We start from the raw sequence: 121,896 nt of genomic DNA, 5'->3' as shown, positions 1-121,896 counted from the left end.
AGAAGAACGGAGATGGAGAAAGACGTAGAGATGAGAGGGGTGAAAGAGAGGGACACTGAGAGAATGAGAGAGGGGGGAAAGGAAGAGTGGAATCCCAGGCTGTGCCGGACAGAGCAGGCCTCTGTGGCGGCAGTGTGGAGGGGGGAGAGGGAAGGTATGTCCCGGGCTCTCCTCGGTAATTGGGTCCAGATGTTGCACGGCCCTTGCGCCAGCAAGGCGTCAGGGCTGCATTAAGGGCTCAGCAGAAGGCGTTGGGAAGGGGAGAGATCTGCACTGCACCCCCCCCTCCCCCCCACCCACTCCCCTCCAAAATCACAGTCCTCACACTTGCTGGCTCATACCACACCAACTGCTGTGCCACGCACAAGATCAGCGCTGCCATGGTAACTGGGTGATGAACACCGTGGGTGGGGGGGGGGGACACATACCAGAGCGCGTGATTGACAAGCGGCACTTTCCACACGCGGCCAAGATCACCAAATATTTGGATTGCACTTTATTTTAATTTGGCAAGCGACTCGTGAGTGTTGACTCTCTTACAAAATGGTAATCATTCCATCCTGTGATATTCCCTCTGTCAACACAATCAAAGTTGTTCTTCTGAGATTTACTACCAAAGTGGTAAACAAACTGCATAATAGGTCTGTGACATTTTGCAATTTGTTTTTTCAAATATTGCCTTATACTGTCATCCTTTTAGTCTCATAAAATGTTGAAATATTGCCCGTATGAGTTTTAGTGAAGGTGCTACTGCTAACTAGGACAGTTAGCATAGCGCCTATGCTAACAAGGACAGTAGACGTTGAATAGGTAGGCATGGAAATTCCATGCGTAGTGGGGTGGGTTGCGTTGTTTGTTAGGTACAGACACTCTCCCTCTCCTCTGTGTCAGCTGGGCTTCAGAGTGGCCCCTGTCACTCGGAGTCCTCTGTGGAACTGCAGCTCTGCTCTGTGGGGGGTCAGCAGTCCCGTTCCACCACCTGGTCTCAGTGCCAGCTCTGCCCATCAGGCTGCCAATCATGCGCTCGCCCACAGAAAGGCGGGCGGCAGGGGTCAGGGGCATACTGGATGGTTATTAGCTGTAATCTACATAGACTTGAGAAGAGAAAGAGGGCTTTTGGTTGGTGCCTCTTGTAGCTGGGCCCAGACACACAGCAAGATAATGGCTGCCAGGGTCCCATGTTTGAGAGTAAAATGCACCTCTTGGGCAGAGCCATGCTGCTGTCAGTCACTGTGTGTAGATGCAAGAAAGGAAGGTTTTTTTACTCAAGGAGGCGTCAAGACATTTAATGTTTTTTCACTGGTTGACAATACATGGGTTTCCATGATAAACAGCTAGCTGTTTCACTATGTTTTTATGTTCACTATAACTGTTTTTAATGTTGCGTTTAAATGCCACATTGGTATCAAAAGAAATAAGAAAGAGGTTTGAACACATACCTGAGAAATCACAGCGCAGCCGGTAGTTAACTGATGCAAACACTACATGACTCTTGGACTGAAGAAGATTTGTGCTGGGGGGGGTAGTGAGGGAGGGAAAGGAGGGGACTCTTAACAGAGACTTCACTCTGAGTGATGTTCTGCTCCTGACAGGGAAAGCATGGTTAGTGATAGACCATGAAATCGATTGAGAGAGGAGAGACGAGCAGGGAGACAGAATATGAAGGAAGGAGAGGAGGAGGGGGGAGGATTCAGTCTGAGTGAACTGACTGAACAGGCAGGTCGCCAGATGACCCGCAAAAAAAAAAGGTCTGAAAAAACCGTGTCAGCACTTAGGTTGCACTGTGCCCTCGGAGCATGTGCTGCGGTCCTGTCAGCCTGTCACGTGTCACATGTATGCGAAGTCCATGTGTCACCACTGCTGGATATCACATAACTCCACGAGCGAAGACTGTTATCTTTTGATCATCCCTGCGGGTTTGTCCGTCCGTCCATTTTTCCGCCAGCAAACAGAATAACTAACATTTGCCTTTGAAAGAAGGAGTGAATTTTAGGGATGGTGGTGGAGATGTGTGCTCTACTAACAACCATTGCTGTATTGAGGGTAGTCTATAAAGCTCTTAGACATAGTCTATAATGCAGGCCATTCCTTGACCATTGAAAGTCTCCAAAGTCTTGAGGCCTTTCTTATTGACTGTGGCTCATTGTGAACCCCACAAATCCTCTGAGCCTCCTACATGCCCAGCTCCACTTCCTAGTAACCTGACCCAGTGACTCCACCCCCCACACCAAGTTTAGTGAGTATTATTTTACTGCTGTGAAACTGCGGCACATTAGCAGCAAGGTGGGGACGTCACATTTGGACGGGTTCGGGAGAGATCCGGGAAACGGCCTAAGTTTGGTGCTGTAACCGGCGTGTCGCCCCTACCCAATTTGAGCCACTCCTCTGTCGGTTTGGCAGCTCCGGAGAGCGGCGTGTTTGATGGTTCCTCTCTGTGTGAGAGCATCCCCGCCGCGCTGGCAGGCTCTCAGCTCTCAGTAGCAGCAGGAAGCAGGGCGGACAGCCCTCTCAGGGCCAGGGCGTGCCGCATTTATCGGCAGTTAACCCAGGACCGGAGACTCCCTCCTACACAGACCAGATCCCCGCGTCCAAGGCCAGTTAATAGCTGGAACAATTTCCTCCTGTCCACTCCAATATCCGCAGCGGGGAACGCTCAGCTCGGACCCGGATTGCACCTTCAGCGTAACACCTGCACGCGGCAGGGCACTTGGCCTGCACTCATCTGGGGCCCAGACCACCCATGCCTACCCGGACACGACAAAGGAAGAACATTGTCACATGTGCATGTGTCTGTCTGTGTGTATCTGATTAGTCCCCTTGCTTGTGGTGCCTTTTGTTTCATGCTGCCATAAAATGAGTAAATAAGTTGCAGAAAAATACCCAGGCCATTTGCTTTTGTGCACACTTAAGCGTGGTTAGCTTCTCATGAAAGCATTGCTTTTCTCAGAAATGTGTAAGACAGGTCTTATCACCGTGGGAATGCCAACGCAACCCCGCCCACCACTAAAAAGACCAAGAGACGACAACTAAAAACCAAGAACGAGATTGACAAGCAGGCGAGGGATTCTGCCCACACGCACAACTCTCCGTCATCCCTCCGGCCCGGCAGTAAACTCATTTGTGCCGCTCAATTTGACAACATGTGAGGCTGACAGCGGCATCTTAATCTCGCAGGTGCGGCAGATAGAGAGGATTAAAAATGGGTATGAGGACAGAAAAGGGAGGGGCTCATTCAGGTGATGGGTGCTTTCTCAAGGTGAGGAGAGCTTCCGCCAGGTCCCTCCTCTCTCCTCATAACTGCCACAGGTCTGGGTTTGTAAGAACCAATCTGGGAAATCCACCGTACAATATGGGCTATAGTGCACAGAGAGAGAGAGAGAGAGAGGTTTCCAGGTGAACCATACTTCCAAAACATCTGGTGTTTCTGAGAACTGACAGGTAGTTTTGATCACTTCTTTCCCCACGAGCTACAGTTTTATTGATATATGGTTGTCAGCATACTGTATGAGTTAAGCTGGTTGATAAAAAAAATCCTTGATTTTTATCTTTATTCCTCCTCAAGACGTGCCATGACAGAAACAAAAAGCATGCAATTACTGGGAGTACGAATATGATTCCTTGTCAATTAATGTCTTTAATGTCAGGGACATGCTGCTGGGTATTATAGATATTGAGTTTTGTAAAGTTTATAATACAGCAAGCTACTGTGTGAAGAACTAAAAAAGCCATTGCATGTGTAACATTCACACAGACAACCTAAAACTGAGCTTTGAAAGAGAGAGGCTGTGAGGTCATGGGTAGAGATGGGAAGAACAGTCAGAGCTGTGTAAAGTGGGCCTTCATTAAATACCTTTTAAGCTCCTGTTTCACTCCATAACACCTCAAAGACATACTTGTCAGCTATCTGAAGAGTTTGACGGGTGAGGGATAAACCTTGAGGAGCAGTTTACATTCTTTCCGTGTCTGACTTTAGCATTGTTCCATTAATGAAAATATCCATGTTATATTCATGGCCGAGGAAAACATGAGCCTGTCCAAATTGCTTATTGTTTTTGCAATTATCTCACTGCCCACTTCCAAGCCTCCTCAGAGAACCGAAGTTCCAGGCAAGCATTCTTGCCTAATGCTGTCAATGTTTCGGACGGTAGGGGGTCGAGACCCCAAAACTCCTTGGCAAGTGAAACAAGGTGTCCCTGTTTGTCGGGATTGAGGAGACAGTCCAAGAAGCATCTCTGTGAGAGACTCACGCCGCATTGTGGGTAAAGCTGGAGAGGACACAATACCCTGAGGTTGAACAGGGTCGTGGTGGGGACACAAGAAAAAAAAACTGAATAGGAACAGTGTGTCACAATCTCCAAGAACATAAAACAATCAAACACACAATCAACACCTCTTAAAATAATGTCAGAACAGAGGAAGCAGAAGAAGCTGCCAATGGGAGTTTAATTTTCCTGCCTCTGGGTCATGGAGTAAGGAGGGACCTGGCCTGTAGCCCAGGGACCAGTTTGAGACTGGGAACACAAAAACATTACATCCTCCTCTTCTGAGGAATACAAAGTTGTTCTTATGATCAAAACAGCTCCAGTCCCCACCAAACATCTACTGCCTACGCATTATCTGCTGCATTGCATTGACTGACCATACTGCTGTGTTTCAGAAAAGTCTCATCTGTATATCAGCATCTGATAAATTTAAATGATCCAACATTATTTCCAATATATATTTGTCAAACAAAGCATTCATTCTCATTTTAATTTAACTATACAATTTTTTCCTTAACCAAGCAAGCGCAAGCAGTAAAAATCGGCCCATTGACGCCAACGCACATGCTGCTTTGCTTCTCTGTTACCACTAGGTGGAAGTCTGTGGCAGCATTTAAAGCTTGTGTAAACGTTCTCCAGAGCGGGCAGCAGCTCCAGACAGACAGCATCTTTGACACGACACATTAATGTCACTCCTGCATGACCGTCACCTAATAACCTTCCCTGGGTCACTTAAGCATCAGCTTACATCTGTCTTTCACAGTGCCGATAGGAATCCCAGAAGTGACAGGACAACTTTTACTTCCTCATCGGGAGAGATAGTCATCGCAGGACCTGCACTTCCTCTCTCTCTCCCTGTGCAACTGCGTATTGTTAGACGATTACAGCTTTGTTTTTTGCACAAATGCATTTGAATTAAAAAATAACAAGGCCCTACATTGTGCAAGTTTGATTTTTTTTTTGTGTTGTGACTAGTATGTTGTGACATAAAATTGTTTCTCTGCAAACGCTTCTCAATGGCAAGATAAATGTCAGAGGGGAGTAAAAATCCGCTCTGTGTGCAAGCTAGCTAACATTAACTGCCTTTGCACTTTTCCATAGTGCAGTGCAGCGTCCGGTAGAGGACAGTTAAAAATGTCCCGTCGACTCAGTGCTCCCCTGCCTGTCCCCCACGCACCCCCAGAATAAAACCCAGCTTGACCTTCAGAGTGCTGACAACAGCTATGTGACATCATACAAAAACAAAAGATTAAATATAAACCAGGTGAGGGGACCAGCGCCCGGCGCCTTCGCCTTGTCTGTGGAAAGCGAGGGATGAGGGAGGAGAGGAGTGGAGATGGAGAGAGAAAGAGAACACAGGAAAAAAAACGGTAGAGGCATGGGGAATGCCAATGGAGAGAAAGTTCAGAGAGGGTTGCGCAAGCAGGCGTGTGAAGTCCCGAGTGAATATCAGTGCACAGCTCCGAGTCAAAATAACACACATGCAGTACAAATAAACAGCCACCACAAACCAGTGCCATCCACGCTGCAGTAAGTGCCCGCCTTGGCAACACGCATTTCGTGGTGTCTGTCAGAACAAGAGGCACGTTCCTGTGAAATTCCTCTCCATGGGCTGAACTCGATCAGCACATTATCGCGGTGAGGGTGGCGAGCTTTCAGCAGTGCCGAGCCGCCTCATAGACAGCAGTGGTGACAGACGTTTGCGATTCGGACAATTGGTGATATCTGCTGCTATTTGAGGCACTCGTGACTGCCGGTCAGGAGAAGGGGGTTTCCTGATCTGTGTCCACCACGGCTACGGCTGAGGGGCTTTTGCAGAACTGACCACTGAACGCTAGAAAAGGGGAGCAAATCTGAGCATGATGGGGATCCCCGAGTGCCTCAATTGGTCTAGTTGCTTGTTCTGAGTGGGGTGTAAATCACCGGTCAATAGCACCCTCTAGCACCTCATCAGACACCTGCGAGTTCCTCAGGTGATGTCAGTGGGGATTACACTTATCCTTCCTTTGCCATTTGCTGCCTTCATGGGGTGCACTGTTGGACTCATAGCGCCAAAGATAGCTGGATTCAAGCGAATTTGTATCAGAGACTTGCATCTGTTGCCCTTCCATGCTCCTGGGTGATTGCAGGTGTTTGTGGTAAGATTTTAATTCATGTACAACTGCTGATTCCACAGCCAGAGGGGAAAAAGGGGGTAAGCTGAGCTTGAATTTTTCACAATTGGCAGGAGGAATAATGCTTCAGACAAGGGAACCCTGGTAAATGGTCTGGTTTGTCTCTCAAGTTATGTTGTCTCATTTACAAGCAACAAAATCAGTTTAATTTTTAACACTACTAGCAAGCTCATCACACAACTTTTTGTGTGATGAGCTTTGCATTTAAAAAAGCTGGTTAAATCTGTTTGAGTGTCTATGGTGCAACAATTTGTCCAGTAACAGGATCTAAACTTGGCATCTGATCCACCCCCCTGCTTTGCGAGGCTGGCTGAGAATAGAGTCAGAATGAGAGCGCTAAACCTTTTTCCATCCACATCTTCCAATGATAACCTGTACTGAACTGCGGCAAAGTAAAACTCTAACAAGCAGTGACTGTGAAATAACAATGAAACAATGGTACTTGGATTTCTACATGCCTGACAATACTAAAACCACAAAGCATGGAGAACAAATGGGAAGACAAATAATCTGAAGCCTGTTGGTACCAAATGGGAGAAAAGCATGAAGCTAATGTTGCTCTAAATACTCTATTAACACAATTAAAAAGAAATAACGGCTAAAACCATGATTTCACGATGCTGATTGGTGTCTGTTATGCAGGAGTGGGACTCCCTTGTTTTTCGCTCCCCCCGTCCCCCCCCAGGTTCAGGGGCCCCTGAGAGACAGGCAGTCAGGCCCAGGCTCTCCCCCTGACTAATTGCCAATATTGGAACCAGCAGTGTGCGCCCCAGAGGCTGCGCACAGATACAGTATCTAAACAGCATCGCGATTGGAAATGTACTGTACATTTGGCTTCAATTTGCCTCTTCAGAGAGACTCCCTCCACCAGGGAATACCCAAGATCACTGCCGGCCTGTCCATCACTCTGAAACACACACACACGCACACTCATACACACACACACACACCTGCACGTGTTCACATGGTCACATGCGCAAATGGTCACACACACGCACGTGTTAAAAAAAATGTATTACTACTCGGTGAATTGCTGACAAACAGAGAGAGGGGTTGATGGTAGCACACCTGAATACAGGTAAGGTAAATGGGGATGGCCATAACCATTCTTTCACTAATAAATTCACTGCCATCAGAAAAGGTCTTCAAAGTGAAAGTTTTCCCTTTTATTTGACATCACTGTGACATGATCACTTCCCTTTGGTGATAAGTCTTGGTCCAGTAAACGAACATAAAACATTCAGTGGTGAACACTTGCATAGTTGATTGCCTGTAAACCATGTGAAATAGATTAACATTCAAGATTTGTAGTGACAAAATAAGAATGGACATTTCTGAGAGCAGAAATGTGTCAGTTAGTTTCACCTCAGTGACAAGAACACACTATGTGTAGGATGTGGGTTTACCCAGAGAATTGTGATGCTCAGTTTTGGCTGTGGTTGTTATAGGATAGTTCCTACTGGAATCCTACACATGGAATCATCCCAGCAAAACAACCCCATTATGTCTGGTCTAGTACAGTATATCGACATATAAAACTTGAAAAAGAACAACAGCCAGTAAAAAATACATAGTAGCATTGGTACATGATTGTCAGGAATTATAGTGATTATGAAGGATTGTCAGTCTATAAAAATCATTGCTGTATATCAAGAGAGGGCTGATGTATGAGGAATTAAGTGATGTACATACAGTATGATGGCTAAGCACCTGTGGTCTGAAAATTGTTCAGCTCATTGAACCTCTTAAACTGGCTATGGCAATCAAACTTACATATTTTCACATTTGAAAATATTACATTTGGTTCTTCAATTAGTGCGTTACTGTCATCCAACCTTCTCGTTCTAAAACATTTGTCATTTACCAGTAAAAAGAAAAGCACCATTAAACCATTCCAATGAGAAAAACCATTCAAACTGAGCCACATGTCACATAATTGTCTGGCATACACCTAACTGTAGTGAAATTACAGAAGAAAATGGGCTTCTTTCTTCATAGAAAACTCTGAGGAGCCACAAGGTTCAAGGAGAATGGAAGCCTGGGGAGACTGCTCACACAATGATCCAAGCTGTCAGTCAAAGTTGCAATGTCGTTGTGCTTGCACAATGACAATAAAGTTCTTGAATCTTGAAAGTTCCTGAAACTGTCCCTTTAGCACCAGCCAGCTGAAGAAAATAATGCCGCCCATCTATGGATGAACATTGCTTCCCTCAACCTAATTTTTCACTGTCCTGTTTCCTGCTCTCAGCATGTCCTTTGAAGTCTTTCCTGTGTGGTCATGGTGATGCCCCTTAAAACTTCCTGTACGTGCCGAGATTGTGAGCCCTTTCTTTCTCTGTTGCCTTTTGACTTCATGCACGGTGATCTGCGCTTCCAAAGCCACGCTTCCCCTGTGTGCTGCCTGCGTCTCATTTTGGTATGAGGCTGTGCCAGTCCTTCAGGGATTCTGAGCCCAGGAGATGATGATGACACACAAACTCAGAAGCCCCACAAAAGCTCCAAACACCAGCAGAGCCACAGCCTGGGGTGGGAGAGAAGGAAAGACGGGAGAGACGCAGCAGCTTAACACACTTAACGCAGCACTGCACCACATACATGCACAACACTCAATTAAGAATCTAATGCACACTACTCTTAAATTCAACTCTTAGAGACCTTAACGTTGTTAATATCCCCTCTAGCTAATAACTCAATTCCAATTCATTTTGTAAGCAACCACTTTTCACCTTCTAAATGTGAGAATATTTCTTAGAGAAAGAAGAGTAATATCTGCATGCAGTTGACGTTTAACAGATAACCATGGCTGGACATGCCCAAGAGTGGAAGAGTGCCGACAGAAGACTATTGTGGCCCTGAGAGTGGAAGCAGGAGCTGTGCACACACCGCTAGGGCCTGGGGAGACTTGAGGGGGTCAGTGCTGATGCGGAGGTAGAACAGTGCTGGATACACAAACAGCAGACAGGTGGATGTGGTAGACCCTTGGAGACAGAGACCCAGAGAGTTATTTTTTCATAATAATAATCTACGGTGGGTAGCAAACCTCTAACGGTCACCATCAGAAAGTCAATGTTTGAGTCCTTAGCTCAATCTGCCCAAGCAATAAAAAATTGGTCTCAACCTAAAACATAAAACCAAACTAAGTAGATCCAACGCACGTCTTAACTGAGGCGCACTGTGCCGCGTGGCAGGCCACTCACCCACCACCCCGAACACGTTCCTAATGTCCGGGACATAGATGGCCAGCAGCAGGACCAGGGAAAGGAGTGTGATGGTGACCAGGCAGTGGCTGAGCCAGGAAAAGGGCCGGTTCCCCAGAGCCAGCATCATGGCCGACTTCCGGGCCTGTGGAGAATAAAGACGGGTCGGAACAGAGCCGCTCACTGCCTCTCTGCAGCACCTCCACAAATACCTCCATCTAAATCTTTCCATTTGTCAAAACACAGCAGACCTGTCATTAACAGCCCCCCCTGCAAAGAAAGGGCAGACATTAATTTTCCTTTGATAGACATCTCCAGGACGCTCTTCATCTTTATGCTGATAAAATAATAATCATGCTCCAAGGCTTGGTTTGAGGGCGGCAGAATTCCTACTGAGGAGAGTAAATATAGGGCAGGCCTCAGAGTGAAGCAGACTGTGTGCCAAGATGGACATTTAAGTACAAAAACATGTAAAAATATCCCTAATAAGGATGCGCTGGGATGGGGACTGCTGCAGTGCTGAGCGAGCAGAACAGAAGCACTGTGCTTGTTGAGAAAGGGAGACAAGCTTTAGCATGAAAAAGCCCGGACGTGTCGCTCAGATCCAGCAGAAAACACAAGCGGACAAGGGAATGATGGGAAATTGAGTCCTGACTTCAGAACAAATGTGCAGGTGCAAGGAGGTGTCTTACAGCACCGTGTGTATGCAGTGATGAATACAGTGAAACAGCGGACCCACACCTTCAGTGCCAGAGATGTAATGAGATGTATCCACTGAGCATGGTAACTGGGATGAAGGTAGCTGCGTGTTTGAGTGTGATGACACTATCGCCCTCTAGAGCTGGGAGGCTGCAGTATCAAGGCAGGGCTGGTGGAGTGCAGTCACTGTTTTGAGTGGAGGACAGTGGGAGTTGGCCCTGGGTGAGACTCACGGGGAAATGGATGAGTGGTACGGTGAGCAGCACAGCCAGCAGGATGGCCAGACGGACGGACATCACCAGCACGTCACGGGGCAGGTACCAATCATATCCCTGCAGCAGCTCGGAGTCCACATGCTCTGTCAACCAAACAGAGACGGAGGAGCGCTCATCCACAATCCTTTATCCCTCTTTACCTCCCAGAGGCTCTGCTGACTGAGGCTTCCAGGCTTCCAGATTTCCCTGAGCCAACAGTGACTCATTGCACACAGCAGCGTCACACTCCCCATCTCCACAGAGCAAGCCGCTCTCTTACCGTAGAAAGTGAGGTAGCCAAACAGGGCGGAGACTAGGTAGACGAGGAAGCTCAGAGAGATCCCCACATTGGCAACGTTCTGCATCTTTTTCTTGGAGGGCCTGAAAGACAGATCAGAGCCGAGCAGAGTGTCAACGCCACCTCATCCGCACACATCACACGCTGGAGGGCCGAGATCCCCTGTGTGCCTTATCTGCCAACAGCACCTTCTCAGTGGCGTCGGCCTGTGCTGAAACCAACCCAACAGTGGGAGGGAGACATCCATCCTACATGAAGAGAGTGAAGGGAGCAGCAGGGCTGCTCTGGGGTGGGAGGGACACTGACCGATGCAGCTCGCAGTAAATGGGCAGCACAGCTGTGTGGCACAGGAAGGAGAAGGCCATCGTGGGGACAGCGTAGGCACTCTGTAAAGCACATTATCGATATCATCGTCATTACTAGCCACACTTTATTTTGAAGATATGTTTACATGGTTACTTATTAGCTAAGTAAGGCAATTATTTTTAATATTTTTTTAAACTGATAGTAAGCAGGTTATACAATTAAGAAACCACCAGGCTGTACAATTTCTGAGGTATGGTTCAAGGTATGGTCAGGAAGGCCTCTCTGTATAACTGTGAATATCAAAGCCAAAACCTTATATTATTTCAAAACATTATCTGGAACAGATCAGGAGTACAGAGAGGATACATAAATTACATCTGAACTTCTTCTCACTCTTAGAGAGTTCATTAACTACTTACTACATAGTCACTGTCTGCTTAGTAAAAACTAGTAACAACAATTCAATAACAACATCATTAAAACTTAGTGTAATGTGAAAGTGAATCTCTGAGTACATTAAAAATAGTTCATTACTTGGCTGAATGTATATATGGGCCCTGAAAATAAAATGTGACCCTGTCATCAGTTTGCATATGCCCTTAACCAGGGCAGCATACATATGCATGCAGTCATTCTGTTACTGCTGACATTCTTGCAGGAGAGGCATCTGACCGAGAATCCACTGCTCAGCCACTACTCTGCCCCCATATATTCACATACATATATGGAGCAGGCACACACATGCTGGACAACTGCAGTTTTGGAGACAGCTTCATAGGCACATGCTGTTCCTTACTCTGCACAATCCTTGGCTACATGCTTGCAAATAAATGACACCCGTAGACACTTTCAGAAGTGCAGACCATGCAGGTCTCAGATCCACACTACTCCAATGCTCCAAATCCCTGGCTACCATGGATACATATGTCTGACAAATGAATAACAGTAACAATGACAGTTACAAATGCCCTGTTATGAGACACATTCTGGCTCTCCCAGGAGGAGACAGTGTTTCCAGTAACTCATCTAGTCAGCGACATTGTGCAGACTTACCTTACTGGAAATGACAAAGAGTTTGGGAATGCATTCCGAGTCAGAGGAATTGGAGAACTAGAAAAAACCAAAAGGCATGAGAATACAGTGTCATCCACTGATCCACTAAAGCTGCACCTCCCTAACAATGTAGAGTGTCATCCACTGATCCACTAAAGCAGAGCGTCCCCAGCTGAGTTCCCACTGAGACCTGAGGTTGAAGTGAACTTTTAATTGAATATTGATCTGGAGCATCAATGTGTCACTGTACCTGTAGATTGGTCTATGCAAACAAAACAATGAAGGTAACTTAATTAACCAGCAAAGTCTAATTAATTGAGCCCAGTGGGAATAAAAAACTGCATACCCAGGGATCTCCAGGATTAGGGTCCTGAGACTAGCCTCTGGTACCCTCTATTTCCTGCTCACAGAAATACCACAAGCATCTCAAAGTGGGGTGTGCTACCAAAGACAGCTCAGTGCAGTGGGTACTTCTATATTCTGTCTAACTTACTATTATCCATTGCTGTGATCTGAATGGGGTCAAAAATGGGCATGTCAAAGGAGGTCTGAGAAGGTCAAGAGCCAAGCACTGGGCACCTATGACAGGGCTGAGAGTATGGGAAGCCTAGCCTCAACTGGGCCTGCAAGCTCAAGGAATACATCCTGGCAATGGGCAGGACACATGTGTCTCCAGCCCTGCAAGACTGGTCTCGCTGCTATACTCTACTGACTGTGTTTCTTAAAGCATAACCTCAGTAGTAATCACTAATCCAAACCACCCTCAATCATTTTGAGTTCTGTAGCTACACAGATACATAAATAGAGTGGAACTAATGTTAAATGGTAAATTCTGTCCTGCCAATTCCCTTTCTGGCAGTGCAATAAATGGAGCTTTTTGGACGTCTCTGAATCATTGATTACACTGGTGTTACCTGAGTGGCAGCCAGAGTCAGGTTCTGAGGGAGAGGACAGGGGATGGACCATTTCTTTATCACAATCTAGAAGAGAGGGCAGCAGGTCAGCGAGGCAGAGAAGATACACCGCGGCATACCTTTACACCAAGGACCACGGCAAAGCAGAGCTCACCACGATGGCAAAGTAGAGCATGAAGAGGAAGGCGATGCTGCTGGTGTAGCCCAGGAATCCTACAGAGTTAGAGAGAGCAGTGTTGATACACAGGAGGGAAAGGAGGCCTTGTCTCAACCAGTATTGAGTGTAGCAGTGTCACTAACCAATCTTGGGCAGCAGGGCAAGGGGCAGCACCACACACAGAGTCACCAGCACCACCAGCGTCCTGCCATCCAGGTACCAGGCATTCCTACACACACAGAAGCAGAAGCAGAGAGAGGGAATTCGAAAAGTATTAAATGGGGACGTCATCTAAAAGTTAGCAAAGTCTTCCAAGCCCTGCTACATTACATTCTCTCAACACTGCAGATTACAAAAGTGGAGCAAGAGAAGTCTCAGGACTGTTTTTTTTTTTACATCCATCAGCAAAGCCAACAAAAAACACCTCTGAAAAGATGAGGGAGAACATTTCCTGCCAAACCCTCTCCTCGGTTTATTTGGCTTTTCTCCATTTCTATCTGCAGATGGTATCTCCACACCCCCCAGCCCCCAACCCCCCCGCCACCCCCACCCCCCCACATGCATACACAGCGCTCCCTCTCCCCCCCCAGACCCCTATCCTGCAGAAGTGTGACCAATGCGGAGGAATTCCGCCCTTCGCGCCCGAGGCTCGTCTAACTGGAAGCAGGCCGACTCTGAGAAATTTGTCTCCATTTCGTGCCTAAATGCAGTGAGACAGCTCTTCATGTGTTATAAATTAAGGGCTTTACTCACAAACCATAACAATTATGTAATTCACATGCAAACGGCTTAATTCTGCCAAATGAAGGGACTCGGTCAGATATATCAGATGCCGAATAATATTTTCCTTGCAGAGGAATGGCCTCGGCAATTTATTCCAGGAGCAGGGGGAATGACAGGGTGACACATGTGGAAGGCATGCCGGCCCAGGCCGAGCTGGGACGGGGGCTGGAGAGAGGAGAGGGGGGCGCCGGGACTGTTTTTCGTGGCTTGGTACATCAGCAGCACCTGCTCCAACAACATCACTAAACAAAGTGACCCCTGTTTGGCAGCCCTCACAGCTTCTGTGTTACTATATTAGCTGACGGTATCAGCTCTCGGATGCAACCGGCATGTCATTAATCTTACTCTGGACTTTCCTTTTCTCGACACCAAATACCGCATGCACAGCGAGTGTATGTAGGACTCGTAGTTTTAAACTTGAGCAGTGTTGACGGGCTGTGTTGGCTCCAGGTGGCCTTTTTAAATGATCGTGTTGTGTCTAACGCAACAAGATCCAGACACGAAAACCAGTCTTATTTTTACTATCTGAGCAAATCTGTAAGCTCACCCGCTTCCACATACATATGTTGGCAAGCAACTGGTTTCTCTGCGTTAGAATGAAACAGAAAGCCGCATGGAAGCGAACCAACTATTACAAAACCGTATGTTCTAATCTGCCTATGTACAGCGCTCTCCAAAAATGCCACTGGGCCACCAGGGCAGTGCAAGAATTAGCTACTGTGGATGTAAGAGGATCCAATTTCTAATATGAATTGGACAGATGAGGCCTAACCCGCTTGCCTCCGCAGTGGACTTGGTAAAGAGGCATTCACTGTTTTCAATCCTCCGCATGACGTGCGAGCCAATCCTGTAAAATCTGAAAGGTGAGGCTAAGACTGCGAGTCTCACCAGTAAAGAAATAAATACCGGAAATCAATGAAGTGTCTGAAAGACTGCCAGGACTGTGATTTAGCTGAGGTCGACCTGCCTTTAATTACAAGCACGGTTTGAAAGAGCACTTTACTGCCATTCATTTAATGTGAGGAAAATGCAGGTAATTCCACGTTAAAATGCAACATTACCTCTGTAGAATATATAGAGATGAATGCCTTCATCGATTCACATTCAAATGAGAAGATACTGCTTTATTAAAATAATAGCTCAAACTAAACAAACTGCCTCACCATGTGACGTCCTACGGATAAGCTCGCTCATCAGAACTGCTCATGCCAGGGAAATAAAAACAATTACACATGCATTACAACAGGCTCCCTGCCCTGACAGACAGAATCCCTTCCGATTCCACAGCCCTCAATCCTCCAATCACACGGGGATCTGGGATAAATCTCCACCAGCCACCTGGAGGATAAAGACACGCCCAGCCAACTTTGCTGCATGACGCACAACGCAAAAAGAGGATACTTTTGGTGAGCTCCAAATACCAAGTATTTCACAGTACAACCCCACAAGCCCTTGGTTTTGCCCAACGACTGCAGCTGTACGCCGTGTGGAGGTAGCCAACCCACACATCCCGGCTGTCCGTCAAAAAATTTTCCTGACCGGTGAGGGCTTCCAAATGAGCAGTTTCGACCAAACTTCAAACTTGCGTGCTACAAATGAAACCGGTCCCTATCTTCACTGACACACTAAAAACCATTAAGGATTAAACTGGGAGAACCTCACCCTTTCAATACCTTACAAAGCACTAGCAGCTACAGAGTGAACAGCACAGACCAAGGTACAAATTAACAATCACAAAATACAGTCAGGGAAGACTCACCACTATTTGCATGACTGCGCATTACAGAAGCAATTTCCCCACCGTACACAAACCAAGTGAATAAACTGCTCGAGGCCTGCTGTCAAATAGCGTCCCATCAGCCCCGAAGTAACAGTCTAAAACTGCACTCTGGGATCCAAAGATTAACGACGGAGCGAAGGGGAAACGTACTTTCTGTAAATCCGAAAAAAAGTTATTAAACGCTTAAGGAGCGATCTACATCCCTAAGAATCTCAACCCGCTCATTAACAGCTCTGTTTTGTTTCCCCATCATAAGCGGCAATTATAATGGCAAAACTGATATAAGGTTGTATCGGTTTGATTGGGGGAACATGTGCAAGAGATTTAGAGCGGGCGCCGTAATGCAAAGCAGCTGTGCGGAGATGCCTCCGACTTTGACGGACCGGGCCGGGCGAGGCGACGGCTCTCGCTAAATCACTGCAGCGAAGAGAGAAATAATAAGAGCTGCATTCCTGGAAGCAGACTTCACCATTAGCTTTTTCTGAGAGGAAATTTGCCCCGGGGGGAATAAAAAATACATAACGGGAACTCGTGCTGATGAAGGCAGATAAATGTTTTCTCTCAGACGGACATTTCCTTTATCGCTGCGTGGCACTGTACGACAGCAGATTTTAAGGCTTTATTCTGATCCCGGTTAGGAACGGCATAGCGATGGGTTTTTAGCGGTGAGGGGTGGCTTTGTGTGATATTTCCGTCACATATTTCAAGACTTTTGGTGATGAATCAAAGATGCGGGGCTGACGGGGTCTGCTCTGATCTCCTTGAAAAAAGGGTCCAGTTCTCAACCGAAAAAGTCCATTTCTTAACAGGGAAGGAGTCCACTGTTTTTTTGGCACTGGGAACAGGGTACAGGGAGTGCAATGTCTCATGCGTTATCCAAACACACGATGAAAGACTGTCCAAAATCCTAGGATGAAAGGTCTTTTAGACTTTTAGACCAAAGATTGATGTTGAAGTAGCACTGATGTAAAAGGTGTTGTGAGTGTTGATCGATAATATGGCTGGGCTGAGGCTGCTATCAGACGTACCCAGAATGCTCTGAGCTCAGGAAGCTGGTGATGGCAGCAGGAAGTTCCGTTTTAATGATGAACATGTAGGATGACATGGCTGAAAAGGAGTTGCAAAAAAAGACAAAAGTCAATGCAAGAATAATTAGAGGAAAATTGTACACACATCTCTGTAACATCATGCAGTAACAGGAGAAACCTTGTCTCCTTGGAAATAAAAACAGCACTGAAAACACAAATGAGCTAAAAACAAGGTCTCTGTTCTCTGATTTAATATGGACAGAGCTGGTCAGCAAATTCTGGAATCTATAGTAAAGCCCAGTGTATTAAATAGCAGACATTAGCCGGATACTTCAAATCCGGGAGTTAAAGCTCTCCTCAATTTGAGCAGCCAGGAGACAGAAAAATAATAAAACAAAATGCGCCTTGACATTAATCCAGGTATTTTTCCCCGCTTGCTATGGAAAAGAGAAAATGCATGACATCTTTTCCATCAGCCCCCCCCCCTCCCCCACCTACAACAGCCCAAACTGTAATTTGATCAGCGCAGCTTTGGTGCACATCCTGTGGGCTGAGCAGGCCCCACAAAGGCGGGCAGGAAAGAGGCAGGCTGGGCCCGGGAGAGACAGAAGGGCTCAGTGACCAGCCCGGCTGGAACAAACCCCCTAATGTAAACTGACTGCTACCTACAGCAGGGCTGAATGAGAAGCAGTTGGCAGGTCAGCCCAGGAGGAAATATTCACTTCTTTGTAGTGAGAAGTGCCAGTGTTTTGGGGGAAAGGCAGCTGCGTGGAGTCTGCCCTGGGGCTTTTGCTTCTCTTCCCCCCTTTTATTTATTTATTTTTTTTAAAAAACAACCTGGACCTTAATCCCGGAGCGCTTGTGATTGTTTTCTTTTGAAAATTCCTCTGATGCCCTCCAGCACATACCCGGTGGAGGAGACACGCAGAAACTTTTGGTCACCCGGCATCAGCGCTGTCTCCTTAAAGTCACGTCCTGCTGTGCCCAGGTTCCCTGCCCTCTTTTTCCTCTCTTTTGTGGGAATATCTCAATCCTGCTCTTAGATTCTGATACATTTTACATTATTTTGTACATCTTTAATTGGCACTGTTCCTGAGGTGAAATTCCCCACCCCTCAGATCTAAGCAGTGGTATGACCCCCACCTAACATTATTGTAACACAGCCTTACAAAAAGGCCCATCCAGCTGCCAGCTGTATTACAACCATGCAACAGACCCTGCCATGGATTTGTTACCGCTGTATCTGCTACTTATCAGTGCTGAGACGTCAGCAGACCACAGTGATCTGGACCTGGTTTGGATTGCACGTACAGCCGTGCTGATTTCAGAATATCAAGTCTCTCACGAATACAGTCACCAAAAAAACAGATCAAGCATTATTTCAACGTGAGGGACTTTTCAGCAGGCATTGCAAGTGCAGAGCAACCTACAGGACACAATTTTGCTTTCACATACAAAAGATACATTTATTAGTGTTTATCATGCAGTCAGTTAACCTTGGCTATGTCTTAAAAACACACAATCACACACTTAGGCACAAAGAACTATAATACTTACACATAAAGACATGGTCATTGAGCATGGAAAGAAAAAAATCATTGAAAAATAAAATGAATAAATAACAACAGAAATACCAACACAATCAGACAACTCAGAGGAGTTACCCAAAATATATTGACGGAATCTCTCCATGCCCTGCAGACGCTGACAGGCAGGGTATACTTAACACATGGCAGAGCTGGTCTGACTTCGTTAAAAGGAGAGCTTGCTCCAGGCCAGCCTGTAATTAAGGTCAATTGGTTCATCAGCATTTGGCAGAAGTAATGAGTATTTACTCAACACGGGCTAATTGTGGCCCAGCTGAATGCCCTGGGTCTGGGAGGATGCAAGGGGAAGCTCTGATAACATGCCCCTGCTACACCTATGCTGTGTGCATGACATTCTGGCAGCCCACACCTGTCTTACTGGTGCTAATGACACCAATTCAGAGGATTAGGAAGTGGAAGTTCCGCATAAGGAATGACTACAACGTGCATCCTGAGGAGGGTGAATGGATGGGGTCTATTAGGTCAGTAATCACTGGGGGCTGGGGCCAACAATCAATGTTGGGAGGTCATATTTCAGCTTGTGCGGAGGAGGGTTGAGGAGCATTGTCACGGACTCAGGCAAATCTGTCACGTGACGACGGGAGTGCCGTAGGTTCCCATGAGGGAGGTTACACCCACTCCCGCTCTATGACAAGGACACCCCCTCCCCACCCCTCCCAGTTGCCATCTGTAAGCCTTGGCATGTCACTCTGCTTAACCTCAGCCCGATGAGAGCTGGGAGGAAATTGTATGTCCCAACTCCATTACCCTGGGTCAGAACTGGCATTGTGCACAAAATGCGATGGGTTGAAGATTAACTGATTCTGGAACAGCACTTGGGGGCTCCATCTACTAGGAAATGGGAGGACATGCTTGTGAATAGGAAAATATTAATTGTACCTGGACATCAACAGAGAGATCTCTCAGACACCACTCCTAACTGATCTAACTGTGGAAGCTGTAACCTCAGACATTCTGAGGATGACCTACATATATGAGACCTTACCTCCAATATTCTGGATGAGAATTGTGCTTGCAACCAGAACCTAAAAGCAAAGTACAAGACTTAAATCTTAGATCTTAAAATTGGCTTACGTTAAAGATTTGACTTAAGTTGTTCGAATTAATTTTCATTTCAAGACGGAATATGTAATACAGTCGTAACAATGTACTGCAAAATTCCAAAATACATTCGTTACTTACAGATTTTTTTAACATGCACTTACTTTGCCAGGCTTCTGAAAGGCCCTTAAGCCCAGGTCTTCATATGAAGTGATGGCTGAAAAAGGCACACATGGACCAATCAACACCACTCTAACAAGTGTCCCATCCCACTTTCAGTGGCCAAATTCTTTTCAGCCATTTAACTATAAAATGTCACCCATTAGTACTGCTGTCTTTTGGGCATTTGGGTAAACCCTCACAACCCACTGCTGCTGCTGGGACCAGCCAGGTTGCATCACTAATCTCACAACTTGCATTGCTCAATGTCCATGGGCCGTGACTAATCTGGAAGACTTTGCTCTTGCAGAAACACATTTTGGCATAATTTGGGTTATATGCGAGTTTCTGGGAAATGCTTAGCCTTGCCTCCAGGCTTTACTTCTGAACAGACCCAGCTGAGCTGTCTTCGCTGGCCTGCGGGTGCTGCTCAGGTTAAGTGTAAACACTACTTCATGTCAGACCCTCAGGGCTGTATGTTCTTATATTAGACACTGTCAATAAAAACCTGACATCAACTTGATCTGGAAAAAAAAAAATTCAGGAGTGCTGAGAAACGAACATTAAAAAAAGCTGACACAAAGTTGAATGATGTCCAACAGCCCACACACTACAGGACCCTCAGGTAACTGCTTTAAAGCAGACAGAGGGGAGGAGCCAAAGTGCGTGAGCTGCTTAATTATGCTCCTCCCTGGCCCCACCCTGCCTGCTAACCCCGCCCACCACATCACTCACATTCTGAGGGGTAAAGCAGCAAACAGAACGGACACTAAACAGGAGAGGAGAGCACAAATTCTGCATGACTCATCTCCCACTCCCCGAGTTTTATATGTTTGACAGACATCTTTAAGCACTAAATAACCTTTCACATTGTCTTCACTGGTAGTAATTACAAGTCTCTTGTTTGACTGAAGATGACACAACTACAGTGATTGTTCCCCCCCCCCGGGCGAATATTTCATTGTAGTAATTAAACAGTGAAACTGAACATCTCACCCGATCTGACAGGATCGGCGAACAAAACTAATATTAAAGCTGCCAGCTGCAATCCTTCAACGAGCATCCCGACAGATTTACGCTGAGAGCGCGGCTGCATCCTGGCGATCGGCTTTCACATTAGAGCCGAAGCTGGGCGGAAAGCTGGCCCGGCGGTGACAGTTTTACGCACGCAGCCTGTCTCCGAGGACAGGGGGACGAGCACTGCACGGGCGGTGGAGTCCACTCCATGCGGATCTTACCCGTTTGGTCACACAGCTTGAGGAGAAGGTGAATGGAGTACGAGGCGAGACTGGAGACCAGCAGAAGCAGGATGCTGTGAGAGCACAGGGAGGCGATATGCTGATATATCACAGTAATAACACTCACAGATAGATCAGCAGGATAGGGCTGCAGGAGGGGGGTGGGTCATATAGTACTTGCCCAGTACATTAGGATGAGATTCATATAGTATTTTTGTGCCAGGAATTCTCGCTGCATGCACGGTTTAGCATAGCTCTCAGAATAATCATACAGTTGAATCATTTGTATCACACACACACACACACAAACCGCTGGGACCTGTATGTCCATGACCAATTAAGGGGGTAAAAACAGAAAGGGGAGAGGAACATGAATGGGCACTGGTCAGAAGGCCTTCTCTCCACCCCCCTCCCTATGTGTGGGTGTGCTTCATTCTCACCAGAAGCCCACGATGCCGGTGTTTGCCATGGCGTAGGCCAGGCCCAGAATGCCACTCCCCATGATGGCGTTCATCAGGTTGAAGACCGAGGAGCAGAAGGAGGCCCCGGTGTGGCCTGGAGCCCTGGCAGCCTGTACACACAGGAGACAAAGGGGCAGAAGACTGGGTTTAGCCTTTCAGTGTGTCTACTCAGCACACTGCAAGCTGTTTACACACAGAGCCTGTCGGCATCTTATCTAAGGACTTATCTAAGACCTTAATTCTGAAGCCCACACTTCCTCACTAGCAAAATGGCAAAGTTCACACAGCTCACCCGAAACAACAACTTATTCAAAATATTTCAGACGGAGACTAAGACTCAGGCAAATCTTTTTTTTTCTGGCTGAGAGTACCACAATATCTGCAATACATTAGGTCAGTTAGGCAGCTACAAGAAAACACAGGAAACCCCTTGACTTTCACAGCGCTGTCCGCAGGAGAGGGTACGGAAACAGCGCCGGATGGAAGGGGAGAGGATTTTAGTGCTGCCTGTGGGACAGCTGTCAGAGCCGGGCAGCAGGGGCTGGGATCGGGTTCAGCTGCGCTGCTCTAATAGGAGATATCCGGAGCTGGTCCGAGCTCACGCCGCATTGTTCCTACAGCCGGCAGCGCACTACCAGGGACAGGGATCACCAGGCTTTGAGGCTTCATTAGGAGGCCATCCGATCCAGACACGCCCCACGTCCTGATAGCCCCCCGCGACTCCACAGGCGATAATCACAACAAACAAAAGCCAAATCTCGGCGAGGGGAAAATAGGATGTGCATTATTAAACGGGGGCTAAATATACAGCGGCGGAATGTGTCAGGGAAGCGCCGCTGCCCTGCTAACAACTCGTTAGCACATGCGGAGGACATTCTAATTAAAGGGAGGAGGGCATGCACTTGGATGGCCCTCTCGGGCAGTCAGTAAACAGCCTTCCAGCGTTTTAACCGGGCCGAATAATTCTCTCAGCCCAGTGAGAAATGCTTAAGATGCATGGCCAAATTCGTCCCGTCACAATGAATTAGCATGGCAGCGGCCCCCTTGTCCTAAACGCAGCTTTGGCTGCCGAGGCACATGCTGTAAAGAATGCAGGTTTTCTGCTACTGTACACGTGACCTCAGTGGGACTCTGTAAGCGATCTGTAAGCGTTCAATATTCACAGCACCAACTGACGCAGGGATTTCAGGGGATGGAATCAGCTGGAACACAGGGAGAGGTATTCTGGGATACGCTGTACAGGATCTGCTTTAAGGAAGCTTTCCCTTTCCTGCAGCTCAGGCGCTGGCAGGGGGCCAACCCGCTGCATTTGTAAGTTACCTATAAAATTAAGAAATGGTGAGCGAGTGTTCAATGCCTCACTTGCAAGTCGCCGTGGGGGATCAATAAAAACACGAGGGTACGGTGCATCAAAAGGGTTGTTTCACAAGATCGTCTGAGTGTTCTACTCTGCCTTTTGAATGATTTTGAATACAATTAGCCATGCTGACTTGAAGTATATTGCTTTTAAATGTGTTGATATATGTTGTTAGAAAAAGTACTTGTTTTAATAATTTTAAGTCATTATCACTCAGTGAATAAAAAAATACATTCTAAACATTTTTGATAAACTAGAGTTTGATGAAAAAATGACAGACTAAGCTCACACTATTTCTTTTTCCACTTCAGCTTTCACATATAAAGTGTCCAAAAGTGTCCAAATAAAGTGTCCAAACTCTTCCCAAGGCAGCCCTGTTTTATTGCTGAGTGATCACTAATTATAAAACACATAGAATCTCTCCCCCCTGGGTCTCTGGCAAGGATGCTGCATTCATTTTTCAGAAGCAGGCTTCTCAGATCAATCACCTTTCATCTTGGTTTTTTGAAGTTCCAAAACGGCGTCAATCCCTTTGTTTCCCCTCCTCACTCCCTGCCCTCAGCTGGACAGGCCAGTAAGGCATGAACTGCAGTGAGATAGTAGGGCTCACTAGAGGAGAGAATGCTGACACAGTGCACTGATGCCCTGGGGGTGAAAGACCAACAGTGCACGGCACAACAGAAGTGGAGCTGGCATGACTTTCCCAGCGGAAGGGGACAAGATAAAAGATTTGAAAACGGGAGTGGGGAAAAAAAAAAACATACTGCAAACATACCTTTCAAACCAAATGACGTTGGCTCTCCTTGACAATGTCTACAACTACAAATTGTTCATTGAGAGCACTTTTTGTATGAAAATTATTTCAATTCAAAGCTTTAAGCTCTCTTTGGTTTTTTTTAAATTATTGAACTATTTATTAATTTGGTTGAAAAAAATGTGTTTTTCTCAAGACTTGTGGAAAAAAAAAGTTTCTCTTTTGGAATAAAAATGTGCCTTACATTTAAGTTTTAATTATGTCACCTGATTGTGGAAAAGGACTGAGGATGCACATAGAGGATTAGATACTGAGTAAAGTGCAAAACCTTACTGCACATGACATTACACTACTGGCATTCAGCCAGAGTGATTTACACAGGTTACGATTTTTACATATTATACATTTTATACAGCTGGATATTTACTGAGGCAAGTCTGGGTTAAGCATCTTCTCTACGGGTAGAGCAGCAGTGTCCCAGCTGCGACCTTTTGGTTACAAACTCTGCTCCTTACCGCTATGCTACACTGTGGCCACAGCTTAATTTACCTTGAATAAGGGCATATGCTGTGTTAATACATATCTGTCACTAAAGGATTAACCAAAGACTAGGAATGACATTTATATCTTTTATAAAGTGAGTGTGTTTTTTCTTTTCCCAATCAATAGCTTCTTTTCATCTCAATAATGTTTACCTCAAGCTTAGGGCAACAGCTCCGACAGCTGTATGTAATACATGGAATGTATTTGTACCATACTTATTATTTTTAAAATATTTCTTATAACCATTTTTGTTCTGTCTTCTATTTTTTCTAGCATATAATACATATATGCTCGTCATATTTAGTCAGCTAGTCATATTTAAATGCAGCAAGTGCATTTTGAGAGGTATCTATCATTTCTGATAAGTCAAAGTATGTTTTACATTTATGAAAAGCCCAGGTCTTAGTCAAGAGGGTGTAACGAGACCGAAAAAACCCATTGCTGGGATAGATGGAACCCAGCGCATTGTAGGGACGGAGCTCCCAAAACTGGACACCATCTACGCCAGCCGACTGAGGAAGAAAGCAAGCAGCATCATCAGAGACACCACACACCCCGGCCGCCCTCTGTTTGAACCGCTGCGGTCCGGCAAACGGTTCAGGCAATAAAATCCCACATCAAAAGACTGAGGAATAGCTTCTTTGCCAGAGCTGTGGCCTCCATCACACCCCTCCCTGCCCAACTGCAGAACGGAATACAGGAAGTGTGAGTGCACACACACATCAGGACTGTGATACACACACATATGACAGTGTCACGCACACACTGTGACACACACATGCACGCACACACACCCATCCCCACCCCCAGAACTGCTACCACACAGACACAATTCTCTGCAACTCTGTGTATGTGTAAATTCTGCTGCTATTACTGCTATATTGCTGCTACTACTATTGTCTAACAGGCACTGATTTTATTTATTTATTTCTTGTATTTATTTGTTCATCTGTCTTATTTTACTACATCGGGAGAGCCATACGAAATTTCATTGTACCTGAGTATAATGACAATAAAGACCATTCTACTCTATTCTATTCTATTCTATTCTAGATAAGAAAAGGTCTGCATGTCTACTAGCACAATTAGAAATATTGTTAGTGCACGTTTTGAGTATATAAGTATAATATATACAATGTATATAAGTATACACAATAGGACGATTTAACTTATTGCATATTGTTGTTAACGTTCTTCTGACGTCCACGTGAGAGTCAAGTCAGGTGTTGAGTACAGAATAAAAGGAACAAGACCTGCTGAATAAGCTTCTTCGGCAAGCACGCAATGATCATGTGAGTTCCAGCTGGTGGCTGCTAAAGCCACGACAAAATCAGTCGTGACAGAACTTGAATTTAACGTTGAATTTTCAACCCTTAAATCAGATTGTGAATGTAACAATGAATATATTGGCTGTGGTTTAATGCCTGTTCTTCAAAGCAAGCTCTCGGTGTCATTTCGCCAACAACGAAAGTTATTGAGATAAAAGAATAAGGACCCCAATTTGTGATAAACGTCAAACACAGTCAGTATGTAAGCAGGATCACATATCATAAGAAGAAGGTAAACAGAGCTGGTTCCTGCTGATTTGAAAAAAAAATACGAGCGTACTTACATTTCCCAGTAAAGGTGCTGATTCGCAGTTACTTTCCTCAGTCGCCGGCAACACACTGTTCGCTTGGATTGTGGTGTTGCAAGTTTCATAATTCATTACTGTTCTCTGCTGAATATGAAAATATTGTATAATTACTATCACCCTTGTAACATACTATAAATACGACTCCTGTAAAATTAGGTTTCAGCAAAGTAGGCTTCAGTTTTTCTTTTCCAGCTGTTTTCACGCTCAGTGGGGATGTTTTCCAACTTCGCTCAGCTGATTGCACCCAGGGTCACATGACACAACACAGCGTTCCCGCTTCCGCTTTCGGTCGTCGCTTTTAAAATACGTCAGATAAACTTTTGTCCAATCGTCATTGAGTATTGCCCTATCCACCAATGGAGTTAATATTACGCAAGTCACATTCTGTCCTTAGAATAAGACGTACAATGTGCGCATGGCTCCGGTGATGTACAGGTAAGGGCGAAAACATGCTTATGCTTTCATTTACTTAATAGAACGGGTCAAACATCCATCTCCTTAATATTCAATGTAAATCCTCATGAATACTATACAGTACGACTGTAAACTATTATGATTTTTTCTGACCATGTTTTACAAAGCCAAAGTAAAATTGCACATGTCCTTAGGACTTGCGACCTTAGCTGGCTAGCTAGGTAGTTGGTTGCGTGCAATATCCCGACTATTGTATCTATGCAACTAGACAGCAGTATCGATTAGCTAGCAGCTGTGTTTTAGTAGCTCACTAGCTGGCTGTCCGCTGTTCAGTGACGTAATTATCCACGTTGATGAATAGTCTTCGATCCATATGAACTGAACAGAAACATTGGTTAATTAATATATCAACCAATGAGAGCTCGAAGATTCTTATCACAGTAGGCTCTCGGTCAGCATTTGAGCCAACTTAGCTTTAGTCACAGCACCACAATTCAGTAGTCCACACTGTAACCTGGAAAACATAATTGTGTAGTGTTGCTGCAATTATACTGTGATATTTCTGCTTCCATAGCAGGAGTGCATGCAGAATCCTTACCTTTGTGAATACTCAGAGCTCTGCTAACCTCCAGTGTGTGCCCCGGCTTGTCCCTCGTGGGCTCCTGAAGCAAGCGTGTGCGCCGCCCAGTAGTGTCCAGCTCTCCCTGAAAGCCTGTGCCCGTGACCTCATGCCCGAGCAGTCGAGAGGGGCGGACTCCGCCCTTTACACCCCACCCGCAGGGGTGCGCGGGATGACCAGCCTGGACCGGGAGGCCTTCAGCTGGACGGTGAGCGTCCCTGCCCTGCGCATCCCGAAGGAGGTCCTCAACAAGCTGGTGAAGAGCCTGAAGAGGGTGGCCCTGAAGCGGCCTGGCCTGAAGCGGGTGGTGGAGGACGGGGCCGACCCCGACCACAGGCTGCTGCTGCTGGACCCGGCCTGCGTGTCCTCCCCCGGCTCCTTCAGCAGCTCCGAGGCCGAGGCGCTCCAGAAGGCCAGCGTGCCCCTGGAGGTCCAGAATTATGAGCTGCGGATGACCTATGAGAACCTGAAGAGCGAGGAGGTTCTGCGGGCCGTGCTGCCCGAGGGCCAGGACGTCACCTCAGGCTTCAGCCGGGTGGGACACATCGCGCACATGAACCTACGTGAGCACCAGCTGCCCTACAAGAACCTCATCGGTGAGGCCACCGGGAAACATCCACCCTTCCCTGCCGCTTCACACGTTGTTTTAGAAACGCACAACTGTACATGGTCTAGCAGAAACACACAGCTGCTCACACAGTCTCAGAAATACACAACTCCTCACAAACTCCGAACACCCTCGCAGACACACACAACTCCGCATGCACTCTCTCAGAAACGCACAGCTCTCAGAAACACACAACTCCACACACCCCCCTCTCAGAAATGCACAATAACACACTCTCACAGACACACACAACTCCGCATGCACTCTCTCAGAAACGCACAGCTCTCAGAAACACACAACTCCACACACCCCCCTCTCAGAAATGCACAATAACACACTCTCACAGACACACACAACTCCGCATGCACTCTCTCAGAAACGCACAGCTCTCAGAAACACACAACTCCACACACCCGCCTCTCAGAAATGCACAATAACACACTCGCACAAACACACACAACTCCACATGCACTCCCTTAGAAACACACAGCTCCACACATGCTCTCTCAGAAACACGTGCTGGTAGGTACATTCACACTCAAAAAGGCCACTTAAGAAACATGTAGCACATACACACTCAAGTCGAGTCAAGTCACTGGTACCATTTCCATGTACAAACCACACACCCCACTTACAGTGCAGCACATCCTGAAGTGCTGTGTAATGCGGTGGGACCGTTAGGCTGCTGTCCAGCTCCCCCTCAGATGTGCGCTGCTGCTGTATGATCAGATGGGAAATAATGAGCTGCCCCTCCCTCACTGCTGATTTCAGCTCATTAGCAGGGTCGGAGATCAGACCTTGGATATTTCACTCTTCAATATCTGGAAGCGGTCTAAAGAACTTGACACATTTTCAAAGTTGGCAGAAAATACAGTATAAACCAAGGTCAAAAAATAAAGCCATCCAATTTAAACGCAAGCAACAAGTGTTAAACTTTCCTCATTAACATTGTAAGAAAATGGCCGTAATGGTTTAAGGTCAACATTAAGTGAATTACGACTGAATGAGATGATGTATGATTGTAATTGTTTAATTTGCATAATTAATTTGCATTGTATAATAGTTTTAATATTACTTTTGTTGCATGTTTATTAAATGAAAATTGATAGTTAATAATTGCTAGTTGGCAAAATATTCATTTTTTACTTAGTGTATGTGCAATGGAATCATTCCTCTGAAACGTCACTGTAATATAATTGTTATACATGTTTCCCTTATATCTGTTCCTATTTATCTAAAGCTCCTTCAATGATCAGAATCTGTCATGACATAACTGAGTATTTGGTGTGTCTCAGGCCAGGTTATAATGGACAAGACTCCAGGAATAACGTGTGTTGTCAATAAGACCAACACGATCGACTCCACCTACCGCAACTTCCAGATGGAGGTCCTGGCGGGAGATGGCAACATGGTGGCCAAGGTGAGCTCTGACGTGGCCCCTCCCACAGCCTCATTCTACTCTCTGTATGTAGACAGGAATCCCAACCTCCATACGCTCATGGGGAAATCATTACAGGGAAGTTCATTAGCACACAAGTGCACCAAGTGGCATAATGTGGAAAGGACTGTGCATGTAAGCCATTGCAGGTTAGATTCCCATGCGGTGCACTGTACTGATTTCCTTCAGCAAGGTATGCAAACTGAATTTGTTCAGTAAGTATCCAGCTGAATAAATCTGTCAAAAGAAAAGCTACATACGGTACATTAGCAACTACATAATTAGGAAATAATACTAATTCAGTTGCAGGCATTCAGTTGTTAATCTGAATTCTGTGTCTGATCTGGGCACACAAGCCCTTCCCCCTGGCCAGCTCCTGGACGGTAATTCCTCCCATATTAGATGTGTTGTAAAATGGTAGCAGGCTGTGTTCCTTCCAGGCCATTAACAGTGTCTGAAGCAGTGCACATGCGTACACACTTTTGAAGGCTCGCCAGGCAAGAGCAGCTCAATACACAACCAGTGAATCAATTCTGCATTTGCATTTCTCGTTAAGACACTCTCATTGGTTCCCATGGGGAATGTTGTGTTTTTTCTACAACCTGTTTCATAGCAAGGTAATTCCTTTTTTCTTCAGGATTGATTAAGATTTTATTGTAACAGTCTTGAAAATGTATGCGCATGCTCACGTTTTATGGAATTCCACCTTTTTTGTTGTTGTTTTTTGTGTTGACATCTATGCTTTAGAGGTGAGTTTGATTAGCACTTGTGCATGAATTCTGGGTCATTTGGGCTGTGACCTAATCACATGCATCATAAGGAATTGTGTCAAGTAGTTGTGGTGTTTAGGTGTTACTACACAGGCAGCAGTGTAGCATAGTGGTAAGGAGCACAGCTTGTAACCGAAAGGTTGCCGGTTTGATTCCCCACTGGGACTACTGTACCCTTGGGCAAGGTCCTTACCCCAGAAGTGCCTCAGTAAATATCCAGCTGTATAAATGGCTAACATGTAAAAATTGTAATCTATGTAAATTGCTCTGGATGTAATGTAGATGATCCCCACTCCCATCGCTCAAATCCCCTTATGTTTCTCAGTGTAAATTAAGCAACTGATGTGCACAGATTTGGGTGACGTTTTAGTGACCTCCCTCTTCCCGCCAGGTGCGCGAGAACGGGGTGACATACGAGTTCGACTTCTCGCGGGTGTACTGGAACCCGCGGCTGAGCACGGAGCACGAGCGCGTGGTGGGGCTGCTGCGTCCCGGCGACACCGTGCTGGACGTGTTCGCCGGCGTGGGGCCCTTCGCCGTGCCTGCCGCCCGCCGCGGCTGCAGCGTGCTGGCCAACGACCTCAACCCCGAGTCCCATCGCTGGCTGCTGCACAACTGCAAGCTCAACAAGGTGGACGGGAAGGTGCGTGCCTTCAACCTGGACGGCAGGGCCTTCATCCGGGGCCCGCTGAGGGAGGCGCTGCCCGCCCTGCTGCGGGGCGCCGCCGGGGTGCACGTCGTCATGAACCTGCCCGCGATGGCGCTGGAGTTCCTGGACGCCTTCCGGGGCCTCCTGGACCCGGGCCTGTCCCAGGACGTGGCCGGCCTGCCGCACGTACACTGCTACGGCTTCTCCAAGCAGGACGACCCCTGCAGGGACGTGGTGGACAGGGCCTCGGCCAGCCTGGGCGCCCCGCTGGAGGGGCGCTGCTCCGTGCATCTGGTGCGCAACGTGGCGCCCAATAAGGAGATGATGTGCGTGAGCTTCGCCCTGCCCAAGGAGGTGCTCTTCTCCAATCACAGCGCAGAGACAGGTGAGGTGGAGTAACATACGTTCGTGTGTATGCAGGACACACACATTTACACATATTCAGACAAACTCAGTGGCTTTACATATTTATCCATTCTGAACATGAAATGAGTGAGTTTCTCCAATTTCCATATGTATATATTTGCTTTCTGGAAGGAACTTCTTCACACTTAAGGGATGAAAAATTTCAGCCTAAGAGAGTTCTTTCATTTTGTTCTCCCCTTTTCTTGTTGCTCAAGTTACCTCTTAGACTATATGCCGTTTTTATAGATTTATTTGCCTCCTCAAATATTCTGTTGAATTAACTTTAGGCTCAGGAGGCTTTTCATAAAATATTCATAACTCTTCAATTTACTACTAGTTATGATAAAACCAGACAGTGTTGTGGAATGCTCCTTTGTGGGAGATTTAAGATATAGCTAGATGAAAAAGACCTTTTGCATTGATGAATTATAGTTGTGCCACAAAAGGGGCACAGCAGACTTTACAAACCTATATCCCAGTAGTTCAATAAAGCTTTCTGCACAGCAGTTAAACCCATTAGCAGTGAGAAGGAATGTGTGTACAGCTTTATACTGTGAGCTTTTACCCACTCTCCTTACCACAGGTAGATGACACAGGCTCATTTTAGTGATACAGGCTTATTTCAATGTTCAGTAGACTCAATGAAAGCTGATGAGTTTAATTCATTCCTCCCTTGCTTTAACTAAGATCTCCTCCTTAGATTCTCCAGAGGAACCACCCACAAAGAAGCAGAAGTCTGATCATACAGCAGACTGAAAACATCATAGCACGATGGACACTGTTTAAAACACTTTTTTTTTAAACCGCAAAACTTCAGTTTGCCTGCTGATGTTACCAAGGTGATCATATTTGTAATAAAAGGTGCCAGTGTTTAAATATGAACCCAAAATTCTGTAAATGGACTGAACAATAAGCATGGCTTGTACAGATCCTGTTAAGACTAACTTCAGCTCCTGGCTTAGATAGTTGGCATGATCAGTGACTTTGGAGGGAAGGGGAAACTGTGTCTTTATCAGCATATCTATCCAGAAGTATACTGTACAAAATCTGTAAGAAGCCATGCAAATGTACGGAAAGGTTTATTTATTTACTGGTATAAAGTCAAATGTCTTGCTTCAGATGTTTTATTTTAAGATTTGTAGAAATATGACAAAACTTAAAGATATTCCCAGGATGGAATATCATTATGCTTAACCCTTCTGGCAATCTCACCTGGCGGGCTGTCCATGGTTAAACACACTGAAAATAAAGTTGCACAATGTTTTTTGTCATTTCTTTTATTAAATTTTTTTTTTACCAAATCAATAGCAATACAAAAACAAGTCTGTACATTTTGGTCTCGGTCGGCAGTCTCTGCATGTAGCAGCCATGTGCGGCAGGGCAGTGCCCACTTCTGCAGCGGCCCACGCAGTGGGAGAGTCACACACACATACACACACCTCCTGGAGGTGAAGGGGCGGGGTCAGCGTGTGGGGAGGAAGAGCCCGCTGAAGGCGTCCTGCACGGCTCGGTGGCAGGCCAGGCCCGAGGTGTACCCTCCCGCCATGTCCTGGGGCGAGGCGGCCCGCACGTGGTTCAGGTACCTGCAGACACACGAGGGAGAGAAGCCCCTGTCATGACAGCACGCTGCCCAGCCGAAATGAGCAGCTATTCCACGTGGTTCCCGGCACTTCTGCCTGCGCTACGGGGGGCGGGGTATGGTCGACTGGAGGCAAGGAAGGCTAACCTCACGCCTGCAGTAATGTCACTGTCATACCGGCTCTACATCATGTCTACTGTCCCTGCAAGACATAGATCCCTAACAGACAAACATGGCAACACTGTCGTCTTCTATTCTCCGATTCTTTTCACCCGATCCCCGCACCACTACTGCCAAGTTACGGGCCGTAATTTTTCAGGAATTTTTCGGGCTCCAGGCCCCACGGATTTGTAAGTGCTGGAGCTGGCAGAGGCGAGCTCTTCCAACACTAACACGAGGAGCCCAGCGCAGGGAGGGCTTTTCCAAAGCAAAGCAGCCCCCGCCGCCACAGCGCTGCCCGTTGGGGAGCCGCGCTCATCCTGCCGGAGAGTTAGAGCCCTCCGCGGGCCCGCGCCGGCCAAGCCGCGTCAGCCGGCAGAGAGCTCCAGCGCTTCTAAATTAATAATGATAATATAAAAACAGGCCAGCTCATCGCAGGCGTGTTTCTCCTTCAATCAAGCAGAAATATCCCCCCCAGAGGAAAGAGAGAGGCGCCAGACACTCCCAACGCTAAATGCATCTGTTAAAAACACCATTACCCCAGTGAGGCTTGTTTTCCTTTTCGTGTGTTTGAAGGAACTAAGTGGGCTGTGCCACAGTCAGAGCAACAGTGAGGGAGGTGGGCTAGTGGTCCCGCTTCATAGTTCCGACATACAGTACTCTTTTCAGTGTGAGCCTGTACAGGATTTGGTGTTGGCGACTCTGCTGAGACGAGGTGGAGGAGAGCGGCTGATTGCTTTGGGAGCCATGGCCAGTTGTCGGCTTTCCCCCTTTGAGCTTCCCCGCTTGTCACTGTATTCATTTAGCTCTGTGAATGTAGTCGGCTCAGCTGCGGATTTGGGAAGTAGTGTGCGTTACTGGATCGACAAGCCGGACAGCTGCATCCTCGGTACAGAAACACTCATGGAAAAGTGTGTGTCTTCTGTGGCTAAGCGGGCGTGACTGATGCCAGTGCCATCGAGTGGCTGTGTTAGAGGTCCTGGAGGAAGTCAGCCCTCTGAGAAAAACTCTCTCTAGACAAAACCAGCAGAGACAGGGGAGTAAGAGCAGCGCGTTGGCACTAATGGAGAGAGCACAGGGAACTCCCCCCATGCTATCCTCATGCCTAGGCTTCTTCGGTCCCGCTTCTATTATAGTATTAGGTGCCTTCATTTTAAGTGTTCACAGATGTTCCCACACTCCAGCACTGAGGCCTGCGAGGCCCTTTCACATCACATTTCCCGAGACTGCAGCCCCCCATGTTTATCCCTGCCCCACGCCGCAGCCGGGAAAACATTAAACTGTCAGCTCGCCTTAGGCCCCTGTCCCCGCGGCGACGGCCGCTCTTCGGCTCGGGGCACTCAGGACTGACCTCTGGCTGCTCCTGCTCTAATCCTTCCTGCTTTTGGGCCATCCGGGTCACCAGCCGTGAGCTCGCGGTTGGCAGGCCCACACATCCACACGAGGGGCCTTTCCCATCACTGTCGATGTGAGGCGCAGCTCAACAATAATGTTACATTATTCATGTACTCATCTGGCATCCTTATACAGTGCGGCTGGCGCTGTTTACATGGTACACATCACCCACGTACATGTTTTCAACTGGATTTCACAATGAGAACCTTGCTCTAGGGTAAAACAAGGTAAAAAAAAAAATGTATATTCCCCTAGCAATCTGCCATTGCTGTGCTGTACCCTCACTGTGGTTCCCTGGATGCTGGAATAACAGCTGCAGAGCTATTTCATGGACCAAACAATCAAGGGATGCCCTAACTCACATACACCATAAGCAGACCCCACTCAATCTGACTGACTACTCTTGATTAAGATATGGGCTATCACGTCCGGCACAGGTGTGCTGCCTGCAATTTCTATGCAAAACTGAAAAGCAATCTAATGGTTTAACATACTCATTACCTTTCCCCGCTAGTTTGTATCTTGCCTGGCCAACCCTGGAAACCTGGTCATGCAGTGCTTCTGATATTGTTGACTCTATGGTTTTTCGCTTGTGTTGTACTCTACCTCACTTGTAAGTCCCTTTGGATAAAAGCATCTGCCAAATGAATAACTGTAAATGTAAATGTACGAGCAAGCAAGACGAGGACTTCAGAGAATGAGTGAGTAGTCCTGGTTTCTGCGTGCAGCGCCCACTCCTCAGATCCCATCCATGTCCTGGGTTTCCTCTCCTCTTTCTCCAAGAGCAGCTCTGCTGGAGGCTCCCTCTAACCCCAGGATCAGGCAAAGATGAGATGCTGCTCCGAATGTGGATTTAGGGCTGATGGGGCAGCGTATCCTCCCTGGCCCACATCACCCATCCGAGTCCTAAATCCCCCCCAAAGACTCGGCGGAGGGGTCTAAAGCCCCCACACGAGCCCAGGGCTTTGTGCACAATGTCCTAGAGATTTGGCCAACTTCAAAGGTAATAGGAAGCACACAGAACCCCCCAGAGATTTCTCCTCCAGCAACACTGTTTTGCTAGGTAACCCAAAACCTGCGGCGGCAATTCATCAGACTTCCGAAGTGAGTATGACTGAAGAGGGTGTACAAGTGTGTGTGTGTGTGTGTGTGTGTGTGTGTGTGTGTGTGTGTGTGTGTGTGTGGAGTAGATTGCTTTTTTATTTGGGGATGTGTGTCTTCATAAAGTCCTTTCAGTGAAAAAAGGCCAGCAGAAAAGTAAAACTAATGCCATATATACATACATGAATATTTTAATGCATCCCTCTACACCCTGTTTGGTATACATCCAAACTGCTGGGGGGTCTGACAATTTGTGGCTTATTTTGAAAAATATGAGTTTCAGAAATTGGTGCAACTGTCAAGGTTTTCTGCACTGTCTGAAATTTACTTGCCAACTTTAGAAAGACCTAAATGCATCTGTATCTGACATTATGACTGGCTCATTAAATTTGAGAGGCATGTTCTCTTTGTTATATTCTATCAGAGCATCAGTGGAATCAAGTCTTGTGAAGAGTCTGTTAGTTTGCCAGGGTTCGATCATCAGCTGACTAAGCAGTTTGTCAAACTATTTTCAGGAATTGCTTTTCCATGTGTGCAGTCAGTTTTATTTCTTTCCATGCTTCTCAAACACCTCTTCCTAAATGCACTTCCAAGTTTCTGTTGAAATTCCAATTTGCTCTTGTAATTAACCGTTTTATTACTTCCTGGGTTGTTTACACTAGGTCAAAGCCCCCAACACTAAAGGCTCACATCTTTCTGTATAACAGCAGAGGAGGAATTCATGGTCCACAGCTTGTTGTTTGGAAAACTTTATATAAACTACCGTGGAATTACGTTTTCCATGCAGTGTACTCAAGACATAATCGCTAACAGCCCCTTTTAGTTCTTCAAAGTTAGCGCTTGATTGACAGAGGTCCTTCTAGTACATACATACATTCAAAACGTCCTATTAACCTGTTAAGATTCATACCATCAAAAAATGAGAATGCACTGTAGTCCCTTTTTGGTGGGTTGGCATGCGATTTATATCCATCTTTGATATTACCGCGACCAAACTGTACTGTCTTGTGTGCAAGTGTGGCACGAAACATACTGTGCATACTCCCACACTCAGAAGACTCTTTCCTAAATTAGGTCTACTAAAGTCCCCAGATATGAATTCTGGGGCATCTGATATGATGTTGCCAACTTTACAATCAAGCCACGGACATTATTCACAGCTTTGCTGCTGCTGGCTTTTGGATGGTCGTATGTAAACCATCATTCATACAGCATGGGCTACACCCGCAACTACTAACATAGGCAGCTGTGAATGCAATGCTACTAATGCTTTAAATCAGCAAAACTTCTAATGGTCAGTATGCTGACTTTAAATGGACAAAGAAAATATGAAAATATAAATGCATACTTATCCACGTCATATGGAAAATTAATATTAAAAAGAATATGATGAGTGACCCTTAATGAAATGATCAGTATCTCCATCCCCAGGCTGTGAGTGAGCCATCACTGGGGTGAGCCTGAGTGCAGATGGTGGCTTTCAGAGGGCTCTGTGTTTTGTTTCACATCTGAACGGGCATGAGGACTGCCTATTGATTACAATGCGTCTTTTAAAGTGAAACGGGGCTATTTCAAGCTCCGCTAAGGCCTCTCTTCCTGCTAATCTAATCCCTCAGCAACGCATGTGGTCATGCCTTCCAAGAAAGCGGAGAGCTCTGTGTAACCTTATACCGGCCAGTCTCCAAGGAGCCAGAGATGGGTGTGTGTGTCTGTGTGTGTGTGTGTATGTGTGTGTGTGTGTCTGCATGCACAGGGGGCACCTTGGTGTATACCTCGCTTTTAGTAAAAACTGACACCTACCCTCATGTACACACCTCCAATTCTCCTCACAAACACTATGGGTTACTACAGCAAAACAAATGGATTAATTAATAAAAATAAAATCCTAATTACCCTTCATTCGTTCACTTGTTATCCTGCCTTAATAGCATCAGCAGTACTGTGGGAAGATACAGGCTATCTATCAGAGCAGGATTCCTCTCCTCCAGGACAGAAAACAACACTGAAACAACTCAAGTGCTACAAGATACATGCAGACACTTAATACTACACAAAGGCCGAGACACTTTACACTACAAACTATGAACACCGTCCCAGCCCCCACTGCTACTGTCTCAGTGTAGCCCCCTTCTCAGGTCTTCTTAGACCCTCACCTCTCTGTGTGTATGTCTCTCACGCCCTCTCTCCTCCTTTCTCTCTCTCCCTCTCTCTCTTATTGAGGGCTGTGTGGTACTTTGTTTACGGCCCTGAAACCCAAGCCCTTTCAACTGGCAACATCTTTCAGTGGCTGGTCCTGCTGAAGCATTAGCTGCAACTCGATACAGGCCCTTCTCAGAGCCTTATGTTATTGGGTAAATATGGGCCACTTTGGGCAGGGGGGAGACCCTGCCTCACTCACTGGCAGGTAGAGGGCAGCACTGTCAACAATCCCCAAGTGTGCAGTTTAACTGGATGGCGGCAACACCCGAGACGACCAACGTGAGCAGCCCGTACTGACCCGGTCATCCTTACAATCTGACCGTACAGTCACTGATCCCAGGACACTGTAAAGGTGGAGTCAAGATCATTTCCTCAGACAACGGTCACTTCACAGTTACAGCCATTGCTATGAACGGTTTCATGTTTAGTAAATACACCCTTCTACCAAGAGGAATACTGTAATTAAGTAATGCTTTTATGTTAGTTGCATGGATTTATACACAGTTCATATGACCAACCTTATTGCAGAGAACTGTGCCTCACTACAGATAACAGCCCAAAGCACCAGTGCCAGTGTGTCCTAAAAGACTACACAGACTAAATGACTACACAGAACCCTTGTATGAATGAGCAGCAAAATTGCAATAATGAATAATAATGATTAATTGTGGTAATAACAATAATAACAATAATTAATACAATGTGAAATTTCTTTCTGTAGGCATTTGGCTACCAACTCCCTTCTCAAAAGGCCTTGGGTTGTCAGTTTCCTGATTGGGGGAGCTGGGTTTTTCCTCTCCGATTGGGATGAGGACAATACCTGTGTAATGTCTCCTTCTCTAATAATTGTCTTCTCTCTCACTCCAGAGCCCCACAGCGTTCCCTCAGCTCCCTTGCCATGGAAAATATACAGAGGCCCTCTCTAATTCAAAGTGAAAAGATAACTGCTGGAACGTTCTGCTTCGTTTCCACTGGAGAATGTGGGGCTTCTCTTTCTGTTCCTCTTCTGCGCTGCGCTGCTGAGTGGGGTGGGTGTTTCAGGTTTGGGGTTATTGTGGCAGAAAAGCAGCACTCCTTCCAGAATGCTATGTAGAGCCGTTTCGCTCGAGAGCAGACTGGACTCGACATGTTATCTACCTGGGGGGGGACTCTGAATCATCGCTTTTGGGAAAGGCTGTGATACTGCAACCTAAAGCAGTCAGGATGTTAGAACAAAGGGGGCTCCCAGCTCGTTACCTGCCTCATGACCCCGCTAGCCCGGAGGTACGGTTCCCATTGCTCGGTGCGCGTTAAGCTTATTGCAGTGCAATCCGGGACAATATTAAAGCTCTCTGCTGAGCAGTGTTGGTACAGCTGGTGTGCAGGAGGAGAGCGTAATGTGTTTGTATTTGTGTGTGCCTGCGCTTCGAGAGACTTCAAAGCCGTTGTCATTGCCATGTCATTAACAGAGCTTGATGTGCACAGATAAAACCGCACATACACGGAGTGTCCTGCCTGCCCGAGCTCTGGAAGGGGTTTGAGCGCGTCGGCTTGTCTGGGAAAGCAGAGCGTGTGCTGCTCGTTTGGTTGTACGCCTCAGCATGGTCTCCACTCTCTGTCTGCATGGCCTCCACACACAGGCTATGAAAAGCTTCTGTTCTCCCCTGCTACAAAGCCCTGCCGTGTTTTAAAAAGCAATCAGACGGGAGCGTGTCCGAGTGAAGGCCGTTAATGGGGATGTGGGGAGGCTGGAGGGAGGCCAGGTATGCAGAGCGGGCCAATGGGGAAGTGTGCGGGGGGGGGAGTGCATGCTCCATCACAGAAGCCCCCACGCAGGCCACTGATTACAGTACAAAGGAGTCAAGTGGCAGCCTGCTGCTCCAGCCATTTGTCTTGATACGGTGCAATCAATCAGGGGCTTCTGTCTGGGGGTCAGCGGTGGCAGGCCGACCCTAGGGCCCTCTCAGTCCCCCACCAGCGAGGCAGGCAGAGTTCCCCCGGCTCCAGTGCAGTGACCTAGACCCCGGCACCATTCCACAGGGCTCTGAGAACTGACCCCGGTCCAGCACCCACCTCGGCACCTGTCCGCCCCCACGTTGGGCTGTCTGATTCCGGGGCTTGACAGATTTCAAAGCGTGCAAGATCAAAGGCTTGTGCCTTTCCTGGCCCACATAGCAGCTCTCATCGTGAGACCGTTTCATGGAGCGGACTCGAGACGTCTGCGCAGAACGCCCGCGTTTGTAATAATGCCTGGAGTTTGCAGTGCGCTGCCTCCGTTTTTTGGCGCGTGCCCCTAATTGAAGCACTTCCACTAAGTGTAGACTCTCTACAGTTTGAGCCCCCTGCCCCCCCAGCAAGGGCCATTAGCCCTTACGTCTGAGATGGCCAAGGCGACTCCCAATCCCAAAATTCCACTTCCATACACAGGAAGCCAGAGTGGGGCCCCGTCAATCTCAGTCTGTCAAACTCTGCTCTCGCCTGCAACTGGCAATGGGAACTAGGGGTTCACAGTGTTTATGCAGAGCCTGCCTGAGAAAATCCCAAATTAGAGCAGCCCCCCCCCCCTCCTGGCCCTGTTCACATGGCCCCTGTTACCCTGGGGCCACAAGGCTGAACCTGAGCTGTGGACGGGGTCTAGGCTTGAGGACGTTTTGCCTGTGCATTTAATCAGGCGGCCAGTCAGAGCCGGTCTCATTACAGCAAAGTCAAACACAGCACTGAAGCTTCACAGGTACAGCTGCCTGTGTACATACAGGAAGGAAAGGATAATGACGATGTTATACAGAGAAACAGGGAGAAAACAGTACGGCACAGACAGAGCTAACCAGTTAGACACTAGTTTCCCAACACACCGCCACTAACTTGTCTTCCTTTAACCAGCTAATCTCCCTCAACCAAAGCGATCTTCTGTCTGTGAGAAAGCCTCAGTGCCGGGCCGGCGTGTCCCCTTTAAAGAGCCGAGGGGAGGGCGTCCTCGCGGCCCTGCGCTGCGGCTGTCTGTCCGGAAGTCTTTCTTTAACGCAGCGATCCTGCAGCGCTGCCCGGCCTGGGAATCCGCGGCAGAGCCACACACCTGCTGGGTGATTTGTCATTATAGCGGGGTCAGCGCTCAGCTGTCACCCCCTAATCACCCATCCCGCCCCCGCCCAGCTCCTCCGAAAACACCCCCGGCATTCCACATACAGCTCCAGTTACCAGCACTCACATCACAATCACCCCCCCCCGCCCCCCCACACTGGATCCCCACCACCGTGCAAGAGTATGTGAGAGAGCTGCTAAAACTGCTTGTGTGTGTGTGTGTGTGTGTTTTAGCAGCACAAGGACAAACTGAGCTTGACAGTCCCTTCCAGTGAGCAGTAAATGATTCCCTGGAAAATACGTAATTAAGAGCAATAAAGGATGAGCAACTAAACTCAGATCAACAATCCACAAAGAGACAAACACTCGCACAGATACACAACATGCTGTCCCCTCTCCATCAACTCTTTAATTAAGAGTGTTGATTGAGAAACACTCTCACTCAGATGAGTAACCGCCCATCGATGTTACACAGGACACTGGTGGAACGCCTTCCTTCTCATCGAGGTCTTCTACATCCAATGACATCACGCTCTAACGTGTCAACAAATCCGTTCACTATGTGCTGCCATTCAATTTACCGCTCGGAAACATGTGGTGTCTGAGGGCGTAACACATTAAACACTTTATAACCCAAACTGATTAGCGTGGGTTTTAAGCGGAACACCGACTCATTTCCATTTCGCAGAAATGGCTGGTCATCTCCTGCCTGGCTTGGTCCTATACCTGCTCCCTCACTGCTGGACTCCTGAGCTGCTCAGCTGCCCGGGCTGCACTTGCCTCTTCTGTCCTGTGTGGGGAGCTAGAGCCTACATGAAAGGCAGCTTCCCTGGGATCTCTGGCTTGGCTGTGGACACTCATGACACAATGACCACTTGATACAGTGGTGAGCTGTGCCTGTTGGAATGGTGTGGACTGGGACGGGCGTAATAATGTAGCACGTTATTATTAGAGAATGAGGTGTAAACAAAGTCGCCACCGTTCTGCCCCGCGGCACCGTAAACACCGACAAACAAAATGGCCACGCAAGGGGGGGGGACCCTCCGTGCGAGGGTCCTGCTCCAGCTCCTGCTCTTTTTCGACCGGGAGGGCAGGGGAGCCTCATTAAGGAGCAAAGAGCCCGGGAGGCCGCCTCATACATCACGGCGCGCCAGAGAGGAACCTGCGGTAATTACCGCCCCGACAAGTCGCTGCAGCGGATGACGGGAATGACGGGAGCTTATTTTCTTTATTCTGCCTTTAAGAGGGGGAAAATGAGCCAGCTAATCCCGGCTCCTCGCGATGCCCTCAGGCTGCAGAGAGCCAGGGAGTGTGAGCTGCAGGTAGGCTGGCTGCTACCTGCAGCGGCTGGAAGCTCCCCTCTCAGCCCCACCTACGCCAGAGAAAAGCACACGCTGGAGGAAGCTAAGGTGACAGACTGCGCACCCAGCACATTCCTGCTGGACAGTCCTGAGGGGAGTCAGCCTTGGACTGTTTTAGCACCTGTATCTGTCAGTACAGCCCAATCGATCAGGATCTGCAGAGATTATGGAGCCACGCCCACCGTACGGAGGAGGCCCTGTGCAGGCCGGCTGCATGCGTGCCGGTTTGCCGCATCCCTCTCACGGTGGGATATGACTCACCCGGGAGACACAGGGCCTCTCTCCACAGGGAGCTCCCACTGCCAGGCCTTGGCCGGGCCCATCATCTCTGGCCTTGGACTGAAATAAACCAGGGCGTAATAGGCTCCCCTGGAGAAAATAGCTTGGCGCTTCCTATATTTGTGTCATGCTTTTTCTATGGATGGGGTGGGATGGGGGGGGGGGGGGGGCTACCGGAGATGAACGAGCTGGCCCTGAGAGAATCCCTGAGAGAATCCCCCGCTCTTAGAGCTTAGCTTGCAGGAGGACCAGCATGCACTGGGGCACCGGGCTCCCTCCCTCCAAAACAAAGGGGCACCACGCAACCGCGCCTTTAGATAATCGCAAAAACAGAGGCTGATCTCACTCCTGCGATGCAGCTCACCGCGCCACAGCTCAAATGACCACAATGCAGGACGTTCATGAAATATTTAAAATCGCAATGAACATTAAACAGGCAGCCCTGGATGGACACCATTAATCTCACTGAACCAAACAACAAAAACCTTCAAGAGCGCTGCTGAGCATGTGAGAGATAATGGTTTAAAAGGTGCCAATCACTGTTCTGACACAGAGCGCTGACCGGCCCCAGGTCAACAGCAGCGGCCTCTGCTCCCCATACTCCCCCACATAGGATTAATCTGTCTGCGGTGCCGCGCGGGATGGCGGTCAGCTCAGATGGCGCTCGCTTTGCGATTCAAATCTGGCCGCTCCAGAGCTCCGCCCACTCCTGCTCCCTGCTGGCTCTTTTGGCTATGCAAATCTCCCAGCCGTGGTGCTCGGTCTGGCTGCTGCCAGAGCCCTGACCGGGTGAACACACACCCTGGGTCCGTCGGCGCTCCGGCCCGCTCTCTCCGGCAGGCGCTGTCCCTCGGCCCTGCCGGCTCTCTGACACGGTGCCGAGGAGCGCCACCACCCGCCAAGCGCCGTGCCCCAATCACAGCGGAGCACCAGCGCGCGGGGGAGGAGACCTAAAACAACCCTTAAAAAGAATCAAAAACGTGTGCACCACACGCACTCATTATGAAATTTTAACCTGCGTGTGAAGATCTTAATTTCATTCTGGAGCAATAATTCATCGCCACACACCCATCTAGTCCTTGGGAAAAGCCTTTGTTGCTCTCTAAAAGGGTTACTGGCAAGCCTTTTTGTCCTATAAGCACAACAATAACAAACAGTCATCAATGCAGGGTCTAGAAAAGATCCATTATTTATCCTGAAACTACATCAAAGGCCTTGCTCCGTTCCCTGGGAGTGCACCTGGCCTCGCCCCCTCAGCCATGTGAACTTCTGTGTAAAGAGTTTGCTGCTGCCCGGCCTATAATTCCTGCATCAAAGGGACGGCGCACATAAAAGGCTCAGCTCCCTCTCTGACCGGTGCACAGGTTGGCTCCGGGCTGCTCCGGTCCGCCAGCACCACAGTGTCCCTCCTCTCCCAGCACTCTGCTGTGCTGTCAGACAGCAGGCCCAGGGCTCAGCAGGGCAGGACGACTGCAACCCCCCCCAACACCCCCCCACCCCCCCCCCGACCCAGCTCCCCGGCCCGTGAAATGGATTTGCTCTCGGGCCGGGATCAGAGAGAGGGGGCCGTATGGTAAAGCCATTTAACGCGGTTGCGAAAGATTCCCCCCGCCAGCTCCCCCAGGAGTCGTCCCGGGTCCGGCGCACGCCTCATCAGCGGCCTCGCGGGTGTCACGCTGAAGAAGACGTACGCATCTGCGGAGATTTACGGCTTCCTCGCTGGCGCGGGCCGCGGGGCCTTGGAACGGAGGACGGCGGGGGTTAGACGGCGTAAGTGAATTAAAGTAGGGAGCGCGGTGAGGAGGACGTGCATGGAGTCGTAAACGCAATCCCAGATCGCCCGGTCTGAGAGCAGACGCCACGGGCGCCGTTTCCCCTCCCCCCCGGGTATGAGGCGGGGGTGTGGGGACGGAGAGAGGGAGGGGCGCGGGGGGAGGCTCGTCCAGGTGGATCCTGGGCGCCCGGCTCGCGCCAGGCGGCCTGGCAGCCTGCCCGTCTCGTTTCGGCCCTGGAAGTCTCGCTCGCATCTCCTCAAAGTGAGCCACACAGGCCCAGCCGGCCAGCCCCTCCCCTCTAAAAGCCGGGCTGCGGGGCCAGAATCATCACAGCTAGCAAACACATTCAATTTGCACTCCGACGAGCCTTCCAAGAACCATGTCCCGAAAAACAACCTCCAGCTGAGCGTTTGAGAGACACTCGTGATGCTAATCGGCTTCATAATAGCAAAACAAGCCTGATAGAGCAGGGATCTCTGGGGTCTTCACACAAAGAGTTTTGAGATCATTAGTGGATCAATCAGCGTCTGAAGTGCAGCTAGTACGCAAGGTGGGCCTGGTAGCCCCTACTCGCTTAGCGGCTCACTACAACAGCCTCCACGACAAATCAGATCTCGGCAATGGCTGGACTGATAATTACTCACCATATGCTCCCTCTGGCCAATGAGCCAGGATTTCATGGAGAACGGGTTCAGTTTCCACACAGCTGCTCTTTCCAGCAGTGCTGAGCTGGAGATGGGAAAGAATCTCCCGGCTCTAGTCTCCCACTTGAGAGCTGGATGGGTGACTGGGATTAGGGCTTCAGAGGGACTAACCATCTCTGCACAGCAGAGAGACGCCTCCAGGACCCCCCAGAGAGCGAGGCCTGTGTGTGGCTGAGCGGTATGTGTGTTTGGACAGCGGTACGTGTGCTTGGAGTGTGGGATGTGTTATGGGAGTGTATAGAGGGTAGATGTGCTGTATTGTGTGCATGTGAGAGTGCAGGGATATGTGTGTGGAGCAGTGTGTTTGATCTATCAGAGATTACAGAGCTGATATCAGGGTTAGAGATATCATATGTGTATGTCTGACTACTGGCTGATGGAGCATTCTGTGTTGAAGTATTACTGACTATGCTGTTGTATTATTGAAGTAGGCGTGTGTGTGCGTGTGTGTGTGTATGTGTGTGTGTGTGTGTGTGTATGTGTATGTGTGTGTGTGTATGTGTGTGTGTGTGTGTGTGTGTGTGTGTGTGTGTGTGTGTGTGTGTGTGTGTGTGTGTGTGTGTGTGTGTGTGTGTGTGAGCGTGCGTGCGTAGCATGACTGTCACAGCTTGTCTCCCATCCCTCACACATACCTGACAGAGCATCCAGGAGAGGCACTGACCTCAGCCTAGACGGCGGGGAGGAAACACGGGCGGAGGACCATTTATCAGGGCCATTACAGCCTGGGCCTGAGCCAAGAGGCAGCATTAGCCCAGAGCAGAGAGAGCCTCTCACTGCAGCCATTCATACCGCTGCGGGATGGAGAGACATACCCACCCACTGACTCACTGCGCATGGCAGTGAGAGTCCACCAGCCTGATCCGGGTGTACATTACTGGGTACCTCAGTGATAGAGCCGAAGTGATGGCACACAGTTCTGATGAGGTTGTGGAGGGGGGACTGCCAGCGCTGGTTCTATACCGCTGAGTGTGCTGCTTCACCTGGTTTCCACCACTTTAGAGTCCTCCCCTTAAGGAGAGTCCAAACACAGGTTTGGCCGTGAGTATGGGCTGCTTAAAAGGCGTGCGCCGCGGGACGGAGGCTGAGGCTCCGCTTGCTCAGCGATTCGGTGAAGAACGAGCACCGGGGGAAGCCAGGCCCCGCGGGCTACGCATCGCCCAAGACCGCCCGGCTCCTTCCCACCGAGGGGGAAAAACACACACAAGCCCCCAGCGTCATTCCCGAGAGTCGAGATGACGCAACGGATGCCGCGGCCCGGGCCGGGATTACAGGCGCGCAGACAGTGCGGCCCACCTCGGCTTCAAACTGCAGCTCCTCCGCTGATCCCGGCACATCCCCCCAACCCACCCCCCCCAGCCTCCAACCGCCTGGAGAAATGGCATAATAGCATTTCCTGCGCTGCCTCGCGGCACTCCCTGGAGAAGAGCTCCAGACTAAATATGCTCTCAGCTGCTCCACTTCTCCCGCTGATGAAAGACGACTGCTTGACAACTGCTCCCAACAAAAACCTCACTTTTTCCACCAATTAAAAAGGGGGGGGGGGGGTTCGAGAAAAACCTTCAAAATATTATCCAGATTGGCATTTAGCATTGAGCAATTCCTGTCAGTTAGATGAAATAATTTCAGAGAGCTGTGCCAACAAAAACAACTGCTCTTTCTTGCTTTCATTGTCAGCACTTGAGGTTTTAGTGAAATTTCATGAGCGGCGCTGCCAAATTCGGCTTCTCCCCCCCTTTACTTTTCCTCTCCCTTTCCCTCCTCCAGTGCTTCCCCCCCTTCAGGACCTGAGGAGAATTCAGTCTGTCATCGCCTGTGCGCTGAGGGCCGAGGGAGACACAAAAGCACACAGATACATGCATACGCTCACACACACTCCCCCACACACACACACACACACACACACACACCCACACACACACACACACAGGACTGCACATGGCATGCCTGCAATCTGTAACATACACACAGCAACAGGCACATGCACAATTGCACCAGTAAAACTACCCTGTGCTAGAAGTACAAACATGAAACGTGCAATCATACATTCGACAAAAATATATTCCGTGAAGTTGTTTTCAAAAGGAGTTGAAAATGTCTGGGCTTGAAACACACTTTCTCACACAGCCATCATCTGTCTGTCTCTCTCACTCTCTCTCTGACACACACATACACACACACACACAGACGTGACTGTGAGGCCTCCGAGCCAGCCCATGTGAGTGTGGATCAGCCTCGCTCTGCCAGGAAGCTATCGATCCTGCGTCTCCTGGAGGATCCCGTGAAGAGGGCCTGACAGCCCGTCTGACACGCCCTTACAGTAAAGCACTGCCCGTCGTTCATCACCACAGACACTTTATCTCTCAGAGAGCGCTCTGATCCCCACATCATTATCAAGCAGGAAGCCGTCTACACAGTCTTCCACCCTCCCACACTCTCCGCTCAGAATATGAAAAGTAGGGCAGCAGGCCCAAGCAGTGGTCAGGGCACTGGACTGGCTCTCCATTCAAGGTTTTGTACAGCTGCACCAGGTACTTAGCATTCATTGGTCCAGCGAAGCCCAGCTGTATAAATTGGTTCTGGCGTATTTAAACCGCGAGCACTTTAAACCATCCTGGATGAGGACGTTTGCCAGTATTAGGAGCATAAGGGACACACAAACAGAATCACACACCATCAACACTGAGCAGCAAACAGACCGATCAGCACATTAAACTGTAATTATAAATGCCTTTTGATGACTCTTTGCCAATCCCTACAGCAGCAGTATCTTTTTCGAGAGAGAAGTGAACAGACGAGAACTCGCAGAGAGCAGCGTAACCCCAGCAGACCCGCAGCTCTACGGAGCGCGCGTGGCAGGGCCGCTCCAGTGCTGCGCACCCGCTCTGGAGAGGCAGGCTGCGGAAGGACTGACCAGGGGAAGCGTGTTTTTTTTAACACGGAGGTCTCTGACAGAGCTGACTGGACACTTTCTGCGCCTCTCTCCCACTCCGCAATGCACCCCATTGTTCCCCCACTATTGAAGCAGCTGTCTCTAATAAGCGCAGCTCAGCAGATATTTATTCAGGTACGGGGGGGAGAGGTGTGGCCCCTCTTTTTCCTGGCAGCCGATGCGGCGATCCTGCGGCTTTCTGGGGGCAAAGGGACGAGGTGGGAAAGCATCGCTCCTTCGATGAAAAACAAGCCCCGGCTTCAATGACTTCCTGTTCCTGGGCCGCCGCTGGCCGGCGGAGGGCCCAGGGGCCGCGGGGAGCAGGGCGGGAGGGGGGGGGACTCCCTGCAGACCCCGTCCAAGACAAATCGCTGCAGGCGCTGCCGTCACCGGGGACGACGGGCCCCGACCAAGACAAACAGCCCAGAGTAAGAGAAGCCCCGTCCTCCTCACAGCGGAGCAGGGCCAACTGACCTCAGGAGGGCGGCCTGCCCCCGGCTTCACCCCCTCTTTCCCTTCAGTACTTCCTGCCACATTGGAAGATGACAACACCCCTCTCAGAGTGGGACAAAGGTAGCCATTTGCTTCGGGGTGCATTAAATTTGAGCGCGCGTATGCATGTATGCATGCGGAAATACACGGGTGTGCGGGTGTGTGGGTGTGTGGGTGTTGTAGAAATACGGCAGCATGCGGAAGAATTCCTGCACACAGTGCAGGAATGACAGTGAAACATCTTTGCCTTCAGGGAACATGGTGCTTCATGGGAGTTGTGGTTCATTCATCTTCCTTTCTGTGTCCCCGACTCCCTACTATGCTGTCAACAGGACTCCTGTACTTCTTCCATGACGAGTGGCACAGCAGTCTCTCAAAGCCCCTGCCCTCTGGGACTCCAGGACTGCTGACACAAAACTCTCACCTCACAACACATTTATTCATTCCAGTGGAGCTTGCAGTGAATGCCTGACGAGTTCCTACTTTAGACATTTCCATCTCCATATTGATCAGGTTTATAACAAACTTCAAACATCAGCAGTTCGCTGAATATATAATAGAACAAACAACCTCTACATTGTGTTTCATTAAGAATTCTGTTGATGGATGTCACATTAAGTCATGTGACTAATCTACTGTTCAGCAGTGCAAAACAAACGCTGTTCTAAAAACTACCTTTTGCAGGATATCTAGAAGTGCTCTGAGCCCATTGTAATGATATAAGTCTCATTGAGTGTGTAACGGGAAGTTGAATGAGACATTCAATAACAGAGTATTGTAACACTATAGTTTCCATCTGATAATGCTCTTTTGGCAGGACCACAATGAAAGGAGCAATACTGGACTTGGCAAACGGAAGCCTCTTTGCCTTCCTCGTATCTCTGAAGTGACATAACGGCCAATGCGGAGCGAGCTCATCCATCACTCTCATTGGCCAGGACCGTGAGGAGAGAGTGGAAGGCGTGCAGAGGCAGTAACAGAGTGAGAAAGAGAGAGAAGGAAGCTACTCTCAGAGTCCCATCACCTGGCACAGGCTGTGCTGCCAAGTGTGCATCTCCACCAGGGTGCGAGAGCGATGCTGGGCTCTGCAGAATAAGACGGCTCAGTAGTCTATGGAGCTGGCCATATCGGCTCGACGGCTTGGGTTCAAGCCTGCCTCAGTTAACGTATGCTGGAGCCACAGGTGGAGAGGACACTGCTCTGCTGAAGAGGCACCAGCGAGCTGTGCGTCCCTGCCGCCCCAGCCCTATACATTCAGACCTGGTGCGCTGTGTATATGGAATGGGCAGGGCTGGTGGCTGGCTGTGGGGAATTGGTTCCATGAGCATTTCCCCGCAGTGCTGATGGATGGTGCTGGGCTGGCCGTGCTTCCTGTGCCCCTCTCTGGGCTGTTATGGGGAGTCCTGTTTGATATGGAACAGATGGCATGCTCCGTGCTTCCCCACGCGGGTCATCAGGGTCAGGGGAGCCCCAACCTTAGAGCTGACTGCGGAGCAGGACACGAGTCTTCAGCCCGCTCACGCTACTGCAACGCAGCCAGGGCAAGCAGCCCGCTGGCCTTGAGGAAGTGAACGTTATTCCCCTCTGAACCCCGGGAAGACCCCACACAACATGGGAGCTGGAGATGAGGGAGGAGAGAAAGGGGAGGGGCTTGCAGGTCCTTACCCCAGTCTGCCCAGCTGCTCCAGCTCAGGTACCGCGGGCCCGTGGGTGTGGATCTGCAGGGGCTGGTAGCGGTACAGGACCTCCTCCACCCGGGCCACGGGCTGCAGCAAGACCGTCTGTCCCTGCAGAGAGGAGGGGGACACACAGTGTCAGAGGGAACACACTAGGCTTATAACACCATTCTGCTCTTACACAGAAATACAGAGTGGATCTCAAGCTAGATTTTAGGAAATACAAATTTCAGCATTATATCATTACAATTTTTGATCTGTACCTAAAGCCCATTGTCATCTTATGCGCTAAATGCAAGATTAAGAAGAGCAAGTCATCTCTTACATCATCCCCATTATTTATGAATAATTCAGCAGTTATTGATCACACATGAAAATTGGTTCTTCGCATAAACATATGCCATTATATCAGCAGGGCTGCAAGACTACACTTCCCAGATGTAAAGCCGGCTGGTGTTGAGTGGGGGTGGGGAGTGAGTCATGCGCCAGCCCTGTGCCACTCCAGACTAGGCTGAGTGTTTTGGACCACAGAAAGAAAGACCAGATATTAGTACCAAAAAAGCTACAGTTATCCTTATTTGTTTCAATAGATCATTTCAGCAGTGTATGTACAAATACAAAAATGGCTTCTCACACTGTGCAGCTTTGACAGATTAAAATGTGGTATAAGCACATCAAAAGTGAAGGCTGCATTTACGAACATCCTCTGTTCTGTCTGTGCAATAACTAAAAGTATTGTTTATGCAATGTTATATAAGCCGCTACCGATAGCAAGCAAGCCACATATGATTTTCATTATGGTTGTCCCAAAGTTCAGAGGCTATGAGGTCTCAAGCTATGAAGTTAAAAAGGTTTTAAACATAAAACTGATACTGGCAGCTGCATAGCCGCAACAGTACCTGAACTGTGTTTTACAATAATAGCGGGATGTGCTAGTAAAATGGAATTTACCGAGAGCAGACTATTACATAATAACACAGACAGACACAATGGGAAGATACAGTGAAAATACGGTGCGCAGAATAAAATTTATAGAAGTAAATGCACTCATAGAGCAGGGAAGTACCTCTGTATTAACGTGCATCTAGGTAGCAGAGCAGACGGTAGTGATTGATTGGCTACAATAACTGTGTGGGTGGAAGGGATGCAGGCATACAGACAGCTGGCCGCACGAGTCACGTGTGTGTGCGTGTGTGTGTGTGTGTGTGTGTGCGGATTTGTGCAGCAGCACTAAAACCAAATGAATTAGCCAGAAACCTCACTGACGCTACGTGGGCGGCCAATCCATTACCTGCATGACATCACCTCTGAAATCAGCAGCCTTTGATGTACACCAACCGCAACACATTATCTACAAATTTTCTTCCAATCAATTAAAGATTAAAGCAGCTTTAAAAAGCCCCGCCCTCCTTTAAAATACAGACATAAGGTTTAAGCAGACCCCCCCACCCCCCAACCCCCACCCAACCCCCACCCCTACCAACTCAAGACGAAACACGATACTTCTCCAAAACTTTGCTGTATTGTTGGGTTTTGTGCACGATCTGGAGCGCTGCCATTATCTGACTCGGAGGGGAATTTCCACTCCGGGCTGACCCCTTTCTGGCACTGCCATGTTTGTTTAGGAGGCAATGACTGCATCTGGATGACAATGAAACACACTGGAAATTAAAGAACGGGAATAAAAGCAAAACGGCAGCGGGCACCATCTGAGGCAAGGAGGCTGGCGGGAGTACAGACGGCACGGACGCAAACACACAACTGGGAGCTGACGAAAACCAACAAATGAGCAACATGTGCCCCCCACCACCCCCCAGCCTCTCCTGTCTGTAATCTTATTATGTTCTCAGAGACAAAAACAAATAGCCAAAATGAGCCAAGACTCTGTGGGACACGACTGTTCTACTGAGGCATAAGGGGACAGGGGTATGAGTTTCACTACTCCTACTGCTTATACACACACACACACACACACACACGCACATGCATACGGACACACACGAACACACACACAAATAAACATACGTGCAAGCATACACATGCACACACCCGCACGTGCGCGCGCGCACACACACACACACTTGCAGACATGTGCATGCATGCACACACACAAACAAACACACATACATACACATACACACACACACACACACACACACACACACACACACACGCACACACACGCACACACACGCACACACACGCACACGCACACATACACGCACACATACACGCACACACACAGAACTCCTGCAGGGGACTCACCCTTGCCTATCTGCAAAGCAGGGGCTGTCACTCAACCCTTGGTCCTGGGCAGCCACCAGACCCATTTTTTTACTCCCACGCATTTACACTACATTGCCCTGGACCGCAAGTTAATAAGGAACACCAGTGTACCCAGAACAATCCCCACGTTATAAACTACCCCCTATCTCTCCATCCATCTCCGCGGTCTTTCAGCGGCGCATTACGCCTCACTGGGCCAATCAGAGCCAGCGCGGGGGGACAGGCACCGAGAAGACAGATCGCAGGGGGGAAAAACAGGCCGTAAATCTCACTTGTAAATGACAGACAAACAAGAGCCAAAGCCACAGTGTCCGGGGAGGCGTTTCTCCAGCATTCCTGCTGTCTGTCCAAGGGCACCTTGAAGGCTGGCAGCCGAGCCCACAGACTCAAAGGCACTCCCAACACTGCCCGTTCCCAGCCACTGTCTGCCCAGAGGAGGGGGGGGGGGGTGTCCGTCCTGTCCTGCTCAGCTAATACAAGTTATTGATTCTATATTTAACGGTCACCTTGTTCAGGTCAAGAGAGTTACGGTGGGAAGATGAGATGGCCTCCACCCAAAAGGTGAGGGGATTGTTACTGTAGTGCTGGTCACCATTCTAACCTCTGGTACATGGAGGAAAAACCTCCTCAGAAACACACCTGAACACCCCTGAAACACACCACACAAACAAAAACACACACTTCACAAAAATATCTACACACCTCAAAAACGCACACAAACACCTCATAAACACACCTATATACCTCACAAACACCACACAAATACACCTACTCACCACATAAACATACCTACACACCTATCAGACACACCCACACACCTCACAGGCACACATGAACACCTCCCACGCATGCTTGCATAGCCTGAGTAAATGTACATCAGGGGGACGGAGTCCCTGTGCAGGGAAAGCCTTCAGCAGTGTTTCAGCTCCACGGTGCTCAGTGCACGGACAGGGAAGCTCCTGCATCATAATATACTTCCGCATTAAACACATCAGACACATACGCACTTCACATAAATAAAGCAGAGGTGTTAACTTTATTACTCATGAATTCATGTCCATTTATGCTGCCGGGTGAGCAGGCAGGGGTGTGTGCGAGCTCCATGCTGAGGACAGCGCGGGCTTCCTGCGCAGAGCTCATCCCTCCCGCTGAGGCTTCTTCACCCCAAAAACCGCCCAAACTCTCAATCATGAAATCATCGCGTTCTATTAAAAGCCGGGCCGGGTCGGCCGCGGCGGCCTCCTCCGAGCGCTCCGGCGATTACTCTGTCATCGCCCGGGTAACCCTGCCTTCCGCACAGCCACCCCGCGTGACCGCCCGCTCGGATGCGCTGTCCGAAAAACACCCCCCTCCCCTTCATCCACCCCGCCCCCCCTCCCCCAACCCCCCCGGGGCCGGAGAGAGACGTGGCGCTTCACGGCCGCGGAGCTCAAAGCGTAACATCTGCCTTCCCCATTAAAGGAGACTATTTACAACCTGAGGAGCAATGAGTGCAAGTGTTGAGGGTGGGCTGGATTTTTCCGAACGTTCTCAACACCCCCCCCCCCCCCCCAGACTCTCAAAAGAAACCAAGTACCAACCAGGGACCAAGCAGCTCAATAAAACTACGGGAGAAGATAACCAGCGGAAATCTCATACTTTACCAAATCCACAACTCTTAACGTGTCTCCGCCCCTTACAGTCGCCTCCACCAATCATGGTAGGGGACTGGGGTGGGGCGCGACCAACAAGAGGTGTGATGCCAGTGTTACTCAATATAACTTTGTGACAATGGTGCAGTGTGTGAAACAGCAGAAATCCAGGCTGAAACTGGTTTATAACTACGCTGAAAATCTGCTGACACATCAGGCAGCATTCCGTCTCTCCTGCCTTCACCAGACACGGTTTGTTTGAGAGCACATTTCAGACAGGTGACACGGTGATCTCGTAGACGGACTAGCATGAGGAACGGATCCAGTCATTTCACAGAGGGAACTGACCGTGGGCAAAATGGCACTGGGACAACGGGGCAGACGGACACTAGCAGCAGTAGAGCCAAAATGTCACTGTGTGGCCTATTCAATACACCACCATCAACAAATCTGTTTTCAGTGTCTTGCACAACTGAAAAAACCCCTGACATGTGATTTCACCAAAGATATTTTGGAAAATCTATTTCTGAAGAGACGGCCATAAAGAAATGAAATAGATGCATATGGGACCGATCACTTTAGCACGCAGTTCCCCCGGCCCGTCAGTCAACCTGAGACCTCCTGCCAAAGGTTCCCTTTTTATGCCTGAGCTAGACTTCTTCCAACGCGGAGAATGCTTTCAAGTGTGACCGGATAGTGTTAAAGTTCCACTGCATCAAACCCGTGGCCCCGAGCCGGCAAAACCCACCCAGCGCCAGGAGACGCACTGAGCTGAATTATAACACACCTCCAGGAGTTGCCGTTATGAGCTGTTGGGTCGGTTGGGCAGGAGATACGGGAGATTAACTGAACGTCAAAGGCAGGAGGGGCACAGGAGGCTAAAGCAGAGGCGGAGTTCCAAGGCCCTTTCCCAAACCATCCCTGTTCCCCTGTGGTGTCCCCTGGCCAGCCACCGCCGCACCTTTCTCCTCCTGACTCGGCAGCCCCGCGGGACGTCCCAAGGTCAGCGGAACGGAAGCCCTCCGTCAGCGCCTCCTGTCCCACTGCGAGGAACAGCGCGGGGGTCTCTCGCGCCTCTCTCACGGGGACGCGCGTGCGGAGACAGCCGCCCCTTTGAACCCAGCCAATTAGAGCCCTCCACTCAACACACCGCAGACCAATGACACAAAGCGCCTTGGAAAGTAAGCAGCACATTCATTAACTTTGGGAGGTGATCACCTTGTACAGGCAATCTGTTCCGAGTGAAACAACGACAGACAGGAACCGGATGACTTCATACAGCTGCCCCACCTACCGCTAGGGAAGGGACATCCATTTTTTTTTCAAGCAGCACTGAAATAAAACAAAATCCACACAATGTGTGCAACTACAGATTCAATCACTCCGCCTTTTAGACACTGCAAAACACATAAAAACCTCCTTGTTGGGTTCATGGTTCATTCAACACTGGGACATTTCAGCTTCCAAACAAATTCCCACTTGATTATGTTCAATCCGAATTCGTTCTCCCAGGTCCACACCACAGGCACACTTGACAATAAGCAGCAAATGGTCAAAGTCGAATTACATCACATTCAAAACCAACTGTTTTGAGATCAGTAGACCGAACTGACTCACTGCACTTTATCCAAGCTCCCCTGCCAGTCAGCTGCCATTCCCCCCCCCCGCCCTCACACTTCTAACCCATACCTGACTGTACTACATGGAGCTGGGGAGTGCACAGAGGACTCCGAGCTGCCCCGATCTGAGTGATAATAACAGTAATAAAAAAGACAGTTCAGGCGAGAGTGACGCCGCTGGTAATGGTAAATAATGACGATAATTATAACAACCAGAAGCCACCTGGGGCTGGGGACAGAGCCCCCAGCTCTCAGAGTGCTTCTGTGTGGATAAAGGGCTTTGTGCCTCGGGCACGCTGAGCTCAAGTAGCAAGTGTAAAAAGCAAGCCCCCCCACCCCGCCCTCCCCCCGGCCCCTCTCTCGCACGGTTAAATATAGCCCTCCTAGAAGCAGGGCTACGCTGCAGCTGCCACAAGCGCAAAGCCCATAAAGCTGACAACCCCTTTTTCCGCTGGCTGGAGGTGGCGCAGCCAGTGGGGGCTAATACGGGGGGGGGGGACAGCACAAGTGCACCCGCACATGCCGGTGCCAATCAGGGAGGGGCGGGGATTCTCCGCTACACCCCCTCCCTCCCCTGACCCTTTCTGCCCCGCAGGCTCCCTCTCACCGCCCCACGGCTGAACAGGAGAAAAGGGCAAATGTCGAGCCCTCTCCCACACAGAGCGCTCCGCCACCGTGGCATCCCTGTGGGCGCGCCGGGGGGGGATAAAACACGCACCGGGACGTAATGGGCTCTGCACAATGACAAAGTGTGAGCGGGAGGTCAGACTCCTGCAAACGCAGGATTCACACAAAACACACACGTGCTGACTCATTCGCAGGCAGAGACGGCAGGGCAAACCTGCGTACGCAAACGCACGCGCGCACACACAGTCTTGCTCATATGCACAAAGGCTAGGGCAGTCACACACACAAACATCCATTCACTCCCACAAACACCCACAAATACACACACACGCTGACTCGGGCATAGGTACAAACAGCAGCAGATGTCCAGCCCCCCCCCCCCCCCCCACTCCACCTCTGACTCACTCGCTCATATTCAGCTGCAGTTCCAGAGTGAGAGTTGTGCACGCTCCTGCATGGCACTCCGACTCCTGCCCGAGCATCTGGGCCTGCCCAGCGGGCTGCGCTCGGACACGGCGCGGCGGGGGCGACAGACGCCACCTCCGTCCCCCCTGCCCGATCTTGAGAGCGGACGCTTCGCCAGGAAACCTGCAAAGATCCAGCGCCGCGCTGGACCCGGGCCACAGAGCCAGCAGCGCTCACGCAGCGCAGTCACACGCCTGCTCCTCGCACCTGGGGGAGCGCCGGCCGCTCTGACAACATCCTGCCTCTCCCCGTCTCATCCCTTTCCCCCTCTCTCCCTCCCCCTCTCCCTCCGTCCTCAACCCGATCCCCTCTCCTCCACCCTCTAAGGGCCTGCCGTCCCTTCCGTGTTGGGCTCCAACTTCCTCCCGTTCAATTTCATTTCAATTTGCATGACTGGCGCCACTAGCATGCATCTGTGTTGCTAAAGCATGCGCACGTGGAAGAGAGGGAGCAGTAACAATAAGCACCAACGCAGCAGCACTAGAGTGTCTAACACTACGGTTCACACGCGTAGCTCATGCTCTCTCACAGCATACCAGCTCGGGCTTGGCACGCTCCAGTTGAGCTGACCTCTGGGCTGACCTCCAGAGAGGCAGTCATGCACCGCACTGCAAGCTGAGTCTTGTTAGACCTGCTAAACCTGTTCCACAGGGAAGCTCTCTCCCTCTCTCTCTTTCTCAGAGACAGTACTCTTACTCTGATAGGCTCTCTATTTCCCCTTCGCTCTCACCTCTCACAGTAGCTATGAGCGCTCAGCCCCTCCTGGCCCTTATACAGCACAGTGCGGTCATTCCGCATGTGTCTGTCCACAGTCTCCATGTGAATATACAGAGACATAATCTTAGGGCTTTGTGGAGTCCATGCTGTGGAAAACTGAATAGCAATCACCACTAAACAAAGCCCAGTTACAAACTCTCCGCTAAAAATGAAACTTAAAATGAAACTCAGAGTCTGTTATATGGCAGGCCTAAGGACACACCTATATTTCCTGCGAAATATGCTCTCGCACTTCCCAGGAACCACACAGAAAATTTGAGCAAAGTAATGGCTCCCAGTTCTTCCTGTTCCAGCTGATCCTGGATCACCTTACGCAACGCAATCTTGGCCGCAGCTATTCTGTGAAAAGGTGAATACTGACCCAAATTCAGTCCCTAGGGTTAGGACAACTGTCACAAAAAATGCCACGAGGTAAAATAGTTGTAATTTCTGGTGCTTGACACCTGAACAGTCCCCCAATTATATGAAGCAACCGGTATCAACAAATACTTGACCCAGTTTATTCCACTGATTTATTTACAACACGAATCCATATATTTACAGACTTCCTGGCTTATCATCATTTAACAACTTAACAATGTTTACATGTACTTGATAGTTATACAGGCCAGCAAGCTACCTAGCTGCCTTTAAAACTGCCTCACCTTTCACAATAAAACTTTCAAACCCATCTTATTCTCGTAGAAAAAAATGTACTGGAGCTCCTTTAGTAATGTGGCTGTGCTGTCAACTCACACTGTAAATTACATGGCTTTGGGCAGATTGTATTCACTGTAGTCATACAACAATTGAAGGCTGAGGAATGATATAAATATGAAGCAAATGTGAAGGAAGTTGGAGACTATTTCTCGCTGGAGGAACAGAAGCGCAGCAGTGGTTACAGAACTGGGCTTGTATCTAATGGCTGTGGGTTTGATTCCCAGGTAGTGCCCTACACAGCATCACTGAGCTTGGTACTTCACCCGAATTGCTTTAGGGAATAACCAATTATAGTAACAGACATTGTGTAATAGGTGCTCACTGCCCAGGATAGGTGTTCCTGCCATGCAAATATATTAATAATTTGGCACGCCTGGTACACCAGTTTTTAACCCTGTCTCACTTCCTGGAGGCACCAGGCCAGCCTGCTAACCCCCAGAGCACTCCACATCACCCACATGGAGGAGGTCTACTCTCATTAGCCAGTAGCCTTAAGCTGGGTGCTTTACTTTTTCCAAGTTCTGTTGAAAATAACAGATTTTACTGTAAGCAAATTATCCAAAAAGTGAAAAAAGTCAAAATCTCTGAACAATATTTCCTTAAGGCCACGCATTATGAGCTAAGCACTGACAAACACCCAAGATAACCTATCCTGCAGCCAAACACTGGCTAGAACGAATTTGACTTTCAAATCCGCACTCATTTCAATACTAATCCACTGCCGTCGTATCCCTAACCATGGCTGCCTCACCGCTCCGCTCCTCCCACTCGAAGCGGATGACATATAAGTGGGCATGAGATTAGCTGATTAAAGCCAGGCAGCTCTCACAGCACCAAATATCCAAGCCAAGCCCCAGGCAGAGGTATACAAACAGAGCTAGCAGTGTGTACGCTTCCTGTGGTCCGTTGTGATTCCAGCACACCGCAGTGAGCACGGAGGGGCCCCCACCGGCCCACGGAGGACGCTGGGTAAATTTACCGCGGTATACATCTGGGTTTCGGGATAAACTTTTGGCCCTCATCAGAGGCACACGAAAAGGCATGTCAGCTGCTCTGGCCGTCCGGGGCGGGGCGGGGCGGCAGTGGGGGGGATCGCCCCCTCTGGCCGCAGGATGTTTTATTTAAGCCGGCGATGAAAGCTGGACAAAGGTGAACGGATTCCTGGGAGGTCAGACCCGCTGAAGCACGGACAACAGAGGCAGCTGTTGATGCGGGCCGTCCGGACGCACAGGGCGAGACGCGGGAGGGTGAAATATGGAAAGGTGCAAACGTGCACGCTCATGCAGGCTGGAGAGCCCTGAGCGTGGGTTCCCAAACCGGGGGGGAGGGGGGAGGGGGACCCCGAGGGGCCTCAGAGGGAGTTTCAGAGGGTCCTCAGGAAAAACGCTAATCATTTTTCACTGCTAAATCACCTGTGAAGCAAGTCTAAGCACATTGACAGATTTCAGCTCCACCTCACTCACACACATCCCTCCCATATGAATGAAATGAAAATATCAGTGTAAACACGGGGAGTTGAGACCACAATTTACATGACCTGTTTGGAACTTCTTGGTGAATCGCATTCATATTTTATCAGTTATTCAAAGCTGCTATGATTTCAAAGACATTTAATGTTCCTGTAAGGATGAAATGCTCTCAGTGACGTGTGCATACTAATAGCATTAATGGCTTAAAAGTCATGCAACAATGGGAGCCTCTTCCATAATGGAGTCAGAGTATTACAGGCCTACACATCTGGGAGTGAGAGGAAGTGACGTACCACCAACACACACACAGACACACACTGAGCAAACTGCTGCATCCCTGGCTGAGCCGCTGCTGAACAGGCCGGCCCGCGCGCGCCGCGTCGGGTCTCCTCGGGCGCGGCGCCAGGGCGATGTGTGCGATCGGGACGGCGGCACCGCCACAGGGAAAGCCTCCTTTGTCTGCTGGAGTACTACAAAGTGAGGGATTACTCCAGGCACTTTCCCCGGGCAAGACCGGGCCCATTCCCGCGGATCACACCAAAGCCCGCTGCACCTGGACTCAGTTCCTGCCTCCGCGCCGCTCCCCCCCCCCCCCCCCCCGGCGGCCCTCGAAGAGGGGGGGGATCACGGGGGCCACACAGGGAGCAGGGGGGCGAGGGGGGGGCGGGGGCATTGCTCGCATATCGCAGGCCGGCGAGCAGCGCGCCCAGAGGGGGCACGTGCGCCCGACATCGCTAACCGCCGCGCGCTGCAGCAACGCGTGCTTTTAGAGGAGTCCTCCAAAGATACGTGAGGTTCGGATTCCACAGAGACAACTGTGGCGCAATCGCTGAGCGGCTCCACCACACTGGGGAAATATGCTATCCCCACTGACAGCTCACCTTGACCTGTAAGCCATTCACATCACTTGCTTTCATCTCTCTCACCACCCCCCCCCCCCGCCTCCACCCCCCCCCATCCCACGATGAGACAATGGTATCATTTGTTTGTCTACCCAAAACACCCGCCCTTTGGCCTCCGACTGAGCGCGGCGGCGGTGCCGCCGCGTGATCGACAGCGGACCTGAAGGACGAGTCATTCCCGCTCCGCGCTTCACCTCACGGCGCAACTGTCAGGTGCCATTCCAGCACTGTCAGGGCAACGCCGACAAGCTTTCTCCCGTAACGTGGCTCATTACTCAAAAAGATGTGGATCAGCTTCACGCGCTCCGACGGCGACCTTCATTTTCATAATGCAAAACACTTCACACTTCAAAGGGTTTAAATTCGTTTAAAAAACAAAACAAAAAAAAACTTTCATCGGGCTTGCTGCCCCTGTCCCGAAGCTAAAAGCTGAAGATTTCATCAAGACACCACGAAAGAAAGAAATACAAATAAACGTGCAAATAAATAAGTTAATAAATAAATAAACGGACAAAATTTTCCGCTGAAATCCAGCACGGCTTGAACTCCCACCAACCCAAACAGCGGTTAAATCCGCGAGGCTCAGAAGCAGGGGTGGGGGGGGGGGTGTAGACGAAAACCGCACTCCCTGGGATTTCCACCAGCTGAGGCCCCCGGCACCCGGGTTCGGCGCGGCTCACCAGGGGCCGCCACCCCCCCCCCCCCCCCACCAGCTCCACGGCCGCCGAGGCCTCAGAAAACACCGAGAGATCTGCTGAGCCCTGCGTTCAGGCCTCCAGCTTAACACGGAGGAATAACATCCAGGGGGAAAAAAAAGAAAGGACGAGACGACTGCCAAGACCAACAATACTGTACGTTCTTCTCTATCAGCAACTTTGCTAATGCCGGACTTACCACATATCAGTCATTCAGACAGATAGAACAAAGTCTGATGGGTGTAGATCTAGTGCGCTCAGCTGCATGGAGATGATGTGGGAGTGTCGAAGCCAGAGGGAACCTTTAGTGAGAATGGTAAACCATTGCCCGTAAGGGCAGAGCTGCCCTCTTCTCCCTCGACATGCCAGATTTGCACAGGCCGATTAGATCCTGTGCTGATTCTGGTCAGCTAGGACAGCATACATTTTCCCATAGGAGAGTGAGACAGAACCTCAAACCCAGGGGCAAACCCTCTACTCCTGCTAAACTCTCTAGTGCTGGTGTTGGTGGTGGTGTAGTGCATATTGGATTGGAGCTTTTACCTAATTAAATTCTTCTAAAATCTACTCAATCTCTATCTAAATTCTCTCGCTAACTCTCCGCCCTCCTCACCCTGCTAAAGGCACTTCTCTGAATAAACATTTCAGAGGTGCTGAGAGGGATTTATCACCTTTGCGAGACGCTGTCACTCATCTGTGACTATCATTAGAGCGGGGTGCAGGTTCCAGCCTGCGCTTACCTGCGTGTTTGTGCTGCGGGCAAGCTGGCGGGGGGGGGGGGCTAATGTAATGATAAGGATAATGGAAGAGGAGAGGCGACCTGCAGCAGAACCCCAGCCCGTAACCTAAAGGCAGCCTGAAACACAGGGCATCGCTCCTCAGGAAGACAAAGGGGCAGGAGGAGAGGGACCGGCCGAGCGCATTAAGGATGACATCATCTGGGTGACTGGCAGGATGATGAGATCACCGGGGGGGATGGGGGCGGGGGCGGTGGGGGGGGGGTGACCGGGCAGGATTTGAGACACCCCGAGGACACGCGCGGTGTTCGCCTCTCCCGCGTTCGCCGGGTCAGCGCGGTGTCACGGCCGCAATCGATGTCGAACGCTACATTAAATAAATCTCGCATTTCAGCCATACGGCCGACCCACAAACTCGCAGCAGGTCTGAGGACTACAATAAATTCACTCGGACGTCTTCTTTTTGGCATGGGTTAGGATCTGCCAGCGCACAACATGGCATCTGTTACAGCTTTTCTATTATGACTGTCCTTTTTTGGAAAGAGACTCAGGAAACAGACACAGCCACATTCACTCCAACTACATAAAACAGGCAAATTCCACGGCAAGCTGGCATTGAACTACTGTGACAGCCACCACCGCATTTCGTTTTTCTATCACGCTTTACTCCTTCAATGCCACAATGTTATCTATAGTGAGCAAGAGACTAAATTATTATTCAAAAACCTGCAAAAACCTTCAAAAAATATTTAGCAGATATTCTTATCCAGACTGAAAAATAAAAACTACTGACGCTCCAGTGTTATATTAGTTCCAGTGAAACATGTCTATTTTAATCCCCATGCATCACTGCACAGGACAGTTATTTATTTGAATAAGATCTGGAGGGGCACCATTCTTCCTGTTCTATTCACACAGCAAAGAAAAAGGAATCTTCCCACTTGCATGACCGGGGTCTGAAAAAGGAAAATTCCTGTAGGGGATACCGTGGTATTCACACCTCATAGAATAGTGGGGGGAAAAAATTTAACTAGCATTTTTACTGGAGCTAGGTTCAGTGTGAGCAGGGCTTAAGGCCACCTCAAATATCAAAACGTGCTCAATGAATGAATAGACTTGTGTGAGTTTTAACAAACCTCAAAACTTACGTGAAGCTATGTGAAGCTATTAGAGCACTGGACCGAGAACCTGAACAGTGCGGGTCAGGGTGCTGTTGTACTGCTGTTTTAATCTAAAGTCCTAAACCTTCACTGCAGCGGCAGGAAACCACAGCTAATAAATGGGTTACAGAATACAGAAAGCATAATGAGTAAATTTCTAGCAGACAGTAACTCACGGCGCATGAGAGTGACTGCCAACACGGCAATGCATATCAATAATAAATGTACGCACAGACAGGTAGAGGGTAAGCAGCGTGCGAGACCGTTCGGTTTTCGCCCCGCCTCCCACCTCCCTCCCAGCACGGGGCTGCCTGCCTCACATTCATCACCAGCAAACGCATGCGCAGCCCTTCACGCTCTCCCAGCGCCCGTCTGCGCAGAGACAGCAGCGTCACGCTGACATCTCCATTCTGCCTCCCAGTTGTATAGGTGAGGGTTGAGCCAGGGTTTGTATTTCTCACGCACCGCTGTCCTGGGAAACTGAAACGTGTCTCTCACAGAGAGAAAGGGGAGGGGGGGAGGGCGGGGGAGGTCTAATCTGATCGGGAGGAAATGAAAGCGAATGGGCGAAACGCAGAGCCGCTGCCAAATGGAAGGCTTCAACACACCTGAATGTAAACAGCGGTGCTCGTCAGAGCCGGGGGAGACCTCATCCCAGCGGCCCGAGAAGGTGCGGGGCTGACAGGCCGGATCAGGGCTGCGGTCGCACGCACAAGAGAGGCGAGAGGGAAAGCTTGCGCAAAACCGTCAGCCTCTCCGATATACTCACCCACAGGGCCCTGCCGCGGCACGACGTCAGCCCGGTCAGGTGAGGGGTTAGCTCACCGCGCTAAAAACTACCAGTACAGCGCCGAGAAGCCCGGGGGCCCAGGCGTCTCTCCAGCTTTCCCTCAGCCCCGCTCTGCATACTCACCATGGGGATGCCCGTGGAGAAAATGGTGGGCTTGACCACCTGCCGCTGCCTCTCCAGCTGGGTCTCGAGCTGGGCGGCCCGGTCCTTATGCTGGGCCAGGAGCAGGGTGGCAGGCAGCTGGGAGCTCTCCTGCAGAGGCAAGCACAGAGGAAATGCACGCGCACACACACACACACACACACACACACACACACACACACACACGGATTAGAAGCGCACACATGGAACACCCTCATATCAATAAAAACAGAGTGAGAAGAAAGATTTATGCTAATCACTTTTAGGCAAAGCTATCATAGAAGATAACAAATGATTTGAAAAAGGTTTACTAAAACAAAAACATAGAACAAATTCAAAAGCGTGCAGACACACTTTATAAAATTAAACAATCTTTTAACACTATTACATGTCGTCAATATTGACGATGAATGGGAGTTTCCCTCTTAAATAAACAGTCCCTGTCTCACTTTTCCCCGTCTCATTTCTCAGAAATGGCTTTGATTAAATAAACATGGAATCAAAATGGATTGTTAATGAACTTCCTGGACAAACGATGAAGTGCAATTCTACAGATGATGAGCTCAAGATCGTACAGGGGGAACAATTAAGAGACATGAAAAGTGAAGTGTCGTGTTTGTTCTGGCACGGACGGCAATGAAAACCATTTTACATCAAGCAGAAAGGTGAAAACTTCAGTGCGCAATGCCAGATGGACACATGAATGGAGAGACCTAGCACACAGGACCCAGCTCTGAGTGAAATGAGAGTGTTACTGTGCCTAAACCAATGTATGTTCAATGTAAGTTAAACAAAAGCGAAATTCACGTTTAAAGCACATTTGATATTAATTCTTAAAATTGTCAATATTTACTGAATTACCCCGTTTTCTGAAGTCCTGAACACTTCCCTACAATGTGTGTGCTATGTTATTGAGATCTCCAGTAACTGCATTTTGACAGTGACATGACCTTAAGGAACACGTCCACTTTATTAGCCCTAGGTAAATTTGTAAATGAAATGCCCTATAGGAATGCTTTAAAGAAACATGCAACACAACTGGATGGACAGTTTGAACATTCAAATGCAGGCCTGCGCTGTAAACAATTAGCAGCTCGCAAGCGAATAAACACTAAAAGGCAGGTAAACCGCAGCGGCCTGTGCAGCGTCTCCTCCTCCATTAGGCCAAGGCCACGCATTTCAACCTCTCCGGTGGAGCCCTGCCAAGGTGAAAGCACAGGGCTGTGAGCACAAGCAATTACACAGTCTCTCACACAGGGCTGAGAGCACGAGCAGCTACACAGCCTCTCACACAGGGCGGAGAGCACGAGCAGCTACACAGCCTCTCACACAGGGCGGAGAGCACAGGCAGCTACACAGCCTCTCACACATGGCTGAGAGCACAGGCAGCTACACAGCCTCTCACACAGGGCTGAGAGCACAGGCAGCTACACAGCCTCTCACACAGGGCTGAGAGCACAGGCAGCTACACAGCCTCTCACACAGGGCTGAGAGCACAGGCAGCTACACAGGGCCGAGAGCACAGGCAGCTACACAGCCTCTCACACATGGCTGAGAGCACAGGCAGCTACACAGCCTCTCACACAGGGCCGAGAGCACAGGCAGCTACACAGGGCGGAGAGCACAGGCAGCTACACAGCCTCTCACACAGGGCGGAGAGCACAGGCAGCTACACAGCCTCTCACACAGGGCGGAGAGCACAGGCAGCTACACAGCCTCTCACGGAGGGAGAGGCGGGAATTCCAACAGCTGCAGGGCAGTTTACAGTTTATCTAAAACCTACTGATAAACCCAGTGGCAGAAACGGAAATGCTGTCCAGGACGGGATTTAAGCTTTCATTTTACATTTACTAACGTTGTGTTATGTCTTCAGGCAGCATTGTTGTAATGTCTAGTGCATGCTTAGTGTATGCTGTGAGGGAAAGAGAATGGCTCCCTTGCACAGGGCAAAAGAAGGTATGATGAGGATAAGCAGATGTTGTTGCAGATGATCCCCCAACAGAAAGCACCCTCAGCAGCCCGGGCTGTGATTCAGCCTTGCCTGTTCTGCACAGCTTAGCCCTGCCACCAGTAATTATGCCCCCTATAATCTGCGGCCCGTACTATGCATAGTGACTGTGAACACAGCAGCACTGAGGTCCCCACTTAAGTGTATAAATGGAACACCGGGCATGTCCCGTGCTGGGATGGGGGTACAGCACAGAGCCAGCAGAGAAGATGCACCCCCTGCATGCAGTGACTCAGATGGACCTGCCTAAAAACTGGTTTCATGATTTTTGGCTGAAGGGTGCTGGACACTCAGCAGGCTCCTTGGCTGCCCTACGCAGGATGGGAGAGGAGGGGCTCGCCCCCGCCCCACCTCTCCAAATAAAAGCGCCCCATTCGGCTTTGCCTGCACAGGCAAACAGAGGCTGAGCTGCTCCTGCCTGCGCACTTCAGATCCTCCCTTTGAAATGGCTCGAGTGAAGCGTGACTAATATGACTTCGTCACTCATTTAGGTGCGCCGCGAGCCGGCTTTCGCACAGTGTCAGAGCATGAGCAGCGCCCGGCCCTGCAAGACGATCAGAGAGTAAACAGCAAATAAAAGCTCAAGCGCTCAACATAGTTTCTGGCATTTTGACTTTGCACACAACATCCACACTATTGGCTTTGATTTTCGGGCTTTTGAAGTAGCTCGAACCAGAATCATGCATTTTCAGATGCACTGTACCTGAACTTAAATAGTATGTATTATACTGTAGCTCTTCCTCAATTTGATCTTATGATATATATATTATTATATTATATATATTATTATCATCTTATGATATAGATGATAATATTGGGCTTATCTAATTCAAGTGAGTGATGACAAGTACCTGTGTATGAGTTGTGCCTTTTGCAGGACGTATGTGTTTTGTATGGGTTTTTATTGCTGTGTGAGCGTGCAATTCCACTGAGTGTGTGGCCTGTGAAGCAAGCTGAACACGGGGGCAACCCCTGGGAGGCTCCTCGTTCATCCCCTGCTGACAACAGGGCACTTGTTAAACAAACAAGGCACTCCCCCTGCTCCCAGTAATAGGCCTTTACCAGTCAACGGGGAGGCCAATCGCACAGGCATTCAGCTGGAGACAACGGAGCCAGGAGACTTCCAGTGCCACAGAATGTTAATGGCCACAGAGCACCTCAGAAATGTAGCCCAAGAATGGGTGAGCGTGCACACAGCCCATGCGAGCAAGCTGGCTAACACCAATGCATCCTGTGACTATTAACCAGCATGCGTGAGTGACCACCGTCCAGCTGCTGCCTCCTTACTGAACACCTTATCAGTCCTTTTCCCTGGACAACTGTAACACCTCAGCTTTGAGTAATTATCATACAGTAACTAACTATGGCATGGCAGTGATCTTCCTTCAGTCACTGTGACATTGTGCTACACCATGATGACGGTGGCCTTCGGAGAGCACGGCTCTCTCACCTTCCCTGTCCTGCACACAAAGCACCGCTCCCCTTCCAGACTCCGTACACATGAATTATTCATTTGGCCGATGCTCTCATCCAAAGTGACTTACAAAGTGGGACATTTTTAGAGCTGTAGTTTAACTGCGTGCATGTGTGCAGGGGTGTATTTGTCTGTGTGTGGGTGGGTGTGAGCAAGTGAGCATGCGTATGCGGTGTATGTGGGTATGAGTGTGGGAAGCTGTGTGTGTGTGTGTGTGTGTGTGAGACCGTGTGTGTGTGTGTGTGACAGTGTGTGTGAGACCGTGTGTGTGTGTGTGTGTGTGTGTGTGTGTGTGATTGTATGCGAGACCGTGTGTGTGTGTGTGTGTGTGTGTGTGTGTGTGTGTATGTGTGTGTTTGTATGTGAGACAGTGTGTGTGTGTGTGTGTGTGTGTGTGTGATTGTATGTGAGACCATGTGTGTGTGTGTGTGTGAGACTGTGTGTGTGTGTGTGTGTGTGTGTGTGTGTGTGTGTGTGTGTGTGTGTGTGTTTGTATGTGAGACAGTGTGTGTGAGACTGTGTGTGTGTGTGTTTGTATGTGAGACAGTGTGTGTGAGACTGTGTGTGTGTGTGTGTGTGTGTGTGTGTGTGTGTGTGTTTGTATGTGAGACAGTGTGTGTGAGACTGTGTGTGTGTGTGTTTGTATGTGAGACAGTGTGTGTGAGACTGTGTGTGTGTGTGTGTGTGTGTATGTGTGTGTTTGTATGTGAGACAGTGTGTGTGTGTGTGATTGTATGTGAGACCATGTGTGTGTGTGTGTGTGTGTGTGTGTGTGTGCGTGTGTGTGTGTGTGTGTGTGAGAGAGAGACCGTGTGTGTGTGTGTGTGTGTGTGTGTGTGAGAGACCGTGTGTGTGTGTGTGTGTGTGTGTGTGTGTGTGAGAGACCGTGTGTGTGTGTGTGTGTGTGTGTGTGTGTGTGTGAGAGACCGTGTGTGTGTGTGTGTGTGTGTGTGTGTGTGTGTGAGAGACCGTGTGTGTGTGTGTGTGTGTGTGTGTGTGTGTGAGAGACCGTGTGTGTGTGTGTGTGTGTGTGTGTGTGTGTGTGTGTGTGTGTGTGTGTGAGAGACCGTGTGTGTGTGTGTGTGTGTGTGTGTGTGTGAGAGACCGTGTGTGTGTCTCACCAGCTCATCCAGCAGGGCCTGTTTGTTCTTCCTCTTGGCCACCAGCTGCCTCTGCTCCTCCTGCAGGGTCTCCAGCCTGCGCTGCTCATTGCCCTGCTGCTCCAGCAGCAGCAGCTCCTCCAGCTCCTCCTGCTCCCGCGTCTGAGACAGAGGCACACAGCTGCTCACTGCACCTATCCACCGCAAAACACCTACACAGAAACTACACAAAGCGACCGCACAATCTTTCCAAACAAACTTATGAATGTAAGAATACTGGCTGACAGAAATGGGGTGGGGGGGGTGTGCAGATCAGACTTGCCCATCACAGCCAGCAGAAACAGGTACTGACCAATTTGACTTTGTTCTTCTGAATGATGTCTCTGTTCTCCCTCTGGTACTGCTCCATTATCTGTTTGGTAGCCTCCACGTCCACATTGTTCGTCAGGTTAAAGACTGCGTGGAGAGAAAAGAGGGATGAGCCGTGGTCTACAGAGAGAGGAAACGCAGGAACAAAACCAGAAAAAAGGCAACACCTGCACACAGGTGAGCGGAGGTTGCCCCTTTTTGTACGCCATTCATTGTCACAGATCAAAACCGATCAAGCCTGACTTTCCCAACGCGGGACAGTGTGTCCTCTGATTTCCATCCAAAAGGGAGCGCAGCAGTTATATCCAGGGCTGCAGGCGTCCCCCAGGCCTCTGGCACAGGCTGCCAATAGTTTCAGGGCTATTTTCACATTGTAACTCTATCCTCCGATTGTTGGGCAATTTGCATCAATATGAATCAATTAGAATATGATTGCGGTGAGGGTGAGCTGGGAGGGGGGCCTTGCGCTGTGTGAGAGGGAGCTGCTACCCTCTCAGAGCTGGCAGAGGGAAGCGCGGCTTCCTGACACCTCTCACCTGCCTGGCGCCGGTGCCCGTTTCACACTGCCTGCCCGAGAGACCAGCGGATCGGGGTCCTCGCCCCCGCCGGCTCGCTCTGGCTCGGGTGACACAGAGCTCTCCAGCATCACCCTGTCCGGCCCAGCGGGTGTCTTTTCAAACGCCCCACGTCCCCACCCTCCCACTCCCACAATAACCAACACAACTGGGGGCACAAAGACTCAGAGAATAAAAAAAAAAACGAGAAGGATACTCGACACAAAAGGAAAATACCAGCTAATGGGATTTTCCTTGTGGCTTTGTATTTTCTTTGGATGTTCTTTGTGCATCAGTTCCGGCCTAATGAGTCTCTTCAATGCAGTTCAGAATGTTTCACCAACAAACCAGGCTTCACACCCTAGTTCCACCAAGCTGTACACATGCAAGAATTGACAGGCAACAACACAGTAGCCAGTATCTCACCGATATCCTCCACGTGCTCCAGGTAGTCATTGTACTCCCTCAGGCTCGGGAAATCGGAGTCTCTCTTGTTGTAGCTGTACGGGACAATAGGGGCATTACGGCACAGCACAAATATTCAGTTTTTCTCGCACTGAGAATCAGCACATTCTGTTTGAAACAGTGTGGTTTTCTGGCAGGGGCAGAGAAAATGAGCTTCCCTGAGGTCTTATACTTTTACAGTTGTTGAGAAGAAGCAGTTTTTTGATTTCTGATTCCAACTTCAATAAAGACCTAAAAGTCTGGATCCCCATAAACCCTTGGGATGAGGAGCAGACTGTCTTATAATACTTTCTGGAGTTTCCTGCACCTGGTTTAAAGAAACACAACTGTATAGAAGAATGGAAACTTTGCACTTCCAAATATTTATTTATTTCCTCGAACATTCCAGGGGATTGACCCAGCTTAGGTATAGCACAGAAATCTGAATGCCAGCCAGTTTGTCTGTTTACACTGACTTCGTTAGCACGGCAAATATGGAAATGTGCAGGGCTTTGTCTGATGAAAGAGATGAATTGCGCAGCATTGGCAGAACAATAGAGGGAGAACTAAATCCTATCATCCCACAAAAAGAGCGCAGAGACACAAAGGAAAGCCTGCCAAATACAGACATGTTACCCCGAATATAACGATCAAAACCCTGATTAGTGTGCATGCACACACAAACACTCAAGCATGCCCATGCACAAACGCTCACATGCACGTGTATGCACATAAATGCGTGTGCACGCACGCACCCACACACACAAATATATTCTTGACCCGCGCAGACAGTTGAACAAGTATCAAATTGTTGACCACTTAACCACTGCCCATAGGATCCACAGAAGCGACCCAAATTTTGACTCGGCCCCAGTGAAGGGGCGGGCGGGGGTTCAGAGAGCTCAGTCTACATTCTAGCTCTTGTTCATGTAGGCCAGTTACTTTCTGTAATTTGGTCTATTTCTGTGCAAAGCTGTAGTATTTTTCCATACGCAAAATGCAGGGCTGATGGAAGCAGGCACTCTGGAAGAGTGGGTGTTCTGCACTGCATGAGAGCCCAGTGTGTGGCGTCTGGCAGGGAAAGGCCCTTCTTGTTGTTTACTGTGTGCAGTGCCCCGCTACAGTTGGGGATGCTGGGAGGGGAGGCTTTGTCTACAAAACAAACACTGTTGTTACCAAGACAAAGGAGGCTTAAGAAGAGGGAGGAGCAGAATCCCACCCACACCTCACTCACACACACACACCTAGCCCCCACACCCCTCACCTCACACACACACACACACACACACACACACACACACACCATGTGTTGAACACACATACACACATCTATAATCGCATCTCACTTCACACACATATACACAGCCCACACAGTTCATATAACACACATACATACACCCGTATAATTAAATAGAATAAATAAATAGATACATTTTATATATACATATATAACTCTTATAAATCTGGACTTTTTGACACAGAAAAGCTAAAAAAGAGCAACACACTATGTTTTACAAAACCTAATTTCAAAAAGTACAATGAACAAAAATTTTCATACCTCTTAGTATCTGAACAAAATGACATTGCATCCTGCTAAATCGTTCTCAGCAGACGTCTACAAAAATAATGCAGGTTCAACATTCTGTTATCTGATGTATTCCCCTGGAACTTTACAGAAGCTGGAAAATGATATCTGTTTCCACGTAGTATAAAATAAGGTGATACAGGAGTTGAGGAAATTGATCAGAAGGTTGAAGTCAGACAACTATCCTTTGATCTCCACAAGCTGGGCGATGGCCGTGACAAAATTCACAAAAAACTCAGTCTACCCATTTCCACTGTTGCGTCCATCATTACGGCCCTATAGGCCCCTGGAACACTTGTTTCCATGCCAGGAAAAAGACACCACCAAAATATTGCCACCACACACTGAAACAGTGGCACACAAAAAAACTCAGATCTAAGGCTAAACACTGGCAATTTCCATTATGATCTTGCATCATCAAAGATACATCTTGAAAACTTCCGTTCAATGCCGACTGCGTTCATGGAGGCACAGCACATAGAGTCATCTTAAGGTTCCACACAAAACCCATCTCTCTCTCACCCTCACACATACACACATACACATACACACACACACTATTTGACACACTATCTACCCTTATCTAACGCATATACACACCCACTTAACACTCTGACATACTCCCCCCCCCGGTCTGCACTCACATTTTCAGGACCTTCTTGCGGATCTCCACTTCCTTGTCCACAGCAGGATCTTCGAAGAGCTGCACGCGGAAGTTGCTCTTCCTCAGCGGCGTGTCGCACTGCACACAGTTCCCAGAGCCACGCACAAACAGCATCTCCACACAGCTCTCGCACCTGAGGAGCAGAGGGTACAGCTGCCACATCAGGATCTTACACACACACACACGCGCGCACACAGACACACGCACACAAACACACACATGCACACACACACGCACACAAACACACACATGCACACACAGACACACACACACACACACGCACACAGACACACACCCGCACACACACGCACACAGACACACACACAGACACAGACACGCGCATACACACACACACACACACACACACACACACACACACGCACACAGACACACACATACGCACATACACACACGCGCACACACAGACACACAGACACACACAGACACACATACGCACGCGCGCGCACACAGACACACAGACACACACACAGACACACACACACACATACACACACATACACACACATGCACACACACGCACACAGACACACACACAGACACACACACACACACACACACACACACACACACACATACACACACACACACACACATACACACACACGCACACAGACACAGACACACACACAGACACACACACACACACATACACACACGCACACACACACACACACAGACACACACATGCACACACACGCACACAGACACAGACACACACACACACACACATACACATTCACACACATACGCACACAGACACACACACACAAAGATACACACAGACACAGACACAGACACACACACACATAGACAGATACAGACACACAAAGACACAAAAACACACATACACACGCACATATACACACACATGCACATGCATGGCCAAATGGCAATGTGCACATAAGAACACTCACAGCCTCAAAGAAGGCTGAGAACATTGCTAACTGGCTGACTTAGCAAGATCGGGTACTTATCAGTAATCACTGATCAAAGCAATTTGTGCTTCAATAGACTGACAATAATGACCCCAAATTAAAATATAGCTTCAGTGATAATTGCAAAAACGATGCTTCAAATTAAGGTTTCATTTTCAACTTTGCAGATACATTTCAAAGCACTTCCATGTTTAAATATTGAATAATTCAGTACAAATGGAGATGTAAATACAAAAGAACAAAACATTTATTTCATTTACATTTATTCATTTGGGAGACACCAAAACATTTTCTTTGTAAAGAAAACAAAACTGCTAAAATTAACCATTACCCACATGATCTTGCCGTCAAACTATATTTTTTGTTACATGTTAGAAAATAATTCTTCAGAAATAATTTTTAACAATAGACTATTTATTTCTGCCATTTTTGCCTGAATTCAAAAAATGAAGACAGCAAGAAGACCTCAACATATTATATAAACTACACTTATCAATCATGCCAATAAAACATGCCACATATTTCTGTAATTTTACTGATTAATTTCAGGGCTCTTGTAGATTACATTACATATGTCCCCCACTTCATAATATATGGTAATCCCATTCTTGTAAAAATAAGGTACAAATCTTTGGTTTGGTGAGCACTTCACAGTAATGTAGGAAAAGCAAAAAATGCATCTGAGGCTGAGATAGTGCAGCTAATATCAGAAGCTGAGATAAAGAGTAAAATGCTGTTCAGCGTGTCGAACCAATGTAAAAATGCTGCTTGGCAGCAAACTGCTAATACCGTGAATGCAGCATCTATGTGACATGGCAGCTGAGCTTAAGGGGATTCACAGCGGTTTTAGCTGAAATGAGTGTCTCTAGGAAGGCCTAGTATATTGTTTCACATGCCTCAACAAATAACGAAATGCGATGATTAGCACTATATATTAACAAATCTAACTGCATAGATATATATATATATATATATATATATATGATATCATAAAACCTAGTATCACCGATTATAGCCTTTACAGGTGGTTGCTTGTATTTCTGAGTCGTTTTATGAAGGAAGTACAACTGGGCAACATAGATGGCTGTGATATCCCAACCTGTCTGGAAGCTTCCGCTGCAAGGTGCCTGTGCCCAAAACGCCGAGGGCTGACAGCACCTGCATGTGTTCACGGCCAGCGGTGCCTATTGGGCTGGTCTCATTTGCATGGGGGCTAATTCGCCACGCCGATTTCACAGAATTTCTCCTGGCAATCAATAGCGACGTATGAGCCATTCCATTCTCCCGGAAAAGAAAATCAGATCGATCTTACACTACTCGCGTTAGAGTCTTCCACAGGCGCAAGATCAGCAATTTTCAAGTCAATTTGGTTCAACTCACCACTTTTAAAGAAAAGACTTTATTTTGCCACAGCAGAATGGCACATACATGTATTATATTTTGTGCATATGTTGGATGTGTTCACATATGTTAGAATTATTATTTCAGAATTTACACTATTTACAGTGTATGTTTTTCCTTGTAATTCTACTTCTCTTAAACTGTCAATGCAAATGCAGTGCTCTGATATTAATAAGCCTGTGCAATTCAAAAGAATTAAAAAGGTGAGGTAACCCCATCGGCAGGCACTGATCTCCCGAGGGAAGGGCCAACTCCACGGAGTTTGAAATTCCTGAGCTGGGGAGCATTCCCCTGTTCAGTAGCCCTCGTTGGGCTCTAAGTCCGTGCCACACTCCAGATCTGGCTGTCAGCGGCGCTTCTTTAGCCTCCTCGGGAGGGCTCTGGGGCTTTTTAAGCATCTTGTAATCACCCTTGAAAAGCCCTTTCGTTAATGGAGGCGCCGCTTGTTGCGGAGCCAACACTCACCCACTGTAAATCACACACACCGCCAGCCTCGCTGCCATAATACAGAGAACCTCGGCAATTACGCCAAATGAATGTGCGCGAGGAGATACCTGCATTTTGCAACGGCATTAACAATGGCTTAATGGGAAAAAAAAAGTTTTTTTTCTTTTCTGGCAGATTTTCAAACCAACATTTCAGCAGAACCAGAAAGATAATCCCGTAAGAGGGGAATGAAGGCGTGTATTTGCGAACAACAAATTAGTTTCAGATGTCAATCACCCTCAACTACCATTCACTTGAGTGCAGGGATTTGCCAAATGCGCAGGTCAGGGCGTAAAAATGACAGGAATCCACAGTGTTTGATGAGATTGCCGCAGTCCTCAGAGGAGACGGTTGGTCTCAAAGTCTGTTGGCTTGTGAAGGCTCCTATTAGTGCAGCGAAGCTCTAGGTGACGGACAAATGGAACTGGTCTGAGACAATGCACAACCCTCATTACTGTCACCTACTAATGCCAAACACGAGGAAGATACCGGCCCAGCCAATCACGGCACAGGGAATAGAAGCCTTCCACATTCAGTCTAAAATCAGCCCCTTGGCAACCATACACACCTTTGAGTTGGCTAACAGTTAAACATCAATCACTCACAACAATATGGTGCTCCTAGAAGTCAATGGAAACAGAATGAATCTTCCTTGTGTGGTCAACACAAAGGAAACAGCTCAAGTGTGTGTGTGTGTGTGTGTGTGTGTGTATGTATTGGGGGTGGGGGCAAATGCCCACGGTCACATTTCTCTAATACAGACATTACCAATATATTACACTATGAGCATTTAGTTACAAAGCCTGCAAACTCATTCCCAGCAATTAATTCATTCACAACTTTTCAAAACAGGCAACTTTTCAAGACTCTACTCTAAGCCACTCCAATATCAAGACATGGCCTCAGAAGAAGTATCATTTTTACAAAACTAAGAGATGTAACTGCTATAATTACTAAAATTCATTCTAATATATCCAATATTATATCCAATATTATAAATATTATGTCCATTTCCACAGTTGACACTACTATAGGTACAAAAGTCAACTTAAATACAAATGTATAATTCCACACCTGAGGTCAAAGTATCCTGAACTGTGGACAAACTAGCCTAAATGCAAGTGAGATTTTGCCTCATTATGTCTAATCAGCACATGTGACATCAGACTGGTAAAACCAGCAAAGGTAGAAACTGCTGTGCTGTGGATTTTCCCTGTTTACACATACAAGAGTTGAGCAAGACAAGCACGCCTCTATTTCTCTCCTGTTGCTCAGCCCAGACTTCCACAATGCACTGACTGATCAGTGAGCAGTTGAGCAGACCAAACTCTAATGCACTGCAGTGCTGGGGCAGATGTTCCGCCTAGCCCTGGGCTACCACAGACACATGGGTCTGAACATATGGAGGGTCACTGCGTGTTTCCACAGGCCCACAAAGAGCCCATTCATCACTACAGGCCGGACATGGGGCATTACCGGTCCCTCTGCTCGAGTGGACCGTGCACTCCGCAAGGAGCTGCAGGGTAATTACAGGCCAGGGTCCAATAATAGGAAGAGACCCTCAAAGAAAAAATGAATATAAACTACATTCAATATGAATTGAGCCTCGCCAAGACTAATCCTAAAATTCACTTTTATAAAGACGAGCCCAGACACAAAAGTTAGCACGCTAGCTAACAGTTTGAAGAACGTAATAAATCATGTAAGAAATGGCACATAAAATCTGGTCTAAGGCCTAAACTGCATGGAGAGCGTGAGATTCAAACACCACAAAGGACTGTCAAACTCATAAGAACCACTAAACCATGAAGATCACCCTGTGGATTTTACAGACCTGTGTCAGAAACACCAACCGAGGTCCGTCTCACTAAAAGACACAACTAAAGACGGTCATACTGGGAATCACCCACACCCACACCCAACGCATTATCCACCCCCATCCACACTGTTCTTTCCGTGAGTCCTGGCTGTCCCCTTCCCTTTACCCTAAGCTCGACAGTGGAGGAGTCGTGGCAGAGAAGCATGGCAGATCCCAGCACCACTCCCCCAGGCTGTTCCCAAGGCAGCCGCCACAGGTGAGCTGCTTATCTCTGCTCTGTCCTGCTGTCCCTCACCTTCTGGGCTGTGCTAATCTCTCCATCTGCAGCTGTAAGCACAACAGCCACCGTAGACCAGGGCCTTGCTCAGCACACAGGACGCCCTGTAGGGCCAGAAACACGACCAACACCCAACCCCCACCGCGGCCCACATGTGAAACGGCCCACAGACAGCACTGGGAGGAAAAAAGTCACCTGTTCCTTCCACCCTTAACTGCACACTGGACTTCCACCAGCCATCAGGACGAACACTGGAGCTTTGTTCACCTGTTCACTACGCACTATCAACCACCTTGTGATACATGACACTACCACATACTCAAAAAAACAGACAATGTTGCTTGAGTGAATAATAAATGTGCAAGGGGACCTACTGAGTGACAATGCACCTGTCAGTTTCCCTCCCCTGCTTTCTGATGACATCCCTGTCACTAAAAGCCTAGCATACCAGTAGAACATCCAGCCTCACTTCCAGCACTAGTGTGCAAGCCCCACATACTTTGAGCTGCCTGGCCGACTAACAACAGTTTCCCTCGAAGGGAAATTTTATATCAGCCTGGTACAATGTATCATGAGAGACAGTTAATATAGTTTCCACTCAGGGAGATCATGCATAAGAAAAGTCCTGGACTTACTTGAGGAAATTATGAAATGTCAACTCATATCTGGCCTATGACACAGGCTATTTGGATTTTCAACATCTGACAAAGTAGCACAGTGACTATTCATGTGATTATTTAACTGAAATCAGTCGGTGTTAATGAATTTGAACCGGGATTCAACTTCAATTCAAGAGTAATGATAAGAGGGATCTCATTAAAGCAAAACGTTGTGGAAAGTGGGGTCCTTCAGGGATTAGTGTGGGGTCCTCTGCTGCTCCTTATTTACGAAAATTTGCCAATCACACTAAACTCAAGGGTGACTCAAAACAGTCTGGAAGTTACCACAGTAATTCAAGTTAAATACAAAGAGGAATTGGGAAGACATGTTTCAGTATCAGCCAATGTAAAGTTCTACATGTGAGAAACAACAATGTAATGGTAGGAGTGTTTTAAGGGAGACACTGACTTTGTGAGTGCAGTGTGAAACTCAAAGTTGATCAAAGACTGGATGTAGACACTGTGCTTAAGTAGTAAAAAAGGCAAGGAAGTTGTGGATGTATGGAAAAACATTTGTCTGTAATCAAAGGAGGCTTCATCAATGTAATATGCCTTTGTCAAGACACACTTTAGTGTACAGTCCAGTTCAGAGTGCCATGCTATAAGAAGGTTAGAGAAGCCCTTGGAAAAGCACAGAGAAGGGCAACATGACTGGTGCCATGTATCAAAGCCACACACAAATAAGAGAGTTATAAATGCATGTTGCAGTTTAGTAGACCGTATTCAGAATGAAAACCCTGTTCTGGTCATAAAACATGTTCATAAGTTAAAGGCCTGCCAGCCTGAGTTTTGTTGTGGAATGACAGTGGCCTTTGTTCTTTGCGGCAGGATGGCAGGCCAGCAGGGTCCAGGGTGACACCAACATGAAGGCTATGTGGGGAGGGAATGCAAGATAGCTGAACCCCCCCAACCTCGCTCGACACAAACAGCCTCCCCGTTTCCAGCGAACATTATGCCAGTACCTGTCATCTGCACCCGGCGCTGCCACGGGCCCCAAATGCCAAAGGACATCTGACTGCGTAATCGTGCGTAGGTAATAAATAAGCAGGCGCTGGCGGTGTGAAACTAAATGTGCTATGGGTTTAATTTTAGATGTCAGCCATTCCACATGCCTGTCCGCTCTGGAACAACTTTAGAAAGCTTGTCAGCTGTCCTCAAGGCTGGCACTGGTTCAGACACGACGCTCCCCATAGATAGACAGGTAGAAGGGTAGACAGACAAACAGACAGAGTCAGGCACAGCTTTAACGCACATTAAGGTAGGCAGGTGCACAGGCAGGCAAAGCAGTTGACAGAACAATGTGTCATATTGCCATAGTGATAGGCAGGTATGGTGCATACAATAAAGCAGATGGGCAGATGGGCAGATCACAGAGACCAAGAGGCAGCAAGTGGAGTGACACTGGACCATCCCGCTCATATGTGAAGTACAAGCACAACACGATCAAGGCACTGAATGTGCAACTTTCTATCAAAAGTACTTCCCCTCTCTCTCACTGACCCTGCTGACCACAGTACTGAGTTATGTGCAAAACGACCTGATGAGAAAGCAACAGCACTTCCTTGTCAAGTCAATAAACTCGGGGAGGACGCATAGAGAGCATCCGCCCTCCGATAACGGCGCTTGTATTTTCCACACGTTGCACTGTCATTGCATTAAAAACTGCGGTCTTAATTACAGAGACCAACAGGTTAGTCAGAGTTTTCTCAAGGACTGAAGAGTGACTTCTCTCGTTTCCATGCAGCAGTGCCAGACAACCGAACACTACATGCGGGGAATGATAATGCAGACTTTCAATCTATCGCTATCGCGCCGGACACTCATTAAAATTACGCTCACCGGGCCTCAAAGAAAGTGTCCCACGAAATAACTGTCTCATGAACATCTGAATATTAACTTGACATAATGGCTAGATGTTGGTATGTGTCCACGTGCTGTCTAAATGCTATACAAGTAGCCTATTTATCGTAATCTAGCAATATATCCAAACTCAAGCCAGACTGTCTCCATAATTAGTCTGCCTCAGAGAGAAACAACTGGAAATACAGTCTGGGTACCTTACACAACTTGAGAAACATGGACCTGTTTTAGATAATCGTTTCTTGGGTGATTAGATAAACGAATCTCAGCGTCCCCGCATGTTCGCCACAAAGCAAAATGCCAAGCTAACTGACACTTGTATTTTCTATTGCATTTTTTTGTGTCACGCTTTGCCTGCCATCTGTGGTAGCAACTTCATTCAAGAGGGCTACAACATTGCGACAAATATGCAACAATACGAGGACTTGTGCAAAACAGAATGGCAAGTTGCCCTGACAGACAGCGAGCTACCTAACCAGGTATCCACATTTGCGCTGGTTTACGTTAAAAGACCTGACCTGACCTTCAAAGTCAGCTGCTCAGCTAGTGCTTTGCTACCTCCATTAACACTGTTGACCAAAATAACCAGATGGAGAGGTCACTAGCTAGCTAGATAATAAAACAGTCCCGCCGCTGTTCATGTTCGTGCAAGCTAGCCTGTAATAACAGTTAACATGAGCATACCTAGCTGTCCATCGCAGCGATGTTATTTAGCCAGGTAACTGGTGTTAGCTAGATAGTTGTAAACGTTTGCAAGCTGTAATATAGTTAGCTGTGTATGCTAACTAGCTGCTGTAAATTGAACACTTACAGTGTATGACCACACACATTCACCATCAGTTTCAGCGACGGATTCCTATATTTAGTCGTCTTGCATCTTGGGCACCCCTGGTCGTCCATACTTAATAATACTGTTATGCAGTGTTTTTCAATAAATTAACTTTTGACTAGAACACTAGAGAGCTACCTATTCATCCACGAAAACTAGCTATCTGACACCACTAAGCACAACCGACTGGCTGCTTCACAGGATTTATATTCCGGCCGAGAAATAGCTGAGAAGAACATAGTTCCCACCTTTTCGTTCCAGCGCGCTTGACATCTGCGGTAAAAGTGAGATACATAGTTATAGTTGTGTTCATATCTGGTGGTTACGAAAAAAACGTGAACGATTACCATCTTAAATATAGGCATAAGAGAATGTTTATTTACATTTATTTTAGTGAAAAAATGATTTTCACATGATGCGTTCAGGTCGTTGCAGAAACTTTGCTGAAACTTGCTTGCGGTGGGTTATGCAATTAGAACTTCAGTTCCATACAGTGTCTAACGGTATAGACATTTAATAGAAATCTGAACAATAAAATGCTTAATAAAAATATGATTTAAAGGGAAACGCCATGATTGTAGGGGATTATACCATGTATTTACAATTATACCATTGTCACGAGTTTTATAATTTCATCTAAGACACGAAATTATTATCAATAATATGTCATATTATATAATATAGCCTAGTATTCTATTGATCATTATCAGTTGTACCACTACAGCTACTTCTGCACTACTAGTTGTAGTGGCATGATAATAATACGATCTATAATTACGATCTTTATCATCCCCATCGATATCATCAGTTTGGGCATTGTTATCTATTTGACAGTGATGTTTGCTTTTAAGAATGTGTCTAAATATGCAGTGTGTGTATCGTTTCAACTACATTTCCTGTTGTACTTTATACAACAAATATGCATTAGAAATAACTGCAGCCTATATTTGTTGTATGTTGCGTTTTGTATACTTATGAGACTTTAGAGAGACTTTTCTCACAGGTGCGCGTGCAAAAACATACACACACAGACAGACACACACACACACCAGCAATGGTGAGCAATATTACGGACAATCGAGATGTTTAGCTCTGCATCTCTCTTACGAGTTCACCTTATGCAGGTAAGTCATTGTGCGGCATGTTTGACTGACAGTCTCAGGACAAACAGGATCACACTCGCTCCTCCCCCATAAAGCCTTGTATGGCCAATCAGACTGCTCTTCTGCAGGCAGACCCCGTTGCCCCCTTCCTGCTACAGTTAGCGGAGTAAAAGTCACGTTGGTACGAGAGGAGAGGAGAGACCTATCCTCTTACAGCCGCTGCCAGATATCTGATCGCGTTTGCATGGCGAACGGAAACCTGATCGGCTAAAGACTGCCGAAACCAGGAGGAGTGACTTACCAGGAAGCATTAAAAAATGTCTTCTTCCTCAAACGAAGTCATAGTTTCAAATGAGATCAAGAAGGAAAATGGTAAGGGAAATAAACGGGAGACTATCAAGCTGCTAGCGCTGGACACTGCGGAGTTGTCTATGGAGCATGCAACTTCAGCTGCAGATGGGGTCCACACTGAACTTCTCGTGAGCGCTACCTCCTCACTGGCCTTTTCCCCCGAGCAAGTCGCGTGTGTGTGCGAGGCTCTGCAGCAGGGAGGCAATGTGGATCGCTTGGCCAGATTTTTATGGTCCTTACCACAGAGTGACTTGCTACGTGGCAACGAAAGCATCCTAAAAGCCCAAGCTCTTGTGGCTTTCCACCAGGCTCGGTACCAGGAGCTGTACAGTATCCTAGAGAACCACAGCTTCAGTCCCTCTAATCACTCCTCACTACAGGACCTGTGGTACAAGGCACGGTACACCGAGGCGGAGAAGGCTCGAGGAAGACCACTGGGCGCTGTGGATAAATACCGCCTGCGTAGGAAATACCCCCTTCCACGAACAATCTGGGACGGGGAAGAGACGGTTTACTGCTTCAAAGAGAGGTCCCGAAACGCGCTGAAGGATCTGTACAAGCAGAATAGGTACCCCTCTCCAGCAGAGAAGAGGAATCTCGCTAAAATAACCGGGCTCTCCTTGACCCAAGTCAGCAACTGGTTTAAAAACAGGAGACAGAGGGACAGGAACCCTTCTGAAGCGCAGTCAAAGAGGTGAGGAAAAAACTTCCGCCGTTATTTATTTCGCTCACTCTGTTGTGATGCCTTGAACCGTGGCAACCTAGACATTTCACAGTTATAATACAGCCAAACTTTACATTCCAGACATTATTTAGAATTATGTGGTCCTTAGCGGCGTTCTGTCTGGCTGGTCAGCCCGTACTGACTCACCTGGCGTTCCCTTCCCTCCATCGTTGAAGCCCAGTCGTAACAGCAGGCGCAGTCTGTTGCGCTCATTCTGTAAGGTGACAGCGTTAATCATTTACAGAGATAATTCCAAAAGAAAAGTGTGCCAGGTACGCGGTACTAATGTTTTGAAATATGAAGCTCTTTCGGTTGAGATCGGGTTTCATTTGCAATGTACAAGCGCCACGGAAAAAGATTTCGAGAGCTCGCTTGCTATTTCGCTGTGGGTAAAAATAATTGTCGTGCTCTTTGCACTATATTTAACATATAAATGTAGGCCATATCATATACTATCAAATAAAGAATGAGATGTTAGTTTTAATCAGGCTAAGTAGCCTGTTCAACAGAAATCGAATAACAATTTATCTATTTTGTGTAACCTACATATAGACTCAATATTTACCCTATGGCTTTTAACACGTCCCTAATTAACAGTCGGTATTAGCATTTCGGAGGCCTATTGTTTTAGTTTGTGTGTGTGTTTACTTTTAGATGGCGTTTAAAACCCATTGAATCCCCTGCCTTGCTGTTGCACATAAATCACTCAGGCTATTTATTTACTCTTCTTAGCAGGGAAGGATCGGAAAACCTGCCCCTCAGCGTTTCATGAAAGATTTGCTCACCCCCCATGCAGGAGGCAGGGGCGAACAATCTATTCCTGAGTTTTTGTTTTTCTTTCTCTGTGAATCAGACTCGTGCGCACCTGGTGGAGGTGACCTCTCTCTCTCTCCCCTACAGGCGTTTTTCTCCCCTCCCCGAAAGCTGATGTCATAAATCGCTCAAAGGCATTTCGCCTTGAAGGACGTTTTTCTGTAGTCAAACAGAAGTCTGCTGTATTAGCGGGATTATTTTTTTTTTCGCCCACGACAGAGCAACGCAGAACTGTTCTAATGTTGCGACTTTGAAGTGCTGGTAGTGATCAATGGTGAACATTAAGCACTTTTAGAGAGCGAAAGATCAAGATGGTCGTACTCCGTAGTATCCAGTAAATGAAAGAAAAGTCTGGATGATGAGGCGAGAGCCCTGCAAAGTCAATAGAGTTCTTTGTGTGACGCGCTCGCTTAGGGTTTTCTAAAAGTGATGGGGGTGCAGCTGTTTCAGTCGCTAAAGAAATTTATAGCGTGCCGCCCAGGGTAGAGCGCGTCTGATTTATATCCTACGAGTAGCCTACATTTTTTTTTTGCTTTTCGTATTTATAATGCACTGTGTTACCTAATGGACACTGTAATTTTTACCCATGGTAAATGTAACACATTTTGCTTCGACAATCTTATATTAGGCTTCATTAAACTGAATATTCAAGAAGCTAATGTTAAACACTGTAAACTCAGTGAACAGGACTTCCAACTGGCTGTGTCCTAACGGTAGGCAGTGCCCATAAACGTTGTGACCATTTGTGTTTAGCACGTAGCGACCACTGACATTTGTCTCCAGAGAGTTTATTGCGCCAAATGGTCATAGACGGGCTCAACGTACCCTAAACTAGAGGGGTCTGTGTCAGATTAAGTCAGAAATTAGGGCTATAATCCAATTTGCTCTCCGTGGGGTACACATTCCAGCATCCTTAAAGGATGAGTTTTTCGACTCTGGGCACTACTATCCATAAAATGGACATAATAATTCATAATGGTCTGTAACATGGAGGACCGCTTCTTGTGGTTGAAATTATATAACAACGTATCATTTAACAGAAGTAATTGTCACTTTTAAGGTTTTGATTCTTTATCAGACCCTCAATAGCAAAATTGCTGTAGCTGGAATAACTCTACCATCAATGTGAAAATAATATATCAACCTGCTGTGAAATTAAGAATGTTATCCATTAAGAAATACAACTTATTGAAATTCAGGCATAAATGAGTTATGTCATTTTCAGATGGAATGATCCATTTTGATTCTCTTGTTTTTCCACTGGACAAGAGCTTCTGGAGCACACTGGCGTCTTTTTATTTACAAATCTCAATATCAGGGAAAGCAAATTACAAATTGCTGTTCCAAAGCCCCCCCATGACTGTAAAGGCAGTGATAGCAAGAGTATGATTGGCACATATGGCACTTCAAACCCCATCCCATAAAAAGCAGCCCTTTCGCTGCTTGGAATTTGAGGTGGGGGTAACTTTTAGGGGTTGGACAGCAGCACAGGGGCAATGGGAGGTAGTATCTTTGAGTTTAGCCCCCAGGAAAAATGTGGGGGTAAAAGTCGTTGGGGCACAGAGCTTTCTCTCCTGTTCACAATAGGCTCTTGTGAGAGCCACCGGCAGATGCACTGCCAACAGCTGTGCTGTCGAGGGCCAGGGGAGGAGGACCACAGCAGTAGTAAGCTGGACCAGTGTAATTACCATGCGCCTCTAAGGCACAGAAATGTACAGAGGTACAGAGGAGTAGTCCGCCTTACACAGAATAATGCAATGAAGTGTTTTTGTGTGCTCTCCCATAATGCTTGAAATAATATCAGTGTTGTAAGCAAAAAGGGTCATTACAGTTAAACCATTCCAAAAGGAGCAGGCGGAGTGGTTATTGTGTCACACACCTAAAATGCCTCATTTGCTCTGTCTCCTCTCTTTATGCAGTGAATCTGATGGCAACCACAGCACAGAGGATGAGTCCAGCAAGGGCCAGGATGACCTCTCTCCACGACCTCTGTCCAACTCGTCTGACGGGATGGCTGCCCACGGAGCCCTCCCCATGGCGGGCGCCCTGGACAGCAGCGTGGTCATCCAGCAGATCGGGGACATCAAGATGTCTTCCGGGGGCGGAGTGGTCTTCAACGGGAACCTGGTGACCACCAACCCTTCGACCATCTTCCACAATGGGAACTCCTACATCCAGGCGCCCGGCAATATCCTCTTCAACGGGCTCAACCTGGGGGCCCAGCCCCTGGCCTTCAACCCCCTCCGTCCCTCCTCCGAGGGCTTGCTGGGCGGCTCCAACGGAGACACGCCGTTGCAGGCTCCCCAGGAGAAGGGGCTCAATGGCCTGGGCGCGAGCTCCCCCCCGCTGCCCTACCCCGCCTTCGCCGGCAGCGTGAATGGCGCGGAGGTGAAGCTGGAGGGGGTGCAGACTCTCGCGTCCCAGAGCGGGGCCTCCTCCGTCCTCACCTTCACCTCCTCCACTGGGTCCCTGCAGCTCGGCAACTACAGCCTGGTCCACGTTCCCAGCACAGACAGCGGCAGCACGTCGCTGCTCAACAGCAACAACGCAGGCCTCCCCCCACTGCAGCTGCCCCCTACCTCATCTCATGGTAGGTTCATCACAACATCCCACACGCCATGCAACTAATGCACTCAGAGTGGGAAAGAGAAGTTAGTGCATACGGGAATGTTACATTTATTTACATTCATTTATTTGGCAGATGCTTTTATCCAAATCGACCTACAAGTGAGGCAGAGTACAACACAAGCAAAAAGCCATATAAGGAGTCAACAATGTTAGAAGTGCTGCATGACCAAGTTTCAATAGTTGGCCAGACAAGGTACAAGCTAGCTGCTAGAGATATGAGTGCATGAAACCATAGATTTGAATTTATTTTTTAAAGGAAAACTAAGCTTAAGACATAAGAAATTGCTTTAGGTAGTCGTGTTTCAGGTGTTCTGGTGAATGTTACAGGGCAGTTTCTGCAGATGTGGCAGAAGCTACAAAAGATGGATGAACGCAGCTAAGCCCTCTGTCCTGTGGCGTGTCCCCTTCGTTTAATCTGGAAATTGAACACTCTCTGGTCATTCACTGCTCTTATGTCCACATTAAGAGTAGAACGGCCAGATTGATTATTGGAGTCGGTGAGGCTAAAGATGATAAACTCTGTTCTTGCTCAGCTGTGAGACAGTTTTGCTTCGCGGTTGTTCCCCGGTCAGCCAGGCAACAGAGCTATGGCTCCTGCAGGACAGCTGGCAGCAGCGGGGTGAAATTGGCTTGTCAGGCCCGGGCTAATTGCTCCATCACTTGCGGTGTATGAGCGCGGAATATTTAACGGAGCGTGGCTCCGGTCCGCAGCCTCCCTTTGCCCACCTGCTGGCGGAGAGCGGAGCTGCAGGTGAGGGTACAGGGCGGCAGGGTGTTTAGGGGTGTCGCAGTGCAGCCCCTCGAACTGCCAACAGCCCCGGGTGCCAAGCGGGACCTAGCACCCCATCCCTCCCTCAGTTTCGGCCCGGCTCTCAGGCCAGATTGATCTCTCTATCATTCTTTTATGGATATGTTTGTAGCAGTTTAGCGGGCCCTGAACTCTTTTACCCTCCACATGGTCCTTTTATTTCTGCATCATTCTTTTAATATATGATTTACAAGCCCCATAAAAATAAAAGCCCCCATTGTTGAACTTTTGATTTAAGAGGAAGCGCGTTGTGCCAAACAGTTAAATGAAAAACAGACATTAAATTTGTTTAGCCAAAGCCCTTTTTCCCTCCTTTTTTAATATAAAGGGAAATAAAAAAAAACCAGAGGTTTGGTTTCCAGGCTCCTAGCGAGACGCTGAAACAATGTTAATTTCCTCTGAGCTGTGCTGTGTGTTCTGTGGAGTGACCAGCCTGACCCCGAACCTGCGCAGTAATTGGGTGTATCTGAGGCGGGAGGCCCGTCGCCGCGCCGCACTGACAGGGGCTGAGACGCAGAGCAGAGAGGGACCAGAGCACACCACACACAGCCACTCCATTAGCGCCATGGGCCTCTCTCTCTCTCTCTCTCTCTGGCGGAGCAGGCGAAACTCCGTCTGGCAGGAGACATCTGCTGGCGCGGCTTTGAAGAGACACGTTTTGTATTTTAACAAGCACTATATCTGCTTTAAGGTTCACTGCCGTATATGCGTAAAACATACATCACTGCGTACCCTACGCCATAACATTGTGATTGTGGACTTCGATGCCCTTGTATTGTGGACAGTAACAATTTTGTGGGACATGTCAGAGTATAACAACCACAGGGGAGATTCAGAATATCTGAAGCCTTCTGAAATAGGCTTTCAGAATATCATTACTTATTTCTATCTGTGTGGAAAGGGAGTACAGACATGATTCAGACATAAAGTCATGACAAACTTCCAGATCTAGAGGAAATCATATTACAGCGCTGGATTTGACAGCAAGAGAAAACAACATATCTCACTGCAGTAACACGCAATAAAAGCTGAAGGGAGAAATTGCTGTTGGTGGTATGCCTGTAGTTTGTCTCTCCCTTTGCTGCTACCTGTCAGAGCTCCACAGGGCCGGCTGTGAGCAGTTAGAGGCACATCATCAGCACCGGGCATGATTCCCCTGTAATTACCCAGCCGTTTGAGCTAGGGCAGCAGCAAAGACAGAAGTCAGTGTTGTGGGTGCGCCACGTGGGGAGTCAATCAATACCCCAAGCGCTGACATGTCTGACTGTGAGCTTTGCTGTCTTCCTCTCTAGGTGCCGTGCCGCTGAACAGCGTGGTGGTCAGCTCTCCCGGGGGCGACTCCTCGTTCTCCCTCCAGCAGCAGTCCCAGGACAAGCTGGTCCTGGCCCCGCTGCAGCCCAGCACGGTGCTCTACACCATGGCCAACGCGGTGCAGCCCATCATCAAGCAGGAGCCCGTGGAGGGCGAGGGCTACGCCTTCCCCCCTGGGCTGCACCTGGACCAGGGCGGCCAGCTCAGCTACTCCCCCTCCCCCTTGAACTCCGGCGAGGCCCTGCCCTCCAGCCAGGCCCCGGCCAACACGGTGGTCAGCTCCTCCAGCTCCGAGGGGGGGGACTACGCCACGCTCTCGGTCAGCGCCCCCCTGGGGCCCCAGACTGTCTCCACGCACCACCACTTGCTCCCCTCAGACTACAGTGGCCATAACCCCCTAACCCCCCACAGCCACCCGCCCGCGCCCGGCCTGAACGGCAACTTCCTGTCCATCACAGAAGATAAGGTGGGCGCGGCGGGCATGAGCGACATGGTGAGGGTCATGTGCGGGGAGATGGAGTCAGAGGAGAAGGAGCTGGCCAAACTGCAGACCGTACAGATGGACGAGGACATTGGTGACCTCTAACCTCTGGTCTCCCGTCGTCATCCATATCAGCAAAGGGGTTTGGGGCATTTATATTTTTTATTTGAATCTTTAATTTCCTTGAAGTGTTAAATTATTTGCAAGTGTTCCTAAAAGTGATCAAATGACACCCAGTATAGGTAAATAAATTCTAACCAATCAGATTAGCTCAACAAACTCTGTCAAAAGAAAACCTGTGGGAGCTCTCCTCTGAACAAAAAAATTGCTCCTCGTACTATTTTTACGATATTGAATTCTTAGTAGTTGCATGTATTTCGAGCAAATTCAAGTGTGCGTTAAACCCCACTGTGTGGACGCTCACTGCGTCCTGTCTGGTGTGTCTGAAGAGCAGGAGCAGGTGTTGAACAGCCTTGGTCATGTGACTAAGACACCCTGTGACCAACTGTGTCATCAGGATCTGACCGGGGAGGTCACCCTGTACGGACATGTATACCACTGAGAAGTGTGCTAGCGTTAATCCCGCCATGTTGAGTCAGAGAAGGGAAGAATGTGCAGAGAAGACCATTCTTCGTTCGTAGCAGTGTCAGAAATATGCAGTCCTTTATGGAGCACCTCAAGGGGGTTATGCACACAAGCGTCTCCGACGCTCTCTCTGTTCGTACCGTACCCTGAGTTCACGCTGTTGAGACAGAAGCCATTATGGTGAATCGTATGGAGACAAAACGTGCCTTTCTGCCGACGGAATGTCCGAACCTGTCGACCCTGTCCCCGACTTGCACTATATCTGCCCTCACGCAGAAGAATGTAATAAAAAGCGTATGTTGTTCTCCGAACCTGTGAACTAAGCGGACGTCTGCAGCCCGCCAGTGGTCTGGACGCAGCCCGTGATGCGAGTGCCCTGTACAAGCCACTCCAGACCAACATGCAGCTATGGACGAGAGAGAGAGAGAGAGAGAGAGAGAGAGAGAGAGAGAGAGAGAGAGAGAGAGAGAGAAGGGGAGCGGTGTCACTCCAATCCAGCTGTCTGATGAAATATGCAGCTCCCCTAAGTGCAATACATCAAGCCAGTCTGGTCAAGTCCCATTTTTCATTGCAAAGGGTCTGTGTGAATTATTATAATGGTTGTTTTTTTTTTGTACTAAGTCTGATGCAAGCACATATGTAAATACATGAATTTTGCTTTTGTTAGCGAGGTACTGAGATGAGCATGGCGGTGCGCTGTTTTTTTTTTGCCGAAGGAACATCGCGGTCATTATCGACCGCGTCTCCTCTGTAGCCGGGCGCTCTGTCTGCCATTATGTGTTCCTCAATGGAAAGGGATTCTTGTGTTGTTTCTTTTGCATGGTGAGTGTAGTCTGTTACATGAGTATGTCCTGCTTTCATGTGCCTTCTGTCTTTTTTTTGTGTTCTAAATAAGGTACAATTCTGGGTGTGGCTACTAACTCCTCCTGTTTTTTTTTTTTTTTGGTGATGGTACACTAAGCATATGACACATCAAACATGCTTAATTTTCTCATACCAAAGATGAGCTGTACACATACGTTAATAATAGGACTTTTAAGCTTGAACTGTCTGTTTATATTCTGAAATGATGTGAACTTATTTTTCTAAAACTCCATACCCCCATTAAAACTTTATATTTATACTTACAATGAAAAAAACAGTCATGTCCTTCACTTGTGTTACTCACCAGTAGTTCCACTTGTATTAGTAATTCAGTCCAAGACTCTCATTTATTTAAGTAATTGTGTGAAGCTGAATTATTTATTACTCTTTTCTTTAATGTGGTAATGCTCATTGTTTTATTGCTGTAGTGTCTACTTTATTTTCCCTTTATCATTTAAGTTACGGTGGGATTCTCTGTTGAGTCACTGATGGGTATAAAATCCTCCCTGCAGGAAGCACACTCCTCCTCTACATTTAAAGGGCTTTAAGACCAGAGCTCCAGGAAGATAGGTATAACATGCATGCACTGATCCCGCAAGCCTGTGCTGCAGCCTAGAATTTGCGGTGATCATTTGCACATGCCTGGCAACCTGGAGTTCATTAGCCCTCATTCACGTTTCAGCCAGTAATTCAAATAAACAGCAATGAGATTTCCAGAGGTACTGTACAGGGGGTCTGTCTGCGGGCCTCCCTGGCCCACAATGCTCTTGTGCTCTCTGTTAGTCTCTGAGCTGCTCTGTGGAGCCGCAGGAGGTCCCCGCTTGGGTAGATCTGGGGCACTGATTCCTTAAGCCGCACGTAAACAAACTGCTGAGTCACTGGCAGTTTCTCGCTCTCCGTTCCGAATGGCACAACCCCAGTGGCCCAAGAGGCTTTCCCAGAATTCACCCTCTCCGATTTTGGCCCAATAATTAAGTCACTGAGGTATAGTTTGCGGAGGTTGTACTCGGATCCTGTGAGGGGTCGATGGTATTTTTTTCCTTCTCTTCTGGTTTACAGCGCATTGTCGTGGGAAGAACTCACTGTAGGTGATGTGTATGACCCCAATACACAATGAGCCTGTGAGTCACTGCCTGTTGAATGCTGCTCAGGCAAAAAAAAAGGAGGAGGGTAATCAGTGTATTGTTACCCGCACGTAGGTGACCTCGTCGCCATGGACTTTAGATTAGCTGATTGCCAGGTATCAGGTAGCACCTCTTTTAATATTGAAGAGTATGAAACTGGTATTGTTGGGCCCCAAACAAAACTGCGTCAGCCACGTGACAGCAAAGCTGTCCCATTCCCGGGGCTCAAGCTGGGGGGTGGGGGGGTTTTGCAAAGACGTTTTTGAACTCCTCCCGGCACTGACACTGTAAAAAATACTGCTCCTTTTCTTACCATTGGTTAATGAAAAGGGCCAGCACTGCTCCTTGAGAAACTCCATGCTCACTTTTAAATAAATCTGCCTTGGCATGTTTACCACCACAAACTGGGGCACACCGTAAACAGCGGTCATGTTGCATGACGTGGACAATCACTGTATTTTTTTACATTGTCCTTTTACACTTTCAGAGAGAAGCTTGTTGCTTAATCTACTAAAATGGCATTTTCCCACAGGTGAATAAGGAAATTAGATTCATTCTGAAGAAGACACCATTACTTTACCCTCAGTCAATTCCCGTGAAGCGGAGTGTGGTAAGAATTTTCATTTGAAACGGGCAGAGGCATCATTTTGTCCACAGTGAAAAAGGTGCACAGTAAAACACGCACAGGCGAGCAGTAAAAAAAGGCACCCCCAGAACAGGGCTTATTAAAAAAGCTCACCTCTGGCCTTATGGAAATTTCAAAGCTGACATTTAATGCTCTGCAGCAGACTGCAAGCCATATGTAACATGACCTGAAGAGCGCGGTGCTCCAGCGCTCTGCGTTCCACTAATGAGGGGTCAGGGGTCAGGGGGGTTCTGTGCCGTTCAAAGACCCACCACTATTTTGGCGTACATTTGTGTTCATCTTCAAACAAAATGGCATATGTGCGCAGACTCAGAGAGCCCTCGCTCAAATCGATCATTACGTGCCCTTTAAAGCGTGCCTGTCTGCAGATCAATGGCAGAATACCAGCATTCGGAGGCAGTCCCTCCACTGGTAATGGAAATCAGCGATAAGTCTCTCACATACACTGGCTGTCTAGGCCTCAAGACTGCAATACTGTAATGTATTTACCTTTCCCCACGCCATACATGTATTCCATATTGTGTATAGTAGCCATGGCAATCCCAAATACACATACAAAACATTAGTCATGGGCTGTGGAGGGCTTTGGGGTTGTAGATGACATCCTAAAGGGAGGGAAATGAACACACAGAAAAAAAATAATTTTATGAGCTTTTATTGCTTCTAAACATATTTCTTGGCAACGGAAGGGTTCGGCTGAATGTAAAACTGTTTTTAGAGCTCAGTTTTACACAAAACTTAAAAGTTTCCTTTTCTTTGTGGCAGAATTCATGTGTGCATATTAATCCTGAAAATAGCTGGAGTGCTGGTTTTTGGGCATCAAGAGCAACAGAGGTCTTGCACAAACGGGAGCCTTAAACTTTATTATGTGGAGGGTGGCATCTTGTTATAATACTGATAATAAGGGTGGACAGACCAGGGCAGGAGCATTGCATTGAGGAATACAGGAACATAAGTAAGCTGGGGCGCACAACATGCCAGCTTATGGCATGGTCACAGCACAGTCGCCGTGTGCAGAAGGCTCACTGAGATTTTACCAAAGCGCATAGATTTACCAGCGTAAAAGTTTACTTGCATTGGGTTGTAAATCACTTGAACCTTAAGGCCAAATGAGAATACTCCCACGGCCACGTTTTCACATATGCCTATATCATAAACTTTCCATGTCCTTGCTTGACAAAGAGTATCGCCATAGCAGATCTTCCTGAAAAGAGTCTTGAATATTCATGATTTGAATACTGAATATGAATAGGACTGATTTTGCGGAGTACTCCTCCGTACAGCAGCTCTCTGACTCTGGGGTCAGTAAATTGAGCTGTCAGGTGAATTTATCTCAACACATGTTGAGTCCATCACCTGAAAAGAAAAAAAATGTACCGCTGGTTTAAGGTAATGGTAAGAACGGCGGCGCTCTGCACAATTTTTAACATATGCGCGGACCGCAACACGCAATGGCCAACGTACTCTGGAGTCTGTACGCATATATCCGCAAACGGGGTATGTGTGTGTGTGTGAGAGAGAGAGAGAGAGTGAGTGAGAGAGCGAGAGCAAGAGAGAGAGAGAGAGAAATAGAGAAAGAGGGGGAGATCGCGCGCAAATAGTAAGTAAATGGTTACAGTGCTCCAAGCTGCGGCCTGTTGTTCTCCGTTGAAATGGGAGAGGGGAGGAAGAGAGAGAAGTAACAGCTGGGAGGCCGCTCCATCTCCACACCACACTGGACAAATGGTATTTCCCAGAACAGAACCCCACTTTGTAACAGGAGCTACACAGATAAGATTCTCAGATGACTATTGAGGAGTTTTACTTTGTCTGAAAGCCATTTGAGCTTGACAGTTTCTTTCGCCATGCCAAAAGCCACCTGTCCGATTCCCCCCTCTTCTTTGTCTGGTGCTGGTCAGAAAAGAGCGTAGAGAAAAGGTTATTACGTGTGATTATTTTGTTAATTGTTCAGTGTAGAATATCAAGTAAATTATTATATAACTGTATATATACAATTCGATACATATTCAATATACATATACAGATACAATATGTACATTTAAATTTTTTAATTTAAAATCAAGCTTTTAATTTCTATTAAATCATCCATTCATGAATCTATTCTATTAAACGCCTACTTCTTGCAGCAGTCTACAACACAGACACTGCAAAGGATTTTTTTTTTAAATGAAGCACTTTTATATGAGGTTAACATTATATTAATGCCACCATCATTCGCACCGAGGAACAATAAACGAAACGAATCTTTTATTTTAGCCAGCGCGGTATGGAAACAATGTAGTTTGTTTTTAACTGGCGCCCTCTCCCTGCCAAACCACAGTGCGCTGTAACAGCATGGGTTAACATATCCGAGCTAATAAACACCTTAAATCTGCGCGAACTTGATATTTACAATGCATTCTGAATTATTCGGATTTTAATACAGCCGCACAGGAGTTAAGTACGATGTCGATTCGACTACACTGGTAATGAAAACTATAACTGTGGATATTGGCCTGTTTTTATGATATTATTCACCGGAAACGTATTCGTGTCTACAAGATATTTCAAGTTCTAAATAAAGGCTAGGAATCAATATCTTCATAGACAAATTTCCGATATAGAGAATATATTTCATTATGAGCAAATATCTTACCGTTTTACATATTTACTTACTTAACCTAATTACTTTTCCCATAACGGTCACATGAAGCACTTGACCGCTACTGTAAAAGACTTTGAATGATGCACGTCAATGGCCTTGCCAGTAAAGAGACCAATCATAAACATTAACGATTTTTAAATGGGGGAAATAACGCAATGCTTTTAAACAATACCTAATTTTTAAACGTGACAGGAAATTATGTTAAGATGATAATCGCATCTCCGATTGCATTTAACTCGTTTAAGTCAATTGTTGTTGTGTTTCTGGCTCTCCGAGACCCTTCGCATTTTAAGCACTGCACTTTAGGCATCTCGTAATACGTTCTTACATCAACCTGATGGGATTCAAGTAGGCATATAAATAGAACACAGACAGGAGAAAATATTATTTCGTCATGTCAGAAGGAAGGGCGTGAGGTTATATCCGCAAATAGGAATCGATTTTGAATTCGTATTGAGAAATTTACGATTTCTAAATACATCTGATAATATGCGCACTATAGAAAATAAGTCAGTGCCATTAAGCGTAATTAAAGACATATGCCTGATCAGTAGGCTATTTTTCTTTTTCTTCGTGTATTATGTACTGTGAGTGGACTTTCATAAACAAATAACCGGAACGAGGAAAGGAGTGTTTGCAAGGCCCTGTTCAACGACAAGGACAAACACTTAACATCAGCAGACTAGATTTGGTAATATTTTCTATTGCGCTCCTGTCCGGGGCCTACTTGTGTGAACAACCTATTTTGTGAAATTACTGTAAAAACGACTTCTTAAATCTAACTCGAGGTCAGATAGAAAGTCTAGAAAAGTGTCAAAGTCAAGCACGCAGTAGGCCTATATGCAGTTTACATATTTTGAGATATCTGAACAACATCTGTACTGTCTCGCTGAGCTGCTGACACCGTGGGTTTGATTGAAGAAAAATGCCTGATTTCTGTTTTTGTTTATTTAGCCTTGCTTCATATTTAACAGATCATATGCATAAGGACGAAAATGCCCATAGACATGGACGCATAAGCTGGTAGATGTAAAATACGATGACGTTTATTTATGAGGTGCTTTCTTGGTATGCATTTGTGGGTCCTTTTTTTCTTTTCCTTTCTTTTCCTCCTCCCATCCGCCTCAGCAGTGTGCAGTAGCAAAGATCTCGCCAGTCGTCGCCCAGAGGCAGAAGTCCACATCTTGAAATAATCATGACCTGAGAATGGGCACGTCCCCTTGGCTTCTCGGGTTAAAGGAGGAGGCGCGGCGCAATGTGGTAGAGACATTACAGAAACCCGAGAGCTGCTCATCAGACACCCCAATTGGTATTGCATTAGAATTGATTAGGAGGCCAGAGCAGCCCGTGGTATAATGGTCAGGACCAGGTATCGGCCTCGCTCAACGTCCATTCGCTCATACAGTTGTCGACTAAAGAGGCCTTGGGCAATGCGCGTCTTGCGTGAAATAGTAGAGGTATATCAAATAAATGAAAATAACCACGCAAGGGCAGGAGAATTTAAATAGAATGCTATCCTCTTTTTTCTTTTTCAAAACAAGATTAACCTCCGACAGAAAGATGTGTATGTGCGCTTCGGATTTTTACCATTAATGAGTTTCTCAATTTTTCTGAACGATATTCTGATAGAATTCGTAATAAAGAAGTATAATATTTTCCTACACCCACCTGGACTGAGATAAATGGTATTGTCCCTCGGTTTGTTTGCAGACTACAATCTGTTGTTTTGATAATGATATTTAGGGAATATGCTAGCCTCTTTACAGAATTGTGTCTGTTATTCAACAAACGTGTACCCTTTAGTACCCTGTGAGAGCTCGTTAAAACCAGCCTCTGCATTATCCACACTGAAAAACGTGTATCATGTGTACCCATCACCGTCACAAGGTGATTGTATTCGGCACTCAAAAATAAACGGTTTATGGTCATTCCTCTTTAATTCATAGCTCATAAAGTCATGTCCTATGTAGCATCTCTCCCTGTTTAACTGTTAACTGTTTTATCAAAACGAATGAATTTAATTGTTAAAATTAATAATGGAAAATAAGCTTCCAGCTAGAAACGAAATGCAATACAAAACGAGCACTATTCGTTGCGTTAACAATAATATTCTTCAACATTCAACATTTTCGCATAGTCTCAATATAAAGAATTACACTAAGCACTACCAGAGATTAAAAACACATTACAACCCTGAAGCTAATTACTTTTGGAACCCCAGCGATCTTCATGAAGCTAAGACATTAAAGCACGCCTTTAAACTCAATTGTTTTCCTTTTTAAGTCTGTATATTCCGTCAAACCACAAACCTTTATTTATTATTTGGCGGTGTAACTGTCCAGGCTTCGGTAAACACAAACATGTCTAAAATGTGTACACTGTTTCTTCTGCTGAGCTGAATCCACGTTAGGTGGATCTAATTGCAGGCCATATCGGAGCTGAATATATTGCATTATCCTCAAAGACAGACAGAACGGGATAGCTTTCAGGAACCTCCTAGTGTCAGAGCCTCCCGAGACACTGACAAAGTTTGTTTTTACAGGTGCCTGGTAGAGCTGCTAAAACCAATTAAAGCTTTGCTTTATTTTAATATAAAGTCCAAGACGACGAAAGAGGCGCGCATTAGAGACGAAAACCGGCCGTTGAACATGCACGTTCAATTTCTGAGCCAGAAAATAATTTTATATAAAAAATAGTGCACCCTTTTTGGGTGAGTGGCTGTGTGCGTTGTGTTGCCCTGGTATCACGTTGCAGATGGAGATGAAGATAAAGAAATGTGATCTATTCTTTAAAACAGCGGCTGGACTGCAAAGAGCTCGCGAAACACTGAACTCATTTACTAATGGACCGGTTTTATGTTTCACCGTATAAAGAAAGAAAAAAGCAAGAGAAAATCGGTGAAAACGTTTTCTTCTCTGTTAGGATGTGAATGTCGTTTAACCTCCTTCAAAACAATATTTGCATGTAAATTTCGCGTCGAGTCAAATACGTATTTCAGCTCATTTTAAGTATGTGGCCACACGTTGGACACGATTCACTCTGCCTGCAGAGAAACTTGTCTTCAACATGTCAACAAAAGAAAGTATTGCGTTTCGACTTCAGCGACCGCGGAATATATAACATAAACAACCTTTGTTTCTAATGGGTGATTCGAATGAGCAATACGCTGTGCGCTATAATTGAATCAAGCTTTTTGTCAGAAAAGCATGTCATACCTGTCGACTATCTCCGGAACAGTGAGCAGCAGTACCAAATGCAGCTATATTTCCAATGCTCTCTGCACACCCCCGTGTGTAGAGAAGGTGTCCTGTTCTCAGTTACTACTTTGTGACTAAACAACACATTATTTGATTTATGATTTTTAACATGAACTTATCCCGAGTATCTTGTGCATTCAGCAGGAGATTCATGTTCGTTTCTCAATATATATGACCCACCTTTACAATGGGATAACATTTTAAGAATTTTCAAAAACAATAACATACAGATATGCTCATTATGTAGTGAGACGTCCCAGAAGTTTCCAGGTGAGGACTGATCTCTCAAAACGGGACAACGGTCTGTTCTTAGGAAAATTTGTTGATTTTAGGGTTTTACACAATGCGAATTATGGAAATCAAGCTCTGAAGGACTACGTTTACTGCTGTTCCCCCCTGTCTTTGTAAGAAATGTGTTTATTGGCCATTCCCAGTTGCATTTGCTCACGTGCTATCAGGACAATAATGTCATACATGCTTCTTTTTTTATATCGTTCACAATTATAGACGCTTGCGCGCGTTTCAGGGGTACTGTCTGCAAGACCATAATCCGTCTTGCTCTCTCCCACGATCCTATTGTTTATGTGCTTTGGAATGTGTGTTCTGGAAATACAGGGATTACGCATTCAAATGAACAAATCCACCGCATTTTTAACAAAGGTACAATTAACTCCGAGATCCGTGCTATCACCTCTGAATCAAATAACTGACAATGGGTAATCTCGTATGATGAAGGACTTATTGTTCTTAACTGAGCCTTTAAAGCGCATCTGTCACTCAAAAGTAAAGAATTTCAGGTTCTTAAAACGTCAGTTCTCCTCATTTTAACAACTTGCAACCGCCCCCAGAAGATATTATATGAAACTACCTGGATTTTCCCAGCTGTCAGGTGCCTACTATGCGAATCCAACCTGCACCTCTGCGCTTCCCTCCTTCCGAAAATCTCAACGCTTTCTGAGAAAGAATCATAATACAGCCGGCGCCGCAAACTATAATTTGAAGCTGTTTAAGTATATAACCTGATAAAAATGAGCAGTATATTAACGAATATATCAGGAAATAGATTAAGGAAAACTTGCGTTCAGTGGTTCAGTGTTCTATACGCTTGCGCATCTAACTGTATCCGAGGTTATTATTAATAATGTATTAAAATGTAATAAATTGCCTTGGCTGTTTATCGATTCATTAATAATTCACGGGCAGATGTGGCGTAATTAAATAAAAGCTCACCAAAACGAGAGGGTCTGGGTGGAGATCACAATGAAAATGGCTTTAAAGGTCTGTAATAATTGATTAGTATCGAGGTGCCCCTCTCCCTCAGGTAATACTGAAGAAAGGGGTTCGGTTTCAGCCCTGACGTCCTCCTGGGAGGAAACGGAGCTGCAAACTTTGTTCTGCTCTGCTGCCAGGGTATAGGGCGGACAGGGAACCAATCAGCGGGCCGCGCAGCGCTCTTTAAGCCTGACATAACTTGAACAGGAACAAATTGTCCCAACAATCAACATCCAAAACTCCGGTGCACATCGGCAGTGGATAACGCCGATTCGGATTGCTTAAAAAAACGACACACATAAACGAAGACACAGGCGAATACCCACCAGTTATACAGAGGATATCGGCTTTGGTGCGGGGAGTAAAACCTATTCTGCAGGCATTATGTCAATGTTGCCTTCCTTCGGGTTTACCCAGGAGCAAGTGGCGTGTGTGTGCGAGGTGCTGCAACAAGGGGGGAATCTGGAGAGGCTGGGCCGCTTTCTCTGGTCTCTTCCCGCCTGCGACCACCTCCACAAGAACGAGAGCGTCCTCAAGGCGAAGGCTGTGGTAGCTTTTCACCGGGGAAACTTCAGAGAGCTTTACAAGATCCTCGAGAGCCACCAGTTCTCCCCGCACAACCATCCCAAGCTCCAGCAACTGTGGCTCAAGGCGCACTACGTGGAGGCTGAGAAACTGAGAGGCAGACCGCTCGGCGCGGTGGGGAAATACAGGGTCCGGAGGAAATTCCCTCTGCCCCGCACTATCTGGGACGGCGAGGAGACAAGTTATTGTTTTAAGGAGAAGTCCAGGGGAGTTCTGAGGGAGTGGTACACCCACAACCCCTATCCTTCCCCCAGGGAGAAAAGAGAGCTGGCCGAGGCCACGGGACTGACCACCACGCAAGTCAGTAACTGGTTCAAAAACAGAAGGCAGAGAGACCGAGCAGCTGAAGCCAAAGAAAGGTATTCATATTAATACTATTTTCTACGTTCAGTCGGATAAAATACAGATGATAACAAAGTGAATAAAGTATGCTATTCGAAAAGCAACATACTAAAATGCTAAGTATCCGAATTAATTAGCCTATAAATCACATGCCTTTTATATCATGTATTTTCTCCCCTTGTAGGCTAGTTATTGTTACATTTGGATTCGGACGGATACAGAAGTTTGAGTTATGAGGAATTTGTCACATTTGAATGAGGAATATGCCTGATAACTGGACAGTGAAGCAATATCGCACAAACTTTATTTCGGCTACTAGGTTTTTGCTACGTGTATCCAAACAAGCGCATGCATGTTTACAGCAGATCAAATGTGTTTACATTGAACATATTTCAAAATGATTTAATGAACACCAGCTTACTTGAGGTTTTATGTTAAATTATTTTATCCTGATTTCAGTTGCAATTGTTTGATAACATGTAACTGAAATGCTCACCGACGGGACAGAAAAAACATGCTAAACATGAAACATAAAATACCCCAATAATTATAATTTTAATGTTACCACCAAATAAATATTTCATATTTACATCTGCATTGTAAACATTGGAAAAAAAATAAACGTTGGTCTATTCTGTATTACGAAACAGGCTAATATGCATTACAAAAGTAGTTTCATAATAATTCAACGATTTTGTCATTTACGTAAACTATTTTAAGGTAGCTAAAATTTACTGTTATTGGGAATTTTATGCAGTGTTTCGCATTGATTTACTTTTTAAAAGAAATATATGAAAATGAAAACATTCAGTGAGACTGGCGTTCCTCTGAATTCCCTGACATTTTAGGGCTGCATTCTTATTTGTTTAGCTTTTCGTGCAGGCCTACATCATATTAAATTTATACATGTCAAGGCCTACCATTTATGTGGTGCACTGACCATTACACGACATGAAACACAGGAGAACGTGTGAACAATCACTGATAGCGGCAAACAACGACGTAGTTGTAAAGGGCGTTGAATTCATAAACATAGAAATCAGAAATTTCGCATTAAAACTTATGTTAATGTTTCAACAGCATGTCACACGTACATTTGTACATAAGATTACCTTATACAGCGATGCACTTATGTATCCAAATCTAGAAATTAATTGACCTCTGGGTTTCGAAAACATCAATGGTTTCTGACAAATACAGATAATACACAAGTTTGATCATTTAATGTAAGCTAGCAATGCTTGGAACAGCACGCAGGAACTTCACCGGTTTACCGACGCTGATCTGGACGTCCTGCAATACGTATGTTTGAAGTTTTAATTCAATACTGTTGATTTTTTTTTGTCTTTCATCAGAGAGAACAGCGAAAACAACAATTCCGGCAACAACAAACAGAACCAACTGTCTCCTCTTGACGGCGGCAAGTCCTTGATGTCCAGTTCGGATGACGAGTTCTCACCACCGCAGAGCCCAGACCAGAACTCCGTTCTTCTGCTCCAAGGAAACATGACTCACCCCGGCGGCTCCTCTTACCCTCTGGCAGGCCTTAATGCAGCACAGTCGGTGCACAGCATCCAAGGACACCCGCACCAGCTCCAAGACTCGTTATTGGGACCGCTAACTTCTAGCCTTGTGGATCTCGGTTCCTAAACACTTTTTGATTTTATTTCATTTTTTTATTTTTTTTCTAATATAAGACAGAAAGACTGAGATCCGACACTTTCAATGTATATATAAAATATATATTATATAAATATTACAGTTCTAACATCCCCGAGTTTTCTGATGTGAAATAACACACCGTGGTACTTAAGATGGTAGCCGGACTGACGTTTGTCAAGTCGTTAAATTGGTAAAATGGTCCACGCAAAACGAAGTTTTTATTAAAGCTCTTGCCCGGGCTTGGGATGTGTTCACCTTCTTGCCCCATAGCATAAACTACAAACTAGCTCCCTTTAAGACAACGCTTTCATGGTTCTCATGAACTCTAAAAACACAACGGAACACTTGGCTGGACTTGCCTTTTTTGCTTAATTTATGATTTTTTGTTTTTGTTCAGAGTTGAATTTATAGGAAAATCTTGTTATGGAAACTGGGATAGAGACAACGTCCCACACCCCACAACTTCACGTTTTCTTCACAAAAATAGTGTATCGGCTTCAGCTAGTTTCCAATAAACCTGACAAAAGGTGAGGGGTTGTATGGTGTGTGTTATTTGTATTGTCGACAACAATCTTGCCAATGGCGATGTCACCCAAATATCATTGTTTTTTAAGTAAGCATAATAACCTGACTTGTACAAATATCAATAAAACACAACGTACTTTGATAATTATCTAGCGAAGAGAAGTGAAAGTAAAGATTTGTACACTGTATTTCTGGAAATTCATTAAAGACATGAAACAGGTAAATACTACTTACGGCTGAAATCATATCTCTACAAAACAGCATTCCATTCAATAATCATAATAGGACAGCGAGATGTGACATTTTAAAATAAATTTGAATCATGAGTTAATTTTTGGACTTCGGGTGGTATTTGATTGAAATTATTAAAAAAATAAAACGTGCTAGGAAAAGCAACAGAAAATTAAATATACGAGTAAATTGAATTATTTTTCGTATCACATCACCTTTGTTAAAACCAGTCCAAATATTACCCTTGGAGAAAAGAAAAAGGATGAAAACGGTCTCGCATGTCAACAGTACGAATGGGAGCTCGTGTCCTCGGACAGTGCTTATGAGGGTACTTTGTCAGAAGGCGCCTCGGTCGTTTCTGGGTACAGGCCCAAGTTCAGCGCTCCAGGTTCAGCTCTGGAAAAGCGACGTGGTTCATCTTTTACAGAATTTGCGTACTTGTAAAAATGGCTTGTGTATCCAAAATGAGGTTAAACATAGTAATGGCACAAATGCTACAGCCAAAAGTTTAACCAGTGATAATTGTATCTTAATGTATTCACAACCCCTTAAAACAGACGATGCAAGTTAACACAGACATGTGCTATTTAACTTGTCAGACGCGTTTTGCCCGAAGCTAAGCGTGTTTCTCCCTCATGAGGGAGAGCGCGGGACAGCGCTCCGCGCTTTGTGAGCGCTGTGGATCATTAGGTCTGTGTTGCCGTGTTTACTTTGTCCTCTTTCGGTGTTTGTTCTGTCGGTTCTGGGCCATGGAGAAATGACACCATCTGCAGGAGGCGCGCTCACGGCTCTTTCAGTGCTCCGTTTTAACAGGGGAAGCAAATATACGCTCTTTACATTGCCCTGCGTCTATTTATTGAATAACCACGTGGACTCTATATATTCGCTCAAAAAACAAAAACAATAATTCCTCAAAATCTAAACGTCATCTGTTAGAATGAGCGGTTCTTGTTCATTAACCCTTCGCGTCGACATATTTGATGTGGAATACTCCCAGCATCTTCAGAATAAAATCATTTTCCGTCCTCTCTTTTCTGATATTACTGCTTTTTAATTTTATTTTTTCAACTAAACACGTATGCTTGTTAAGAGTTAGAGGACCACTTGGAAAACGTATTCATTCTTATTTTTATTTTATTTATTTATTTTTTACCAGAATGTGTCATTTCCATAGCATGTACTGTTGGACTTACACAAACGTAGTTTATTCCCCGTCTGAAGTTAATTGTTTTAGAATTACGCGATAGAATAAAATGTCCTCGTCACAAAAAATGTTTATTGTGAAAAAATCCTGTTGCCTACTTGTCTGCAACCATTATTAGTGTTACTCCTGGGACTGCTACCAATAGTAGTCGCCTATTATTATTATTACTATTATTATTATTACTACTACTACTACACTGATCAATTGAATGGTGTCAAATAATTTTGAGTATCTTATTTTGTTTTTTCTTCTGACTTTCATGGTTTTTGTAATTGTCTGAGCACTCGAATGCAAAAAATAATACACCCTTTAGACGAACAAAATGGCATATGTGCCCAAGTAAAATGTTGTCTTCAATGTATATTCAACGGGGGGGGGGGGGAAGAAACTATTGCACAAAAGAAATGGTTTATATATTGCTAGTTATTTTTTTCTGTCGGGGTGAAAGACTGCTTGGACCCCGAGGAGCCCCCCTTCACCTCCCCCTTGTGTCGGGATAAATTGTTTTGAACAGAGTGCACAGAAGATTTCCTGCGCCTAATCTGAACCAGTTGCTGCGCGTATTAGAGCCTGATTGCGGAGATTGCAGCGCCAGTGCCCGTCCATACCAAGTCACCCTGGAGCAGTCTTTAACCTCGAGGCATTTCTCACATATAAATGTATCAGTCTCAGTACTCGAAACACGGTGGTCAAATATGTTTCTCCGAAAAATTAAGATATCATTGTTTCACTATGTATGTTTCACAGCCCTCGCTTGCTTAAAAATTTTCCATTTAATAATTAAAAAGTAAATTTACCCACGTTTCTGTCCTATCTAAATAAAAGACTACGAGTTCGTGTTTACAGGATTTCTAAAAATTAGCTTTTCCGGCTAAAAGAATAAATCTTCATTAGCTCATCATGTGCGTGTAGTATTTCAATAATTAGCTAAAGTGATGATGTACGACTTGTCAAGACTGGATGTTTTCTTCTCAACTAATGCAAGCCGAAAACGCACCAAGGCACAAATGCATCTTTATCGATTCTGCTGTATGCGTGTTTTAAAGTCCTATCAATTATATTGTCATTCTTTATTTGTATATTGTTTAAGTCTGTTAGAACCAAGCTCACAAACTATGGGCAGCCATCCTCTTATAATTTTCTGACATAGAACAGAGCAGTTTTATGGCGAAGGATAGATTTACAAGAAAACCTCAATTCGAGAAGAAAATGTGTTCTACGATGGCGTCTCTTCCGAGCAGGCAAAAAACTTTTGAAGGTCAACGAATCACATCTTCAAAGAATTTGCAGTTGTGATATTTGAGCTATGTATGGTTATAAAAGTGTTTCCGTCCGCTTCGGGAACGAAATAAAGCAAAATTTCGATTCGATGCATTGCATTCTATACTTTCATCAACATATTTCGTCACGCACGCCTTGTTTATTTAAAGGTGAACGGAAAATAGAAACATGGCCGATACCCATTTAAATACCATATTATGATCTATATTGTCAAAGGGATTTATAAATTAGTCCATTACTAATTGTGATTTATATAACCCGTACAAAAAATACAAATAGTAGGTCGTTTAGTTTCAAAATTAATGGTTTATGTTTTATCATCAACATATTTTAATCAACTTTGATGCGTATGTAGTAATTTCAGCGACTTTTGTTATTTCAAAACTAATTAGACCTAATCAATGGGCGGATCCTATTACACAATTTTGTAATTTATATTGATTAACAGAAAGCAGCAAACGTCCGACTGCCGTCCCAGGAGTATGCATGCTGTTCGACGCAGTAATTCGTACCCTAATTGCGTGTTGCGAAATTCATGTCAGTGTTCTACGTCATATCAGTGACCAACAGACAGCATCAATAGTACAACTTAGTGCTTGTTTGCATATATGATATCAACTTTTATGCAAATTTGAATTTCTTTATATCTGTGCCTCAAAAAAGTATGTAGGCCTACAGTAATTTAACTGAAAAGTAGGTCCAGGCTATTTGCCCGATATGCGTGGGTCAGTCTGAATCAAGGGGAAGCAAACAAACTATTCCTTCCAAAGAGTTCTAGTTATAGACTGCAGAGATGAGCAGGTCCACCCAGATAATCCATCAAGATAATCACGAAGGGATTGGAAATTTTGAGAAATCACGGCAGCTACGACTCAAATTTTGTCTGAGACACAAATGTCCCCATCCCTGTAAAAATTTAGCATACAGATTCAGCTGAGATGGCTGAAATATAGCTCCACGGGTAAAGGGTGTACAGTACAGGCGGAAATCAAGATTAAGCGTGTATTCATTACATAAGTCCTGCAGCAGCGGTGAAAGTGAAGACATGTTGAACAGACTGCAGCTAGCGGACTCCCTAACAGAGGTCTTCACCATCAGGTTCAGAGTGAATAAGCTCGGAAAAGCAGTTGAGAATCCGGCGGCAGAGGTCTCAAACAAAGGGGCTTTTCTGCCACACCAGTTCACTGCAGCAGCTCTACAGCACAGTGATTTAAATACTGTATGAGGTGTAAATCCATACAAGATGAAAATGAAACAACGGGGGCTTTTTAATGTGGCGGGCAGGAGAGCCGGGCTGTAAATTTAGTAATTAGTCAGGTGCAGTGGGGGGGGGGCGGACATGTAAAACTGCTTCCACTGCTGACAATGGCCGAGGCTGCGGGGGAGGAGTGCTTCTCGGAGCAGGTTTCTCGCCGGTACCTGGGCAGGTTGCCTTTCACCCCGGGCAGTGAATGCATCATGTGAAACCAGCCCAGGAATTCGCAACCACAGACCCGGCAAGGAGCAGGGGGGGACAAAAGGATCTTTTCAAGCCGGGCACAGGGAGCGGGGCCTGTGAGGAGATTCTGTTACCGGTGATGTATAGGCCTGACAAGGCTCCGGCCCGAGTGGACCCTTGAGGCGGACTGACACTGTGTGCGTGTGATGTATCATAGTGCGGGAGCGTTTCAAAGGGCATTGTTGCGCTGTTGTTTCTGCTTCTGGGGCAAAGTATGCCCCAGCAGGCAGCTGATCCCTCCTCAGACTGTGACTGCCTCTTGCCCAGACTGTGTAGGCTGGAGCCTTTGTGCTGATATTCCCAGATTGTACAGTGTGGAACCCCTTTGCTGATATTCCCAGACCGTGCAGTCTGGAGCCCCTGTGCTGATCTCACCCAGACTGTGCAGTGTGGAGCCCCTGTGCTGATATTCCCAGACTATAGTCTGGAGTTGGGCTGCTGGGGTATAAGGCCCTAGGGCCTCCTTTCAGATCTGCTGTATATTACAGATGTGCTTTGATGGCTATATCACACTCAAATCAGCTAATAATCAGCCAGAGGAGCTTTTTATTGATTTTAAAATCTTAAACCTCACTATGAAGGGCCAGGGGGGCAGGGGGGAGGAGGTGGGGGTGGCTTGTAGAGTATTACACAGGCTGGCCTGAGAGAGGATGGAGAGAGGACTTACTCATAGCCTCACAGGATAAATCATAAACTATAAAAGCCCTTGCTATGTTGATTATCAGTGTCTCATTCTGATGACACTAAATGCCTATGATCTAATGACAAAATGACAGAATTCTAACCCTAGTGTGACCAAATTATTACTGATTCCATAAACCCCACTGAAGTTAGTGCTGGAAAATCATTGCTCCTGTTTGATACAACAGGAACAATTTGTTACAATACTACATCATTAATGTCTCCCAACTGACCACCACTCACACAAGGTCTATATCTGAGGGCCAGGCTGTGTGTGGTGAAGGGGTACAGGGTGCACGGCGCGTTCCATTTTCTCTGATTGTTTTTTAATAACCCTCGAGCTGAAAGGCGGAGGGGTAGGATTTCAGCCCAGCCACTTTCACCAGCCACTCGCAAAGCTGTTCATACACAGAGAGAGAGAGAGAGAGAGGGTTTGTCAACAGAAATCCAAATGAGTCGCTGTCACAACAAGGCAAACACTGCGGCCGCACGCACGAAAAGCCGGCGTCTACGGCCCGGGTCTGCGGGCAGCGAAGCGGTAGGGCTGGGGTTTGCACAGGATCAGACAATGTGCTGATTCAACAGACACACACCTGTCCTCCCACTCGTCTCTCCTGCTTGAGGATACCTGTTGTTTTTCAGCTGGGGAAATACCAAACAAAAAAGCCATGTTCAGACCATGTTAAACTGCAGTGTAACGGAGGAGTTCCGTGTTTCTGTCAGTGATAGATGATGCCTGGCCAACGCTTCAAGGCCATGGAGGGGGCTGCTGTTAGGGCTGGGCGTTGGGTGGCCATGCCAAGATACACAAGACATGGCCACACCCCTGTGCTCAGCTGCCTCTCAGGAGAAACACACTGTGTGTGATGGCTTAGTGTACTTTGGGGATTCCTATTACTCGCTATTTATTTGTCAGTGTTTACTGGAAAATTAATTTCAGGCTGTAATGTTAACTTAAAGGTGAAAGTTGTGTAGCTGTTGCATTATTGCTTTCCTCTTTTGCAGTAAATCTCCAGTCAATAAACTTAAATATGATAATAAGGATAGCTGGATTCACTGATAACCTTTTAACTGGATCCACTGGTGTTGGGCCATCAGGAACGCCAACAGGCACACACATTCAGATGAGTCCCAAGAGGTCAAATGTGATTACACAGTTAAAATAATGATTCATAATCACTTCACATAAATGTAGCCATACTGTTACGCAGTCATCTCCCACCTCACTCTGCTCATATTCCAGATGGACAACTAATTATTTAATGATTCTCCCAGTGTAATTTCTTTCAGGTGTAAAAGAGCCAAGAGGAGCCAAAAGGAGGGAATTTGGAATATGGGATGATAAAACGTTCGTCCATTATTGTTCTTGTCCCGGTCTTTTCCAGGTAAGCGACTGATATGCCGTCTTACCGCAGAACCGCCCCCACCAACTGAAACCTGAAGACCGAGCACGTAGAAGGCTGGTGACATTTTCCACCAAAGGAAAGGTGGAAAATTTCCTGGTAAATGATATTCTAATGATGTTGCACAAGCGCATTGTCCCTAAAATGCTGACAGAATGGTAAGGTGCCGTTCGGAGCACGCCGCAGACAGCCCCGCGGAGGTGTCGCCAGTCTCTCCCTGCCAGCTTTAGCTTCGGCTTCTGTCGACATCCCGACAGCCCCTGCCTTGCTCAGAGCACATAGTACTGACCGCAGACAGCAGGATAGACTTCTGTCATTCCATATGGAAAATGGATATAAATAAATATAAATAGATAGAAATAAATATTTTGGCCCCCATGCAGGCATGCGTGTGCCCGCACGTGCGCACACACACACACACACACACACACACACATTTCCATACATACCAAATGAAGACAATGCGGCATCCAAACTCCAGAATCTAAGACACCAATGCCCTCAGACCATGACTATGCCAGGTGAACAGGAGTTGGTATATCAGATTTAATGCCAACCTCTGTCGCCCTTTGACAATGAAGCTCCCCGACAGAAAAGCGGCCAGTTATTGTCAGTTGCTCAGGTGTATCAGTCAGTGCTGCAGGGGGTTTTTCATCCCCTTACAAACAGAAAGGGCAAAACGATAAAGCAACCTGAGTCTGCTGCTGTTGAAAACGCCTGTTAAAACGATATGGCTGCAAGGGCCCAGCTCATGTAACCAAAACTTGCAGCAACGGAAGATTTCTCTTGTTTCATTTTGTCAGGTGTCTGTATTTTTGTAGCTTAGCTGGAAAAATGATATTCAAACTCTATTAACAAAATAAAGTTTTTTTTAACCATAGAAATACATCTTTGGTATAGGGCTTGGCACTGTGTGTTTCCCTGGCTTTGTTACCATAGAAGAGTTCCAGTAAATCCTGTAAGAGCCAGTTCAAACCTGAGCACAATAGCATGACACTGTGACCCATTTCCTGCTACCGGAACTGCTTATGCTTATGATCCTCGCACCTCAGCCACCTCAACCCAGAACCTAAACACACACATACACAGATGCACTCTCTCACTCACAAGCACACACACACACACACACACACACATATACACACACACACACACACACACACACACACACACACACACACACACGCGCACACACACACACACACACACACACACGCACACACACACACACACACACACACACACACACGCACACATACATTCTCCTGGCCTTGCGAGGGGCTCTCTCAGGTGTGGAGTGACAGTACTTCCTGCAGATAAGACGGTGAGCGGACACTGATAAGTGTGGTCATGGTGACAGCAGTGTGAGAGGAGCCCCATGTCTGACCGGCACTGAGTGAAGCCCTGTCACAACTAAGGAGGACTGGAGCCCTGAGCAGACACACTCCTTACAGGTCTCTCCTAGACAGTCCTGTGTCCAGGCTTATACAGCAACAATCGATACTCCTTAAAACCGGGATGAATATGAATCTACCCGTTCTGAAAAAAAAGCAAATGGCAAAACAGAAAGCGCAGTTCATTGCCTCTCTTGCTGAAATGGGTGGCCCCTGCTACAGCAGGTCTGAGCGTGTGTGTGATGCAGACGCTGTGCTACAGCAGGTCTGAGTGTGTGTGTGATGCAGACGCTGTGCTACAGCAGGTCTGAGCGTGTGTGTGATGCAGACGCTGTGCTACAGCAGGTTTGAGCGTGTGTGTGATGCAGACGCTGTGCTACAGCAGGTCTGAGCGTGTGTGTGATGCAGACGCTGTGCTACAGCAGGTCTGAGCGTGTGTGTGATGCAGACGCTGTGCTACAGCAGGTTTGAGCGTGTGTGTGATGCAGACGCTGTGCTATAGCAGGTTTGAGCGTGTGTGTGATGCAGACGCTGTGCTATAGCAGGTTTGAGTGTGTGTGTGATGCAGACGCTGTGCTATAGCAGGTTTGAGCGTGTGTGTGATACAGACACTGGGTCACCCCGGCACAGATCCCAGGGGCTCCTCCGCTCACCTCCCAGCGGTACTGTAATGTGGACCTGCTTCTCTGGGGCGGGAGCCAGCAGCAGCATCTCACTGTACGGATTTAACTGAGACAGAGACAGACTGGTGCATGGGATTTAATACATGGCTGTCTAGTGTCTATTAGTGGAGACCTATAAAAGCACAGTATACTGAGCTAGTGGTTACAACTGCTTCATGCCATTAACTCCGATGCTGTTAAAAGTTTCCATTAACTTCAACTCAAACAAACGCAAACACAAATACAAACCAACCAACCTATACCAGCACAACTGCTGGTGGAGAAAGAAAGCACAAAAAGGGCAAAAGGACAAAAAAGTTACCTTTTGCTTTATAAAAGTACATTGGCAATGTTTGACAGAAGAGTTGCTCCAATAAGGTTCAATGCCTCTTACTTCACACTCAACTCTCATGTTTTCAGCTCAAAGCAACTGATTCCAATAGCTGTTATTACATATACTTCACAGGAAACACATTTCTCCATCTGTGACTCATCTTTGAGACTAAAATGAGGAGTAGTCAAAGTTCAGGAGAATGTTTATGGATAATATTTGTGCCTTAGCGGAGGCCGGATTCAACATAATAAGTGAGGTAGAAAGAAACACTGCTACCTGCCACTGCCACTGACATCCTGACTCTATTTAAAAACATCTCAGTTTCTCAAGTGGCTGCCTCAGGTCAATTAGCAAAATGGGTATACTGACGTACCTGGACACACATCTGATGTGATTCCACTGGAAGAGATATAGCAGCCATGATCACTTAAGAGCTGCAGACTTATGTTTTCTCCATCATTAAATAGAACATCCCCATGAGATGGGGGCCCTTCTTCAGACCATGGGGGAGGCTTGTGGAAGTATGAAGGCCTGCCCTGTCACATCACTGTCTCAGACATGTGTGGGCAGACAGACTGTTCTCTGCGATTCAGATGACAATATGTGGCCTGACAGACACCACAGAAAAATAAAATTAAATATACATCAATTATATTCCCAGAATTTAGAAATTCAAATGTTTTACATGACAAACAGAGGTAAATGTGCTATGCCATGAAGTTAGGTGTTTTGATGATTTGATAGTTTTATTTGGAATAATAAATGACTAATGATTTTATGATTGTATGCTAAGATTTATCACACTTTTGGAGAAGGCTGACAGTGTGTGTTATTCATTTCGGGTCAATAGGTATCCTGAAAAGACAACATTATTATTTTTTTAATGAATGTAATTTATGTTAGTATTTATAGCTTTGGAGTAAATATTTGATATGGAAAATGACCATGTCTTTCAAGATTTTATTATTTTAATTCATTTTTCAAATATATATTGTGGTTTTGCGATTCACAAGGCCTTTGTTGGGTGTGTTACAGTAACCATATTTGTGAAGAGGTTTTTTTTCCTGTAATTTTGGCAGATCTGTAATGTATTTTTGTTGTGCTGAGATGTCGTTTTCTGGCTTCCCTGACTCTGTGAGGTCTGCTTCCCTGTGTTTTGTGCTGATGCATCAGAGTCCTCACTCATGAGTTGTGTTCTGCCAAGTAGTGTTGTTTTGTGCGCTGTCCTGTGATCCGTCGCGTGTTGTGTGTTTGTCCCACAGTCTGCAAGGCGGCTAAGGAAAGCACAGACTGGGGCAGTGAAGGAGTTAACGTTCCCTGTCCCAGCATCCTCTCCCCTGGCTGCAGGGTAGAGGCAGACACAATAAAAGGAAATGGAGAAGAGCAGGATAATGAATGAGGACTTGGGTTCCCATGGGCGCTCACCTGCTGCAGGGGGTCATGAATAGCAGGTAGCTCTCCCAGACTCGGGCACTGAGAGCGCCGTTTGTTCGGTGACAGCAGAGTGACAGGTCCCGTAACCCGAGCCGGCGGCCTCGCCCTGTGTGTGGATAAAACCCTGGATGTTCCCTCAAACATTTCAGGAAATGAAAGTTGTAACACGATCCCAGCGCGCCAACATCTCCCTGAGCACAGACAAAAGGCTCACAGGAATCCACACAGATTATTTTCATCCTGCAGATGATGGAGGGAGGAGAGAGAGAGAGAGAGAGGGAGAGAGAGAGAGCAGGAGAGGAGAAGGAATCGAATGAGAGGTGCAGAAGAGCGGGGAGAGTGAAGGAAAGACAGTGAAGGAAAGATAGAGAGACAGAAAGAGAACCTTCTGCCAACTAGGCCTTGGAGCTTTTAGTCTGTTACACCACCATCAGAAATAGCTGCTCTTTAGGAAGTAGTCCTGTCTCTCAAACACACATGCACTCATACATGCACACGCACCCACACACACACACACGCACACTCACACACACACACACACACGCACACTCACACACACACACACACACACACACACACACACACACACACACACACACACAAAATGTGAAACACAAAGAAAATAAATTCCCTTTCATTCCCAGGAAGCCTCTTGAGATCCCCCTGCCGCCCATCAGTCAGTGCTCCCTGTCATTGGTGCTGGTCAGGCTTCATTGAAGTGTGTCTATTCACACTCAATTGAGGGTGAGAGAGAGAAATCCCTTTCATCCTGGTACTAGAAGCACAGCAGCATGTTTAATGTGCCTTAGCTCATGGTCACCTGATGCTAAGGAAACAATAGGCATGTTCTCGCAGCCTCCCCTGACTGACGCACTAACATGCCGAGCCACGCTCAGATCCCACATCAGGCCTGCGCTTTCTGACTGGCGAGGAAGTGACCACTTTGGCTCTGTCATCGCTCCCCCCCAGATGAATGGACAGACGGGGAGGCCACCCCCCCCCCCCCCCCCCCAGACGGGAGCGAGAGGCAGCGGAAGGGGTTAATAGCGTGCCGAATTACCCTCTAGCTCGGCCTGCATTCGCCGCGTGGTGACAGTGGCCGCTGCGATTACCCGGCTCTCCCAGGGATACTGCATCAGGACTGCAATCCTGTGAGGAATGCTGGCTAAGCCACTTATTAGGGCCGAAGTGACAGTGCGGGCAGCCGCCCTTGGCTCGGCCCGGCTCACCGCAGCGACTCTCTCCCTCGCGCCGTTCCTGTCATGCCCCGGGCAGCGGTGTTCACGCCCTCTGCTCCAGCGCCAGGGGCTGCAGTTTCTTCTTCTTTGACCTTTTTAAGAGAACACCACAGCACTGTGAAGAAGCACATACGCAGATTCACAGTTCCGCGAAAATCAACCGCACCGTCCCAACTTTTAATCTGGGTTTTCATTACTCCTCATACATATTGCAGAAATTCTTGGCCAGCATAAAGTAGCTCTCGAAGGAGACTTCAGTGAAAATGAGCTCTACATACAAAGCCAAGCCAGCTCAGTTATGAGGTTTTTTTTTTTTTTTGAAAGGACGTGTTGATTGCTCCTGTCCAATATTTAGTTCAGATCATTCAGACGATATGTATCCCAGACAACAGCAGCTGCCAAAACCCTGTTGCCTGTAAATTTATAAAAAGTACTGATAATTAAAGGTAATTTCTCCTTATTCAAAACATATGCCGCAGTGTCTTTAAAAATTTTTGTGTAATAATAACGCAACTTCAATTTTGTACATTTTTATTTGTGATTGAATAACATCATCTAGAAATAGATTTTAAAATACAATTACACGGACCTCAAAGCAATGATTATAAAATTAGCATTCAGCCACATCATCAGATGAGAGCTGCACTGATAGTGCAATTAAGATAATCTGCCTGTTTCATGCCTATTCCTGTGCAGCGTCTGAGAAGTCTGCTTCCTCTTTATCCTTAAATTAGCCTAATGCAGCTTCCATCGATAGGATGCCATTTCTCATACCCTATTAACGGTCACTTTATTCAAATAAAGCACCATTTTCATTTCCACACCGCTGTATATGTCACACTGCTCCATATACCAACCGTAAAAGGAAGTCGTACCCAAGAAGGGCCAAGCACATACCTGAGAGTATTGTAGAAATGCTTGACAAGAACTGCAGATGTTGAACAGTCTTTCACAATTCAACGCAAAACAGCAATGTTTAAGATGAGGCTTTCAAAGTTTCTTTCACTGCTTTTTGTGCTTTCACTTTGTGTTTTAATAGAGGAAACAGAAGGAAGTCTGTCTTCAAAGGAAAAACCCTATGAAGACAGATATGTCTTGTTTCCAAGTTTGAGGGCAATTTTTAATTTTTCTGATGAGAAACATTCATGAGGAGTCATTTATTTAAAAAACATCTTTTGAAAACTGTTTTAATGAATGGGGCTGTTTACTCATGCTTAATTTTTTTTTGTTACTCTTGTGTCATACAATTTAACATAATGAGAAAACGTGTCTCACGCAACGTAATTCCAAATATGATCAGTCGTGATTGTGAGCACATATGATTTTACCATTCGTTCTCCATGCTGATGAAGGTGGAGGACTACAGGTTTTGAAGCGCTGTGCAGAGAAAGATGAAGGCTGTGCGCCCGGAGCGGCATGCAGAACCTGCCGCTGCCGGCACACGCCTGCTCTCTCTCCACCCCCATCTCATCCCAGGGTCAGACCGGGCTCTGCGTTTCCGCGGCTGACCCCCGGATCCACACTCCTGCGTCCGGAGCCTCCTGTCCCGGCAGCCCGATACCCGCTCCCATGGCGCCTAATCCTCCCAGGAATCGACGAAGGGGTGTAGAATTCCCCCGGTGGCACAACGAGAGGGCACAGCGTTCCAGAGACCCGGAGTCCATGCCAGGCATGTCCGCGGCCAGGTGTTCCAGCTCCGCTGCGTGCAGCCGTGCCCGCTCACACAGCCATTACCACTCCTGCACACACGCTGTCTGCCGGGCCAGCGGGTGACCACAGAAACAGCAGAACCCAGTCATTCTGCCCAGACTGTAAGTCTGAGTTTTTAACCATAATTCAACGGCATAATTCATGTTTTATGAATACGCTGCAACCTGAGCGCGGCTGTGTGTGTGTGCGAGCAGCGTTCTCAGAACCGTAAGGCAATTTGAAGTTAATGACATGTTTAGTGTTTAGGTGAATTGGCTGCAGTGAAAGTCTAAAGGACTCGGAGGGGCACGTGGAGGCAGCGCAGGGAGGATCCCTCTGGAGTTTCAGCAGGTTTATATTTATGGACAAGCAGTTTGAGAAAAGCACAAGGTGCTGAACTTAAACATGGTGACAGCTGCAGAAACCAGAGCCCGGGGTTATTTATAGACTCTCAAAAAACCTCTGCTGCAGCACTTCTACTCTCTCCCTCACACACACAAACACATACAAACGTGTGCGCGCGCACACACACACACACACACACACACACACACACACACACACACACACACCCAAATACACGCGTGCATGCACACGCAGACGCAAACTCTGCAGCTGCCAGCACTCACGGGCTCTGCAGGTACACCTGACCCGCCTGCACACTTGCCGGAAATACCTGCCCGAGCGTACATCCGGGGAGCCCTCCAATGCAACCCTGCGCAGAAATGGCAGGGGTGAAAATATACTCTGCCATGCAATGGCCACTGCTCTGGATCAGCCAGCACGATGCACTCAGAAAAGAAAGCCGAGGCAGCGGAGCACGTAAGAGCCCGTCTTGGGCCCTGTGGGTCAGCGGCGTGCTTGCTAGCGCGGCTCCGGTTCAGCGTGCGGCAGGACAGTGGTGCTGACACAGGGACCGCGCGGCCCCGAGCAGCAGCACACAACGCAGGGACACGCTCGGGCTGCCTGGCTTCCTGTCTCCGGGAGGTGCATTGATTTCGGCTCAGACGGGGAGCTGTCGAACGCGTTTCGGTTACATCCAGAAACCCGATCGAGCCCCTCGATGCTTTAAAGGGGAAGGGCGCTCCTCTGCACAGAGCTGACCAGAGCGCAGCCCCCACCCCACCCCCCACCCCGCCCGTAACCACAGCTCCACCAGCGAGCCAAGCATATGTGAGTGGGTGACCCGCACCAGACAGCAGTATCGACTGGAGGTAAAGTTACTGTGGCTGGGATTGCCTGGGCCAGCAATGGCAAGCTGGCCAGAGCTCGGTCATACGTTGTGCGGTGCACAACACTTCAGACAAGACAGTGAAACTGTACCTCTTTCACGCATGTCTCTGACCGTACGGCCTCAAAGCAGCGATGTGCTGAGCTGGAGCACCACAATGGAGGCTGGCTCCTGAACTCTGGTACTGCTTTGTAACGCTGTTTTCCGCAAGTGTTGGGGGTTGTGCTTCTAGTGTGGCTGTTTGCAGCCTGGCAGGATTACGCAGGGGTATCACAGTCCTCGCCATACACACCCCTCCCCCCCCAACCACACACACACACACACACTGCAGGGAAACAAACAGCGCCCCTCTACTCCTCTTATTCACACCCTGCTAATGTCAGGAGCCATTTTAGCTCAGCCGCGGCTGTTACCTGCAGCTAGGCTCACAAAGGTTTTGCACAAAATGGCCACTCCAGTAGGCCATGTACCTGGTGTAAACTCAGTAATGGCGTGTTGTATGGCATGATATTAGCGCTATGTGACATGACACTTGTAATCTTAGTAAAAAAAAAATGATTTTCCAATGTAAACTATTTTCAGGACAGTATGTTATTCTATAAAACAATAAATCCAATTCCAGGTGTTAGTAAAAGGGCGCTAAAGCTTGAGCACATACTTGTTAGTGAACATGTTTAGATGTGATAGCTTAGGTTATTGGCTGCTAAATGTGTCTGAGCTGTGCAATCAGCCATTTCCTCAACATGCACTGCGCTACTACAGAACAGTGGACCAGGGACAGCCTTTCCCGACCATGAAAAGGAAAGCATGGCCTCATTAAAATGCTGGTACGGTATCTGAAAGACACAGAGCATCCCTTCTCAGTTACGTGCTCCCTACCTCAGACGCCGGATGTGGACAGAGTGTGTGTCTGTGATTGGGGATATCTGAGTAATACAGGGTCAGGGGGGACCGAGGGACTGAGACTATAAAACTCAACTTTCCACCCCCCCCCCCCCACCCCCCCCAAAAAAAAAAAAAAGTGACAGACGGGGCTGGAAACAGATCTTCTCGACACCAGGGTCAGAGCGGACAGCAAGGGGGCAGCGTGGTGTGAGGGGGAGGGGCTCGGATGTCAGACTGCTGGCTAATGGACAACACATCTGCAGGTCTGACCTCCCGTCACTGCAGCCTTTAGGCACTGCGACTTGGCTCTCAGTGACCATTACAGCTCCAGCAGAAGGAAGCAGGTTCTTGTAAAGACTATAAAGCGCACCAGACACCACCGGATCAGCCCTCCGCTCTGTAGCTCTATTACAACACCAAGGCGTATCCAAGCTCTATAAGCACAGCAGCCACTCCAAATGTGACCAGGCCCTCTTCAGAATGAGCCTCCCTTTCCTCTTTATAATTCATAATGTTAGCTGAGCTCTTAAAGCACAAACTAGTACATATGATCAGATGGCCAGAGAATTCGTTCAGTTTAATCATCAAACAAAACAAACAAATATATAACAAGAATAATTTTTACCATCTCCTATTTTTCTATCAATAATTTTTTAAAAATTACGTAATATATATGTATAAAATAAATAGCTGTGTTCGTATTGAGTTATCCATAAAAAAAACGACCAACGACCAAAAACTGTTCAAAATAGCAAGCTCAGAGAAACCATTAACAAGCATTTTATATCACAAAGGTTCATACCTCCACCTTGTGGTGAAATATAAAAAATACAATTGCAAAGTTCAGAACCATCAAAAATGCAGAACTGTACAGGTTGTATTTATGATATATATATTTTTCATGCTTGTACGATATACACCATTAGCATAAGCACAATACATATATTCCCCGGGACCAAAATGATCTCACCTGCCTGATAAATGCTAAAAAAAAGTCTGAATAAGTCATAAATCCTGACATTCGTCGATTCGAGTGTCATCTCGAATTTCGCCTCGGTAAGCAGCACTCACCACATTGAACCAAGGAGCTTCAAATAAGCCATGAGGTGAGCATTAATGGGCTGCTTTACGTGCAGTGGTTCATAACAAATATCCTGTGGGTAACTCCAATAAAATAGGTGTTATGTAATCTGTGAAACTATATAAATCATTGTGGCCAAACTTTAGAGACAGAAGCAAGCTATCAGCATGTTGACTGCTGTGTAACATTTGTAAATATCTTTTACAAATAGCAACAAAAAATAAACGTGTGATCTAACTTCTGCTTGCCACAATTTACTATATTTTCATTTTAATATTTTGAATATGTGACTGAGGAAAGAGTTCAGCGTGTCAATATGAATAGTAATATAGTAATAAATAGTAAATAAATAGTAATATATGACTGAATTAAGGTGATTTTTGACAGATATCTGCTTCTGCATGATCTGTACATTAAACATTTGTGGCGTCCACCACAAGATGGCATAACGTTTGTCAAACAAAATGAGGAATTGGCAATACTAACAAGCACAGCATTTCTATATATAATATTTTCATAGTGAAACATAATACAACACAATTCCATAACAAATCAGACTCAATTTGCACAGAAGTTAAGAATTTGTAGTGAAAGTTTTCTTATTTTGTGCCGAACCGTAGAACTGACTTTGTATGTTCACTGTCTCCATCTTGTGGCAAAAGATGGAAATAAATCAAAATTAGGAGCTTCAGATGCTTCACAATGCTGTCCAAAATCCTAAATACTGTTGGAAAGGATACAGCAAAACAGCGTTGGGTGTGTGTAGGAGGAGGTTTGCTCATACTGAAAAATGAATGTTTCCAGTTTTATTTTCTAATCCATCGTCCTGCGATGCTGAATCATCCACATTCCCTTTTTTTCAAAGCCATTTGCCTTGAAAGATGTATGAAGCTGTACCAAGGATAAAGACATCCTGCAAATGCAATATGAGAAGCAATGTGATTTCACCCGAGAAAGCCATTGAAGCAGAAGAAAAGTCATTTAATGGGGGCTTGTGCTTATTGCTCACCTTCATTCTAGAAGATATTAAAGGTCAAGAGGGAGTCAAAGTAACAATGATACAAGAAGGATACTATTCCAACCCCTTTAATTGGGACAGTCTTTTAAGAGTGGGATGGCCATGACCCCCGTCAGAGCAAAAAATGCTTATTACCACTGTGTGGAATGCTTACCAAAGCCGTATCCATTCTGTCCTGTTTCGGGCTTCACCTGCATTTCAGCCATCCTTTGCTGTGTCCACACAGACTCAGCTCAATGATGAATGCACTCTGCAATACACAGCAGCCCTCCAATTTTATTTCAGATTTTTTTTTTGTCTTAACATTTCACGTAGCCCTTAAAAGCCTGTGTGTGGCCTTACGGTCAGCATCGCTCCTGGATCTACACCGTCCTGTTGTAACGCGCTGTCTGGTGCAGTAATTACACGGTAATAATGCGTGCCTTTTTTCGACTGAGCTCTCACTCAAAGCCAAGGAGCACAGAGGATTTTGATTTTAATCCATGTAATGAGTGTGTTTACACAAAGGCAATTTACAGCTAACGATCTTCTGTAATTTCAAATACTCTCATGACCACCCTGGATAAGGGCATGCACCAAATAAATACACAATCATTACAGATTTTCCCTGGAGGCCGGTATACAATGAAAGAGCAACACAGATATTCATTAAAAGTATCTAAAATAATACACAGGAAATATACAGTAGCTGGACGGCCAATGTGTTCATCTAGCTAAGGTTTTTTTTAACACAAAACCATCTTGTGCATTTTTGAACAATGGTCAGCTAGCCTTATTTTGATACTGAGAGGAATTGAATGCTTCAGATTTTCACTCAGCGCCACAGTCAGAGTCGCAGTTCAGAGGCGGAGTGTATGACAAAGACTGCCAAAAGTGAATGAAAAACGACTATTCAGCAGCACAATGCGAAGCGTCACAGACACAGAGACGACAAGACGCAAGCCCTGGTGTAAGGCTACAAAAAACCCTACAGGCCACAGCAAACTGAAAGTCATTGTTTTCTACGGGAGAACAAAGGACTGAGTGAGACCAGCAGTGCCCTGTTTGCATTTGACCGGCTCAGAGACACTGCTCAGTCAAGAGGTATCTGGAGCCTTTTCCAGCAGGTGGCACTTGTAACATGAAAAAAGGAAATGAGGTAGGAGTGAGTCAGACCCTATCAGAGTTTGGTGGGTGGTCCCTCCCTGGCACCCAGACATTCAGACATAATGTGGAGACATGCAGATGTGTTCGCTTGGTAGTTTTCAGCAGAGAAGCAGGTTATTATTAATTGTGTTGGGCCCACAGATACTACTTCACAGCCTGTGAAAAACAATAAGAAGAACAATAAGAACCTTTTCAATCCAGTCACATTGTACAGCAGATTCTCTGGGTGCCTTCAAAAGAAAACTGAAAACTCATCTCTTCAAGCTGTATGTCTAGTTTACCTTCCTCTGTATCTATCCTATCGATCCCTATTTTCCCTATCCCAATCATCTCTATCCTATCTATCCCTATTTTCTATAAAAAAAAACACTCTACACTAGAGCATCTGCTAAATGGCGTAATGTAATGTAATTTAAGATACTGTATTTACCATATTGTACCAAGGAACCCTCTGAGGACGTTTTATCTGAAAGAGTTGACCACACTCTCTGTTGTCCCTCTGTTGCTATCTGCAGCGGCATGCTTGCATGGTGCGTGTGTTTACACTACAGGAACACTCGGGACAGAACCATAATATGACAGACTGAAAAATATGTAATTGATTTAACTGCAGAGACTTGCCGTGAGAAATGGAAGGAAGCAGAAAAATGAATAGTTGGGTATCTTCGTAAAGGGTGATTACAGAATTCTCACACAAATTCTCAAAATTACATTAAAACCTAGTACTTTTTTTTTTTTGAAAATGTCAAGGCATTGAGCTTGTTATAGGATTGTGGAATTCTTAGACTTGAAGCTCACATGCCACATGAGTTTAGAAATTGAGGTGGGGGGATGCGGTACAGGAGATGGGGGGGGGGGGGGGGGCAACATTATGCATTATGTAGGTGCATTATGTAGGTGCATTTCAAAAAGAAACGACCATGTCCAGTACGCTTGTTCAATATGTGGTATTCATTACATTCTCATAGTGTGTTGTGAAAGTGTTTCACTTCACATTACCTTAAGGACATTCAATAATATTGATCAACATTATTGTAGCAACTTCAATTGTATGTAGTGCGAGGTCACTAGTAATTGGTTTGACGACAGTTCATAATGGTATCGTTAAACTTGGTAAAAGTACATGGAAAAATGAGGAGTTAGAGAATTCCCCATTACACAGAAACTACTCTGAAATAACAAAAAACAGAACATTAGGGACTGGTGGAAATTATTGTATTGCAATTGAAGACGCTGAATGCAACTCTTAAGTAGATAACTGATAACGCAACGGAAAAGGGGCTAAAAACATCCTGAATATACAAAGCGGTGTCTGTTGTCATGGCTGCCATTTACCATTGGATGTCACTGTTGACCCTGGTGGCTTCCGACGCTTCAACGCACCGAACCATTTCAGAATGAATGCATGTAAGAGGGCCGCTGCTTAGAAAAGCCTTGCATTTTCCGTCACTCAATAAAATCATTAGTGGTCACAAAAACATTCGTGTTTCAGCCGTGCTCCTGACCTTCATCACAAAACACAGAAAGACAAGTGTGCATTAGGCTTTACATGGCCTGTCCTAATACACAGTCAGATGTCAAGTTCAGACCCTGGAGGGCACTGTGAATACAGGGCTCTGTGCACTTCCTTTGACTTTACAAATCCACTTACGTGTATTTAACCAGCTTATACATTTACCCTCTGTGAATTGGAGTGAAATATGTCTTGAGCAGAAAACATACATTTGATCTTAAGGTATGCTGTATAATTTACAAAAGGGGGAGAGAGAACTCAGGAATGCATCAAGTAATTACCAGTAAAGGCTGTAGCAAGAAAAAAAACACAGCATACACACGGTCCTTCTGAATTAGCTAATGAAGGGAAATAATAAAGGGAAGGCAGTTGGCCTGATTGAGATTGTAGAATTTATTAACATCAACAAAAACAACAAAAAATGTGTCTGTTCATCCAAAAGGATGTCAAGTACTT

General features: G+C 47.0%; 5 protein-coding genes across 5 annotated transcripts; 3 read left to right on the top strand and 2 right to left on the bottom strand.

The window, feature by feature from the left end:
• Positions 1–8,344: 8,344 nt before the first annotated feature.
• On the bottom strand, positions 8,345–25,917 carry slc38a6 (solute carrier family 38 member 6). Its single transcript, XM_036543078.1, has 16 exons — positions 25,678–25,917; positions 21,391–21,521; positions 20,951–21,024; positions 19,718–19,770; positions 19,498–19,537; positions 16,906–16,984; positions 13,458–13,543; positions 13,312–13,370; positions 13,158–13,223; positions 12,244–12,300; positions 11,191–11,270; positions 10,867–10,967; positions 10,566–10,690; positions 9,634–9,778; positions 9,320–9,414; positions 8,345–8,957 (listed from the first exon to the last, which is right to left on the bottom strand). Exons 1-16 carry the CDS (start codon positions 25,771–25,773, stop codon positions 8,874–8,876), a joined length of 1,371 nt encoding a protein of 456 aa, XP_036398971.1. The 5' UTR covers positions 25,774–25,917; the 3' UTR covers positions 8,345–8,873.
• Positions 25,918–26,759: 842 nt separating this feature from the next.
• On the top strand, positions 26,760–31,839 carry trmt5 (tRNA methyltransferase 5). The gene is made up of 4 exons (XM_036542823.1): positions 26,760–27,330; positions 28,637–28,761; positions 29,941–30,583; positions 31,291–31,839. The coding sequence occupies exons 1-4, from the start codon at positions 26,844–26,846 to the stop codon at positions 31,341–31,343; spliced, it is 1,308 nt and encodes a 435-aa protein (XP_036398716.1). The 5' UTR covers positions 26,760–26,843; the 3' UTR covers positions 31,344–31,839.
• A 106-nt stretch (positions 31,840–31,945) lies between these two features.
• Positions 31,946–79,980, bottom strand: mnat1 (MNAT1 component of CDK activating kinase). Its single transcript, XM_036542473.1, has 8 exons — positions 79,775–79,980; positions 71,486–71,638; positions 69,239–69,312; positions 68,242–68,345; positions 67,911–68,051; positions 63,290–63,418; positions 49,299–49,420; positions 31,946–32,186 (listed from the first exon to the last, which is right to left on the bottom strand). The coding sequence occupies exons 1-8, from the start codon at positions 79,861–79,863 to the stop codon at positions 32,066–32,068; spliced, it is 933 nt and encodes a 310-aa protein (XP_036398366.1). The 5' UTR covers positions 79,864–79,980; the 3' UTR covers positions 31,946–32,065.
• A 1,112-nt stretch (positions 79,981–81,092) lies between these two features.
• Positions 81,093–89,005, top strand: six4a (SIX homeobox 4a). The gene is made up of 3 exons (XM_036542472.1): positions 81,093–81,940; positions 84,703–85,373; positions 87,512–89,005. Exons 1-3 carry the CDS (start codon positions 81,213–81,215, stop codon positions 88,114–88,116), a joined length of 2,004 nt encoding a protein of 667 aa, XP_036398365.1. The 5' UTR covers positions 81,093–81,212; the 3' UTR covers positions 88,117–89,005.
• Positions 89,006–98,512: 9,507 nt separating this feature from the next.
• On the top strand, positions 98,513–101,603 carry LOC118786844 (homeobox protein six1b). The gene is made up of 2 exons (XM_036542183.1): positions 98,513–99,347; positions 100,686–101,603. The coding sequence occupies exons 1-2, from the start codon at positions 98,788–98,790 to the stop codon at positions 100,978–100,980; spliced, it is 855 nt and encodes a 284-aa protein (XP_036398076.1). The 5' UTR covers positions 98,513–98,787; the 3' UTR covers positions 100,981–101,603.
• Positions 101,604–121,896: the final 20,293 nt, after the last annotated feature.

The sequence above is a fragment of the Megalops cyprinoides genome, chromosome 12, assembly GCF_013368585.1.
Source record: "Megalops cyprinoides isolate fMegCyp1 chromosome 12, fMegCyp1.pri, whole genome shotgun sequence".
In the NCBI taxonomy this organism is placed as follows: Eukaryota; Metazoa; Chordata; class Actinopteri; order Elopiformes; family Megalopidae; genus Megalops; species Megalops cyprinoides.
Note: the sequence above shows the minus strand (reverse complement) of the source record. Positions and strands in the feature narration are given on the sequence as shown.

Coding starts and splice junctions, on each gene's coding strand:
- slc38a6 (XM_036543078.1), bottom strand. CDS start 25,773: ATGAATTATGAAACTTGCAACACCACAATCCAAGCGAACAGTGTGTTG. Junction 21,025..21,390: donor ACCGGCATCGTGGGCTTCTG/GTGAGAATGAAG, acceptor GTGCTCTCACAG/CATCCTGCTTCTGCTGGTCT. Junction 13,371..13,457: donor TGCCCTGCTGCCCAAGATTG/GTTAGTGACACT, acceptor CTAACTCTGTAG/GATTCCTGGGCTACACCAGC.
- trmt5 (XM_036542823.1), top strand. CDS start 26,844: ATGCCCGAGCAGTCGAGAGGGGCGGACTCCGCCCTTTACACCCCACCC. Junction 28,762..29,940: donor ATGGCAACATGGTGGCCAAG/GTGAGCTCTGAC, acceptor TCTTCCCGCCAG/GTGCGCGAGAACGGGGTGAC. Junction 30,584..31,290: donor CAATCACAGCGCAGAGACAG/GTGAGGTGGAGT, acceptor GCTTTAACTAAG/ATCTCCTCCTTAGATTCTCC.
- mnat1 (XM_036542473.1), bottom strand. CDS start 79,863: ATGGACGACCAGGGGTGCCCAAGATGCAAGACGACTAAATATAGGAAT. Junction 68,346..69,238: donor GGAGCACGTGGAGGATATCG/GTGAGATACTGG, acceptor CTCTCCACGCAG/TCTTTAACCTGACGAACAAT. Junction 63,419..67,910: donor AGGCCCTGCTGGATGAGCTG/GTGAGACACACA, acceptor TTGCCTCTGCAG/GAGAGCTCCCAGCTGCCTGC.
- six4a (XM_036542472.1), top strand. CDS start 81,213: ATGTCTTCTTCCTCAAACGAAGTCATAGTTTCAAATGAGATCAAGAAG. Junction 81,941..84,702: donor TCTGAAGCGCAGTCAAAGAG/GTGAGGAAAAAA, acceptor CTCTTTATGCAG/TGAATCTGATGGCAACCACA. Junction 85,374..87,511: donor GCCCCCTACCTCATCTCATG/GTAGGTTCATCA, acceptor CTTCCTCTCTAG/GTGCCGTGCCGCTGAACAGC.
- LOC118786844 (XM_036542183.1), top strand. CDS start 98,788: ATGTCAATGTTGCCTTCCTTCGGGTTTACCCAGGAGCAAGTGGCGTGT. Junction 99,348..100,685: donor GCAGCTGAAGCCAAAGAAAG/GTATTCATATTA, acceptor GTCTTTCATCAG/AGAGAACAGCGAAAACAACA.